Source organism: Peromyscus eremicus, chromosome 3 (genome assembly GCF_949786415.1).
Source record: "Peromyscus eremicus chromosome 3, PerEre_H2_v1, whole genome shotgun sequence".
NCBI lineage: Eukaryota > Metazoa > Chordata > Mammalia > Rodentia > Cricetidae > Peromyscus > Peromyscus eremicus.
In genome coordinates, this window is record NC_081418.1 from 154346779 (window position 1) to 154490692 (window position 143914).

Here is a 143914-nt window from a genome sequence, read left to right on the forward strand (position 1 = left end):
GCAAGGTCTGCTGTACTAGCCTGAAATCATAGGTACTCAGGAGGTTGAGGCAGGAGGATAATCATAAATTCAAGGCCTATCTGGCTACAGAGTGAGTTCAAGGATAGCCTAAGCAGCTTAGCGTGACTGTTTCAAAGTAAAATGAGGATTGGAGTGTAGCTTCATGCTAGACTGGTACAGAGCTTGCCTAGCACGTGTGTAGCCATAGGTTCAATGCCCAGTGTGGAGGAAAAGGAAGAGAGACAGAGAGGGAAGGAAAGAGAGCAGAATTCAATTTCCACAAAAATTGTATGGAGCAGGTAGGGGACTAGAACATGAAGCCCTTGGTTTGCTCCTCAGCACTACAAAGAGAGACTGGGAGGGAGTGAGGCAGGGAGAAAGGGAGGAAGAAAGAAAGGGAGAAAGGAAGGAAGAGAGGAACGAGAGAGGGAGGGAGGGAGGAAGGAGAAAGAGAGAGGGAGGGAGGAAGGAGAAAGGGAGAGAGGAGGGAGGAAGTGAGAGAGGGACTAACTTCACCTTAAAGAACAAATGTACTCACCTAAGAAATGCAGTCTTATGCCTAGAAGGGAAGCAATAAGCTCAGGGTTCTGTATTAGGTCAAAGCAGAAAGTGGGCCTCTTCCCTGTGTGACCTGATTATATCCTAAATGATTTCTATTTATTGAATATATATATACACATATATATGTCAGTTTCTTTGTATTGTAACCAAAAGAATTAACTGAAATGACAATAATAGTTTTCATATGTCATAGGGCTGTTTCTTCTTTAATTTACTAATTCTTATATGTAAGGGTGTTTTGCCTGCATGTATGTCTGTGTAGCACATGTGTGTCTGGTGCCCACAGAGGCCAGAAGAGGGTGTTGGTCCCCTAAGACTGGAGGAACAGATAGTTGTCAGCTGCCATGTGGGTGCTGGGTTCTTTGGAATAGCAACCAATGTTCTTAACTACTGCGCCATCTCTCCAGCCCCAAGTCTTTTTTTTTTTTTTTTTACTTAAAAAATCCAAGGTATTTTATTACAGCCTGCATGTTTCATTTAGCAAGCATGGAAACGAAAATTTAGAGTTTATTCTCAAATGCCACCCCAACTGCCTCTGTTAGAGAATTAGTCAACAGACGATGAGGTGCGATATTTTTCAGTAGTAATCACTGTTCAATATATTTTTGTCACAGCTCTTTTGTGTGCACCATGCCCACAGTGGCTCCTGCGTATTCCAGGCACTTTTGACTTGATCTCCACCTGAGAGAGCAGCAGGCTCAAACTGGGTAAGGGCAACCTTGAAGCCAATCTCTTTGAAGTGTTTTCATTGGGGACAACAGTGGTTGTTCCTCCTCTTTGGTATATTTGTTAAGCAATAAGGTCAAATGGGTAAGAAAAAGGCTTACTTATGAAAACAGGAAGGCCTGACCCAGATATAAGGGATGGGAGGGATGGCTGGGGGTATGGTTTAGGGTAGGCCTTTGTTTAGTCTGTAGGGTACCCTGGATTTGACCCTTAGCAAAGGATAGGTGTGGAGAAAAGCAGGAGGGTGGGCTTGGGGGGTAGAACAGAGAAAGAAAAGAAAGGAGAGAAAGGAAGAAGAAAGAAGGAAAGGAAGAAGAAAGAAGGAAAGGAAGAAGAAAGAAGGAAAGGAAGAAGAAAGAAGGAAAGGAAGAAAGAAGGAAAGGAAGAAGGAAGGAAAGGAAGAAGGAAGGAAAGGAAGAAAGAAGGAAAGAAAGGAAGAAAGAAGGAAAGAAAAAAGAAGGAAAGAAGGAAGGAAAGAGAGGAAAGAGAAGGAAGGAAAAAGAGAAGGAAGGAAAGAAGGAAGAAAGAAAAAGAAAGGAGAAAAGGAAAGGAGAGAGGCAGGAGGGCAAGAGGAAGGGAAGAGGAGGGAAGGAGGGAGAAATGGACTGAGTTGGGAAAGGAGAATAATCAAAGCTAACTGCAAAAGGAAGAGTTATAGTCAGGTGACCAGGCTCTCTACCCACTTGCAGTTGGCTTGGGATAGCAGTCATCATCAGAAATGACAGTGGAGTGTGTGTGTGAGAGTGTGTGTGTGTGTGTGTGTGTGTAAAGTTAGGAGCTCAAGGGCCTATTCTCATTTGTAAACCCATGTTTACATGTTTAAATGTTACATGGTCCTTTAAAAGTCCTGCCTATGTTAACCTCAGCCAGAGTTTCCAAGCTTATTTGAATATAAACAAAACACTTCCTGCCAGCCCATTAACACTCTGCCAAACCAAGTTAGTTTGGCAGTTTCTCTCCACCCAAGTTAGGGAACTGTAGATAAATGCTTTGACATTTTCTTTCTTAAATTTATTACCCTCCTGATGTTTTAATGTATTTTTCATTTTATTTATTTACTTATTTTAATGTAATCCTAAAAATTACTACAAAATTCTCTCACTTTGCTTGTCCCTCTGTCCAATTCCTTGTTTGGGGGCATAACATCCTTAAAAGTAAGATACTGAAGGCAAAGAACAAGGCATCCTAAATAATAAAACATTTATTTTTATTTTTATTTTCCAAGACAGGGTTTCTTTGTGTAGCCGTGGCTGTCCTATAACTCACTTTGTAGACCAGGCTGGCCTTGAACTTATGAATCCGCCTGCTTCTGCTTCTAGAGTACTGGGATTTATGGCATGTGCCACCACCACCCAGGAACGTGTTTTAAAGTAACCAAACAGAATGTTTAGAAGTCAAAAATAAAAGTGTGAGTAGACAGGAGTGGTCACAGAAGAAAGAAATGTCTGTACCTGAAGAAAGGATTTGCAAATGGGAAGACAGACACAAAGGAATTCTGAACATATCCTAAATAGAGATGAAAATATAAAACAAAAGTTGAAAGAGTGAGATTTAGAGTCAGTAGGATGGCTCAGATGAGGCCAAGCCTTACAACCTGAGTTCAATCCTGGAACCCACACAGTGGAAAGAAAGGACTGACTCCCACAAGTTGTCCTCTGACTTCCACATGTGAGCCATGGCTCGTGCACAAACACCAAACAGTGAGGTCTAATTATTATTCCAGAACAAGGTAATGACATAAAGGAATAAGGAAGAAATAGTATCTATCAAGATAACAGCTGTGTATTGGTCATGTTTCTATTGCTGGAACAGAATACCTGAAAAAAATCAACTTAAAAGGAGGGATTTCCTGTTAAAAGAAAGCAAAAAGCCAGGCATGGCAGTATAGTTCTGCAATTCTAGCACTTAGGGGTGGCAGAAAAGATCAGGAGCCTGAGTTTAAATAAACCTTATCTCAAAAAACAAAAACAAACAACAAAGGAAGCAAATGAAGGGGGGCGGGCTGTGACTCAGCAGAGGGCTTGCCAATCAAATGGGAGGTCCTAGGTGGTTTTTTGTTTTTGCTTTTTAGCACCACAATTTAAATGAATAAATAGCAACTGTTAAAGTGGATATTTTAAAAATTCAAATATTTAAAAATGTTACTCTCAAAATAAAAACAGAAGGGACTTGTTCTTTAGTCCAGGCTAGCTCCCAACTCACCATCTTCCTGCCTTAGCCTACCAAATGCTGGGCTACAAGCCTGTCCCACATTCCTGGCTGGCTGTATTGGTAAGGTTGCTTTGTTCCTGCTTCTGTCTGCCCTGACTGTATAGAAACAGGATGGTTCCTATGCTTCAGCAGTTATAGTGCATACAAAGGGCTCCCAGTAACTGTTGACAGTGACAGGACCACCTTTCTTTTGCTAATTCTTAAGACAGAAAATTCAGAAATCGAATGAACGCTTCATTCCTTTGATGATCAGTTTGATTCTCTTCTCTTTTTCACAGTAGCTGAGCCCTTTGGCAACCTCATTAACTGTGCATGAATGCCCCAGTTTTCCTGCCAGCACCCAATACGGCCAGCTGGAAGTAACCATTCTAGTCACTATGCAATTCTTACATCCTAAGAATTGTTTGCATGATCCAAGGTCATACAGATTTTTCTTCCATTTCTTCTTTTATAGCCTTGTTCTTAAATGTGTTCACTACTCCATGCCCATATAATGTGCTATGATCACAACCCTTCCCAATTCTCTTCTCTCACTGAACCGCATCTTTACCACAAGCCCCTCCTACTTTCATGTGTGCTCAACTCCATGTATGTATGAGGGGGCCAGAAGTTGACTTTGGGTGTCATCCTCTATCCTATCTTTTTTTCTTTTTTAAGACAGTGTTTCTTTGTGTAGCTTTGGAGCCCATCCTGGAACTCAGAGATCCACCTGCCTCTGCCTCCCGAGTGCTGAGACCAAAGGCATGCGCCATCACCACCCAGCTTCCCTCATCATTTTTATTCCTAATTTTTTAAGGCAGCGTTCTCTGTGTCGCTTTGCCTGTCCTTGAACTGCCTGCCCAGTACTGGGACTGAAGACATGTGCCATCATGCCTGGCTCCCACATTATTTTTTGAGACATTTCTTACTGAACCTGGAGTTTATTACCGTTTCAGCTGGAGGGGCTGGCCAGCCAGTCCTTGAGGCCCTCCCATCTCTGGCTCCTGTGTGGGAACTGCAGGTACTCACTGCCACACCCAGCTTTTATGTGGGTGCTGGGGATCACACCCAGGTTCTTGTGATACTGCAGCCATTTCCCTTGCCCTTCTTAAGTAACTTTTAAATAGCGATAACTGTCATCTGCTGTTTTTTTTTCAACCTACAATTTTAAACATGTCCCCTAGAAAGCTGCCTTTAGCTTCTAAAATAATTTCAATGTATTTGCAGAACTGCAGAATCAGCCAACTGCCCCCAAACAGCAGCCCACAATTTATAAAGTACTTCCACATATATCAGTGCAGAGCCCTTCTCTTCTTTCTGCATTTCCGCATTTAGTGTCTCTTTCAGAAGGATGTATCATCTGCTTACCGGGTTTCTGGTCTAGGAGTTAATATGAAGAAGCCTCTGATAGAGTTCACAGTTAATACACCAGCAAGGTACACAGAAATACAAAATAAAAAGTATAAGTAATACAGTACAGTGGACTCAGTGGGAACACTTGCATGCTATGGAGGCCATATTCAGTTTGAACATTATTTGGGAAGATGTTGGCAAAAGCTGAGTTAGTATCAATGCTGGATTTGTTGTTATTGTTATTATTTTTAAAAGGCAGGTTTCTAGATACTGAAGAAGTCAAAAACCACTGAGCCCAAAGGTGGACTAAGCAAGGTGTGTTGGGAGCCACTGCAGCCTCCTATTGCTAATACACAGGGACAGTTGGGGAGTGACAGGAAACGAGGCTGGAGAGGTGAGCAGATCCTGGGTTTTAAAAATCCTCATAGCATTTTACAAAATGAATATATTTGAAAATCTTGCAAGTGAAACCTCACACTCAGGAGGCTGAGGCAGGAGGACTGCCATGAATTTGAGGTCAGCCTATGCTGTAAAGGGAGACTCTGTCTTGAAAGAAAAGAAAAAAAGGAATGGCAGTCCTATAAGAATGCATAAAAACTGAATATATTTCTCACTACTTCCCTTTCCTAGGACAATTTTTATCTTCCCTATGATTTGGGGCTTGGCATTAGAGCATATCTCCATAGTAACTAAGGATCTGTGAGAGCTAGCATTCTTGTTGCTTCTCTTCAATGACTCCAGCTGAGGCACAGCCCGACCATGGGTCAGAACAAGGCCAGAAGCAGTGCAGGAGGCACCCAGGGCCACTAAGCAGTACTTCATCTGAGAGTGGACTCCTGTTGGTCTGGGTGTGAGAGGGAGAGTAAAGGACAAGCAGAGGAGGGAATGGAAGGAAGACTCCACTATGATGTGAAGATGGGTGGAGAGAGGCAATGACTCCAGTAGGTGAAGAGAAAGACTGGAAAGAGGGTGAGGAAGCAAGGAGTAGGGAAGGCCGGAGGGAAGAGAAAAGAACAGATAAGCTTGGTGGAGTGATGATCTCTTGCCAAGAAACTCATGAAGTATATCAATGAATATGGAAACATCACTGCAAGGTAAGTTCATTCCCTTTTTTATTTGAAGAAACTGGGGCTCTTGTCAGTTAATGTAAAATCTAACCAGTCTAGCAGATTGGTTATGTATCTTTTACTCCAAAATCTGCCACTTTCCCAGCATAGCATCCCACCTTTCATTTTGAAATCAAAAACACCTGGACTTTGGACTTAAATCAAGCCCTTTTTTGTGCCTCTAGGCATGTTAGCCACCTAGTCTGAACCTTAGTTTCCACTACTTAAGGACACTCCCCTCCCTCTTTGGTGGTACAGGAAGTATGGAACACAGAACATCATCTGCAGGAGCACAGATAAAGGACTGCTGATTAAGCAGAAGCCCCGGCTGTATTGGTTTGTTTTTGGTTGTTGTTTTTTGAGACAGGGTCTTATTACATAGCCCTGACTATCCTGAACTTGCTTTGTAGTCCAGGCTGGCCTCAAACTCAGAGATATGCCTGCCTCTGTCTCTTGAGTGCTGGGATCAAAGGCGTGCACCACCCACCTGGTTGTGCTGGTGTTGTTATCTTCATTGCTAGGGCTGGAGAGAGTTCAAAGACGAGGCCCACAGACTACCTGAAACCACTCAGAGCAGCTGCCAAGGCTCCTGGTGTTCCAGAGTGTCTTTGGTACAAAGACTGGCAGACCACTTCCACCTGAATCCTTCTCTAGAAACTGTGAGGCCATCCCAGTGCTGGCTGAGGTGGCATGCCAGCCACTGCTTCACTAGGTCACTCTGCTGCCTATGGAATACTGTTGTGTGGTGATACTGTGTTCCCCAAAATACTGTGCACCCTAATAAACTTATTTGGGGTCAGAGGACAGAACAGCCACTAGACAGACATAGAGCCCAGAAAATGGTGGCATACACACCTTTAATCCTATCACTTGGGAGGCAGAGATCCATCTGGATCTCTGTGAGTTTAAAGCCACACTGGAAACAGCCAGGCATGGTGACTCACGCCTTTAATCCCAGGAAGTGATGGCAGAAAGCAGAAAGGTATATAAGCAGCCAGGAACTAGGCTGGTTAAGCTTTTAGGCTTTTGAGTAGCAGTTCAGCTGAGAGCCATTCTGGATGAGGACTCAGAGGCTTACAGTCTGAGGAAACAGGATCAGCTGAGGAATTGGCAAGGTGAGGTGGCTGTGGCTTGTTCTGGTTCTCTGATCTTCCAGCGTTCACCCCAATACCTGGCTTTAGGTTTGTTCTTATTAATAAGACCATTTAAGATTCGTGTTATACTTCTGCACTACTGCAAGAATTGCAGCAGCAAGCTCCCTCTGCACATCTTACCTGAATTATAGGATGTAAGACGGAAAGCTGGAGACTACTTCAAAATTCTCAAAGATGCTACAAGGGAGCGAAGGACTAATGTAACTTCAATGGAGCCAAACAAAATGAGCATGAAATAGTCAAGTCTTTGTTTTCCTTACTCACCCCAACAGCTTGCCAGATGCCAAAAGAAGAATATTATCAACTTCCATATTATTTGCTACAGAATCATGCCTCACCCAGCTTATGAATTTACTTCAAGAGTGTACAAAGATTACAAGGCCATCAAATAAGCAGTACTGCAGAATTCATTAAAGGAAGAGGGTCTGACAACAAGCCTGCAACCTTTCAGTGTTTCCTAAATCCATTCCTCTCACGCTATCAACAACTGCTTACTCATAGATCCCCACTCCCCTCAGGGGAGAGCTTCTACAGCATCAATGTTCTGGGAAAACCAGTGCCTAAGATTCTTGGTCAAAGCAGCTTCTTTTGGAAGTGGGCAACAGTCGATGCAGACTCATAACTGTCCAAGTCCTGGGAATAAGTGACTGTCGGGTGCTCAGCCCTAAATGGGTCATCTGTATCAACCACTGCCAATACTCTGGGGATCGTATGGAAGAGGGGTGTAAGAGTTAGAGGGTAGGGAGGAATCTGGTGAATGGTCTTCTGTTATGGTCATTGTACTCATGAACTCCCAGCAGCTATGGTACCACCCCCACCACCCTGCACACTCACACAAGATCAGGTCAGTTAATATTCCAGCATGGATAGGGTGGGGCTTGAGGTGACATCCCTACTTGATTGAGGAGGTACCAGCTCTCGACATCTGCTGGGGGAGGAAGGAATCATTTTTCTTCAGGGCTGTAACCTCTGCCCAAGCTCCCATCGATGGTTGCACAGCTATGTATCTGCAGGGAACACTAACTGGACTCAAAGGGTTGTAAGAAAGAAAAGAGGAGCAGTAAGGTTAGAAAGAGGGGCAGGAAGCTGATATGATCAAAAGGCACAGTATACGTGTGAAGGTGTCAAACAGAAAATATTATTTAATATCTTTTAAAAACAAAACAAAGGGCTGGAGAGATGGCTCAGCAGTTAAAAATACTGGCTGCTCTTGCAGAAGACCAGGATTTGGTTCCTGGCACGGCATAACAGTTCACACCATCTGTAATTCTAGTTCCAGGGCACCTGATATTCCTTTTGGCCTCCACGGGCACCAAGCATGCACACAGTGCACATACATATAGAAGGCAAACACTCATACACACTAAAAATCCTTAAAAAAAAATTCATTATCAATAGTGAAAATTTGAGGCTCAAAACCTAGCTCTATTACTTTCCCTTTTCTTGATTATCTCAATGCACTGATTGTAAAGACAAAATGAAATACGTACTTAGCACCACATCTGGCATGTGGCTAACTCTGTGGCAATTCCCCAGAACTTCCAAACTGAAGACGACCTGAATGGAAACTGATACTCATTTTGAACTTGGGGAGGAGGGTCTGTTTGCAATAAACATCTAAACTGAGTGTTATATCTGGATGCATTACAGAATCTTCAGAGATATGATTTAGGCAAGGTACAGTTTGTCTTTCAACAAATACAAATTGTTTCAACTAAAAAGTGATTCTGGATTGTGTCTGCATGCTAAAGCCTAGATCTGTCACTTGGGTAACCCTGTCTTGAAAAACAAAACAAAACAAAAAATTAACAGAAAAAAAAATGTATTATGTCAAACTGATAATGTAAAGTCACACTGACTACTTGAAAATTCTGGCTTAAATGGGTAGCAGACAAACTCATGTGCACACAAAGGCAAAGCATTAAAAATGAAACCTACCCAGTAGTCTGCCTTAGAGAAGGGCTAGCTGTACATCATGCAGACAGTTAAGATCTCATGTTAAATACTACAAATCTCCCCTAAATTCTGATCGAGTTTTATAAATTCCTGTTAGAACTGAGAGAGTAATATATCTTTTTTCTAAAGCAACACTCCAATACTTTGCATTTCATACATTTTAATAGTTTTATTTGGCAAAGAGAAGCCTATGAATTTTTTTAAAAAACATTTCCAGAGGGAACACCTTTTACCATAAAATAAACTGTGATTTGGGAGGACAAATCTCAAATGTATATATTTTGACTCTGCCAATCTTAGAATTAGTACAAAAAAGATAATTTGTTGAAATTCTTTAAAAATGTAAAAACCAGTCCAGGCAACATAGCTATACAATCTTGCTGTAAAAGTACTTATATCAAATTCTGCCCAAAATATTTTTGCAATATACTAAACTTAGTTTCTCAAGTCACTCTTCACTGACGGCTGGCTTTTCCATTTTCTGTTGTCTCCATCCTGAAAAGTTTAGAAGGGGGAAAATGAGATGGTAAGTTAAAACATTTACTAGAAATTCGTATTTTTACCTACTTGTACCCATTGGAACTAAAATCTAACCTATTCACAACAGGAGAATGTGAGCACTTTAAGAAAGGGATTGAAGTTCGGGGTCCTCCAGTCAGTCCGACCTCCTCACTGTGCACATGAGAGAGAGCAGAGCCTGTGAAGATCAGGGAACTTCCCTAAGATTCCTCCCCACACCACCACCCTCCATTCTCCAAGCAAAGAAAAGGGAAGTCTCCTCCATTTAGTCAAAGATTTCTACACAAGAAATTACTTTAACAATGTACTGTAGGAGTATTTCTTCTTAAACTGATTAAAATAATCATGTCTGAAATTTACTCTAACACTTAACATTAGATTCAGCATGTGATTTTCCCCCTGAAAACAGTGCGATAGCAACAGACAGTTTCATAATTACAATCAATAAACTGGACCTTTTATGAGCACCAAAGGTCTAACAGGTTAATCACTTTCTCCTTAGAGGCAGTAGGTATTTAAAGCTCATAATAGCAGTTTTAAAAAAAACAAACAAACTGCTGACCACAAGCAAGCAGTTTTCATTTCGGGACTAACAATCAACAAATCAGTTTCTACAGGAAATTACACAAACCCATTTTCCTCCTTAAGGTGTTGATATAACTCAGCTCTGTTATTGACAGAGTTCAGACGTCCAGCAAACTCCTGGTGCTTTCTGGAATTGGCAGTGTTGATTCTGTTACTCCACAAGGATAATAAGGACACTGGCCCTGGTGTTATAGCAGAAAGAAAAGAAAAATTAAATGTAACAAACTTAACTCTCACTTCCGTTGTTCATTTTATAATATTCAGGCACTGTACCCTGCCAGGAAAGCTTAACAGTTTCAGCAAATGCACAGGGCACTTAGAAGAACTAGCCTTAAGGGCAGTGTGTTCACCAGGCACACAACTGGCTGGAGGACGGAGAGGGAGAAGTCTTCTCTAGAACAGACCAAACAGGAATGCTGCTGGTCACAAGAGACACAGAGGTTTAGGTTGTAACGTAGAACGGAAGACATGAAGGTGGGAGAGGGACATATAGGGGCAGAGGGCAGCAGGAATTGGGCTTATGATTCAGATACACTTTATACATGTATGAAATTGCAAAGAATAAAAAAAATTCTTTAAAGTACACCTAAATTTCTCATTCTAATCCACATGTGAAGTGTATAATTTATCAATAGACACTGATTTAAATCCAATCATTTCTAACTCTGGCAATGGCCTGAGAAGTGGATGTAGGAGGACTTTTCTTTCCTGCCAGCCAGTTCCCAAATAACCACACAGAAACTTATTAATTATAAATGCTGGACCAATAGCTCAGGCTTGTTACTAGCTTCTCACATTTTAAATTAACCTATACTTCTTGTCTACGCCCTGCCATGTGGCTGGGTACCTTTTCTCAGTACAGCAAGTTCATCTCCTTCAATCTGTGTCTCCTCCAGATTCTGAGACTAATCTATGTCCAATGGGAACAGTTCCTGTGATGATTCCAGCACAAAGCAAGGATGGTCTATAGCACAGAACTCTGCATCTCTTTTCTATTTTCTATGGTTTGTTTCTTTTCTTTATATATCAAAACTTAATTCTAGTCTACATTTTGTTAACAGCAGCCCATGCCCATACACACACACACACACACACACACACAAACATATACATATGCATATGAAGAAGTTAATAAGAAACTATAAGAAACACAACCCATGGTGGGTGCCTCTTTTCTTTCCCATCAACCAGTTCTCAAATAACCACACAGAAACTTATTAATTATAAATGCTCGGCCAATAGCTCAGGCTTCTTACTAGCTAACTCTTGTTTTTTAAATTAACTCATATTTCTTAAGTTATGTGCTACCACACGGCTCATAATTGTTACCTCATTATCTACATGTCCTGTTTCCTCTGCATCTGGCTGGCGATGTCGCCCTTCTTCCCAGTGTTCTCTCAGTCTGGCTCTCCTGTCTGATTTCTTCCTGCCTAGCTATTGGCCAGCTAGCTCTTTAGTAAACCAATGAGACTAACACATCTTCACAGTGTATAAAAGGATTATCCCACAGCAAGTGGACACCAGAAGACCACCTCAAGGCGACCTCTGATTGTCCAACTGCAAGGAGATTGGGGGGACTGAAGCATCAGTGTGTCTCAATATACTGACAGCTCTGAGGAGCAAACCAGCGTGCCTGCTCCAAGGATGACCAGCCAACTGCAAGTGAGGCCGCCCTGCTTTTGCTATCTAGGAGACACACAGGTACTAGGCACCAGATAGTCTGATGATTTCCCATGGTCCCTAAGAGGACTGAGCCCAGGCAACCTTCAAGGATACTAAGGCTCAGAATGACATCAGGAACTTGAGTCCAAGCCCCATCTTTTGGACCTAGAATTACTTCAAGAAGAAATTAAGTTTCTCAGCCTATAAATAAGATTAAAGATTTTATGGTAAAAATATGGTTTATAGCAATATCTTCACTTAAGCTTGGTCAGGTCACATCTTAATTTACTACTAAATAAGTACCACTACATTCTTCCCTGGATACTATGAGTTGGGTGGAGGGAGAACAGCACATATTTTTTTTTCTCACATGTAGAATCCACACTTTTATGTGTATGTACATGCATCCATGAAAGTGGAAGGGGGCTACTTAGAAGAGAGGACTGTTGAGGGAAGAGCAGGGACAAGACAGTGTTGTATGTGGAGGGGAACTATGAGCAACATACCACAATGTATGTAATACAAATGTCAGAATAAAACAATGACTTTGGTCATTAACTGAAAAAATGAGTAACGATAAAGGGGCTTAGGAAAGAGTCTGTCTCCATAAGCAGCACCTGGTAGTTTCAGGGCACAAGCAGATTTCACCTTCTAGTTTACAATTTCTTTTGGACAGACTATACATGAAGCACTTTTTTTTTTAAAAGTCTTCATTATAGAGTGTACTGCTACTATTTTTCTTATTTATGAGGAGCTCTTCCTCACAGACACAGTGTGAAGTAATATTGCACAAACAAGAGCTGTGCTGAAAACTGCCCCGGCTCCCAGGACTGTCCTCACCTTTAGACTTTTCCATGTGTGGCGTCTCATCCATTTCAACAAGAGGTTTTTTGTTTGGAGGTTCTGGGGAGTCAGGTGAGTCCTTTATAACCTCTGCTTCAGCCAACTCTTCTTTCCCTCGTTCTAAAATCCCCTTCAACCTTGCAGAGGGACAGATAACAAAGCCAAGTTTAATTTACAAGTCTATAAATGGCCCAGTAAGTACACTATCTGTAAATATCAGTTTTCATAAAATATTTGATCTCATAAAAGAATCTAAAAAGTCATATTAAAGGATTTAATGAGTTCAACACAACTTTACTTCCCTTTTTAGCAGTAACAGTTCAGGGACTGGTCAGATAAAAAGGAAAACCAAACCAGAGAACTTAAGTTAATAGTTAAAAGTTAGAAACAATGTAAAGTCCAGAAGACATTTCACATTTTAAAAATAAAAAAAAAAATCTACTCAAATTACAAATAAGATTATGACCTTATTGTCATGTGTGGTGCGGTCTATGTAATGGGGAATGTGAAAGATAAGATCCAACAAATCCAAATGGATATTCAGACTCAGATACAGCTTGATACCTCTAGACAGCGGATCACTAATAGTCTGATATGGAAATAGATACTACCCTTCTTATCCCCTCTTTTCTTAGCCCTACTAATTGTACCTGGCTCCCAGGGCTGTCCTCACCTTTAGACTTTTCTATTATGAACCTCTTTGCTAGTTTTCTTCAGCAACAGATGCAAAATATTTCTAACCAAACTCTGAACCAGTTAATATTACAGGATTACCAGCCCCTATCAACAAAGCCAGAGATCTGCAGAACCTGGTTACATCCTGAGGAAGAAGATCAAGATTGTCCCAAGAACCTCAACGCCCCAATTCAGCAGGAAGCAGTCTAATGGCGACTTCACCCTCTTTCCAACCCCCAGCTGCTTACTACCAAACAAAAAAGTGGGGGAATGTAGAGAAAATGGGCTGGCTAAAGAAACCCACCCTGACCCTAGAGCCCAGAACTAGGGAAAGATGGCTCAGATCAGGGCAGAAAGAAACACAGTTTGGCTCAGTCAGATCAGAGCTATCTCTGCCCCTGGCCAACGGACTTGTGAAACCAACCAATCACAGAGCAGGACAGTAGAACCCTGGGCCCCAAGTCAATCCCTGGTTGACTCCACCCCCAAGACATCCTGTGTAAACGCCCTGCCTGGTCAGTTCAAAAAAAAAAAAAGAAAAAAAAGGCTGTTCTCTCCACTCTGGTACAAGCAGCTACTCTCCTGGACTCCTCCTTCCCAAATAAATCTCTTTCTCAAAAGAGTTTTGGGTGTGAAGATATTCATTCACTGGCACAGAGAAGATCCTTGCTGAGATGTCCCTCAGTGGACAAAATAAGGGAGAACTGAAAGAGCAGAGCAAGGAGGAGCTGAACAGAAAATCTTTACTTCCCTCAGTGGACAGAGCAAGATGGAGCTAAAAAGTAACACTTTTCTCTGGAGCTGGAGGAAATTGCTACATTTCTGCAGAGGTTTCCCCTTTTGCAGAGTGAAGCAAAAGAAGCAACATCTTAGGCCGAAGAAGCAGAGCTCTGCTAGGAAGGCCCCTTAAGTGGGGGCTAAGCAAAGCTCAGCTGTAGCAGCTCTCCAGGAGAGGAGCAGGGTTGCTATATCCTGCAGGGAGACAATCCCCTATCACACCAGGTATACACTGACTTTCCCTGAACAGTTAGGATACCCTTCTCTGTTGAAGTAGTTCCAGGCCTGACTTTCCCAAGAAGTCAGAAAAATTTCCCTTCCAGGGTTGGGCTGCTTCTTTGCAGTTCCAGCTGTCAGAGCTGTGCTAAACAGCTCCAGGTGTCCGGGACACCTTCAGGGCAGAGCTATTGTTCTGAGCAGCTCAAGGTATCTGGGATATCTCACCCTCCAGGGCTGAACTGTCTCCTTGCAGTTCCAGCTGTCAGAGCTGTCCTAAGCAGCTCAAGGTGTTGCCTGACTCCCCAGGTAGTCAGGACACCTTTCCCCAGAGTTGTAGCAACAAATTTACTCACATTGTTGGTGCCAAACCCCGGGACCAAACCCACAGAGTTACAACCAATTTATGTACAGAATGTATTTAGGTTTCATTACTTGGAAGCCTCACTCTAAGGTTTTTTTTCTTGAGGTGGGGTCTCACTATATAGCTCTGGCTGGCCTGAAACTCATTACATAGACCAGACTGACCTCAAACTCACAGAGATCCACTTGACTCTTTTTCCCCAAGTGCTGGGATTAAAGGCCCTACTCTAAGCTTTTATTAGGCTTCTCCAGCAAGAGAAATACTTCTCACATATGCACAAGGCTGTACACTGAAGGTCAGTTGGGGCTAAAGTAGTTCTTTCCTCTTCCGACAATTGGCAGGAAAAAGTACACTTCTTAAACTACTGAGACACAAAGTGTTCTACCTACCTAGAAATGAATAGGATCTCTAGAACTGCTGTTGATGTATTTCTAGAGAGCAGTGGTGAAGGTAGTAGATGTGGAAACATGTATGTGCGAGCAGAGATCTGTCATGAATTAGTAATTGTGAAGGCAGGGGCTATTTGTTATACAGTTGTGTGTGTTTGAAATTTTCTATAATGAAAAGTTCTGCTGTTTTTAGGGACATGTCCCAGTGTCACTAACAATACTCACCTAGCTGTCTTGCCTGATTTGTAGCAAGAAGGTAGAAGATGATACATTTACAATATTTGTTAAGTTTTAAAACTTTTAAGGGCTGGAGAGATGGCTCAGAGGTTAAGAGTACTGACTGGTCTTCCAGAGGTCCTGAGTTCAATTCCCAGCAACCATATGGTGGCTCACAACCATCTGTAATGAGATCTGGTGCCCTCTTCTGGCCTGCAGGCATACGTACAGGCAGGACACTGTATACATAATAAGTAAAATCTTTGGAAAAAAAAAACTTTTAAAATGGGGGTGGAGGTGGGGGGCCAATACATGCACAATGGCATGTGTGTGAAGGTCAGAGGACCCCATTCCAGGGTCAGTCCTCCTTCACCATGTTGGTCCTAGGGATCCAACTCAGGCAGTCAAGGATGGCCTCAAGCACTTTTACTCCATGAGACATCTTGCTGGCCCACAATGTAACATTTTATTACTTTTTATAGTTTTTATAAATCAACCTTGATGTCACTAAGAGCAAACATCATGCTGCTCAGAAATGATGTCAGGATTGGTCCAAAAGGCAGCTTGCACTAATTCATACAAGATAGTGCCTTCCACTTTGCTGTGGTCACTGAAGTGTGGCCTGTCTCCAATATAAGGCAGAATGTTCTTTTAGAATGGGATCTTGTGACAAATGCCTGGCAAATCACTCACTGAACATAAAATTATGTTTTCGAAATTTACAATATTCAAAGTGCATACTGGCATCAAACGTCATAATAATAACCAAAAACTAGTTAGGAAAAATTAACACAGTTTTTGCCCTAATAGTAAAAGCTTGCACCTTTTTACGGCAAAGACGTTGTAACTGAAGTGCAGTTAAAGAATGGACAAGCTCGTAGGAGATGGAGTGCTAACGGCAAGGCACAGGCACAGGCACCTGCTAACAAAACAAGTCACCTGTCTGAGTCTGGCCGGGGCTTTTCCGGCCCGTGCTCCTTCACTGCTTGCTCTGACTTGTCCTCCCTGTCTTCTCTCTTCCTCCCTCGCTTCTTCCGCTCTTCTTCTTCCGGGGGCTTGCTCCGACAGGCCATCAGACACTCCAAGACTCTCTGATGTTTCTCTGAGTTGCTGACATGGGCTCTGACAAGGGTCTCTAATTCATTCCACATGATACGGTACTGTTCATCTCTGGAGTAAAGGTCAAACGCATTCTCAGAAATGCTCCTTATGTTTAAACATCTAAACATTAAGTGCTGCTGACCTCACTTGCTATGGCAAAGGAAACAGAAGTAGAGATATTTCTTTCCTTTTACTTTTACTGCATAGTTAATGGCAGAAACCAAGCTACACTGTAGCAGTGCCTACTATCCTGTGTCTCCCTCATACCTACACATACATACACATACATCCCCTCAGATAATTTATACATGGAGAATTATCTTACAAAATCACATCCATTAAGTAAGCATGACATGTGAAAAAGTAAAGAAAACAGCACTACCTCTTAGGGCCTTTTCCTCTGGTACCAACTGTAGAAATAGGAAGAGGGTCATTTTTCCTTTCCATATCAACCAAGTTGTATATAGTTTTCTGACAGTTTAACACGTCTTCTTCTGTCAAAGACTCTTTCACAATAACACTGGCTAATGGTACTACCTGTTAGGTTAAAAAATGAAAGAAAAAAAAAGAGAAGAAAAAGAAAATCTGTCTTGAAAACCAAGCATCACAGCATTAAGGACAAAGTTGATTTAAAGCTGGTTTAACGAAGTCCACAGGGAGGGAACACGTAACTGCTGTTTCTCTCCTCAGTCACTAATTCTTCAACCGCAACAAATTCACGTTTCCTTTCTTGCTTGAGAAATGGAACCAATTACAAACTTTTCAAATTTTTTCTACAAATATGTTTATAAATACACATTAATCCAAAAAAAAAAAAAAAAAAAGTAAAACGAGACTCACCGCTTGCATGTTGAAAATGGTGGTTTGTGAAATAATCATGGGCCAGTAACGGGTGTGCTTTTCTAACTGATCCTTTGCACGTTCCAGCGGGATCTCTAGACTTGCATCGATTTTATATCTGGGGTCTAGAAAAGGAGTTAACCTGTTTTCCCTCATAAATTCACCAAAATCCTAATGATAACCAGATAAGACACAATTAGAAACTAGTCTAGTGTTGCAGCACGGGTTACATCTGACGTCATTTCCCTCATGTCCTCTGTCCTGTGACTGTCAGCACAGCCCCTCTCTAACAGTGGCCCCATCTCAGTGCTTGCCCCGCCCCCCTTCAAGTTGAAGCCTATCAACATTTACACCATGGAAATGAAGCATGCCCCACTTCATTCCTATGATTTAACCGTTTTCTTTCAGATGTGTGTGAGTTAATCACATTGCAAGTCCAGTTTGCTTATGAAAAAGCTGCTTTGATAGAACATCAAAATGATGAGTGTTAATCTCTGGATAATGGAATTATAGGTAAATCAGGGTTTTTGTTTTGTTGGTTTTTAGATGTTTGTACATTCTCAGTTTTCCATAATGAATACTGATTGATTTTCAGCCCCTTAAAAATAATTACTCAAAAAGCCTAATAAAATAAAGTTATATAATACTTGGTAGTTTATCGAGTATAGTTACATACATAAAACCACATTTAAGTTCCACAACCATCACAAAACAAGTGGCCCTGAAATATCAATATATGCAAAGGAAAGCACTCGTTTAATCTTCTCTGTAACTCCAGTGTTTCAGAACCCAGACACTTCCTAGTCACTGACTACATCACATGGCAGAGATGACACAGTGATGTTGGTTACGGAAACAACCGTCAGCTTCGTTGAGACCACTTTCCCCATAACCTTAACACAGAACAAACAACTCTTGCTAAGTGACTTGAAACAAAATCTACAGATAATACAGCTTTATGCCAGGGCTGTACAGATGCTCAGTGGTTAAGAGCACTGGCTGCTCTTGCAGAGGACCCAGGTTAGATTGCCAGCACCCACACAGTGACTAACAACTGTCTGTAACTCCAGTTCTAGAGGACCCAAAATCCTCTTCTGGCCTCCAAAGGTACCCACCATGCACACAGTGCACAAACATACACAGAAGCAAAACATACACATAAAATAAACATCTTTTTAAAAGTCTCACTGTAATCCGGTAGTCTGTAACTCTTCCTCCACAGCCTTCACTAATCGAAGGCGGATCTTCTAGAATGGATCGAGAACTGCTAAGGACATGCAAAAAGATCTCTCCTCCATGGCTGCTAAGCATGTGACTGATGACTTTGGAACCTGACTTTCGTGGCTGTTCCAACAACACGGATCGACCTGTCAGAAGCCAGATCAAGTTGTCGGTAATAGAACTCAAACAATCATATTTTAATCGGCACAGCTAAGCTAGTGTATCTACACATTCCTAACACTTAGCTTCTCTCAGACTCTTTAAAGTTTACATAGTTATATGGCTAGTTCCCCAAAAACAATTATAATGGCATGTTTGTATGCTGTACTCAATTTCCTCATAGACATTTAAAATGAAAATTAAACTACCAAGAAATTCTCAGGTTATTAAGCTACAAAGTATTTAAGGAAAAGGCACAGTCTCAATTCTCCCACAATACTACCTTGGTAGCACAGTCGTTGTAAGTTTCTAGTTCACATGCCAAATGCTACTGAATTTGGATTTTACATATTCTGATAATCAAACCATACTTAATATAACAATGAAAAGAACCTTACAAAAAAAAGACAGATTTTTTTTTTTAGATCAATAGCTCCAAAACTTAGATTATCCTGTTACCAGAAGAGCTTTGAAAATTTAGATTTAGAGGATGGAAATCAATAATTGAGATGTAAAATAAGTAAGTAAAATAAACCATAAATTTTAGGTCTCAGTAAGAATCATATGGTGAGATGCTGGAAATATAATATTTATATACAATAAGGGTGAAGTATTCAAAGAAAACTCATCCACATATACTATTTAATTCAGTGGGCCAAGATTCTAGCTTCCAAATAAGTGTCAAGTCAGACTTTAAAGATCAAAATTTTAACAAAAATTCTTAAAACTATGTTGGATAAAACTTACTAAGATGTAATAATAGCCTGGAAATCAGAAAATCATTTTCTGACCCTCAGCAAAACTGTCAAAGGCTACTTCCACCTATGGTGGCACTAAAGACTCCACTCAACAGTAGCTGCAGTTAAGATGTTAAATTAGGACAATTACCATTGAGGAGAAAATTAGTGAGGCAGGAAGAAGGTCTACTATTTACATCTACAGGGGAGATCCGATAAGCTCCAGTGCAATAGTGTAGTTCTGAAACAAAAGAAAACACTGATTTGAAGGAATATAATGAAATATCCTACCGTTAAAAGAAATTCATGGTCTGGCATCACAGTCAGAAGACCTCTGGCGTGCTCTGGCCCCCCAGTCCTGTCTACTCACCAATGCTGTTGGTCCTGGGCGTGCACCACTTCAGGGTCACTGTCTCTTTAAACGGGCCTTCTCTACCGCTGCCGCCTGAGTGGCTGTCACCTTCAGAAAGTTCACAGAAACACTAACTTTACTAAAGAGTCACCAGCTTCAAAGTAATAGCTATTTAAGTTTTCAAAGTAAGCTTAAGCTCTGGAAGAGAGAAGAGCTCTACGAAAACACTCTTTTTACAAAGTCTGGAAAAAAAGACCAAGTAGAGAATAGATTAAAAACTATGATTAACATCAGTAATTTCCCTTCAAAATTTTCATTTTATTTTTTCATTCACTAATTTAATTTAGGTTGCTGCTTTAATAGCCAAAAATAAAATTTTTACAAACCTCAAACATCGTAACTGTCTCTCCCTGCCTGTGCCAATAAATGATGGACAGTCAATACTCAGAAGGTTTAAAAGTCTAAAATGCACAACTAAACCCTAGTGTGCTTCTTCAGATGTGTAAAGGTTCTGGAGTAAACATGTAAGAAGGCAGAGCAGCACCTTTCCCTTCATGGAACCTGCAGTACCGTGGAACAGACATGTCAAGCTGACAGTGTTGAAGAAGATACTACACAGGGCTAGGACAGCCTCCAACAGGGAGCTCTGACCGATGTTAAGATACTGAAAAAGCCTCTTTTAGATACGAAGATTGGCTTAAGTTCTCAGAGGATGGTGAAGAAATTAAAGAAATGGAGGAAAAGCACTCAGGCAGAGAGAACAGCGGATGTCAAGATGGTATCGTATGGCAGCAGTGCGGCAGAACGGAGGATCAAGCAATGTGGATTACATTCTCAGTTCACTGTCTTCCTTGGGATGCTAGGTAAGAAAATAATGGGCTTCACTCAGGAAGTGGTCAATGGTAGCAAAGATACAGATATGGTTGTATTTGAGAGACACAAGATGAAATCAAGGATGATAAATTTGATATAAAAAGCGTCAGAGACACAGAGATTGTGGGAGTGGCCAATCAATGACTGGTCCAGCCTGAGACCAATGCCATGAGAGAGGGCCCACCTCTGACACCGCTTGGAGCTCCAGGACCCAGAGGCTGGGTGGTCCAGTGACATAGGATAGAACCAAACAGGACTGAAATAAAACTAAATGTCAATGTAATGATGCCTAATGATACTCTGCTATACTCATAGGTCAGTGCCTAGCCCAAGAGTCATCAGAGAGGCTTCATTTGGCAACAGGTAGAAACAGATGCAGAGACCCACTGTCAAACATTAGGCCAAGCTTGGGGAATCCTGCAAAAGACAGGGAGGAAGGATTGTAGGAGCCAAAGGGGTCAAGTATATCACAAGAAAACCCACAGATCTACTAACCAGAGCTCATAGAGACTGAACCAACAACCACTGCATGGGGTCAACCTAGGTCCTCTGCATATATGTGACAGTTGTGTAGCTTTGTCTATTTTGGGGACTCCTAACAGTGGGAACAAGGGCTGTCTCCGGCTCCTTTATTGGCTTTTAGGATCCTATTCCTCATATTGGGTTGCCTTGCCAAGCCTTAATTACAGGGTGAGGTGCTTAGTCTTACTGCAACTTGATATGCCATGTTTTGTTGCTATCCATGGGAGGCCTGCCCTTTTCTGAACAGAAACAGAGGAGAAGAGGATGGGGGAGGGGGCTAGAGAAGAGGTAGGGGGCGGGACTAGGAGGAAAAGAAGGAAGGGAAACTGCCATGGGGATGTAAAATTAAATAAACAAATAAACAATATGTCAGAGAGGCACCTCAAAGATGATCTTGAAGTTTGTCTAATGGAAATGCAAAAACAATTAAACTATGCACTGAAAGTGCCAAGTGTCAGTCACAGAGGAGTGCTGAGTTTTAGATGGAGTGCTGACGTGAGGCAGAATATACAGATATGGAGCTTTAAGGGAGATGCCTGGGCTAAAACACAATCTGACTACTAATTGAGATCCCACTCAGTCCCTCCTCAGTGAGGCTTACCTAACCTCATGCAGACTCCTAGTGCTACAGGAGTAAAAGATTTTATTTACTTATGCACACATGTGTGTAATGTATAGGCATGAGGGTGGCTAGTGACTCCTGGGACCCACCTGTCTCTGCTCCCAACTGTGGCTTTACAGGCTTCTCATAGGTGTTGGAGATTGACCTTGGGTCCTTCTGCTTTCACAGCAAGTGCTCCTACTCACCAAGCCCTCTCCACAGGAAGAAATACTTTCATACCCAAGGCTATTTTATACAGTCTTCTGAGTTTTAAAAAAGAAAAATCTTACAAACTGGCATCATCTCTTGGGTTCTTAGCAATCTCCATGAGTTACACTTTCAAAAACACGTTCTCTACATTCCCTTACTAAACATTAGTAGATACATTTACCATAGTAGTTTCTCTCCTGGTAGTAATTCAGTCAGTGAATCTGAAGACACACAACCATCGCCCCAGCTGGCTCACAATTATGCTTCAGGATGAATGCACACAACATGCTCAACATCAGTCATATAATTCTATCAGCATCAATTTACAAAGAACCTCAGGAATTTAAATGGTCTTCAAACCTTAAAATGTCACTCAATTTTAGGAGTGAACAGAATACTACAATTCATGCTGCTACAGCATCTGCAATTTTTAAACAAATAAAGTGAAGCATAGAAACACAAAGATTTGCTAAAGAAAGCTCTTCACTCCTACCCCAAAGCATGAGGGTCCAGTGATAGAAACCACAGCTTGGAGATGAAAGTCAACTTTCATCTTTCATCACAGACTATTAGTTCATGGACACTGTCTTAGCTTGCTGTCTGTTGCTGTGACAAACACTGTGACCAAAAGCAACCTGGGGAAGTAAAGAGCTTACTTCAGCTTGTAAGTTAGAGTCCATCATCTTGGGAAGCCAAAGCAGGAACTCGTCAAGAATCTGAAGGCAGGAACTGAAGAAGCAGCCATGGAGGAATGCTATTTCCCCTGGCCTCCTCAGCTACCTTTCTCAGATATACCCCAGATCCACCTGCCCAGGGATGGCACCGCCCACAGTGGGCTGGGCCCTCCTACATCAATTAGCAATTAGGAAAATGCCCCACAAACATGCTGTGGTGGTTTGACTGTAATTGACCCCATAAGCTTAGGGAGAGACATTATTTGGAGGTGTGGCCTTGTTGGAGGAAGTGTGTCACTGTGGAGGGGGGCTTTGAGGTCTCCTATGCTCAAGCTATGTCTAGTTCAGTTCACTTCCCGTAGCCTGTAGATCACAATGCAGGATTCTTAGCTCCTTCTCCAGTACCATGTCTGCCTGCATGCCACCATGTCCTGTCATGATGATAATGGACTAAGCCTCTAAACTGTAAGCCACCTCAATGAAATGTTTTCCTTTGTAAGAGCTGCCATGGTCATGATGTCTCACCACAGTAATAGAAACCCTAAGACATGCCTACAGGCCAATCTGATGAAAGCAATTTTCCAATCGAGATTCCCTCTTCCCAGGTGGATCTAATTTGTGTCACGTTGACAAAAACTATGATGGTGACATTGCAGTTTGGACAAAGACGAGCTCAGTCTGTGTGCTTGGCTTGGTCAGGCCTCTTACCACTTCTCAGGAAATCTACATGTGCATCTTTGTGGTGAAGTAGTTCCACGTCATAGTTGGCCGATGTGTTGGCATGCTGCTCTTCCTTTAAGCAAAGTTTAAGACATTTTAGTAACTTGGGTTTGCTTTCAAAATAATGAAATAAATTACTCACTTTGCTTTTTGCTTAAAGTGAGGTCAAATACAATCTGTCATAGTTCATAGTTAGCTAAATAAGAGGATGGTTTGCCCAATCATTTATTTAAAGATGCAACACTTTCCAGCAGTGTATTGAACTCTACTTTAGAACTATTAGTGAACACAGGCACTGAGGTAATGATGTTCTCATGTCAGAAGTAATACAAATGACTCTTCTAGAAATTTTGAGTTTGTTTAACTACAAATGTATTTTCTTGTCAATGGTTTTTATACCCAAATACAATATCATTGAAATAGGTATGTAAGTTGAACTTAAAATAGTTGTTAAAAATAGGCAATAGCATCTTTAAATACTTGCAGTGAGTTAATGAACACAATTATTTAAAGTGGCAAACACTAGTAAACAAGCTTAGTAGCTTGTTTTGGGCATTATCTATTCACAGAGAGAACACAGACTACAGAGGCCTGTCAGGTCCAACAAGCCAGCCGCCTGCTGCCTTCCCACCATGTCTCTTACGACTCAGATATAAGCTAGAGCTTGTTACACTATTTTACTTGTTCACTGCCTCTCATCAAGTCGTTGTAAATGGTCTCCTGGAACTCCTAGTAAAGAATCAGCCAATGAAGTTGGGAGGACATGAAAAATGAAAAGCTAAGATTTCTCATGCAATTTAGTATCCATGGGATAACGGCAAAAGAACTGAAAACAAGGCTAGGTAATGTGAGTCACATCTGTGATCCTAACATCAGGGAGGCTGAGGCAGGAGGATCACATGTTTCAAGTCAGTATGGACTATAAAGTGAAACCCTGTCTCAAAAATAAGGAGCAAAAAAAAAAGAAATTGAAACTGGACTCTAAGAAAGTCACCATGAATTTTAGGTAAGAGTAGTCACTGTACAGACTCAATTTTAGTAACAATTCATTTAAAGCTTATTATGACCAGGAGTTTTGCTGGTCCTGACAACTTAATGACAATAGGAATAGAGTGACAGATTCCTTAGAAAATCCACTGCTGAAACTATATATTCTCATCCATGGCTCTTTCCCTGAAGAGTACTAAATTAACTGGAAGCCATGAGATATTTTTCATTAGTCAGACCTACTACCTATCAACATCTTCACATTTAGGTGGGTAAGAATGAAAGTATGGAAATAAAAGATCCACTCAAATATACATAGTAAAATCTAATAACACAGCTCTCAGGAAAAGAATCACAGATAAATATAGATTTTGACAAAAATAATAAGAACATAGTTCTTAAAAACCTCACATGACATGTTCTTATTAGAAATAGTAACAATACAAACATTTGTTCTGTGATCCTTTCTTTTTGGTTCTCAGTATTTACTAACCTGTTCAAAGACACTGAATGTGGGCTAGCAAGACAAAATATGATATAGGGAGAAAAAGTAAAGGTTCAATTAAAGCGAATAAGGAATATCAAGCAAATAATCAAAAAGTACAGAAGAGCTCTCAGAACTGCATACCTTCATAGGAATATTTGTGATAGTTGTTGAAGCCAAGTCAAAATGTTGCTGGACTAGAACATTCAACTTGGTAGCAAGATGCCGCCCAGCTCGGACACTGTGTACTTCACTCGTCAAAACCGGGGACAACTGCAGGAAAGTACCCAAGAAAGATAACCCACAGAACATTACTTTAAGTATTGAGTGGCTTTTTACAATGTATGTGTGTGGAGGGCGTATGTGTGTGTAAAAGCTAGCCAGGATAATTATTTCATCAGTGAAGTTTCATCTGTAATATATATAATCTGATTACTATATTATAAGCCAGGAACTATATAAGGCATCAGTACGGCCACAGTACAGACAGTCATTGCCCTCTGAAAACCTAGACTGGAACCATTCACTAAATACAAATTTATATTTTTTAACTTCTGCTTATTGATATGCAAATAGAGTTGAAATCACATAGCGCTACTGTAAGAAAAATAATTCACTCTATGGAGAACAAAACCCACAGATAAAAAATAAGAAGGAACACGGAAATCACCACGAACATCTGGCTTCATTACCAGTATGAGGTAAGGCAGCAAAAAGTATTAGTAAACTAAAGCAGGGCATGGTGATGCACTCCTTTAATCCCAGCATCCAAACGGCAGAGGCAGGCAGATAGGATACACAGAGAAACTCTGCCTCAAAAAAAACAAAAAACAAAAAAAACCCAAAGTATAATAAACTAACAAAATTTTATTCATTCCAAGGCAATAATAATATAATTAATTTTTTTAGTTACTAAAAAGGAAAACCAACGTATTATATCATTAAGAGGCATAAAATAATCAGGAAACCATCTAAAATATGACAAGAGTCAACAACTTGAAAGTATCACTTAAATAATTCAAAGACTGAAGTAATAGTGGACATGGTTAAATTAAAAATACAAAATAGAACATTAGCATATACTATTATACATTTACTATAACTACATAAATGGATAGATTTACATTTCTAAATACAGACTACCAATAAAGGTGTGATATGAATACACTTACTAACCAACAAAGTTATCTTTTCATTTAAAATTTCTTCATTTCTTTTTTAAAGTAAAAGTTGGAAAGTAGGTTTTCCCTGAACATATAAGTTGGTTTCTTTGTTATCAGAGAGTATTTTATTAGAATGTACTGTTTTCTCAAAATGGGTAAAAATTAAAGTTACCAAAGTAATTAAAATTCACAGATCAGAATAAAAAGTTTATGGACTTGTAACACATTATACTAAATTAATGCCAATGATGAAGCAAAACAGGAGACACATATATATCTGACATACAGGTCTGTTTTCAGACGTTCAAATACTTTCTTGGCAGAAAAAAACAGCAATGTGATCAGTAAATGCTGTCATTCTCAGCATTGCTTAATCCTAACTCACAACCATCTCTTCTTGCAATACTTCTACACTTACTTCTTTTTTAGGACGATCAGATACAAGGCTATCTTCACCAACTGGGTAGGTGTGAATCAAGACCAACTCACATTTTTGAATCTGCATGAGACTTAAAAAAAACTTTCACTTAAAATGTTAGAACAGACATTGTAAAGAATTCAGGCAAGCAAACTACTTCAACCTTATCATAATAAACAGTGTATGACTGACTATACTCAGACAGATAATGTATGACCATGATCAGACACTACTGCTAACACTCTGAGCTAAGCAGTTACATGGTATACAATTGCTGTGTTTGTATAAATACTTATCGATTACACAAGTTGAAATGAAATGTGGAACTTTTCTCTGTGTATTTAAATAATACAAACACTGACGGTGGGTGCCAGAGCCATGTACCAGGGCCCTGCTTTCAACTGAAGTCACTGAGGCAATTCTGCTACTGCTGCCACTACCAGAACCGAGTTCAGAAAAAGCCTTTCTGTGGAGTAAGAAACTGTACAAAGCAGAGAGGTACCCAATTATGTGACAATCTTTGCAAAATAAAAACCTGTTTAAAATTAAGAAATAACAATAAAGAGAAAGACCTTATAATTTTCTACAATTATCACAAAGAAAATGAGTATCTGTATATTGAATTCCTTTCCTTTTTTTTTAGGACAAAAATCAGGCAATACTAATCACTACCTATAAATGATTACTTCTAAGAATATAAGACTAAAAACTTTCTGCTATGTTTTAAAACTGTATTTTTTCTTATTTATGGGAGGGAGCATATTGTGCACATGTGAAGGCCAGAGAATAACTTCTTGGGCAGTGTCTCCTTCTACCATCTTGTTTCTGAATTCATATTGTCAGACTTGGAACCATCTCACTAGCCATTCCCTAGCTTTGTATCTGAAGAAAAGCTGACAGCAGTATAGTCAGTGAAAATCCATATATTCTACATTGTACATCACACATTCACTGTTAGCTACATTTGTGTTCTTTCTGACTCTGAATAGAGAACAAATGTTTCTTACTGAGTGTGGTGGTTTGAATGTAACTGGCCCCCATAAGCTCAGGGAGTGGCACTATTTGGAGGTGTGGCCTTGTTGGAGGAAGTGTGTCACTGTGGAGGGGGGCTTTGAGGTCTCCTATGCTCAAGCTATGCCTAGTTCAGTTCACTTCCCGTAGCCTGCAGATCAAGACGTAGGATTCTTAGCTCCTTCTCCAGCACCATGTCTGCCTGCATGCTACCATGTCCTGTCATGATGATAATGGACTAAAGCCTCTGAACTATAAGCCACCTCAATGAAATGTTTTCCTTTATAAGAGTTGCCATGGTCATGGTACCATGTAACAGCAATAGAAACCCTAACTAAGACACTGAGCCATTCTCAAGTGAACTGTAAAGAACATTGCTAAACACTTGAGGACCTTTCTACTAAGGTAGTTCCACTCCTAATAGCAATGCCCCTATTCCATGTAAGAAAATTAGTAACTGCTCAATCTAAAATGTAGTCCAGTACAACTGCTGTAAACATGCCCTTATTGGCTGTGATGTAACAGTATACATTTGGTCTATGGACCTGGCAGATGGGGACAGCGTTCCTGAAACCCTTATAAAGTCCTAAGTCCTAAGGTACTAACAGTACCTTCTGCTCTCTACTATTTCATCTTGGATCTAGGTTCTTGACAGTTGGTTCTTAAATCTCTGAGAATTTCCTGGGTGGTAGTCCCTCTGTGCTAATAGCCTAATTCTTGGGATTCTCCATAGCTCCTAGAAGGGGAAGATATTATCAGAAAGACAATGCTATGATTAGAAGCTTGGGACCTTTAAGACCTACTCTGCCATCCTTTAGGAAGTAAAGAGAGGCCAGAAAATAAATAACCAGTCATGTCTATGTATGTGACAACTTCATAAAAGTCCCAGAGATAAAGGGCTCAAGGACTGTCTTAGGTTTCTATAGAAGTGAAAAGACACCATGTCCACTGCAACTCTTATAAAGAAAACATTGAACTGGGGTGGCTTGCTTAGTTTCAGAGGTTCAGTCCATTATCATCATGACAGGGAACACGGCAGCATACAGGCAGACATGATGGTGGCTACATCTTGGCTTGTACTGATGTCAACTGAAACACTGGGCAGTATCCTGAGCATAGTAAATCCCAAAGCCTGCCCCCACAGTGACACACTTCCTCAAACAAGGACATGCACACTCCAACAAAACCGCACCTCCTAATAGTGCCACTCCCTATGAGATAATGGGGGCCACTTACATTCAAACTACCACAGGGATCTTCTGTAACATGAACACATCCACACACTGGGAAGACAGCACATTAATCTCTAAGGAGTAAAAACGCCTGCACTCAGGACTTTCCCTGCTTCATGCTGCTTCAACTGCTTCATCAGTATCCTATATAACACACTAGCATACTTAGTGTTCACAGTAAACTGTCAAACATGGGGTTGTGGGAACAACTGCTAACCGGTTAGCAAGTCAGCCTGACACTGGTTTCTGAAAGGGTAGGAGAGGTATGTGATTCTAAGGAACTGAGCTCTTAATCTGTAGGGGCTGTAATAACTCCACAGAGCTAATGTCTTAACTGAACTGCAGGACACCCAGATGCTATCCATACAGTGCCAGGACTGTTTGGTGCAGGAAAAAAAAATCCAACACTTTTGATCATCCCTAAATACTACTATGAGTATAAAGCAAGAATGTTTTCTTTCTCAACTGTTATTATTTAAAAATAAATTCACACAATGCAATGAGCTGCTACATTTTGAACTGGTAAATAATGAGTAATGACATCCACAATCAAAACAAATATGCATTATAAATTTATGTATTATTTTATCATTCTGAGCACCTATCTTGTGAGAAGAAAGTAATATTCTAAAATGTAAGGAAAATGAAAAAAATTCTGACCAAACTTACAGCTTTAAGCTAATTTATTAAGTAAGAAAAATCAAGGAAATGCTACCAAACACACTAAAAATTATTGCAAATAAATATGAAATACACATCATGTGAGGTTAAAGACAGTTATTTCATCTACAAATTATACTCACTGATCTGAATTTGCAGCAAGCTTGTTATGCTCATGAATTGTTTCTTGGACACAGTCTTCGAGCATCCGTACATGACTATCACTATGTTATTAAAAAGAGAGAAAAAGGAACAAGCAGTAAGAAAGAAGTCAAAGCCACTATTCAGCTGCAGTATGCTGACACTGGCATTTAAAATTACTTCAGCAGGCCTGGAGGGAGTGCTCAGAGGTTAAGTGCAAGTATCGCTCTTGCAGAGGGCCTCAGTTTGGTTCCTAGCACCCAACCAAGTCTAGCAGCTCACAACTGCCTGTAACTTGCCTTCTAGCTTCTGTGGCACCTGTACTCATGTGCACAAGACCCACATACAGACACATACGTAAACATAATTTAAAAAATTTACTTCAGCAAAGACTATCTTGAGCATAATATCAAACTATTAGATAAACAAAAAACAGTGAAGAAAAAGTCTTATCAATTTACATAATAATCTAAACAATTTTCACCAAGATGATTTTTTTTGAGACAGTTTTGCTCTGTAGCCCTGGCTGGCCTAGAACTCATTACCTTGGCTACATTGGCCTCAAACTCAGAGCGATCTTCTGACCCCTGCCACCCAAGTACTAGGATTGCAGGTGTACATGAGCATATGCAGGTGTGCATGAGCATACGCAGCTTATCAAGATGGATTTTTATTTAGAAGTGAATAAGCCCAGTCTCAATATTAAAGGCAAATAATAATAATAATAATAAAAATCAGAGAAATCCACTTGCATATTCTTACATATTTATAGGTTACTCACACTTTGTAAAATAAAAACATAATAGTAATTAAAATTCTCTCAGGGAAAAGATCACTGTGATTAACAGCCCACCTTTTTGCATTTGTAATGCAGATTATCCGTCCTCTATTCCCAACTCGTTCTGCATTCTCCATGAGTAAAGTACGAGCCTCATGTTGGTACTCAGTAATTTTGCAAAGGGTCTCCACTGCTGCAACAAGCCCATGCAGAATGCTACAGCACTCTGGATCTGCCCGAGGGTTAGGAGGGCCCACAGTAGCCAGTGCTGCCATGAGCTAAGCAAAGGGAGAAACAACCATGTTGACAATATGACACGTTAGACAAAAACATACCGAGAAAACTACTTAAAAAGCGGCTGGAGAGACGGCTCAGCAATTATGAGCACTGGCTGCTCTCCCAAAGGACCCAGATTCAATTCCCAGCACCCACATGACAGCTCACAACTGCCTGGAACTCCAGTTCCAAGGGATCCAACACCCTCACACAGACATACATGGCAGAGCACCAATGTACATAAAATAAAAATAAATAATTTACATATATACATATGGATACAAACTCCCATAACAAAATACTAGCAAGCCAAATCTAACAACATGCATACACAAAATCACACACCATGACCATGGAAGATTTCTATCAAGAATGAAAGTTAATTTAGTATCAAGAGGGAAGGGGGAGGGAAGAAGGGGTTGTAGGAGAGAATACAGGCAGGGAGAAACAGAATTACGGCATATTTTCAGGGTAATAAGGAAACCCAATACAGTAGAAAACTTTCTAAAATATAGACATATATGAAGGAGATCTAAGTGAAATCTCTGAATAATGGGGGAGACGGAGTCCCAAGTGGCCATCTCTGGTCACCAAATAAAGCTTCCAGTACCAGGACTGAGTTACATCTAACTGAGTTGTTTGCCAAAGGGGCCCCATGGGAATCCCCAAACAACCCAGGCTGTTGCCAAGACTATAGGTTACTGTCCACAAACTGATGACAAGGCCCCATTGCTGAAGACAAAACCTATACAACTCACTGAACATGGGTATGTCGAGCTGGTGCCTACAGAGCCTTCACCCCTACATTCCAACACCTTTAGTGCAGGAAGGTACTCTGCATGCTCTCAAAACACCAAGATCCTTTATCTACAATGTTGTACTACCTGCAAAATAGGCTAGGGTAATGGTGGCACAAAGCTTGCAGAAGTAAACAATCTATAACTGATTTGACTTAAGGCCCATTCCATGAGATGGAACCCTTGCCTGATATTGCTTGTGTGACCAAGAACCTGAGACTAGAAAATCAGGGACCTGGGGTAAAATCAAATAGTGGTCTAGAAATATGTAGTGATAAATGACTCATAACGGTATTCTGCTATACTCATAGATTAATGCCTTGTTCAGCCATCATCAAAGAAGCTTCCTCTGGAAGATGGGAACAAATACAGAGACCCACAGGCAGACATTGCACAGGGAATGAAAGACCTTGGAACACTGTGGTGGTCTGAATAAAAATGGCCACTACAGGCCCATAGGGAGTGGCACTTTTAGGAGGTGTGGCCTTGTTGGAAGAAGTGTGTCACTGAGGGAGGTGGGCTTTGAGGTTTCAGAAGCTCAATCCAGGTCTAGTGTCTCACTGTCTCTTCCTGTTGCCTGTGGATCCAGAGGTAAAACCCTAGCTACTTCTCCAGCACTTGCATGCCACCATGCTTCCCACCATGGCAATAATGGACTAAACCTCTGAACTGTAAGCCAGCCCCAATTAAAGATTTTGCTTCATAAGAGTTGTCATGGTCATGGCATATAGACACAATAATAAAACCCTAAGACACACACTCAGTCCTAAATGGGATGTCTCCATAAAACTATTCCCCTCAGAGGTCAGGGAACCCATTGGAAAAGGAGGTGGAAGAGTGTAAGATCCAGAGGGGATAGAGGACACCAGGAAAACAAGACCCCCTAACTCAACATGAGCAAAGCTCATATGAACTCACAGAGACTGAAGCAGCATGAACAGGGACTGCATGTGTCTGCACCAGGGCCTCTGTGTTTATATTTTGGCTTCCAGATTAGTGTTTTTATGAGATTCCTGAATGAGTGAACAAGTGGGTCCCTGATTTTTGTGCCTTCTCTTGGTCTCTTTTCCTTCTGATGGTTTGTCTTATCCAACTTCAATGTAATAGCTGTTTTTAAATCTTATTACATCTCATTTTGTTATATATTAAAAAAAATCAATCAACAAATGAAAACCTAGTCACTAGTGTAAAGGTTAACAATTGAACTGTCATTTATACATGCTTAGAGAGGGAAAATCAGTTTTCTCCAATGGAGTGACACTAGATGTATCAACCATTCCAGGACATTCCTCATGATCAGGAGTAACTAGCTGACCAACATATAATGGACTCCACAGTTTTTTGTGTGCTTTTATTTGTTTGTTGTTTGGTGGTTTGTTATTGTTGCTGCTTGTTTTGGGTGGTGCTTTATTTTACTTTACTGGTTTTGGGGAGGGTTTGCTGTTGTATTGGGTTTTTGTTTTTTGAGAAAGAAATAAAAGTTGGGTGGGTATTGAGGGGGAGAGGATCTGGAAGGACTTGGGGTAGAAAGAATAGGATCAACATATATTTAAATTTAAAAATTGTTTTAAATAATAAAAAATACAATAAAAGGGAAAAGAAAGTTAACTTAGCATCAAAACAAAGCTAACGTAAGACACATTACCAATAAAATCAAACCACACCATCACCTCCACATAAACGCAGACAAAGGTTCTGATAAAATCCAAATAAAACCCAATGAACTGGAAACAAAAAGGAGTTTCCTCATTCAGATAAAGGGTATACCTGAAAATCCTCTGAGGGTACCACACTGTGGTGATTATTTTGTTTGTACTTTAACAAATAAAGCTTGCCTGAAGATCAGAGGTCAGAGTCAGCCACTAGTTAACCATAGAGGCCAGGTAGTGAGTGGTAGCACACAGCTTTAATCCCAGCACTAGGGAGGTGGAGACAGGAAGTGATATGGCTGGGCAGAGAGAAGAAGTGATAAAGTGGGGTTGGAGACAGGAACTCAGCTCTTTCAGGCTGAGGATTCGGTAGAGGTAAGAAGTCTCTAGTGGCTGGCTGCTCTGCTTCTCTGATCTTCCAGCTTTCACCCTGATATCTGACTCCGTGGGTTTTTTTTTCTTTTTCTTTTTTTCTTTTTTTTTTTTTTTGTTTTTCGAGACAAGGTTTCTCTGTAGTTTTGTGCCTTTCCTGGAACTCACTTTGTAGACCAGGCTGGCCTCGAATTCACAGAGATCCACCTGCCTCTGCCTCGCGAGTTAAAGGCGTGCGTCACCACCGCCCGGCTCTGACTCCGTGTTTTTATTATTAAGACCAATTAGGATTTGTGCTACACCACACTGAAGAGTTAAAGACTAAATGTGTTCACCCTAATAATGGCAGATACAAACAAGGATGTCCCTCTTACCATTTTACTCAACACTGTATGGATGTTCTAGTCAGGACAATTAGAAAAGAAAAGGAAATGTAGGGATTCAGACAAGAAGTAGAACTATCCCTACACTGCAGTAGACATGATCTTTCATACAGAAAACTGTAAGGAATCCATTAAAAAGCTACTAGAATTAATCAACACCAGGCTGCAGCTGTATTGCAGTAGTAGAGCCCTTGTCTAGTATGCATGAGGCTACAGGTTCAATCCCAAGTACTGCCAATTTATTAATCCACCAAGGTTGCAGGATATAATATCAATACACAAAATTAATTGTATTTCTACACACTTAGAATGAATAATCCAAAAAGAAAATTAAGGGAAAAAAAAACCCAACAACTTACAATAACTCTAAAAGAAGAAAATACTTAAGAATAAATTTTACAAAATAAATGAAAAGCTTGCACTCCAAACTACCAAACACTGAATAAAGAAATTAAAAAAGATGTAAACACACAGAACAACTTCCTGTGCTCATGGCCTAAAAGACTTTATACTACTAAGATGGCAACATCACCCAAACGGATCTAGTTTAGTTTAGCTCCTGTCAGTCTCAGCTGATTTTTGTGTTTACAAAGCTGATTCTGCAAGGGATCCAAAACAGCCAACCCATTCCAAAGAACAAAGCAGAAAGACCAAAATGAACTGACTTAAACACCATACCAAGCAGCAGGTATTCAGACAGTGTGGACTGGTGTGAAGATGGACAGGCCAGGGGTGTGTGTGGACCAGCCTTGCATACATGAAACCCTAGGTTATACTGTGAGCACCATGTGAAACCCAGAGTGGTGCCAGTGAGATGGTTCAGTGCTGCCAAGCTTGATGATCTGATTCAAGTCTCAGAAGCCATGAAAAAGCAGAAGACAGAACCAACTCCACAAAGCTGTTCTCTGCATCCACTTGTGCACATGGCACACGAAGAATCCTTGTCTCTCCATGTTATTGTAATGAAAAATTTTAAGACAAATTTAAAACACAGGCATAAGAGCTGAATAGAAAACTAGCCAAAAAACATATACAAATGGCCAGTAAGCACATGAAGAAATGTTCGATGATATTACTCATTATGGAAATACAATTTTCAAATGAAGTAACGTTGGACGCACTAGGAGTCTAGAACCCAAAGTCAGATAATAACAAACACTGATAAGCACTTAGAGAAAAGCAAACCCTCATTCACTGCTGGAAGGAGGTAAAAGGTGCAGCTATTACTGGTTACCAAATCACTAACCAATTCCATTCTTAAGTGTGTATCAAAAACAAAAAATGAGAAAGGGGTCATAATTTTCACATGAAAACCATATACAGGTGTCACAGCAGGATTATTCATAACAGCTGCAAATGTCCAATGCCGGACAGATAAACAAAATGACGTACACATCTACCCAATACTGGTTTAAAAAAAAAAAAAAAAGAACGAAGAGAGCTGGAGAGAAGGTTCAGTACTCTTGCTACCTAATGAATCAAGCCTGACGACCTGGGTTCAATGCAGAACTATGTAAAGATGGAGAGAAAGGAATCCATAAAGCTGTCCTGAGTTCCACATAAATACACAAACACACATCATGCACACACACAATTTAAAAAAAAGTATAAACATCACCATGGATGTCTTCAGGCAAGCTTTATTTCCTAGATATTTCCAATATATCACCACAAAGTGGTTTTGGACTAAAAAGAATGTTAAACATGGTTACCAGATTTGAACATTACACAATGTACACATGTGCTAAACATCGCTTTGTACTGCATTTGCACACATCATTTCTATGTCACAGTAGAAACCTTCACAGGATTCAAGGGAGCCAGAGCGATTTAGCTTTAAAAATAAGAAAGGAGAGCTGCTAAATGGCTCAGTGGGGAAAGAAGCTTTCTGCTAAGGCTGACAATGAGTTCGATGTCCAGGACCCACATAGTAGAAGGAAAAGGAGAACTGCTTCGTAAGGTAATTTTACATACATAAAGACAATATATTGTACATACTTTTAAAAGCTAAGATAGTTTATTTATTTATTTGTTTGTTTGCTTATTTAGGTCTCAGGTAACCCAAGCTAGGCTCAAACTATGCAGCTGAGGACAACCTTGACTTCGGAACCTGCTGCCTTCAACTCCTGCGCTGAGATTGCAGGCATTCTCCCCACACCGGGCTTTATGTTGTGCTACAGATGTGAATGCCGGGCTTCTGCCTACTACATAAGTGGAGCTCTTTAGAAAGACACTGGCTTGGCTCTCTTCAACTGCTACAAACAGGTTTTAGCATGGCTAATCCAGAGAGGAAATGAAAAGTGGGAAGTGTTTCAACAAACGACTTGTACTTGTTATGGTTTAGGTCAAAACAGCTGCCCAGGCTCTTATGTCTGAACACTTGGACCCCAGCTGGTGGCACCTTTTTCAAGGCTGTGAAACATTTGGGTCTAGGTGCTCACAAAGCAAATGTAAGCCACTTAACATGGGGCTTTGAGGGGTACTGCCCGGCCCTGCTTCTGGTCTCCCTCTTGGCCTCATGATCTGCCAACCTCACATTCCCACACAGACAGCTCCAAACAGGGCTGCCCCCACCACTGTGCCCCCTCTGAAACTGTGAAGCAAAGAAAAGCCTTCCTCCCTATGCTGCTCCTGACTGGTATTTTGTCACAGCCCTGAACAGGAAAAGTAATACACAAGCTTATGAAGCACATGTAAGGTGCACATGTATGGAATCAGATGGAAAAATTAATTAGATGGACAATGTCTATTTAAAAAAGTAACCAAAAGAAGGAAAAGTATATTTATAAACTACTCTATAGCCCAGTAATATAGGAAAAGCTTAACAAGTATTGGTTTACAGAGGGGATAATATATTTCCTTGAGAACGCAGCAGAAATAAAACTTTGGAGTCAGATATGGATTGAAATTCTGTTCAGCCTTTTATTAACTATGTGACCCTGGTCAATCTCTTCTGGCCCTTTTCCTCACCTAACCTGAAAATAAAAATAATAATAGAACCTGTTCCACAACAGTGGCACTCTCAAGCTTTATTTAACAGACAACAATAAGACCCAAACTCCTACAGTATGACAATTTTTTTGGAAAAACCACATATACAGGCTAGAGATGTGTGCCACAATGGAAAAACTGTGGGTCTTGGGCTCTGTGCCTGCATGAGGAAGGAATTATAGCAAAGAATGTCTAAAGTCCCTCCAGCCTAAATATTTACAACCAGCTGACTTTACTCCCTATTCATGAGGATTTCTGACAACTACTTGTGATAATAACCAAAGCACAATGTACTACATCCACTTTATACAAAAACATCTTCAACATCAGTGATTTGCTAGAGTTGCCCTCATAGTAGTTTCTTCCTGATATACTCACAACTTCAGAGTATTGAAGGAGGTACTAAAGGGTTCCTCCCAACACTGGACATTCACGTACTTTTGCTTGACTGGGTATGTTGGGTTAGGTTTTTTTGAGACAGCATCTGCCGTAGCCCAGGCTATCACTCAACCTCACTATGTAGTCTAGATTGATCTTGAACTCCTGACCCTCCCTGCCTATTCCTCCTGAATGATGGGATTATAGGACTGGGCCATCATGCCCAGCAACTTCTCTTCTGGTCATATACTATGGGATCTACCGCAGAGGTGCAGAAAAGAAGGCCTATGTGAATGTGTGCTCATTTTGATTCACACACAGTTAGACAGGCTCCAACGTTTTTTCATGATACTTCCTGAAAGACAGTGAATACTAACAATATTCTGGAGAGGTAAAAGTATAAAGCTAAGCCAATAAAAACCCTATTTCTTCAGTAACTTATCTCAAAACAATGACAAGTTAGACATGCTTACAGTTTAAATGACTAATCATAAATATTTAAGATCAAACATTGTGATAAACACATTTTTCTTTTTCCTTTCTTTCTCTTTTTTTTTTTTTTTTTTTTTTTTGGCTCTCAAGACAAGGTTTCTCTGTGTAGCCCTTGCTGTCCTGGATCTTACTCTGGAGACCAGGCTGGCCTAGTGGCCTAGAACTCACAGAGATCTGCCTGCCTCTGCCTTTCGAATGCTAGGATTAAAGGCGTGCACTACCACTGCCCGGCCAGATAAACACATTTTCTTTTAAAGTGATCTATTAAACTCACCTTGGAAAGGATTACTTCCATTGAAGAACACCCATTAACAGAAACAAAAATTTAAATGAATTAATTCAAATGGTGTATTCAAATATTTCACCAATTCCTTTCTCTCACGTTGTTCATATGCATTAGTGAAGGATTTAGTAGACTGACATTTTCTATCCAAACTAAACAATAGCAGGAAACAAAGCTACCAGAAACTCAATGTTCTTAAATAATAGATGATAAACTTAATGAATTTAGCCTAAATTTATCTGTGCTCCCTCCACTAAGACCACAGTAAAGTAACCCTTAAAAAGCATAAATCTACCAGTCCTGATGGGGCAGGCATCTAATAGCTAATGGAGGTGAGGCATATACCCAACGTCTGAAACGTCTACAAAGGGGATCCAGTTCATGGTACAGTGCTTGTCTAGCATGCAGGAAGCCATAGGTTTAATCCCCAAGAACACTCCACCACAATAAAAAAAAAAAGCACAAAATCCACAGATAAAAAGGAGCTAACAGACAAGTAAGAGCAATATGAGAAATGTCATTGAGAATTATAAAAATGAAAAAATGGCAATGAGCAGAACAGGACTGAACAAGCTCAAGTCTAGGTACCCACAGGGGAAAAAGACAAGATGATGATACACTCCATAGAACCTTAGAGACATTTCAGAGTAGGAAGCTGCTGTGGAATAATCCCTTTGTACACTGTGAAGATTTGTCGCTGTGATTGGTTTAATAAACAAGCTGACTGGTCAACAGCTGAACAAAATAAGGTTAGGCGGGAGAGCCAAAATGAGAATGCTGTGAAGGAGAAGGGCAGAGTCTGGAGTTGCCAGCTAGACACAAAGGGTGCAGGAGATGAAATTGCCATGCTAATAAAGGTACTGCCACGTGGCAGAGCATAAATAAGGAATATGGGTTAACTTAAAATGTAAAAGCTAGTTAGTAATAAGCCTGAGCTATTGGCCAACAATTATAGTTAATATAAGCCTCAGTGTGTTTATTTGAGAGCGGCTGCGGGACAGGAAAACTCTGCCTACAGGAGGCGCCAAGCATCACACAAACCAAGGTGGAGGAAGGTGCTGAAAAACGTACAAATAGCCTGAACTCAGTACACAGCACACTGACTCAGACCCTAACCCATTAACGAATTACCTTTCCCAGATCACCACACACAGAGAATCACATGTACCACGCATGTACACCACAGACCATAGCAGAATATAAGGGCAAAGTCCTGAACTAGCACTGCCCAACAGAGCTTTATGAAAGGTTGCATATGTTCCCTGTTTGTCCTGTGCCATACAGGAACCACTACCTACCTGCGGCTTACTAAGCATTTAAACATGGCAAAGACTACAAAAGAACTATAATTTCAATTTTAAATTACCACACAAAGCTAGAACTATTCTTAGATAACAAAGTACTAGATTAAATGTAGCAAGATTAAACACTCTCAGAGTCCACCTGTGAGTGGCAGAACCTAACAGTGAGGTCCACAGCACACAGGTAAAACAGTGGAGTGCCTTATCTGGAGACCTTGCTTGCAGCGTCATAAAGAGACGATCTGTGGACTGTGACATTTTGAGGATCCTTAAGAAAAACAACTGGCTTATACCACAGTGAAGCCCAGTCAGGAATACCTACCCACTGGTCAGTGACTTGCTGATAAACAAGACTGCACAGCCAAAGTTCAGCAGGCATTTAAGTAAAGTCTCAACATGGAAAGAACTCTGGGAACATAAAGATCAAAACTGATCTTCAAATAAACCCTAATAACCTCCAGTTTTAAAATACATATACAACCATGAAACAAGAGAAGATTGACAAAAAGGGCATGATTAGAATACAAGGATAAGCTCTTGGAAATTAAAATACAGTCAAATAAAATTTCCAAATAAGAGTTACAAGGTTCAAATAGTCAAATAATACAGGTGCTCGATAAGAAAATGACTTTAACCTAGGAAGTCCAACACCCTACTAATAGATATTCTAGAAAAACACAGAACGCAGACACAAGAACAGTATCAAAGACACAACTCAGAATTTTCTCTGAACTAAAGAATGTAAGGTCCAAACTAGCACATGAGAAAGACCCATTAAGGCACATCATTGAACACCTTCAGAATATAAATGAGGAAAGAAAAGACTCTGAAAGCGTTCAGAAATTAAATGACACTGGACTTCTACAGCAGCATCAACAGAAGCCTGAACATAGTGGAGTGAGACACTTACAATTCTGAGAAAGTATTACTTCTATATTCAAAATATCTACAAAAAGAACCATGTTACATGAACTGTGGAGGCCACACTCTACCAGACAAATGATCACACAGAGGAAACGATGTGATATGAGAAGCAGTAGAGCATGGTGTCATGCACTCAGTGCAGACTGGGCTTCAGGAAACTGCTGAATTATCTGATACATTTGAGGTAAAAGAAATACAAAGAAGCTTTGAGAGATGTGAGCAACAACAGGTATATAGGGAGGAAAAGGAGATGATAAATTCTACAAATAAATAATCATAAACAATATTTGGCATAGCAGTGAACAACATTTTAATGCAAATGTAGAATTCTAAACAAAAATTCTGATATAACAATTAGAAAAAACAAGGGAAAGGCATGAGTGGGGAAGAGTCTTAGTAAATCATCACTAACAATCAGGATAAAGTTTAAAACCAAGAACTCAATAAGCAAAACGTGTTATATAGAAATTACATTTAACATGTAAATTAAAACCAGGAACTAGAGCTGAGATTTGCTTGGGGTGAGTGGGACAAAGAGCTGTTTTTCTTTTCATATAACTTGGGATTTTAAAATTCTGCAAAGACACAGGAATTTTTTTTTAAAAAGTAATTATTCTTATAAAGTTTTACCACATTTAGATAGTTTTCAAAACCTAAGCATACCTCCTGTAAGTTTTGGTCTTCTTGAGTCCAAGAATTTAAAACATGTGCTCCCGAGTCACTCACAATGAAATTCACCTAATAGATATTAAAGAAACAATTAGTATTCAACTCTAATTTCACTCAGTTGCCATCACATTGTAAAATAACACACAATTCCTAACACTGGCAACTACCTGATTCATTCATTCTCTAAATGTGAATGTGTAGTACATGTAGCTGCTATTCAGCACTGAGTATATGGGAATGCAGTAATAGATAAAACAGTTCTGTCACATGTAGAGAATGTCTAGGGTAGAAAATGTGGTAAAGCAGTGTAGGAAGAACACAAGCAAATAAATGAAGAAGAAAATTTCAGCGAACAATAAATGCTATGAGAAACAACTTGGTTCACTACTCAAGATCAGGTGGTGAAAGACGGGCTCTCTACAGAGGCAGCAACTGAGAGGACTACAAATTGACTATTGAACCGGCCATAGAAGAAGCCAGGGATAGATAATTCCAAGTACAGCAAACAGCAGGTGCAAAGGCCTTTTTTAAATGCACACCCAAAAAGCAAAATCCAGAATAAGCAGAAGGTTTGGAGACAAGCCTGAAGAAACAGGCACAGCATTGAAAGCCATCAAGGCACTGAGAGCCAAATAATGGACATGAACTCTATTCTTTTCTTCCCCCTCAGTAAAACACAAATTTAAAAAGTACTGTAAGTGATGAAAGTACAGCCCACTAGTATAACGCTTGCCTAGCAGGCAGTGTTAGCTTGTATCCTAGCACCACAAAACAAAGCCCTATCTGGTAAGATGAAGACCTTTGCCAAGCAAAGGATCTAACCTGCTGGGTCCCAGCTCAGGCTGCTGCAAATAAGATGGAATACTTGCCATCTACTTGCAGCTAATCCTGAAACATTTAAAATACCGAAACCTAAAGGTAACTTTAATATTTGGAATCTTTGTCAAATGTCAATGTCTCTTCTTACTGATTAAAACAGCAACAACAACAAAATTTTTAGCTTTTTGGAACTCGTAAGGTAGCACATGTCTTTAATCCCAGCACTTGACAGGCAGAAGGAGGTGGATCTCTGACTCTGAGGTCAGCCTGGTCTATGGAGTGAGTTCTAGGAAAGCCAGGGCTACAAAATAATAACTCTCAACATTCCTTCCACTTGAGATACCAGTTGTTCTCAAAGTTTAGTGCCTGTTCCATACTTGTTACAAGTATTTTGTATATAGCCTAGCATGCATAGTACTTACCTCACTGGACTGTTAAGACAGGCCAGTAAATATAAAGTATAAGTATAAATATAAAGCACTTAGGAACCCACCTAGAACTTGTAAGTGCTCAGTATTCTTTAGCCATCATTACTGGTAGCCATAATTAAATACTCATACAATATTAATCATAAAGGGCAATTCTGCATAATTTTTAACTATACAGTTAAAATAACTTTTTACACAATTAAATACATACCAAGTCATCATTTTGTTCATAACACTCACCAGCTTTTTGAAAGGAAATATGTCATACATTATTCTACAATATTCCATGGAAGATTCTACTGAGCAAGTCCATAAGGATTTAGAGATGGGAGCCAAAGGGATAATTCCTTGGGTCCTATTCTTCACCAGCATATCAAACTCTACATGCTGTCTGCATGACTCTGCCATGTACGGGCAGTGATCCACAACAAACACCGTCTTATGAGATTCAGAAAAAATCTTCATTTTGTTTTAATCTGTAAAAGGACAAACATACTAGTCAAATGTTGATACATAACATTTATCACTTGGGTGTGTTTTCCTCAAGATTTGGTGGGGAGCCTAACTTCCAAGAATTCTGTCCAACAAAGGGCAAGGTTATGGTGCCAGTTCAAGGAATGAGCTATATCGTACTATGCAGTCAATTTACCAGACAAAATGAGTCCATAACTTTTTTCTTTCACAAAGTACTTAAAATAGAAGAAAACATCTGTACACATTATCTGTATTTGATTCCTATTACCTATACATCACAGATCAATTCTTCAAATACATTTATGTGCCTCCTTGCTAGGGGTTGAGGGAAAATCCACAGGAAAAGACTGACTAAAGTACAACGCAAAATAATACACATCTCCTAAGGCAACTGCATATTGGGTCTCCCCATGGAGCCCAAACCTCATCCTCCTCAGGCAACTTGCAGTACACCTTAGTAATTCACCGTGTATCCCAAAACAAACAGATGCTGAGGAGGAAACACTTCTGAAACTTTTTCTTATAAACACAGAACATGTGGTGCACTCCCCTGCTTCGCTCATAAAATCTTACACAGAACAGACAGACAAAAAAATCCACATTCTAACAGCACATGGGAAGCAGAACAAGAGTGTGCACGGGCACAAACCATCTTAATGGTCCCACTACTATCTCTGCCGCTCTGCAACGCACCGCCCCTCCACGCAAAAGTCCCTCTCAGCACCTTCTGCACACCTGGCTGCAAGGTGGGGGGGCGGTGTACAAGGTGAGTGGACAGGGAAGCCCTCGGCATCGAGGTTCGCTTACTTTCGAGCCTGGTCCTGCAATGGACGAGCGAAGGCTGAGGGAGAAGGCTGAGGAGGGTGGGTGGGGAGTCGGTGCACAGTCGGAGTCTGGTACCACTGGCAGAGGACTGCCCCGCTCATCTCCCAACACACCGGCTTCCTAAACGCAGGAGCGCGCGCATGCGCGTGCACGCACAAGAGCGCACTCGGGCTCGCGCGTGCGCACGGCGCTCTCGCACAGCCCCGCCATCTTCCCTTCCCCTCCGAGGAGAGGCCGAACCGGAAGAGGGCGGAGCTAGTGTAAAGAGGGGGGAATGCCTTCAAAGATTGTCCCCAATCAACCGTTGGGAAGAATGGCCAGGACGACCTGAGAGGATCCCCAAAGCAAAACACTAGCGGCGGCCCGGAATAAACCGGCCTCGGCTCTGCAGAAGCGCCCCAGCCTCTCAACCTCTCCTTCTCCGCTTTCAACCCGCCTGTATCTCTGCAAAACCACGCGAGAGTTCCCGAGCCGCCGAGCAAAAGCTTGAGAGCAGGATAGGAGGGCGGGGCGAGAGGAGGGCCTGCCCCCGCCCCGCCCCTTCTGCCAATCAGCGGCGAGCCGCTAGCCGGGGGAGGCGGGGGGAGGCAAGAGAACTACGGTCGTCCGCGGAAGTCTCGCGAGGCTTGTCGCTCCGCGGCTGCCGGTCGCGGAGGCTCTGGACCGGCCCGGAATGGGGCCGAGGCGCGCGGGCTGCCCGTGCGAGCCGCCGCTGTCTGTGCAGCGCCGTGCGTCTTCTCGCTGAGCAGGCGCAGCGAGGGCACGGAGACTGCCCCTGGACGCCGGGATCTCGCGGGTCCTTGTCGCCGCTGACGGCTGAGAGGAGCTGAAGCCGAGGGAGTGGAATAACACGCGTGGGCGAGTCCCCGAGCCCGGCTCCCTCTCTCCGTGCTCCCGCTGAGCTCCTGTCGGGAACCGAGGTACGGAAGTTCCACGAACACCCCAAGCCCTCCCTCACCGCAGGGCACCCCTTCCGGGTTTGTTTTCTTCCTGACCCGGCCACTCGGGAGCTCCGTGGGCGGTGGCGGGAGGGACTTGTCACTTGAGTTTACCTCTGCACACTGGACCGTGTTTGCGACTCGGACTCAGCCACAGCCCTAAGCGAGCAGCCGGAATTGTTTTAATCCTGCAGTGCCCTTGCAAATTCTGTTCCAAGTTGAAGAACTGGTTTTCTTCAGAAAGGTGTCCATAAGCTCCGAGTGAGTGCATCCCACCATTTTTCAAGAACAGTGCAGTTCTCTGCTTTCAGGTGATGCGTGTGCACAGGATGCTTGTTTGTATGTGTGATCCGCAGACCTTTCTTTATCCCATTCCGAGGTTTTCTTTGAAAGACGCATGTTTTTATATTGCTACTTCCATGGTCAGCTACTAATTGACAAGAGCGAGGACTCTCTCTTTCCCCCCGCTTTTCTTCTGTATTCCGACCCTGATCGGCAGTGTCCACGTTCCTTTCCAGACCACGGACCTCAGAATTGTCTGAGGTTCTGTGTTCCACTCACACCACACCAGGTTATTTCTTCTTTTATGGTGACAGTTACCCTTCCTCCACTCCAAACGGGTGTCCCTGTCTCCGCCTTCCATACTTACTGTGAAATGCATTATCTCTCTTGAAACTTTTTCAAGTTCTAATTTAAGCTTATTGATTCGTCAGGGCCTTTTACCATACTATCTCAAATCATATTTTACCTTTTTAGTGTCACCTTGTTTCTGCCCCTAATTCTTTACCATCCACCCATGCCAGGCTGTTGGGTGTTTCCTCAGACGTGCCTCACATTTCCACCACTGTGCCTTTTGTACGACCGTATAATCTATTAGGATGCTTGCTTTTCCTGCTGTTTCACCATCTATCAAAACCCAGTTCATAGATCGTTCTTTTTAGACTCCCTTGGGTGGCATTGATAATACAGTGAGCTCCCAGAGCTCTTGATAGTTCTGCAGTATTTATTAGGATGTATTTGTTCAATTATTTGTCTCTCCTGCCAGCTTGAACATGAGTCTGGGATCATGTCTTACTCATCTTTAAAACAAAAGCTAGTTCAGTGTTGGCACGTAGCAAGCATTATTTATACATACATATATACATATTTATAATGCAATCATTCTAAAGAATCTTTTGTAAAAATTCTCAGTCCCTTAAAAATCACGACATTAGAACCCACAGGAACTTTTTTATTTTAGGGCCAATGCCCTTAACCTGTTTTGAATATGAGCAGCCCTGTATTCCTAACATATATATAATTGTACTTTTGCTATTAGTTGATGGAGATTGTATATAATAGCAAATGTATGTGCATGCACACACACATCATGCCTTCAAGTGATTATGCTAGTATCTTTATATTTGACAAGTAGGATTTTATATGACACAAATGCGTTTGATAGTGTTCAGCATATATGCATTCGTGCAAAGATCTATATGTTAGAAATAACTGGTTTAGGTTAGGTTAGTTCTTTGGATTGTTAATTTGAACATACACACACACACACACACAGCCTAGCCACAATTCTAGAGAGCATGTAAATTGGTTTTGATTTGTTCTTTCTCTCAAATTTTGTGTTCCTTTTAGATTTTCTTCATAAAGCTCCAAGTACATTCATGCCCATGGAGTAGAAATTATCTGTGCATTCAAATAGTGCATATGTCTGCACAAGATGCTCATTTTTATGTGTCATTTATTGTTATGGGATATTTGAACACTGTGTGAAGGTGTATTGTTGTGATAGGTGTAATAAAAGCTGAACAGCCATAGTTAGGAAGGAGGCATAAGCAGGATTTCCTGGGAGAGAAAGGAAGAGGAGGAGGAATCTAGGGAGACTGGAGACACAGAGGAAGCAAGATGGGCAGTATGTGACAGAACTTGGATGAATATAAATGGGTTAATTTAAGTTATAAGAGCTAGTTAGAAACAAGCCTAAGCTAAGGCCAAGCTTTCATTAATAAGTCTCCGTGTTATTTGTGAGTTGGTGGCCCAAAGAAAAATCTGACTACAGTTTATGTACATTTGTTTTCTTGGTTTTTTGAGATTGAGTCTCTCTACATAGCCCTGGCTGCCCTAGAACTCACTCTGTAGACCACACTGGCCTTGAACTCACTGATAACCTCTTGCCTCTGCCTCCTGAGTGCTGGGATAAAGGTGTGTGCCACCACACCTGGCTATCTATATACGTTCTTGATCTCTTAAAAATATTTCTCTGAAAGACTTAAACACATTTTTATTTTGTTATTTCCATGTGCCAGTTAATATAATATTATCTATCTAACTACTAACATTAGAGGTACCTGCCTGAGCAATAACAAATTTTAAACTAAATTTTTGACATTTAAAAACACATCTGTCATATATCACACCTTGTTTGTGTATCTCTAGCAATTGAATAATGTGTAAATTGGTTTATAAAAGAAGCAAGAGTTACTTGAATTTCTTTATATTTTTCTTAACTAAGAGCTAAAAGTAAACAGCTGGCAATTGCTGTTGTGGGTGGGAGGTGGTTTCTCCTGAGTCAGCAACAGCATGCGCTAAGCCATCTGTCAGAATAGGCCTGCAAATGTCTCAGTGGTGGAGTGGGTGAAAATGTGGCTAAAGCAGGAAGCAAAAGAAGAAAGAAACTTGTTTCTTAAAAAGTATACCCCTGGAATTTGAGCCCACTTGCATAAAATAATTTAAATATATTATGAGTAGTTAAGACAAGCACTGAAAAAATAGGCAGATAAATTTGAAAATATTCCTTTTTTAAATTGGAATCTGTTTTTTTTTTTTTAATTTGTAACAGAATGTGGAAAACACTATCTCTCCCACATTACTTACCAGCTAAAAAGGGAGAGAAAGTGTCTTTCAAACAGAATGGCAAAGCAAATTCATATTATAAAATATTTTAAGCTTTTTTGAGGTTTTGCAAACAGGAAATGAGTACACAGGTTTTCAGAAGCAGCGTCACTGTTTTTCTGAAATGTTAATAAAATTAGGCATTGAGTTATCTGTTTATGATTCTTTCTGGGTAAATGGATTTTTATACTTCTAAGATGTAAAAATGTAGTTCACTTTGTTAGTCTTTGTGCAGCCTAGAGAACATTTTTAAAGTAGTTCTTTTTTAAAAAACCCACCATGTTCATTGCTTAACTTTAATGTATACTTAAAACAATTGCTAGATTTTTGTAGTTATTTGAAAAAAAATAAAATTTTTGTTGTTTTTTAAATTATTCTTCATATACATCTCCCTTGGCTGACTTGAAATGAAAAAATTTAAATCTTTTAGAAGTTCCACTTTGTGGAGTCAGGGAATTTGTTCTTTCCACCTCAGGATGTTGAGACAGTTTTTACATAGGAAGAGGCAAGTAGGGCCTTCAGGACCAGCTTGGCTGTGGAGGTCAAGTCCAAGCCCTACCTGGCTCAGCTCCTGCATTTGGAATCCTTGAGTCTATTTTTTTAGTGGAAAAAAAGGAGTAACATTTCAACAAAATAAGATGGTATTCTTCAGGTCCAGAAAGCTACCATTTTCAATTAATTAAAATTATTGGGCTTGCCACCAATGTTGACAACCTGAGTTTGATCCCTCAGCCCAGATGGTGGGAGGAGAGAGCCTAGTCAAGTCGTATTACCTAGCAGTTTGAGTAGGGTTGTGATGGACGTCAGAAATTTAAGGGTAGTAAACATCTTTCCATGTGCCCCCCTCCCCCCATCCGTATATATTTTAGGGTAATATTAAAGTCTTTTGGCCATTTTTAAAATTAGACTTATTCTTGCTACACTGACATTTTTTTTTAGATGAGTGCTTCATCAGATGTATAACCTGGACATGCTTACTCCAGGCCTACTTTGTCTTCTCCAGACTGGCTTAGCTGTCTGGTAGTCAGTTTATCATCTGGATGAAACCTGGTTTATCAGTGGTTTTTATGGTTTTTATGTTTCATGCTTTCAGTATCACGCCTAAAAAACTTTGACTATCTCCAGATTACAGAAATTTTTCTTTGCTCGTTTTCCCCCCTATAATATTACCATTTTTCATTTTATACTAAAATTTGTGCTCCATTTTGAGAAAAGCTTTCTATAAACCATAAAGTTTTATATAAACCAAATAAGAATTGTGCTGTGATTACTTTCCGGCATATAGGTGTCTAGTTCTTTCAATGCCATTTGTTGAAAAAATATTAACCTTTCTTTAAAAAAAAAAAGTGGGTATGTGTGTACACACATGTGCGGGTGCCCTTGACAATCAGAAGAGGGCTTCAGATTGAAACTTGGGTTAGTGACACTTGTGAGCTGCCTGACAAGGGTCTTGGTGTCTAAACTATCATCCTCATAGCTGAGCGGCCAGCACTGTTTACCACTGAGCATCTTTCTAGCACATAATAGTCTTTTACTTGCCTTCAAACCTTGCTCTTTCGTCTTTTGACTTTGTGTAGCCCAAGCTGGCCTTGAACTCACTATGTAGTAGTTCATGCTAGCCCCAAGCTTGCAGTGATATGTTGTTGTTGGTTTTTCTCTTTTTTGGGGAGAAGGGGGGCTACCACCCAGGTCCCAAATTAATTACACATGGAGGCTTAGTCTTAATTATAAATGCCCGGCCTTAGTTTGGCTTGTTTCTTGCTAGTTTTTCTAACTTTAAGTTATCCTGTCTGTCTTTTGCCTCTGGGCCTTTACCTTTCTTACTTCTGTAATCTTACTTTCACTATTACTCCATGGGTAGCTGGCCCCATGTCCTCCTTCTCTGGCTACTTCTTTTCTCCTCTCAGATTTCTCCCTCTGTGTATTCTCTCTGCCTGCCAGCTCCAGCTATTCTTTCTCCTGCCTCTCTATTGGCCATTCAGTTCTTTATTAGACCATTAGGTGTTTTACACAGGCACAGTAACACGGCTTCACAGAGTTAAACAAATGCAACATAAACAAAAGTAACACACCTTAAAATAATATTCCCCAATAGTGATCTTCCTGCCTCAGCCTTCTCAATGCTTGAATTACAGGAGTGTGAGCATCACACCCAGCTCCCTTTGCACATTTTCAGAAATAAATGGGTCACCCTTCTGTGGGTCTGTTTCTGGGTCTCTGTTCTGTCTCAGAATATCAGAGCAGTCTTGTTGCTATGCTTTATGCAAAGTGAGTCTTAAATCATACACTTTGATATCTCTGCAAGATGGTTTTGGTGATTTGGGTTTCCTTGCTTTTTATAGGAATTATAAAATCAGCTTGTCAGTTTCTAGCTGCATTAGACTGATAGCTGAAAACCTATTGAGTCTTTAAATCCTTGAGCACAGTATTTTCTCCACATATTTAGATCCCACTTCGTTTTCTGCTAGCATTTTGTAGTTGCCAGCATATATAACCTGTATATATTTTGGGTATGCCTAAGAATTTCATTTATCTATTATATCGATTATAATGTATATATAATTATGAATGTAGCTTTTTAAATGGTTCTAGGAACATTATTATACTCTCATTTCTTCTTGTGACATTTTGTCATTGGTGGGTTTTCAGGAATTAATTCATTTAATATACATTACCTAATTTTTGTATACTTAATTGTTTCCAAATTGTCATTGCTAGCTTATAGAAGAACAGTTGGTTCTTGTATCCTATGGACATACTAAAATCATAGATTGTAGGAATTTTATGTTTTACATTTTTAGTCTTTGAAAATTTCATAGACTGTATTTTGATTATATTCATCCCCCAATTCCTCTCAGGTCTTCTCCACCTCCCTCCTCCCTCAAGTTTGTGTTCTCTGTGTACCTCACTTGACTCCTGTCTCTTTTTAAACACATTGAAAGACATTGTTTTTATTCTTTGGGATTTTCATTGTAGCAGCATGAACTACAAATCAGAGCAGTTTTCTTGTATGCACCCCAGTTGATATTTTCCCCCTACCCTTATTGCCCTAGTAAACTCAACAAGATTGGTATTTGGAACATCCTTACCTTGTTATAATTTTAGTGGGGAAAGTATTTAGTCTTTATACTATATTCATGAGAAATTTTATTCTGTGGTTTATTTTGTTTTTCTCATAGTCTTTTTGTGTGGTTTTGGTGTCAGAATAATGTTGAGATCTTTTAAATGCTGAATTGCTTTATGAATCTGAAAGTGGTTTTTTTCTTTGCTTTCCTTTTATTTTTATTATTTGTTTGTTTGTTTATTTATTTATTTATTTGAGATACGGTCTTTCCTTGTAGATCAGGCTGCCGTGAAGCTCATAGAGATCCATCTGCCTCTGCTTCTGGAGTGCTGAGATTAAAGGTGTGTGCCACCATTCTCCACCATATAAGTGTTCCAGTTTCATTAAAGAAATTGTATAATACTGTTTGTTTTGTTTTGTTTTCTGAGATAGTGCCTATATTGACCTGCCTGACCCTTGAACAAGACATTGATTTTATTTCTTTTGATGTTTTGTTTTTTAATAAATTTTTAGATTTATTTATTTTATATGTATGAACCTTTTGCCTGCATGTATGTATGTGCTCCAGGTGCGTGCCTAGTGCCCATGGAGTTCATAAGAGGGTCTCAGTCAGATCCTCTGGAACTAGAGTTAAGAATGGTTGTGAGCCACTCTTGGGTACTCACTCTACAAGAGCAGCAGTGCAGTTGACTGCTGAGCCATGTCCAGCCCTTGGTGTATTTTGGAACTTGCCACTGAAGCTCTCTGGATGTGGAGCCTCTTTTGCAGGATATTTTTTAACTCCAATTTCTTTACTATTTAAACTTATTAGAAAATAGCTATAGGAATTTGGTTATGTAACTCCAGTGACTATAATAGTTAATAGGTGTATTACCAATTATTTATTTCTTCTTGTATGACTTTTTGTCATTTGTGGGTTTTGAGGAATTAATCTTGTCCTGGTTAGGGCTTTTAATTGCTGTGAAGAGATACCACCAGGGCAGCTCTTATAAAGGAAACATTTAATTGAGGTGGCTCACCTACAGTTTCAGAGAGTGCAGTCCATTATCATCATGGCAGGGAGCATGACAGCATGCAGGCAGATGTGCTGGAGTTGACAGTCCTTACATCTTGACATCTTGACTTAGAGGCAACAGGAAGTCAACTGACTGTCACACTGAGAGAAGCTTGAGCAAGAGACCTCAAAGCCCACCCCCACAGTGATACACTTTCTCCAGTAAGGCCACACCTCCTAGTAGTGCCACTCTCTTTGGGGGCCATTTTCTTTCAAACCACCACAAATCTGTTTAATCTTAATTATCTAATTCATGTATATCAGATGTATTATTCTTTTCACATGTGTTTAGAGTGAATTATGGTTCTGCAGTGATTTCTCTTGTTCTTTAAGGGACTGGGAGTTGAGACATACTGTGTAACCCAGATTGGACTCCTTCTCTTGATGCCCCTGCCGCAGACTCTTGGGTACTGGGGTTACCAAATTATGGCCCACCACTGCTGGCTCTTCATTTGTTCTTGAGTTGGTTACTCAGTCTCTCTTGGGATCTCTCTCTGCACCCCCCACACACACACCATTACACACTCACACCACCCTCTTTGCTTTAAAGAACCGGCCTTTGGTTTTACTGGGTTTTACCTTCTATTTACTTGGGGTTTATTCTGCTCTTTTCCCACTTTCTCAAGGTTGGGACTTGGATAATTGATTTTAGAGATCTTAGATTCTAATACAAACATGTTAGGTGCTTTATATGTTCTGTTGTGAAATATTATTTTAAGATGTGTTACGTTTGTTTATGCTGTGGAACATTTGTTTTAATGATGGAAAGATGTGTTGCATTCTTTTATGTTGCATTTGTTTAACTCTGTGAAGCTGTGTTACTTTGCCTGTCTAAAACACCTGATGGTCTGTGAAAGAGCTGAACAGCCAATAGGAGGCAGGAGAAAGGATAGGCGGGGCTGGCAGACAGAGAGAATATATAGAAGGAGAAATCTGGGAGAAGAAGGAGCAAGAAAACAGAGAGAGGAGGATGCTAGGGATAAGACACCCAGCCAGCCAGCCACCATGGAGTAAGAGTGAAAGTAAGATATACAGAGAAAAGGAAAAAGTCGATAGGCAAAAGGTAGGTGGGATATTTTAAAGTTAAGAAAAGCTGGCAAGAAATAAGCCAAGCAAAGGCCGTGTATTTATAATTAAGAATAAGCCTCCATGTGTGATTTATTTGGGAGCTGGGCAAAGAGCCAAAAGAGTAAGAGTAAAAGAGCAAAAACAACCAACAACAAAATTTATCTTAACTGTTTTATTGAATTCTTCTTAGATTCTAAGATTTCTGTTTAGTTTTTTTTTTTCCCCCCAGGGTTTATGTGTGTCTGTCTGTGTGGGTATGCACACATACATTGGAGTATCTGCAGAGGCCAGAGAGTGTTGGATCCCTGGAGCTGGAGTTAAAGATGGTTGTGAACTGCCCCCCACCCACCCATGGGTGCTGGGAACTAAACTACAGTCCTCTGCAAGAGTAGCAAACACTGTTAACTATTAAATTATCTCTTCAGTACCAAACTGAGCTTTTTAAAAACTATTCTCCTAAATTCTTTGTTTCCTTACGTATTATTTATTTGAGACAGGGTCTCACTATGTAGTCTAGCTGTCCTATAACTCACTATGTAGACCAGGCTGGCCTTGAACTCACAGAGTTCAACCCAGCTTTGCTGAATTCTATATCCAGCATTTCTTACATTTCTCTTTTTTTGGAATCTGTTATAGTCAGGGACTCCTTGTTTTTTCAAATTTCTGTTTTGCTTTGGAAATTAGCCTGTCAATCAGCCTCCACTGTGAGACCACTGTGTGGGTTCCAGGCTATGCTTCTCAGCAGCTGTGATTGCTGCTGGAATCCACACTCAGTAGATTGCTGGAACTCTTGTTCACCCCCACCTTGCAGAGGGGAGGTTTGCCCTCTGGACCGTGGCCCTGTGCAGCAGATGGCCAGCCTTGGTGTCGCTGCTGCTACACTGCAGCCCGGGCCTGGCCTCTTCAAGGCTCCTCTCTCTCTTGCTGCTATTAAGTGTTGCCCTTGGTGACTCCTTCAGAATGCAGCTGAACACCTGCTGCTTCTGTTCCATGTTCAACCATCTCAGCATCCCCTTTAGTGTCTCTTTAAAACACACTGAAAGTTGCCTGTAGTGGCTAATGGTATTCTCTGTTGAAACTTTTCCCTCCCATAAGAAAAATGCAGGAATTGAGATTATGTCACTTTACATAAGATTCAGTAGCTCATCCAGGAGGAGGTTGAGACTTTGACATAGCAAAGCACACAAAAGCCAGCCTGGCTGTTTAGTTTTGTGTGTGTGTGTGTGTGTGTGTGTGTGTGTGTGTGTGTGTGTGTGTGTGTGTAGGGGCATAGGGAGAGTTCTTAGATTTTCATTTAAGTTCATAGTATCCCAACAGAATACTAAATAATGCACAATTTTAGAAAGCGAAGCTTAAGAAGCATATCTGTAATGCAGTGAAAGTAAGGTTTGGCGATACGTTGACTTGAGTCGTGATTTTAGTTTATTATTGGTATTCCTTTAGAAATGAGCTGCACAATTGAGAAGGCACTTGCTGATGCCAAAGCCCTTGTCGAAAGGTTGCGAGACCATGACGATGCAGCAGAGTCTCTCATCGAGCAGACCACGGCCCTCAGCAAGCGAGTGGAAGCGATGAAGCAGGTCTGACTTTCCTTGATGACTCACTTAACAAAGCTTCATTGATACTTGAGTAACACTTAAATCATAAATGTCTTAGTCATTGTTCTATTGCTGTGAAAAGACAGCTTGACCACAGCAACCCTTACAAAAGAAAGCATTTAATTGGGCTGACTTACAGTTTTCAAAAGTTTCGTCCATTATCATCACGGGAGGAAGCATGGCTGCATGCAGGCAGACATGGTGCTGCAGAAGTAACTGAGTTCTACATCAGCATCCTCAGGCAACAGGAAGAAAGAGGCTCCCAGCTGGAAATGGGCTTTTTGAAATCTCAAAGCCCATCCCCAGTGACACACTTCCTCTAGTAAAGCCACATCTAATCCTTTCAAATAATGTCACTCCCTGGTGACCAAGTGTTCAAATCTGTGAGCCAATGGGAGCCATTCTCATTCAGATGCCACAATGAACTACTACCTAATGAAATCATTTCTAATTAAAGTTTTCAGGTAGCCTCTCTTGTATGTTTGATTCACTTTGGATAGGGTATATTAAAATGCTTTGGTGACATGTACATAGGTTTTATTTTCAAATCTATAAATTTCATCCCTCTTCTGACAGAAATGCACATTTGAATTAAAAATAAGTGAAATTGTTAAATCTAAATGCATTTGATAAAGACCAGATAACACATTTCACTAATATTGGCACACATTAGATATTTTGCTGTATTATATAATGTCAAGATGTTTATACTTTTTATAAAAGTGCTTGAGTGTTATTTAACAAGCAAATAGTTTTTTAAAATGATGTAAGGAAATAGCTAATTTTTATCCTATGCAGTTATTTCAAGTGCATTTTTGCTAGCATGTTTTAAATCTGTCATTTACAGTAGGAATTAAGTAGGTTTTGCTTCTTGCTAATAGCATATGGAAGAATCTTCCAGTAGATGATTAAGTTCACCTACTGTGTAAGCCATCCCCCCATAAAGATTTCCAACTTTTAAGAAAGCAGCCCTAGCCGGGCAGTGGTGGCATACACCTTTAGTTCCAGCACTAGGAAGGCAGACACAGGTCTCTGAGTTCAAGGCCAGCCTGGGCTACACAGAGAAACCCTGTCTCTAAAAACAAAGAAAGAAAGCAGCCCTGAACTGGGGCTTTTTGGAAGTCACCAGAAATAGTGGATGGAGCAAGTTCACTTTAGCAGCGGTGTCTCCCTAAAGCCACCTGCTCTTTGACCATCCAGCCTGATGGCCATAATTAAATGTAGACCCGGTAGTGATTTGTTTTACAAAAGGAGTTTGACACCTGAAGTTAAGAACCAGGAATGTGAGCCAGGCGGCGGCTGGTGGTGGTGCTCGCCTTTAATCCCAGCACTTGGGAGGCAGAGCCAAGCGGATCTCTGAATTCGAGACCAGCCTGGTCTACAGAGCGAGATCCAGGACTGGCACCAAAACTACACAAAGAAACCCTGTCTTGAAAAAACAAAACAAACAAACAAAAAAGCCAGGAATATTATGATGAAATCATTGATAGCTATCCAGTAAGAATGCCTCAAGAAAAATGAATAATTCTAAAGTTAAATTCCTACTTTTTAAAAAAATCAAAATCCAGCCAGGTGTTGTAGTACACACCTTTAATCCCGGCACCTGGGAGGCAGAGGCAGGTGTATTTTCATGAGTTCAAAGCCAGCTTAGTCTACAGAGTGAGTTCCAGGACAGCCAGAGCTACAAAATAGACTTCATCTCAACCCCTCCCTCCCCTACCATGAGCAGTGCTGGGGATGAAACCTGGGGCCTTGCTCATGCTAAGCAAACTATACACCCATCAGTCTCTTTCTAGCTTCCTACCCTCTCAACCTTGGACCCCCAAACTTCTCTCCCAGTGGATTTGCCTGCTCTAGATACTGTGTGTGAGTAGGACATGAGATACGTGGTTTTTGTGATTGGCCTTTTAAAATTCATCTGGGTTGTAGTATGTGTCAGGTTTTAATTTTTTATTTTTATTTTTCCTATTCATTGCCTAGTAATACTGCAAGGAGATACAGCATGTCCTGTTTCTTCTCTTTTCAGTGGGTGGGTACTGAACTCTTCTCTCTTTTTTCTATTATGAGTAATGGCACTGTGGACATTTTCTCTTCCTTAGGAAGGAATGTTGGGTCATGTAATACTTCTGTTTAACTCTTGGAGGGTCTGCTCATTTATATTCATATAGCAGGTAAAAATTTACAAATACTGACTTTCCATATGTTGTACTTTAATCTTTTCATTAGTATCAGGAAGAAATCCAAGAACTTAATGAAGTTGCAAGACATCGGCCAAGGTCCACACTAGTTATGGGAATCCAGCAAGAAAACAGACAGATCAGAGAATTGCAGCAAGAGAACAAAGGTAAGATATATAGTCACGAAAGAGGACTTTCATCTGCCATTGTGGTGCTGGTATGGGACTAATCAGTATATTCACAGATCAGAGAGGGGCTAGAGAGATGGCTCAGTGGTTAAGAGTACTTGCAGAGGACCCAGGTTCAATTCCCAGCACCCACATCAAGCATCTCACAGCTGCCCATCATTCCATCTCCAGAGGATCCGACACTCTCTTCTGGGGCACCAGGCACATATGTGGTGCAGAGACATACATGCAGGTATTCACACATACACATAAAATAAAATAGAATCCTCTTTTTAAAGGGGAAAATAGTCAACTGAAGTTTCTTTTTTTTTGTATTTAATCTCATTTTCTGGTCTCTTTGCCTAGATGGTACTTACTGCTGCTTTGTCCAGTCCTCTCTGTGAAGGTCTGCCCTGCTTGGCATCATCTTAGCTGCTTTTCCTCAACATCTGCTTTGCACTGTTTTTGTTTCCTGTAAAGGAACTCCACTCCCTCCTCTGTGTCCCAGCATGGCTGCTCACAATCTCTGCCATACTGTCTTAACTAGAGATTTTCACTCTAGCCTTTTCCTTCCATCCTTCAACAGAAGCATTAGTCTGAACTTCCCAGAATAAATATCATCATGATACTCTTGCTTAAACATGTGTTTTTATTTCCTTGTACAAGGACCTTCAGGCAATTCCGTCTCTTTTCTGTCCTCTTCCCACAGCTGTCCTCCACAGGCCATTTGTTCTGCCCTTGCAGATCAGTTTTCTGATAGAGCCTTCACACTGATGCTCCTTGTTTAGGATTTTCATTCCTTCCGTGTTCAGCACAAGTGCTCAGGTTCATCGCAGTGCTAGACTTTGGTGGAACTTTCCCCAGTCCAGCCTCATAGCTCTGAAATGATTTTTAAGAAATGAGTTTTAAGTGAACACTTTAAAAAGCTAATGAGAGATGTCTCAGCGGGTCAAGGGCACTTGCCACCAAGCCCGACAGCCTGCATTTCATTCCTGGAACCCCTGGTAGAAGGTGAAAGTCAATTGCAAGTTGTCCTCTGACCTCTGTGCATGTGCCATGGCGCGCGCACACACAAACACACACACACACACACACACACAGCATAAACTTTTTTATTTCAATAAAAAGTAGTGAAGGGCTTCTTTGTTGCATGTTTTCTTTTTAAGATATCCTGTATGTCAGTGTTTTGATAAATGTTATATAGAAGAGCATAGTTTATATATTCATAACTTATTTGAATAAAGCACATTGTTCTTGATAGAACTTCGAACGTCCTTGGAAGAACACCAGTCAGCCTTGGAACTGATAATGAGCAAGTATCGAGAGCAAATGTTCCGGTTGCTGATGGCTAGCAAGAGAGATGACCCGGGTATAATAATGAAGTTAAAAGAGCAACACTCAAAGGTAAACCAGTCTACGAATTTGACTTGAAATGGAAACTGGGGGCCATTGCTTAACCTGTGTTCAGATTCTTTCAATGATGTATAATACCTCCCTCCCCATCTTTGTTTCTACAACAGGGTTTCTCTCTGTAGCCCTAGCTGTCCTGAAACTCACTCTGTAGATCAGGCCAGTCTCAAACTGATAGAGATCCTCCTGCCTCTGCCTCCTGAGTTCTGGGACTAAAGGTGTGTGCCACCACACCCGGAAATAGCTCACATTTTTAATTGGCGTTTTCTGTTGTTGTCATCCTCTCTGCCCATTTCTTGTTGTGTATTATTTTCTCCTTGGCTTATTCTTCTAACTCCCATTGCTCCCTAGTAACAGGGTCTCACTGTGTAGCTCTGGCTGTCCAGGAACTCACTATATAGACCAGGCTGGCCTCAAATTCACAGAGATCCACCTGTCTCTGCCTCCCTATTGGTGTCCTTAGTAATTTTAAAATGGTGTGTGTGTGTGTGTGTGTGTGTGTGTGTGTGTGTATGAATTCAGAAATAAACTATTTTAAAAATAAAAGTATGTTCAGTTTAAAATTATTTTTTTAAGATTCTCTACTTTTAAGTATTATTTTTTCCAGTAAATTTGTGTACTGCTACCTGTTACACAAACAGGAACTGAAATGCTTTCAAAGTCTGCAAGCTGCTGAGTGTAGATTGTTTTCCTGAAGAGTTCAATCTGAGTGGGGACAACTTATTTTCATGAAAAACCATGGGGTTGGGGACATTGCATGTAGTTGACAGCCTTTTAGAACCAAAGCTGGAGTGGTCAGTATTTTCGTAGTCATTTACTTGGGGTCACTTGGGGATGGTTGCTGTCAAGACACCGGAATAGTTGCTGTTTACGTTAAACTGAATTCTGAGTGCCAATGGAAATAAAGATATTAAACTAGATTGGATGACTGGTTCTTACCTGTTTCAGGCAATGGTAAAGTAACCTGCTTACAACTAATACTATTTAAGAAGTAATGATAGTTATAAGATACATGTATTTCTCAATTATTGACACATATTTTGGATTCTTTAAAATATTTCTTCCAGTTGGTGTCTACAGTATTTTTAAATTATTCCATCAGAATTTAATAACTAGTAAAATTCTTTGGGTGACATACATATACATATTAGAGACTGTAATAGCTACCTCTTGTGTCAATTAGTAGGAGAATGAAGAACTAAAATTGGGTTTAATATTATCTATTTATAATACTCATGCCCTAACAAAATGGAAGACTTTAGGTATTTAACTGGTCTTGAATATAAAGTCTATGGTTAATGTCAATATTTGTTAGGGAGTATTTCAATGTTTGTCTAAGCCAAGTATGGTGCCACACAGCTCTTTAATCTCAGTACTTGTGAGATACAGGCAGGAAGGTCAGGGTTCTAGGCCAGCCTGGCTACATGAGATGCCTATGGGATGGGATTCTACTCTCCCTCTCCAAACATTAAGTAAATATATAACTAAGTACAAAGAAGAATTGAAATGCAGTCTTGAGATTCCAAAAGGCCTTCTTGTTTTACAATTTGAAAACCAAAATTTTGAAGTTTTAAAAGAAGAGTAAATACCACCAAAAATTTTTGTAGACTAAGATCTTGTTAATCCCATATTGTAGTAACTGTGTCAGAGCAAATGTTTTCTGAAGCACATTAAGAGGTAGAGGCATAGCTCCATGGTAGAATATGTGCTTAGCATGCCTGAACCCCTGAGTTCAACACCCCCCTCCAAACAAACCCATTGGGTGTACTATTCATCAATGCTGTCCCGTTAGTTAAAAAAGTTAAACACTTCTTAAATAGCCATGAACCTTCCGTTAACATTTGTTGTGTAGATTGAGTTAATCTAAGTGCTGATCCTTGCCTTCCATAAAATGACCATTCAGTTATTTGCTATTAATTCTAACTAATACATATTAATGTTTGTGATTTTGATTTTTCCCAAAAAGGAGACACTTTGGCTCAGTAAATCAAACATTTAACACCCTGCATTGGATTAGTCGTTATGGGCAAGAGCAAGATAATTGAAGGAATGGGTCACATTGCTGTTGAGCTTGCAGTGTAAGGGGAGGTTGAGAAACAAACGTAACTGTAACAGGTAGAGTGTGATGAAAATGAGTCATCACTGGAGGAGGAGGAGCAGTGTTAGTTTTCATAAACAAAGTGGTCTAATATGCCTAAACATAGAAATAATTCTGAGACACGTTTTGGGGAGCACAGTTGAGTATAGCTGCACTTTGGAGGATGTGTCCTGCTTGAGGCTATAGTAATACAGAATTTTGCACTCACCTAGAGCTTTTTGAGTCCATATTTAAAAAATCACTAGAAAACATAACTCAGTTTCATCCAAGTACTTATTTTTACATTACTTTTTTAACAGATGCCTTTTTGGAAATCTTAAAAAAACAAACATTCCAACAGTTGGCTAACACGCATGAACTAACCACTCAATCAGTTTTTAAATTACGGATGAATTCCGTATTAACATTATAATGACTCTGTACTACAGATTGACATGGTACATCGTAACAGCTGCGAAGGATTCTTCCTTGATGCATCTCGGCACATCCTTGAAGCACCTCAGCATGGACTGGAGAGGCGGCACTTGGAAGCAAATCAGAATGTACACTAAATCAAACAGTCACCTTTGGGGGGGTGGATGGAAGTGGGGTCCATTTTAAAAGTTGTCTTATTTTGAATTGCTCTTCCAGATTAGATCAGCAAATAAATGAAATCAATCGAAGAATGGTGTGCTTTTCATGGCCATACTGCTGAGTCTAAAAACTAAAACTGTTTGTCTTTAATGCTCTGTGTGTCATGCACAGGATGTAAGCCACTGTGTATTATGTGACAGAGATTTAGAGCTGTTTACTGTCTTTTCTTTTGTTTGCTCTTACTAGACGTCGCTGCAGGTTTTTTTTGTTATAAAACTGCTTTACTAGACATTAAATGTTTTCTTACTCAGGAGGCAGAAGCAGGGAGATCTCTGTGAGTCTGAAGCCAGATTGGTCTATGTAGCGAGTTCCAGGCTAGCTAGAGCTATGTAGGGTTAGGGTTAGTATGCAGTGAGACCCTGTCTAAAAAAAGAAAAATATTTTTCTTGATAATAACTTTAGCCTGGTAATATAAAAGGCTGGTCCATCAAACTTAAAGTTTTTAATTTAGATTTTTAATTATTTGTAGTTCTTTGGTTTGAGTTCACAAATAAGAATGCCTTTTGCATAGACATTATAGCTATACATAGTGATGCTTTCTTTCTTGTTGAAGTGTTGAAGATCTGGGCTATTGCTGCAGAGTAGAAATAATAATATTACTTGTCTATTGCTAATATATTATTGATAATGATTAATTATTATGGATAATAAATAAGACAGACTTGGAAATGGAAAGAGATCAAGACAGTTTCAGGATGATGTGCTGACATTTGGGCTTTAGAGCCACAGTTCTTGCTTTGTGTCCCATAAAAGCAGTGTGGTCCTTAACAGTGAGTGAGTGAATCATTCACTGGGCCTATAATGCATGCTAAGCATCGTTTTGTTTTTTCCTATGATCTTTTTAAAACAGACTCTATACTGAAAAATCAGCAGCCTCTTTTTTTTTCTTCCATTTTAAAGGCAAGAAATTATTGGCTTCCTATGTGCCTTTTAAACCTATGCTGGTGCCACAGTACTGACCAGTTATAAATTGAGAAAGCCGTTGGAATCAGTTTTTCAGTTCTCTGTATGTGAGTCCTCTGTAACAGGGTCTTAGGGGCTTTGCAGTGCTACAGAGAATGGCGAGCATTTGCCTTGGTAACAGCTTTGCTACCACAGGCTAATCCAGGGCTGTCCAGTACACCTTCCTGAATTGATGGCATCTGTGTATCATGTGGAAGGTACTTAGCCACATGTCACCATTAAATACTTAAAAGTGTCACTTATACAAGTGAGAGACAGTCACTAATTTTTAACATACTTGGTTTTCATTTTAACTGTACTGTACAAGACAGAGCAGATAGTTCTTTATGGCATCTTCTAAGTGCTTCCATTATAAAGATTCTCCATTAAGACGGGTTTAGGAGTGTAGCCCTGGAATCCATCCCCAGAACCAAAACCTTGGGAGGGCCTACATCTTTTTCTTGAAGATTATTAAATGGGGTTAGGGGTGGAGCTCAGTGATGGAGTGCTTGCCTAGTCTAAAGGTCCTGGGTTCAATTCCCAGAAACACATACACAAATATTAAATATAATTACCAAAGATAGTTCTGTTTTATTTCCATCTTCCAGTTTAATAGTTATGTGGGTTCTTTAAGGTCTTGATCAGATTCAGCTGTCTGAAAGACTTGATGTTCATTTGGGGATTTTTTTTTTCATTGAATTTCAAATTTAGTTTTTGTATTAATATAGTAAATTCTATTCCCAAGGAAGAATGATCAGTAGAAACTATTGAGAAAATGGGCTGGGCAGTGGTGGCACGCCTTTAATCCCAGCACTTGGGAGGCAGGGGCAGGCAGATCTCTGTGAGTTCAAGGCCAGCCTGGTCTATAGAGTGAGTTCCAGGACAACCAGGACAGTTACACAGGAAACCCTGTCTCAAACCCCCCCCCCTAAAAAAAAAAAGAGAGAGAGAGAGAGAGAATGATTATCCAAGGGCTTCTGTCAATTTTTAAACCCCATTGTCTGTCTCCTGTGCTAAACAAAAGCTCCTAAGTTCAGGGAAGGTATCTTAAGAGGAATTGTGCTTCTTTTGCCTGGCTTAGTACCTGACATGTCATAGCATGCAAAAAAACAAGGAATGAGATAGAATTTGTAAAACTGAATAATATGGGTATCTATATCATGCAGAAATTAATTCTGTTTTTGTCAGGGAAAAAAAAAGCTTCATGTTTTAATACTCCATAGCAATTTAATTTTGCTCAATAATTCTTATCCAGCAAGCACTAAATAATAGACAGATGTAAACAGTACACTTCCGGTTCTCGAGGAGGGTTATGGTCTAGAAAGGCTCTTGGTTGACTTGGGATCAGCATACAGGCATTACTCCTATAGAGGAGACTGAATCATGCAGACTTGAGGGAAGAAAAGACACTGCCTGTGCCAGCAGGTTTTTATCTTTCCCATCACTTTAACCATAGTACATGCAGCTGTGAAAAAGAAAATCTCCTTGGTCATTGTGAAATAAGTATTTTGCTATAGGGTTGAGTTATATTGTGATGTGTATCCTTAATTCTATTCTTTTTTTTTTTTTTTTTTTTTTTTTTTTTTTTTTTTTTTTAAAGATTTATTTATTACGTATACAGCATGTATGACTGCAGGCCAGAAGAGGGCACCAGATGTCATTACAGATGGTTGTGAGCCACCATGTGGTTGCTGGGAATTGAACTCAGGACCTTTGGAAGAGCAGTCAGTGCTCTTAACCTCTGAGCCATCTCTCCAGCCCCTTTTTTTTTTTTTTTTTTTTTTTTTTTAATCTCAGTGTAGTCCCAGCTGTCCTGGAACTTGCTATGTAGACCAGGCTGGTCTCAAACTCAAAGAGCTCCTCCTGCCCCTTTAATTCTATTCTTAACACCGATGTGCACCCAGCTTTGTCATGATTCATGTTACAAGGCAACATAAGGATATCACACTTGTGTTAGGTGGCAGTGCGGTTCTATCAAAAGAGAGAGTTCAGATTAAGCTAGCGAAATCTTTCTCTCATTTCCATGCCTACCCTCTCTTCCAGGAGTTGCAAGCACATGTGGACCAGATCACCGAGATGGCAGCAGTGATGAGAAAGGCCATTGAAATTGATGAACAGCAGGGTTGCAAGGAACAGGAGCGAATATTTCAACTTGAAGTGAGTTTTAAACTTCAGATACGGGTGGACAAAGTATCCCTGCAAACATTCAAGCAAAGAACAGTCCCAATCTTAACACACACACACTCTTTTTGAGTTGGTGGTAATAATTTCTGAGTCTGGATGCTGGTGATAGTGTGAAATAGGCCATTGCGTAGTAATGCAAGAATCTGGGATCATCAGTGACACATGAATACATTAGTAGTTGAGAAAGTTGATTTTTAAGACAGGCGAGGTGGTGTGTGCCTTTAATCCCAGCACTTGGGAGGCAGAGGCAGGTGGATCTCTGTGAGTTCGAGGCCAGCCTGGTCTACAAAGCAAGTTCCCAGACAGCCAAGACTACACAGAGAAACCCTATCTTGAAAAGAAAAGAGAAAATTGAGTTTTGAGTCTGTATTATTCGTGTGTGTGTGTGTGTGTGTGTGTGTGTGTGTGTGTGTATGTGAATTTCCTTGATTTCATAATTTTTAAAACTCAGTTCTTTGTGCTAAAGATCATACTGATATAGAAAAATGTTATTATAATGCACAAATAATGCCAGGTATGGTGCTCCTTTAATTCTAGCATTTGGGAGGCAGAGGTAGAAGGATCAGGAATTTAAGGTCACCCTCTGCCCCCAGTGAGTTCTAGGCTAGCCTGGACTACATGAGACCCTGTCTCAAAAAAACAACAATGGGGCTAGAGAGCCGGCTCAGTGGGTAAAAGGTTACCATGAAGCATGAGGACCTGGCCCTGGATCCTCAGCACCCATGTAAAAGTCAGGCACATGGCCAGCCAGAACAGTAAGCTTCAGGTTGCATAAGACACCCTGTCTCAAAACATAAAGTAGATTGCAGAGAGGAAGACTTCTGGTGTCATCTTTTTGCCTCCACATGTGTATACACATACACACACATACACACACACACACACACACACACACACCACATAAACCCAAAAAATAAAATTTAAAATGTTTTGCTTGAAATCATGATCAGGAAACTCCTTGCGGATGGCCATAAAACCTATTTCTGTCTCTGAGCATATAGTATGCTCCCATTCGTATAATAAGGGTAGGTCAGCAAAGGACCAGAAAGCAAGTACTTTGGATTTGCAAACTGAACAGTTTACATTTGCTCAGATTTATCATGGTAATGAAAAGCAGTCACAGACAAAAGCAGATAGGCAGGACTATGTTGAGAAACAACCCTAGGCCAAACTGTTGAGACCTAGAAAGTGAGGCCAAAGGCAGCTGTAGAGAATAGGTTATAAGATGACAAAATTTCTTACGATTCCAGATAATCATTTACATTTCTTTTTGAAAAATAATACTTCAGTTAGTTTTGCTGATCTCACATTTTGCTGAGGGAAACATATAGTAACTACTGCTGAGTGATGAAATAAATTTATAACTAGCATCAGTTTATGTGGTTGTTATTCATCTCCAGTCTGTTCACAGAACAAGCTAATCTCTGCCTCTTTACCTGTTCCATCTGCACACATTAAGACTTGCAGCTCTGGGGAGGTTGAATACTTACCCTATGTCTTTAACAGCATTTGAAATCTGGTTTTTGTTTTTGAGACAGGGTCTCACTGTATAGCCCTGGCTGACCTAAAACTTGCAATGTACACTAGGATGGCCTCAAACTCATAGAGATCCCCCTGCCTCTGCCTCCCAACTGCTGAGATTAAAGGTGGGTGTCACCACGCCCAGCTTTGAATCTGTTAGATGCAGGTTGTGAACTGCCTGTAGCACACAGTACATCTATCCATTTATGTGGTCACAGAGGCTGCTTCTCTGTCATGCCACACCTTCATATGTCTGTCTTAAAATATGTTTTCCTCTTGGAGGTACCTTGTAGGAATCTTACAGGTCTAGTGCTCTCCCAATTGCATAGGGTAAAAACTGTCATCAGTTTTGCTTGTCTCCTTATAGCAAGAAAACAAAGGCTTGCGAGAGATCCTTCAGATAACTCGAGAGTCCTTTCTGAACCTGCGAAAGGATGATGCATCAGAGAGTACATCTTTATCTGCGTTAGTGACTAACAGTGACCTGAGTCTGAGGAAGAGCTGAGTGGCTTTCTGCGTGGTCACTAGGATGGGCCCAGAAGTGAGTGGATGAGTGAACATAACCCCAACTTCAATCAGCCTTTTTTCCTCTATAGTATGTCCAAGTACACTGGCAAAGAGACAGAACAGAAGAATGTATAATCAGTGGTCATAAACTAATCAGATTGCAAAATATAAAAGAAAGTAGAAGCTGAGCCACGGAGTGAACAGTGAATCTTCACGGTGCTGCTGAGCACTGCAGTTTCAGAAGTGCTGTTGGCTTCCTGGATGATACATGGGCCACCCTGAATACTCCTAATAAATGTTTGGAAATCCTAAATTATCCCAGCTTTACATTGTAAGTTTTGCTGTGGTTTTCTGAATGGGAGACTTTGTTCTAAGTCTGTCCTTCCTGTTGAGTCAGAACAGCTTATGGACCACGAGGCTTCTGCCTTCGTGGTTATCTGTCAACCTTCTCATTGTTCAGTCTCTGTCAAAGGCTCTAGGAATGTGTTGCTCACCCCATACACTGAAGGCATACACTTACACTATACCTAGTTCCCATAACTTTTAGCTAGCAGTTAGCCATGACTTGCTTGAGTGTATGCAGTACCATCTCAGGAAGGAAAGAGAAGAAATATTACTTTCTAAGAAAGACAGCCGTATATAGACACATTTAGTAGGTTAAACTACTCTGAAAGAATGTTTTGGTTCTTGGTTAACAATGAAACTGGTTTTCCTCCTCTGTAGTTGATGTTTAAGGATATGAGACAGCTCACTAGTGGACAGTTAACATATTTAATATAACAAGATGGGTATGGTCGTCTCCAAGTAAATTTGGAATTCCTTTGTTTTTATTTAACGAATTACCCTTCAAATACTTAAAAAGTAGATGCAAGTTCCAAAAACAAAGTTCTGGGTCTGAGTCTAAGCTCCATTTTGTTCTTAGAACCTGTGAGGTTTTCCCTACAACCTGTGACTCAGAAAATGGGAACAAAGTGCAGACCCATGGACATTTTCCTTTGCACTTAAAAGATATATTTACAACATGTAAAGCTTTTGAAGACTACAAGATACAGAAGTGTGCTTTAACACCAATTGAAACCTAAATTGTTCTTATTGTATAGAGATCAGAATAAAAGGATAAAAGATTGTGAAGTGTGGTTAAAAATATATTTATACTTGTGTGTCAAGTACATATTAAAATTAGCACAAATAGAAAGTTCTACTTTAAAGTATATCACTTAAGTAAATATTACTTTGCATTAAAATTTTACATGTAATCTCATATATTGGCAAAATTCAAAGGACTTTTCACTTGAGAAATTTTCAGTCTTGTTTGAGGTTGAGTGGGGTCACAGGGCTGTTAGGGAAGGGCCAGTGCTCCAAACAGTTGAACAGTTCTCATGCAGAGGCCTTAATAATTTATACGTAAGTGAATTTATTTTTAAGATTTTTCTATTGGTTTTTGGAGAGTACCCCTTAATTTAATGGTACATTCGTCCACGTAGTTTTATCCCAGGCCAGAATTTTAAAAAGAAGAAAGCCTGCACAGTTGAGATGGGTTGGAGGCAATGCGTTGAGCAGCTCTATTGTAAAATGTTACTTGAGAAGTAATTATTTTTATAAAAAAATTATTTATCCTTTGTCTTCTTGAATATAATTTTATGGTTGTGAGTACTGAAAGACATTTGCTTTGTTTCTAGCAAGTTTTCCACTGTCCCCTCTCCCACCAAAAAAACCCAACTTTAAGCTTACATCTGAGAGTGTGTGCTGAAGAGGAGCCTATTTTATCAATAAAGATGAGTGTTTAAAACTGCTATGGTCTCAGGTTTAATTACAAAACAAAGCATAACATTTACACAATTTTTTTTTTTTTTTTTTTGGAAGCTTATTCTCTTTGCAGGAGGGGTAGGTGGTGCGGGGGGTTTGAACCCAGAGCTCTGTATATAAGTGCTCTATCACTAAGCTGTATCCTCGGCCCTTAGGCCTGTTTTTTTTGTGTGTGGGGTTGCGGACTATTTGTACCAGTGTATGAGAGAGAGTATGTGTGTGTTCATGAACATGAATGCCTTATTCCTGTATGGTGCTGTAACTCCTCTCAATTCTTCTGAGGTCTCACCCATCTCTAACCTATGGAGTATTTTAATGCCCTGGGATTCTCAGACTTAACAGCTCCCACTTGGAGCTCTCACACCTTCCACACTAATCCATCTCTGCCACAGACATTTCAGACTGAAACTGCCCAAAGCCAAACTCTTCATCCCAAACTTCTACAGTCTTCCCCATCCTTACAAGGGTAGCTGCAGGGTACAAGGATGGTGGCCTCTTAGACCGTAGTTTCTTTATATCTTGCATTGGATTTGTTAGCAAATCCTGCTGGCTGTATATTCAGAACATTCCGTGCTAGCCCTAGTGCAAACCACGGTATAGTGGATAATAACATGCAACCTCATCCCTGACATTCTCCATTTCAGCAAAATAAATCAACTAGCCCACTTTTTCAAACAACCGAAGCCTTCCTCAAGTACCAGCAGTTAACCCTGTATTCAGGATAGAATTGCTAACTGCTGAAACACAGGCCATTCTTCTCCAGGAGCTGGGGCCGGAAGACTGCATGGGGACTTTCAGTACAACTACAGGAAATCGAGCTGCTTGGTTGGGATCCAGGCTACCTACAGAGATTATGACCACAGACTTAGCACTTTGTTTGTGATGCCTTTAAAATACAAGAGCCCTGTCAGTTCCCACTCTCAGATTTCAGCAGGAATCTGTGGCCAAAGCTCAGTGTTATTCCAACAGTTTCTCAAATACCAGCCTGCTCTAAAAGAGGTTTATATTAACTCCTACTGTCAAGACAAAGGGAGTAAGTGCATAAATGCAAATCCTCACACCGTAATCAGGCTGTGAGCATCTGGAGCCTTTCCACCATGACCTACGCTGCCTTAGGCCATGCTTGTCTCAGACAACTTGGTTATCCTCAGCTACATAGCAAGCTCAAGGCCAGCACAGGCCACATGAGATCCTGTCTCAAGAATTAAATTTAGGGGCTGGAGAAATGACTCAGTGGTTAAGAGCACTGGCTACTCTTCCAGAGGACCCAGGTTCAATTCCTAGCACCCACATAACAGCTCACAACTCTCTGTAGCTCTAGTTCCAGGGTCCAACACCCTCACACAGATATACATGCAAGCAAAACACTAATGTATATAAAATAAATCATTAAAAATTTTTAAAAAATTGCACGGTGGTGGTGGCACACACCTTTAATCCCAGCACTCGGGAGGCAGAGGCAGGTGGATCTCTGTGAGTTCGAGGCCAGCCTGGTCTACAAAGTGAGTTCCAGGAAAGGCACAAAGCTACACAGAGAAACCCTGTTTCGGGGGGAAAAAAAAAAATTTAAATTAGCCGGGTGATGGTGGCACACGCCTTTAGTCCCAGCACTAGGGAGGCAGAGCCAGGTGATCTCTGTGATTTTAAGAGATCTTCAGCCTGGTCTACAGAGCAAGATCCAAGACAGGCACCAAAACTACACAAAGAAACCCTGGCTCGGAAAAAAATTTTTTTAAAATAAATTTAGATATACATATACTATATATGTAAACTGTAATATATCACCCTGTGTATCCTTTACTTCCTATTAGACTTAAGCTGAGTTTTTTAAAACAACTATTTTCCAGATTAAACCATTTTGTTTGTAAAAGTACAGACATGACCAGTATAAACTTGTAGAGACATCACAATAAGGAGGCCTTAAGCATTTTTTCAGAATAGATATTTATTACAAAAATTATACAAGTCGAATTAATAAAAGTTATTATGAAATTTAAAAATAACTTGTATTCTCCCTCCAAGAAAGCATATTCTGCCTTTTACGGCTCTGATTGGCAGTGTGTTCTGACAGTACAGAGAACTGCTCTCCAACATTCCCCACAACTAAAATGTAGGTATGTGACAGAAGCCAGAGTCACTATAGTAAAGTTTTTTTCATAAAACAAGTTCATTGTGAAGCTAGACACTAATACCGAATAAGAATTTTTTGAAACAAAAGTGGTTTATTTTGTCATTTTTTCATTATGTTTTATCTTCAAAACATTTCAAAACCCAAACGGAAGACTCCTCCCACTACCTGTGAAGAGACATCATCGCGGACGCGGCGGTCGCCTCACTAACCACTGGTGTAGCACACCACAGCCACAACCAGCCGCGCTGTCACACGTCAGGAAGCCAGCTCAGCCCACAACCCGGAGAGGCAGGCGTGCGGCCCTGGGCATCTGGGCACTCCTTACAGAACCCAGGGCGCCCTAAGGAGCAGCTCCCGAGTGTCTCCATCCTAGCTGGCTCCCTCAGCTTCGGAGCACAGGCCTGGATAACACAGTAGCAGTCATTAGCAGTGACTTCACAGGTGCTGACACAGCTGCTTCCCACAGCAGGTAAAAAGGTTCCCTGTTAGTGACACTCAGGAAGGCAGCAACCACTCATCCTGACAAAATACAGTCCATTCTTCATCGGATGCACCGGTCGACACTGCCTTAAATGCTCCAAACAAGAGCAGGCCACTGGGCTGTAAATAACTTAGCCATACAAAAGTTCTATTATCTTTAATAAACAGCTATTTTCAATTACAGAAATAATTGAGTTACATAAATTACCACTTTAAGCCTCAGAGGCAAAACAACAGGGAATTTATGTTGATACATTTTAGGATAGTTTCCCACAGCCTTTTTTAAAAATTGTTAAAACATTGAAAGAAATGAAGGGTTCCTGATTTAAAATATGAGATGCAGCCAAGTAATCAGACTGCTTTTAATGGAAAGGGGGGTTACTTTTCCCTTAATCTTACCATTCAGGGACCTAGGATCAAATTCCTAAACCTCTACACACAAAGCAAAAAAAAACCCAGTGCCAGCCTTTCCCTCCACAGGTTCAGACGAGTCAAACTGCTCGAGAAACTGTAAGAGAAAACACCAGGGCTTGAAGGAGAACTGACACTTTTATTTTTTGGTATATTTTATAAAACACATCAATCGTATTTATAAACCAAGGGTAACTTCTCAAGATTGTGGAAAATGAGGCAAAGCATTCTACAGCCAGCTGTTTGGTGATTTTTTTCTCACCGTCACCTAGAATGTTCTAACTCCACTACTGTCAACAGGGGCACCCACCCTCTCACTGACCGCAGCTGATCCCGCACTGGACCTGGGACAGCAGGGCAGTCTAGAGGAGAACTCCAGGGTGAGGCACACTGACCAAGCCCTCGGCCTTCTACAGAAGCAGGGGTGTCCGCTCTCCGGCCGGCTGTTCCTTCTGAAAGAGCTCTTTGATCTGAGTGAATCGGCCATACAGCCTCTCTCTCAGCGGAGGGATGTGGTGGCTGGGGTCCAGAATGTTAGTCACTCTGCGTTCTCTCTCCTGCTTCCACAGCTTGTAGGGATGGGGTGGGAAAGGTGGCAGGCCCCTCTCTCTTCGAATCTGCAGTGAAATTCCACTGACAGCCAGCATCCCCCACACGGCCAGGACGAGGAAGTCTAAAGGAAAGAAGTACCTTTGTACTCGTGGAGACAGTGTCTCAATCTATAGCTCAGACTACTTAAACTTTGGTAATCCTCCTGCCTTGCCCTCTTGAATACCAAGATTATAGACATGAGCCACCAAGTCCAGATATTTTTATTTAAAAAAAAAACAAAAAACCAACTGTAGTCAGGTGGTAGCACACACCTTTAATCCCAGCACTCGGGAGGCAGAGGCAGGGGAATCTCTGTGAGTTCAAGGCCAGCCTGGTCTATAAAGTGAGTTCCAGGACAGCCAGGGCTACACAGAGAAACCCTTTCTCAACCCCTCCCCCGTGTGCGCAGATTCATGTGTGTGGAAGCCTGAGTAGGCAGCAGGTGTCTGTCTCTATTGCTTGGCACCGTATTGTCTGGACAGCTCTCCCATAAACCTCATCCAACAGAGCAAGCCCCACCCACTGGAGTTAACACATGCACACTCATGCTTGGCTTCTACCTGGGTTCCAGGTACCTGAACTCAGGTCCTCAGGGTACAGAGCAAGCACGTCACCCACTGAGCCATCTCCCTGGTCCCGAGTCCTCTTTTTTTTCTTCCCTCACCCCTTTTATTCCTTTTTCTTTCTTTTTGTTTTGTTTTGTTTTGTTTTTCAAGACAGGGTCTCTCTGTGTAGCTTTGTGCCTTTCCTGGAACTCACTTGGTAGCCCAGGCTGGCCTCGAACTCACAGAGATCTGCCTGGCTCTGCCTCCGGAGTGCTGGGATTAAAGGCGAGCACCTCCACTGCCCGGCTTCCTTTTTCTTTTTCATTTTGTTTTTAAGATGGAATTCTGTAGCCTGACTTGGAACTCACTATGAGCCTGTGTTAGCCTCAAATTCATGGCAATCCTGCTTCCATTACTGAATGCTGGGAGTGCAGCTGTGCACCAAGACACCTGCCTCTGATTGTTTAACTTCAATGTGCAACAGGCTAAAACCATGTCTTCCTTTCCAGTGTTGGACTTGTGTCCAAACATGTATTTCTGCACTTACAAGCAAGGCGTGAGGAGATACCACAGACTTCTACTACAGGCATCCAGAAAGTCAAAGCAAGTGGTGAAAAGTAGGCTGTCTTGCTCCCTGGAGCTCCAGCCTTACATGTGTGTGCAGTGCCCACAGCATGGCTGCCCCAGTCACTCTCCACATACACCAGTCCACTCCAGGGGGCGGGGTGGGGGCAGACTGCTCACACAGGGAACACAGGATGGCGTGAGATGATGCCCAGATTCCAATGAGCGTCCGGCAAAGATGTGGCTATGGGAACGCCATTGCCTATGCTGGATGCAGACTTTCCAGAGTGGCTACCTTGGGGTCACCCAAGCTCTTAAGACAATCTCTTGCCCAGGCTCTGTAATTAAGCCCAACTCACTGGGTCTCCACGGGGAACTCTGGTGGAACCAACCTTGTAGTGGAGAACTTAGAAGGACAGGGGTAGATACCTCCACCCCCAGGGAAAAAATTCTCTGAACACAAGGTCTCCACTGCTGACCTCTCATCCAAAGGGAAGATCTGGATTGTCGCTAAGTAGAGGCAAAGATTTGCCCTAAAAACTCCTAACAGTCCCAGCTGTGCCATTCCTAAGTCCCCAGTTCTAAGACACGCTTTTCCTGAAATCAACAAAGTTTGAAAACTCTGTAAACGTGTAGTGCACCATTTGTATCCTTTAAAAGGTAACAAAGGCCACCGTGTGTTGGGGTTCATACCTGTCATCATCTCTGGAAGGCTTGAGACAGGGTGATCACTGGGAGTTTGAGGCTAGCCTCGGCTACAGAGTAAGACCCTGTCTCAAAGACAACTTAAGATAGAAAGTCAGTAATGGACAAAATCGTCTAATTAAGGCAACTACATGATCACTAATTGAAAATAAACGGAATCTTCATTAAGGAAACGAAAGAATACATTTTAAATTAAATAAGGATACCATTCTCATTCCTCATCTGCCCCCACCCATGGCTGTCACAGCTTCCCTATCTGAGAATGGGCAGGTGTGCCCAGCTAACAAAGTCTGCTTGGATGTTTAGAAAGAGACATCTGAATCCTCTGCCTATTGGCAGAGCACTCTCATGGCATCTGTACTGTGTTTCATCTTTCAGCCCCAGGTGATGCCTACGTGCTCCTGGTAGGGTGGGTTAGTCGGCACGCCTATTCGAACATCACTCTGATTTCGGGATTCAAGACTCTTACCGTTAGTCTGGAAGGGCACTCTGATGAAAGCCCCTCGGAAACCCGTGTTGAGAGCTCTCCTGAGGACGTTCAGAGTGATGTAGGAGAGGCTTGTGGGCACGTAACTGTCAACAGCCAACACCACGGAGTAGGAGCCCACAACTCCACAAGCCAGGATGTTCAGCTGTGGAAGAGCAGAGGAGACAGGTGTCACCCACACAGCAAGACCGGCCTCAGTTCTCACCACCGCCGCCTGGTGTTATGGAAAGGACCCAAGTCCTAGCAATGACAAGGGCTAGTGAAAAACAAGGTTAGAACCACATGTAATGTCCAGAAGGGGTTTCATTCTTGGAGAATTCCGACAGTGTTATTTTTATCAAATTCGTTCCTGTCCCCTAACTCCTCCTGGTTCCTCCCATCCCCCACAGTAGGTTCTTACCACACTGGGCTATCAAAATAGGGCTGGCGCAGTGGCTCAGAGCACTTGCTGCTCTTGCAGGGGACCTGGCACTCAAGTGGATGTTCAGATAGATCTGACAGCTCTTCTAGTGTCTATGGGCACCAGGCATGACTAGGTAAAAAGTTAAACACTGTACAATGATACAGCCCATGACCCCATTCCGTAGATTCTGCTACATGGTGACTGGCCCTCCGGGTCTGTGCAGAACACTTTGATGTCTGAACCATGGCAAAACTGTCTAACAGTGTCCTTAGAATGTAGCTCTGCCACCAAGCAACGCACAGCTAGACTGTAGAAAACAATCTTCCCTTCCCCAAAGAACTTCCACAATAAAATCTAATCAAGGGACCCACTCTGCAGAGGCAGCTAAAGCTAAAGCCTCTTTGGGCTGCTGCAGTGGAGGAAGGTGGTTGGCTCTGCTCCGGGTGCTGGGAGGTACGGATACTCTGAGGGACAAGGGCTGCACAGATCCCAGACAGACAGATGATGAAGACGGCATACTTCCTGATTCTTTATCCTCTTACAGGAAACAGGCCAGTAGGCCTCTTTTACCTGACAGCCCCTCTGGCTGACCAGTCCAGGCTAGTCAGGTCCATTAAAGCTGGTCCAGAACACGCTTACTTGGCGTCTGGCCTATCAGCTCCCTTTCTTTGTTTAAGTGGACCAGTCCAGAGTCAGAGGAGGGAGCCCACTCCAGGCCACCAGAAACAGTTCGCAGTCCCAGCCCTTGGGGGTTGAGATGAGTTCAGTTTCCCTTCCACAATGGTGTGATGTCTGTGTGTGTATGGGGTGTGTGTTCCCTCCACATTGGTGTGGTATCTGTGTATGGGGAGGGGTCCCCTCCATACTGGTATGGTGTGTGTGTGTTTGAGGTGTGTGTCCTCTCTGTACTAGTATGGTGTCTGTATGTGGGGGCAGGGGGGTTGTCCCCTCCACATTGGTGTGGTGTCTCTGTGTGTAAGGTGTGTGTATGGGCTGTGTATGGGTTTGTATGCCAGCACTTTAGCTTTTAATAAAACTTGCTAAGAGTGTGACTTCTTTCCTGCCTTTTAATTCTTTAATCGGTGGAGAAAGCAAACCTGACTTGAGACCCCTACATAACCACTCTGTTTGAAGAAAAATAAGGACAAACACACATGATAATCACAGAACTTCCTCAGCCCAGATAACCACAAACCCCTCCCTAGCAAATACAACACAAAAAGGATTCAATGAGTGATTCCCTGCAGGCTGGAAGGGTGTGTTAATGAGTGAAGCCAACTGTACTGAACACTTACTATTCTTAGGCAGCCCATGAAGATGACGGGAATGAGCAGAGCTATGCAAGAGAACGACACCCAAAAGACTCCATCATCACGAAAAACTTTTAGATTTCCTGGAAAAGCAGAGCAATCAAGAATAAACAAGATGTTCACAAGTTAAATTTCACTGTCTTAGTGTCTGTCCACAAACACAAGGCTTAAAGTGCCAGCCAGGGAAGGTGCTGGCAGCTGGCACACTGGTTTTCTTTAACGGTCAGTGTAATCGACACACACCCTGTGCCTGTTGGTTGGTTTGTGGACAGGGTCTCTCTGTGTAACAGTTCTGGCTGTCCTGGAACTCTCTCTGTAGACCAGGCTGGCCTTGAACTCAGAGATCCGCCACCTGCCTCTGCCTCCCCGGTGCTGTGATTAAAGGTGTGTGCAGCCTCACCCAGCTAACTTAATCCCTTTTTAAGGGCATGCTCTAGAAAGTGGAGGGGACCTAGAGGATGATGTGAAAAGACTGCCATACACAGCCCCTGCCCTCTTCCTCAGCCCTGTGGCTCGGGTCTGATTCCTACCCCCAAAGTGGGAAGACTAGATTATACTGTGTGAAGGCTCCTTGTCTCTCCTCCAGCTCCAAGCTTTCATAATCTTCTGTAATGGGGGGATCCCCACAGACAACATTCAAAGTCAAGATTTGAACCACTAAACCAATTCCTGCTCATGAAGAGCTCCAGGACAGGCTGGCATGGGCCACCAGGGTGCCCCATGCACTTTGGCTGCTATAATCCAGTGGACAACACACCTTGGGTGACCTAGAGCTACAGGGGTCCTCTTCTTCAGACTAGGTTAAAAATCTGCATGTGGTGACAGACACCTGTACTCCCAGACACTTGGGAGGCCGAGGCAGGTGTGGTGGTGCACTCAGGAGGCAGAGGTAGGAGAATCTCTGTGAATTCAAGGCCAGTGTGGTCTACACAATGAGTCCCAAGCTAGTCAGAACTACATAGTGAGATCCTGTCCCTAAAGGGAAAAAAAAGTAAATAATTTTTAAAAATTGGGTCCTCTGCAAGAGCAGCCAGTGCTACAAACTGCTGAACTCTCTCTCCAGCCCCCATCAGATTTTTATAACTGATGGAAATAAATAACTCAGAACAAGAACTTCAAGTAGAAGGAACCCTGCAGAACCAGCCTAGAGCTGCCTGAGGAGCACTTGGAGGTGGAAACGGCAAAGGGCAGGAGTAGAGACGGGTCAAGAGAACACTGGTCACAGCACCAGGTTTCAAGCTCAGTGCCCATCACAGCAGCACCTTCGTCATCTGTGAGACATACTGGCATCGCCTTAGGACTCAAGTTAGACTCTGAGGATTTAAAATGTTCAAAAGGTTACTGGCTTACACCTGTAATCTCAGGTCAGGTCAGGAAACAGAAACAAAAGGATTGGCATGAGTTGAAGCCAGCCTGGACTGCAAAGGAAGACCTTGTATCAAAATAAATTAAATTGAAAGAAAATTTAAAAATAAAATAAAAATAAAACTTCTGTTCTGCCCTACGAGCTCCGTTACCTACCTTACCTGTAACAGAAGTCCACAGAAAGCCATCCCTGAGGACCTTCTAAGATCCCCTAGGAAGGTCCTCTGAGAAAAGGACTCTTAATCTGAGCTGACCCTCTCTAAAAGTGCCAGGCCATCAGTGCAAGTATCATGGCTCTTCAGAAGGCAGAGATAAGCAACACACTCCAGAATCCTGATTCCTAACCAGCTTCAGCGCGCGCACACACACACACACACACACACACACACACACACACACACACACCGCCAGCATGAGAGTCATTGTCTCCTACCCAGAGGAGTGAAGAAAGTCCCAGAAGAGACGAGGAAGCCCAGCACGAGTCCAACGCACAGCATGCAGAGCATGAGGGTCCCAAATCGCCACCATGAGGCCACCAGGAAGATCCCACCGACGCTGCCGACTACAGCCGTGAGGACCAGACGAACTGCACATGGGAGAAGGCGCAGGTAGATGGATCAGTGAGCTTCAACCTCAACTGCGGCCTGCATGTCCTTAAAGACACTGTCACCCCAGGGCTGGGGACAGACCAGCTTGGTCAGGAAGAATCTTAAATGTGGGGGGGGGGGGGGGGGCGTGACTGGGGAGGCTGAGGATGTGGCTCAGTGGGTGGAGTGTTTCCTGGCATGAAGCTCTGGGTTCCATCCCCAGCACTAATCTGAAGGATCAGAACTTCATGGTATCCTCTGCTATGCAGTGAGTTCTGGGCCAGCTTGAGTCACATCAGACACAGTCTCAAGAAATAATGAAGCTGAGAAGAGGAGAATGTTTGAGGTATTTTCCCCCCAGTGGGGAATGTGTGCTATTTTGGGCCTTACTGTGTAGCCCAGGCTGGCCTTAAACTCATGCTGACCCTTCTGCCTCTGCCTCACACCTATTGGAGTAACAGGTACATACCACCCACCCAGGTTTTCCGTTTCTGTGGCCCTGGGATCTTAACTGGCCAGGCAAAAGCTTTATTGGTGAACCACTCCTGGCTTGTACCTCTTCTTTGTTTTTGTTTGTTTGATTTTTGTTGGTTTGTTTTTTCTGAGACAAAGGTTTTCTGTATAGGCCCGGCTGTCCTAGAACTCGCTCTGTAGACCGGGCTGGACTGGAGCTCAGACATCCCACTGCCTCTGCCTCCTGAATGCTGGAATTAAAGCTGTGCACCATTACTTCCCTAGCTTGTTTTTGTTTTTTGAGACATGGTTTCACTATGTAGCATAGGCTACTCTCAGATATTTAATCCTCCTGCCTCAGCTTCCTGAGTGCTGGGATTACAGGCGTGTGCCCTGGAGCTACCTCTTTGTTGTACCCAGGAGAGCAAGCCGGGATGTGGAGGTGGAGTGCTGTTCCAGGCACAGGTTGCCCCTCATCTCACACTTGATGCATATGACACACAGCCCCGGTTAAAGAGGGGGAGGCACAGTGGGTGCAAACCCAGCAGCTTCCTGTCTGCACATCCAGCTAAACCGTCATCTAGACTCACCGTCGTACTCCAGGGGCGTCAGCCTGGTGATGAGGATGTAAAAGAAGAACCCCAGGAAGATGAAGCCAATGAAGAATAATTCTAGGAGGAACCATCAGGAAATGGGAAACAAGTGAAAACATATGTCAGGCATCTGCACAGCACAATGGAGCCATCTAATCTACAAGTCTGTGCGCAATCATCTAGAACTCATACACCAGGGCCGTTCCCAGAGTTATCGGGAAGGCAGGGGAACATTAAAAGTCAGTAGTAACAGTTTTATGTAGCAGGATTCTTGAATATATTCTTGAATGGTCTTATCAATAAAATCAAACCTGAGGCCAGTTATTGGAGTGAACACTGGAAGATCAGAGCCAGAACAAGCCACAGCTACCTCACCTCGCCAGTTCCAAAGCTGGTCCTGTTTCCTCAGACTGGAAGCCTCTGTGTCCTCATATCCGAATGGCTCTCAGCTGAACTGTGCTGCTCAAAACCTAAAAGCTTAACCAGCCAAATGCTTAACCAGGCCAAAATGCTTCTAGTTCCTGGTCCTCACACCTTATGTATCTTTCTGCCTTCTACCATCACTCCCTGGGATTAAAGGCTCACTTTCTGGGATTAAAGGCATTGAGTCACCATGCTTGGCTGTATCCTTAAACACATGGATTTCTGCCTATCTCTGCCTCCCAAGTGCTGGGATTAAAGGCGTGTGCTACCACTGCCTATCCTCTATGTTTAAAATTGTGGCTGTTCTCTCTCTGACCCCAGATAAGTTTACTAGGGTGCACAATATTTTGGGGAACACAATACCACCACAGTTTTATTATTAAATGGATAATGTTCTAGGCTGCAACATCAGACACTAGCTGCATTGGCCTGTGTTGTGCCTCTTACATAATTTAATGGTTATTTGCTAATTTCATAGTTCATTGACCATGTTTCTCTCTTCTTTGAGAGTCTTCTTTATGTAGCCCAAGCTAGCCTCGGAGTAGCAGAATGAGGGTCTATGTGGGAAACGGTACCTGTTTTCCAGAATCTGTGTCCAAAGAAACAAACGAAGAGCCCAAGCAGGGCAAGCAGAGTGAAGAACACTTTGGTGGGTACTCTTCCTTAAAAATATGTAAATAGATAAATAAAAATTAGTGGGCCAATGCATCTTCATTAATCAATAAGCAAAGCAGGATAGAAAGGAAGATGAACTGGTTTGAGAATCGTTAACTCCACACAAGATCATTGCTCTTAAAAATATCCTTGTTCCCCTAAGGAGTTAATCTGTGCAGGTGATTACGCCCAACCCCTGCTTTTTATAACAAGGAGAACCAGATAGCGCATGCTCCTGGTGCCCACAGTGTTTCTTTAGGAAGGGTATGGCACCAGACAGCGCATGCTCCTGGCGCCCACGGTGTTTCTTTAGGAAGGGTATGGCACCAGACAGTGCATGCTCCTGGCGCCCACGGTGTTTCTTTAGGAAGGGTATGGCACCAGACAGCGCATGCTCCTGGCGCCCACGGTGTTTCTTTAGGAAGGGTATGGCAGAACATGTGCCTACGACAAGTCTGTGTGGTCAACAAATAAACTGCAGGGAGAAAAGTGGGGCGACTCAGTCAAAGAAAATTCCTCAGCTACAACCTGACTCAGCCACTGTGGTGATGCATGCCTGTCACCCCAGCCCCAGAGGCTGAGACAGGAGGATCACTGCATATTCAAGGCCAACTGTGCTACAGTCAGAGTGAGGCCTGTCTCAGAAACACTGAACGCTGGGGGCGGGAGAGACAGCTCATTGGGTAAGAGCATTTGTCGCTTTTACAGAGGATGCAGATCCATTCCCAGCACCCACATGGTGGCTCACCACCGGCTGTAACCCCAGCTCCACAGGATCCAATGCCCTCTTCTGGCCTCTGCTGGCACTGTACTCACAGAGTGCAAAGACCACGTGCAAGCAAAACATCCACACACATAAAGGTAAATAAATTGCCCTGATGTTTTAAAAAAGATAGCCCTTATCAAGAGAAAACACTGCTCACCAAATTCACCTTCCTTGGAAACCCTTCAAAAAGAGCATGAGGAAATGATCCTTGTATAAGAACAGATGCAAAACACCTACACACTCTGAAAAATTTACAAGTTGGCCACAAATTCAAATATATCAATTGCTCCAGAGTGTCCAATGGAGAGCTACAGATGAAAGGTATAAGGCCAGACTGTGAATCACAGCAGATCCACAGGACAATTCCACAAAAGATAAAAATGCACATTCTGCTTCAGAACGTGTGTGGGTGACTGTCACCAAAACCATGGAGCTGGGTGGAGAGTTCTGCCTGGTTTTTCTTCGCATTAAAAACCTGGGGGCGAAGAAGACAGCTTAGCTGGTGAAATGCCTTCCAAGCCCGAGGATGTGAGTTCAGGTCCACACCCACATAACAAGTGGATGTGGCAGTGAATGCCTCCCTGTTGTTGGGGAGGTGGAGAAGAGGATCCCTGGAGCTTGCTGGCCACACTAGAGAGCTCCAGGTCTGTGAAAGACTCTGTCTCAAAAGATGACATTGAGAGTGACACAGGAGGACATCCAACACCAACCTCCGGCCTCCACACGCACACACATGTACACACACATGTACACACACATGTACACACACATATGCACACACACATGAACACTGTCTTAGTTACTGTTCTATTGCTGTGAAGAGACATGACCACAGCAACTTTTAAAATAAAGCACTTAATTGGGGGCTTCCTTACAGTTTCAGAGGGTGAGTCCAGGAGCATCGTATCATGGTGGAAGCATGGAAGCAGGCAGGCCTGACTGGAGCAGGAGCTGAGAGCTTACATCTCACCGATAAGCTGGAAGCAGAGAGAGTGGGACTGGGCCCGGTATGGGCTTTTGAAACCTCAGTGCCTAGTAACACACCTCCTCCAACAAGGCCACACCTCCTAATCCTTCCCAAAACAGTTCCACCAACTGGGGACCAAACATTCAAATATATGAGCCTATGGTGGCCGTTCTCATTCAAACCACCACCATCACACACACACACATACACACACTCACACACACTCACACACACACTCACACACACTCACTCACACACACTCACTCACACACACTCACACACACACTCACACACACTTACACACACACTCACACACACACACTCACTCTCACATACACTCACACACACACTCACACACACTCACACACACACACACACACACACACACACACACACACAGTAGTTTCTAGTAAGTAGCAAGTAAGATCACCAAGATAATGGGGTTGCCCAAGATTACACAGAGAGTTACCCATTGTTCCTGACATGGGAGAGAAGCTCTCCTTTATCACAGACCCAGATATAAGGGTAAGGGAAGAATTGCTCACATTAACCTGGGGGTGGGGAAACCATCTTAAGAATCTAAGCCAGGTATGGTGACAGACCCTGTAATCCAAGCACTGGGGAGGTGGCCGAAGGGAGCCAGGTGGTGAAAGGTCATCCTCAGTACAGAGCAAGTCTGAGTGACCTCAGAACACACAAAACACCCACCAGAAACATTGTATTTAATTTCCCACGGACAGTATAAATATTTGCTCTCCTAGATAAGATTTTTTTTCTTTGATCCGAAAGTTTTTTTTATAGTAAAGTGTCCTCAAACTCAGAGCTCCGTCTGCCTCTGCCTCCTAAGCACTGGATTAAAGGCGTGTGCCACCGCTGCCTGGCATGTGAAACTTTTTTTAAAGTTAAAAAAAAAAAAAAAACCTACCAATTTACTTAACTGAAAATTTAAAAACTAGAATCTAGATATAACAGTGGCAGTGTGGACAAAGAGTGACTAGAACAAGTCAGAAAGACCAAAGCTTACCTTCAGCCATCAGTGACCAGAGGCTCTGACCCACAAGCCAAGGCCTGTAGGAACAAGCAAGGTGGATACACCCTCCCTGCTGTGTGCCCTGGAAGAACCTGTTCCGTGTTAAACTTGAACTAACATCCCCAAGAGTCTCCACTTGGGCTTGAAGGACAACTGGGCATGGAGAGGGCGGGTCTGGGGACCTACCAGCAGGGGCTCAAGGGAGAAGGCTGGAGGAACCCTAATGGGCAAGCTCACACTGTCTCTCAAAGATCTTGAGCAGGGGTGGCTGTGTTTGAGTCAGGTGACTGTCTTTGTGCGACCACATGAGTCAGGTTCTGGAACCCTCTCCTGGGCCCTCTGTGCACATCCTTGCAAAGTTAGTCTCAACAAGGTCTCTAAAACTCTGATGAGCAAGAACTAGCCTCCCTGTTACCTGACTGCATTAAATGTCTAACAGGATCCCCGTCCTCCACCCACCCTCAAAGTGACATCGATCACCTTGGCGCTCTTCAGCAAGAATCCTGACACTGCACTTCATACCGAATCCCACCCCAACATCACCCCTCAGTGACCCTCCTTCCACCAAATCCCCTGCTACCTGATTATCAATCCCACCCACTGGCGCTGTCTTTAGAGCTAAGCCCTCCACCTCACTGCAGTGACATCATCCTATTGTAAGAAGCCCCCTTCCTTCAAATAGTCTTCCTCACAACTTTCCAAGAGTCACTGGGGGCAGGATGTCAGCTCCATGGCAGAGCTGCCGTGCTTGGCCGGCATGCACAAGGCCCTACGTTTAACCCTCAGCACTACAGAATAAATTGCCGAGAAAGGAAATGGTTGAGACAAGGGTCTCATGAAGCCCAGGCTGGCCTCAAATTTTCTATGTAGCTAAGAATGACCTCAAACAACTGATCTTCTAGCCTCTACCTCCCATGTGCTGGGAACACGGGTCTAAGTGTTTTTAACAGTGGATACAACTCTAGCAGAGGGAAGGAGCCTTAACCGCTGGCTCTACCACCACCAACGACTCTTTAGAGGGAAGCCCTGTAAGAGCTACTGGACTTTCTCCCACCCTGTCCTGTTTGCCCTCACTGGCATCAATGACCCCCATGCTTCGAAGCCAGTGGTCACTTTTCAACAGGGCTTCTCCTCAGCTCTAAGGCAGTTGGCCACATTTGCTCTTGACATGCTTTCTCACACTGCCCTCGGGAAACATCGCTTTCTGCCCCACCACCACCCAGCTCTTTCTCAGGGACCTCAGCAGGACCTTTCCACATTCTCACTCCCAGCAGGAAGCCAACGGGCTGTGGCCACACATCTTGAGCCAGATATTCTCCAGTCCTAGCCTTCCCCTCCAACCAACCATGGACTGAACACCTCCATGGCAACATCTCATGGGGCTCTCAAATGAGCAGGTCCCAAAGTGACTTTCAAAGCGCGCCCCAAACCCACTGCCAAGGCCCTTCCTACGTTAGTGCGTCAGCTCTCCCTCTCTAGTGGCTCAAGCCAAATCTAAGCCGCAGTTTCTTTTCCTATTGCTGGGATAGAAGCAATTTAAGGGAGAAAGTGTTGCCGCACGGTGGTGGCGCAAGCCTTTAGTCTTAGCACTCTGGAGGCAGAGGCAGACAGATCTCTGAGTTTGAGGCCAGCCTGGTCTACAGAGTGAGTTCCAGGGCAGCAGAGCTACACAGAACACAGACATTCTGTCTTGAAAAACCAAACAGAACAAACAAACAAAAAAGACAGAGAGAGAGAGGCCGGGGGCAGTGGGGGCGTGGGGGGGGGAGCAATTCTTCAGGGTCACATTTCAGGGTGCAGCCCTTCACGTGGGGAAATCGCAGTAGCGGGAACTTGGAGAGCTGGTCACACTGCACCCGCAGTGAGAAAGCAGAGTGACGAACACCTGGCTAGTGCTCAGCTCACGTTCCCCACCTTACACAGTACAGGTTCCTTGTCCAGGGAACGGTCCCACCCATGTATGTGTGCGTGCAACTTACTCTCAAGTGACTGGGAAAGACAGGCATGTGTGCACTGTGCACACACAGTAAAAGGAAGGGAAATGAACAGCACTGTACAGTAACTGACACCGAGAACAGGGTGAGGAACACACACACTTCTTTATATTACCTTCCATCGTTCCTGTGAAATTACTTCAAAATAAAGTGTGCACCACATGTAAGCATGTGCACACACACACCTCATAACCTCTGTACTGACATCATCCTCCTTAAACCACAACATCCCTCGCCTGCATCACTTCAGGAGCCTCCTGACGCATTTGGCTGTTTCTGCTCTCGGCTGTCTTTTCTCCTCAGGCACCGTGTGACCCCAACGGCGTCTGAGTCAGATCCGGATGCCTGCCCTTTGGTCAAAACCTTCCAGTGCTTTCTATCTCCTCTGGAAGGAAAACCAGAGCCCACTCTGCCCCTCAAGGCCAACCTGGAGCCACCACCCCGGACCCTTGACCTCACAGCTCCTGTCCTCCAGCCACTGCTGTTCTCACTGTCCCACTTCACACCTCCAGGCAGGTGTCTAGAAGCAGGGCTTGGCATGGCTGTCCCCTCTGCCTGGCATGTATGGTGCCCAGACATGCTCCTGCCTGCAAGGCCTTCACCAGCCATGGCGGCTAAGACCTTTCTCTCATCTACATGCAACTGCTCCTCTTCCTGCTCTGTTTTTTCCTTTCTGGTACCCACTAGCTACTCATATATGTGTATGTGTGTGTGTGTGTGTGTATTATATGTATTACAAATATAGCATACCCATCTTATCTCCCTCACCACACACACACACACACACACACACACACACACACACACACACACAGAGTATATGGTGGGGAAACTGACCCCAGGTAAATGTTTGATGCTCTGGGTTTGTCTGTTGTCTCGGTATTCTAGTTTTGCGCTGATATATTCTGTTGCCTTGCACGGAGTATAGTAATATGGCACCTTTTTTTCAGATTGATTTACTTTATGTGTTGAGTGTTTTGCTTGCACATGGGTCTGTGTACCACATGCATGCAGAGGTCAGCAAAGGGAATCAGATACCCTGGAAATGGAGTTATGGATGGTTGTGAGCTGCCAACCTGGTTCCTTTGCAAGAACAAGTGCTCTTAACTAGTGAATTCAGCCCTGATGTGGGGGTGGGAGGTGGGGAGTGGGGGTATCTTACAAATGTAACTGGTGAATGAGTGAACGAAAGCTAGACAAAGCATTCTTGAGTAATCTTAAGCTTCACTAGTGGAAACTGATTTGCAAAGTCAAGGAAGAATTTGTCCAGGTTTAAGTCCAGATACTCACCAGGAGAAATACAATTACCATCCACTAACTCAAAGCTGCAGGCATATGTGTGCACGGGAACATAAGCAGCAGATGTATTGAGGGACGGATCCCTAACGATGACATTATAAATGACTCCTTGTCCCAGGAGGGAAGAGAAAGACACAGTCGTTTTATCATCCGCTGTTAGGGTAACCACCTAAAGACAAACATAACAAGTGGTGTTTACATGGCTTTTTAAAAGCTGTGGTCACCTGCACAACACCTGCACAAAACCAAGCCAGTCCACATTCCAGTATGGAGTCCCCAGGAGCTATTGACAGCTGATGGCTTCTTGGGGAGGGAAAGTCAGTTTCTTTTTTTAAAAGATTTTCTTTTCTTTTTTCTTTCTTTTTTTTTTTTTTTTTCTAATTTATTTATTTATTATGTATACAGTGTTCTGCCTGAATGTATGCCTGCAGGCCAGAAGAGGGCATCAGATCTCATTATGGATGGTTGTGAGCCACCATGTGGTTGCTGGGAATTAAACTCAAGACCTCTGGAAGAGCAGCCAGTGCTCTTAACCTCTAAGCCATCTCTCCAGCCCAGATTTTATTTTTCTTAAGCGCATGTGCATGTGCATGCGTGCATGTGTGTGTTCGTGTGTGTGTGTGTGTGTGTGTGTGTATGTGTGTGTGTGTGTGTGTGTGTATGTGTGTATTTGCATGTATGAATTCGCACTTGTGAGTGTCAGTACCCATGGAGTCTAGAAGAGGATGCAGATCCTCTTGAAGCTGGAGTTACAGGCAGCTCTGATCCACCTGATGCAGGTGCTGGGAACTGAATCCAAGTTCTCTGCAAGAGCATGCAGTGCTCTCAACAGCGGAGCCATCTCTCCAGCCCTGAGTCAGTTTTCTTTAAGAGTGTAGCTCCGGTAGGTTGACCATGCTCAACTGGATGGCTCATACCCACAAGTCTATGGGCAGCACCAACTGTCCTCTGTGGGTTATTTGAAACAAACAAAAAGACAAGAAGTTGGGAAGGACTCGGGGGTGGATCTGGGAGTTGTTAGAGGGAGGAGTTGGGAGTGAATATGATCAAAATACATTGTATTCATGTATGAAATTCTCAAAGAATTTGTAAAATATGTTAAAAATATTAATACCTATTTGTATATCCTTCAGTGGTTTCTCAGTTTTTAGAGTTTTCCCTTTTACACTTGCCAGAAGTTCTTATCTAAGTTACTGAAGTGTACAGAAAATTATCACCGACTTCTTTTCCTACCTCAGGATGATGAGGTCACAGTTATGGCTGCAATCAAGACAGAACTGACTTGCTTCTCCTCAAATAGTATCATATCGGAGCACCCAACCCAGCCACATGAGCTGCAAGAACCAGACTCACCTTGTCCGCACTGGCCTTCACTTGGGGCACCTGGGCCATCCTTTGAAGATGCTGGAGCAGCGAGGCCTCAGTGAGGTCGCCCTCAGGCAGAAAGTACTGATACACATCATACTGCAACCTCCACCTGGATTCCTGGCCCGTGCCCACGTCACACGGTGGAGGCTCCGCACCTCTAAAGTCAACCAACAAAACTGAGCATCAGTCCCTTGTGGCTCAAGTCCCGTCTATGAGAAGGAACCAGAGCTCTCATTTCAAACTTCTGCAGACACAATTCCAAGTTTAGGGCTGTGGGATCTAAGTGGTGCTCGAGAGAAAAGCAGCACACAGCGATGGCTGGGTTTATGCTGCCCAAAATTCGTATCTGAAGTTCCTGCCTCTAGTGTGACAGTATTGGAAGTTGGCTTTGGGGAGATGATTAAGTCATGAGGGAGGAACCCTCCTGAGTGAAATTGGTCCTTACAGACGAGTCCCCAGACAGATCTCAGGCACTCTTCCCTTCTCACATAGACTCAATAAGAAGTCTGCACCCTGCAGGAGGGGCCCCACCAGACCCAAAGGTGCCGCCCTCATAGTGTGAGAAAAACTTCTGGGTGTGGTGCATGGCTGTAACTTGGGAGGCAGGAGGAGGGTCAATGCAAGTTCAGGTCAAGCCTGGTCTACACAGAGACTTCCAAGCCAGCCAGGGACACGTGTAAGCAAATAAACAAATGCCTTTAAGTAAATAAATAAGTAAATTTTTGTTGTTCATAATCCACCCATGGAGTTTACAGTACAGACTGGCAATCCTTAATCTAAAAATCTGAAACCTAGAACTTCTTGGGCTCTACTATGATATCTGAAGTTTCAGATTTGTTAGTATTTTGGGTTTCAGATTATTTAGGGATGTTCAACCATTAAGGTCTATGGGAATGTCAAACACTTCTGGTCCCAGATGTTTCATATAAGGGATGCTTAGTCTGTTCTCTGTGACAGCAGCATTGACTATTACACACACAGAGGCCGACATCGTTGAAGGAAAAAACAGATCCTGAAGCGGGCTGGGCCCAGAGTGATTTGATTTGATTGTTAGGGGTGTGTGTGTGTGTGAGTCTAACCTCGAAGACCCCAGAAAATAAAGTAAAACTGTAGCTGGAGAGCTTCTCTCCAGGTCCCACCAAGCCCCCGCAGTCCCACAGCCCACGTATAAAATAATCACTCAGACGCTTATATTACTTATAAACTGTGTGGCTGTGGCAGGCTTCTTGTTATCTACTTCTTTTATCTTAAATTAACCCATTTCTATTAATCTATAAGTTGCCACATGGCTCGTGGCTTACCGGTACTTTACATCTGGCTTGTCATGGCAGCAGCTGGCAGTGTCTCTTTGCCTCAGCCTTCCTGTTGCCAGAATTCTCTTCTCTGCTTGTCCTGCCTATACTTCCTGCCTGGCTACTGGCCAATTAGCATTTTATTTATACAGAGCAATATCCACACTTCCCCTTTTCTTTTCTTTTTTTTTTTTCAAAAAGGAAGATTTTAACTTTCACGTAGTAAATTTACATATAACAAAACAATTATCAAGCAAGAATTACAGTTACAATATCTAGTCTATTTATATTTGGCAAAATTAAAGCAGATATCCTATCTACCCTATATTTGTGAGTCTAAGGTTTCATATCTAACTTATCTTTTATCATAACTAAGGAAAATTATAACTATCTAGTCTTCAACTACATCAAAGACCTCAGAAGGATATAATATTACCTGAAAAATGGGAGAAGGACACAAGCAACTTTCAGGAGTCTTGCGAGAGTAGACAGAGACAGCTGGCAGCCTAGACAGTTACCTAATGTTCCTTTGTAAAGTTGGGGCATCTGTCTTCATCCCACAGGCCTAGAGTCTCTTGGTCACTTTTCTCAGTGTCCTGTAGAATGTCTGGCAGTTTCCTCTGCGAAGCAGGAACCTGAAGGACCATTTTGTCAAGCAAAGTTCAGTGGTCATCTTTCTATGGGTCCTGTATGTCCAGTCGATCAAGCAGTCCAGGCAAGAACAGTTTCTTGCCCAAATGGCAATTTTTGCCAAGGTGAAGATAAACTCCATATGGAGTGTCTTCGATGCCCATCCTCCTCTCTGAAGTAAATTGGTGCTGCCAGGAGCAGACATGCCTCACTGTCCAGAAAGTCTAAATTTTTAAAACATTTTAAATGCCATATTCTGTAGGTCTTTGAAGTATTTGAAGATTACCTATCTATCTGAAATATATCTATGTATACCTAGAAGACTTAACTAACATGGCTACGAGTATGATTATCATAGATGACTAATTATTAATCTATTTTTAATTATCCATTACAATTTTAAATGAGCTGTACAAACATAACACCTTAAACAAGAGTAGATATACACACAGTATAAGAAAATTAACTTTAAGTTGGTATTAATAAACTAAAATCTATACCAATGTAAAACATTTTAAACAAATTGCTGCTCTTTAAAATAGGTTTAGCAATTTACCCTTTTATCCCATCATATCTATATCATATCCCCTTTTCTTCTTTAGAAAGAGATTGTATTTATAATAAACCTGTTTTAAATAAAAATATTGGTTTTTCTCTGTCCCACACCAGAGGACTCTTCTGATTTGGGACACAAGAATCTCTTAACTTTTTTTTTTTTTTTTTTTTTTTTTTTTTTTTTAGCAATATGCCTGGGTTTAGAGAAGGAGTGAACAAAACAAAACAACTGCTTCTTCATAAGAGCACCAGGGTTAAATAACAAAAGCACTCGACAGTTAGCACTGTGGGGGTGGGCGGGCAGAGAGCTGTCAATTGGTCCTTACTATTATATTAAAGTGGAAACTGAGGCAGAGTTTTGAAAAATTAAATCCGCATAAGGTGTAAGAATTTAGGGCTATGGAATGCCCTAAATATTTAAATGCTATATTTAAAAAGCTATATTTAAATGCTTTGAGAAAACTAAGACAGGGCTGGAAAGATGGTTCAGCAGTGAAGTACACATATTTCTCTTACAGAGGACCAAGCTCAGTCCCAGCACCCACACTAGGCAGCTCACAGCCACCTGTAGCTCCAGTTCCAGGGTGTCATGGAAATTACTTTAACTATGTAGAGTTGTGTTACATGTGTTTATGCTGCGGAATATTATTTTAACTGTATAAAGGTGTGCTACATCTGTTTAATTATGTAAATATGTGATGCATTTGTTTGCTTAAGGCATCTGATTGGTCTAATAAAAAGCTGAATGGCCAATAGCTAGGCAGTAGAGGGACATTATGATCTGGAAGGCAGAGAGAATAAGGAGGAAGAGAAATCTAGACTCCAGAGGGAGAAGAGAATGAAAGATCTGAAGGGGATGGCCAGGGCCAGCCATGCAGCCACCAGCCAGCAGACACAGAGTAGGACAAATAAAAAGAAAGGTAAAAATGTAGATGAAGAGAAACAGATTAAAATAAGAGCTAAGACAAGGCCAAGCATTCACAACTAATAATAAGTCTCCATGTCATGATTTGGGAGCTGGTTGGTGGCCTAAAAGAAAGCCTGCTACCCCAGGGCATCAGGCACCTCTAACCTTTACAGGTACTCATGTACATATATCCACACAGACACATACACACTTGATAATAAAAATAAATCTTAAGATGCACTTCCAAGCTCATAACAGGCTCACATCACACCTGTCTCTTCAAATAAAGAATTCAAAAGAATTAAGGAGATTATTCAGTATAAACAATAGCTCAAATATTAGCATTGAGGTTTAAATTATGCCAACCCCCCCCCAAACAAAAAGCAATTCAACTTTACTATTGAAAATGAGGGGCTTGAGGCAGTTGGCTGGACCTGTGCTACCGTCATGAGTATCCTAAGTGGGGTTTTGGCAGAGGTGGATAGGCAGCCATACCTTGCATAGCCTAGGTTTGCTGGTGCAAACTTGATAGTTGTTTCAAAAAAATTATAGTCCAAGTAAATGTTGGGATCGATATCTAAATCAAACTCCAAATTACAGCCTCCAGGAATAGGATCTGCATGAAAAATGGTGAGATTAGTAACCCAAGAATTCTTATCATGCTCCAGGAAACAGATCCTTCACAAGAACTTCCTATATAGCAATATGTCAACACACAACACCAGTGCTGCTGCTGGATCATGACTGAGTCATGACAGGTTTGAAAGTGTACAGTTCCCTCATCCCCTTCCCCGTCAAAATGTCTTTTTCAAACCCAGGGCTGTATGCACTCTACCACAGAGCTGTTCCCCAGCCCTACTCCCAAACTTCAACAGTCTAAATTTCCTCACCCCACTTCACTTAGCCATCACTGTGGCCTGTCTCATCCCCACACTGTTGAAAGAGCTCCCTGACTTGCCACTGCTCTGTCACTCTGCTCTTTCTTCTTCCTGTAGCTCAGGCTGGCCTCCAACTTGCCTTGGAGCTGACTCCCGTCTCCACCTCCCCTGTCCTGGATTACAGGATGCGACACAGTGGCCAGTTTTCTGGACATGGAACCCAGGGTATCATACATGCTGGGCAAAGACTGACCAACCAAGCGACATCATCAGTCCCTCTATGCTCAGCTTTCTAAAGATGAAACAGTGTTCCTCTGCCCAAACCCTCTACGCTTCCTCTGAACCCACCTTAGCACTCCATGCAAACTGTGTTCAAGGCTCTTTGCTCTAGATACTCCCATTGCTCACCACTCTCCAAACCCTGCACCTTCTGTGGGATAAGCCTACTGCCGCCTCTGCCTAGAATAACATGTAACTATGAAGGGCTGGTTCTAATGCTGCTTTCTCTGCCTCTTATACTAAAACACTCTGATTAAATAAACTGCAATTGTAATAAACAATTTTACCAGGATAATTTTCCTTAGGTTTCCACAAACAAAGCTCATATTCCACAGATGAACTTGGGAAATTACCTCTTTCTGAGTAGGAGAGTGGAATGGCCACATTTTGAACAGGCTTGGCATCTTTCGTCTCCAAGTACCAAGTGCACGTAGTCTGCTCGGGTCTAAGGATGAAAACCAGCCCTCTGTCATTACCTGTCTCTGAGGTGCCCGGAAGGAGAGTCTGCATTTGGGAAGCAAAGCCACCATGAAGAGAGTTGAGAAATCACATACACTGCAGAGCTAGCCAGTGTGTGCAGCCCTCTCCAAACCCCTCCAAACAAAAAGGAAAAAAATCTTCGTAGAGTTTTCATCCCTATGTTCACATATCCACACCTTCACATAGGAGAATGCTCTGAAACACATCATCATTGAGGGCTGGAGATGGCTCAGTGGTTAAGAGCACTGGTTGCTCTTCCAAAGGACCTGAGTTCGATTCCTAATATTCACATGACAGCTCACAACAGTTCCAGGGATTTGATACCCTCTTCTGGTCTATACAGGTACCAGGCACATTTGTGGTACACAAACACATATCCTAACAATATACCCATATAAAATAAATACATAGAAATTTAGCAATATATACTAACTGCCTCAGTCAGTTTGAACTGCTGTAACGAACTACCACAGGTTTTAGGGTTTATAAACACAGCAGAGTGAGGAAGGCTCTTGGGGAGCCTGTTTTATAGGGGCGCTATCTTATCGGTAAAGGCTTCCTCATGAACACCTCCCAGTTATGGTTTTAAGTATCTGTATGTGTATATATTCGTGTGTGTGCAAGTGTGAATACGTGCATATGCCAATATGTGAGCATATATGTGGAAGCCAGAGGTTGGCACTGGGTGTCATCCTTTATCCCTCTCCAATTTATTGTTTTAATTAATTTATATATTTTAGATTTATTATTTGTTTCATTTTATGTATATGAGTAGTTTGCCTGTATGTATGTATGTGCACCACGTGCCTGCTTGGGGCCCTCAGAAGTCAAAAGGGGGAGTCAGGTCTCCTGAGACCGGAATTAAAGATGGATATGCACTGTCCTGTGAATGCTGGGAACTGAACCCAGGTCCTCTCCAAGAACAACAGGTACTCTTAACCACTGAGCCATCTCTCCATCCCCTCCAGCTTATTTTTTTTTAAAGATTTTATTTATTTATTATGTATACAACATGTATGACTGCAGGCCAGAAGAGGGCACCAGATCTCATTACAAATGGTTGTGAGCCACCATGTGGTTGCTGGGAATTGAACTTAGGACCTCTGGAAAAGCAGCCAGTGCTCTCTTAACCTCTGAGCCATCTCTCCAGCCCCCTCCAGCTTATTTTTTAAGACAAGTTCTCTCACTGAACCTGGGGCTCACTGATTGGCTAAACTGACCAGCCAGTGAGCCTTGTTTCTACCTCCCCAGTGCTGGGTAATGAATCCACACCAGACCTGGCTGGGTTTTTTTTTGTTTGTTTGTTTGTGTGGGTTCTAGAGATCAAACTCAAGCCCTATAGACTGAGTCATCTCCTCGGTCTTCAGTTTCCATCTGTTAATACCAAGACACTAGGGGTCAGGGTGTAGACCAGCAGTAAAGTACTTGCCTATCAAGTGTGACAGCCTAGGTTTCATTCCCAGCTTGATGGGGGAAAAATAAACAGAAACTCTAGGAATTGTACATGGAATATTTCAAGCACTACAGTTCAACTGAATTAAGATTTATTCTGGCTAACAACACAAAACAGGAGCTTTGGCCCCAAAGAGTTCAGTTTACAAATAGCTTTTGTCTTAAAGATTTATTTATTTAGTCACTTATTTTTATTTTGTGTGTATGAATATTTTTGCCTGCATGCATGTCTGCATACCACATGTGTGCCTGGTACCTGTGGAGGCCAGAGGAGGGCATCAGAGCCTCTGGAACTGGAGTTAGGGATGGTTGTGAGCCATCACGTGGGTACTGGGAACCAAACCCAGGCCCTCTGCAAAAGCAGCCAGTGCTCCTTAACCACTGAGCTATTTCTCCAGCCTGTTGGTAAACCTTTCCCTTTAAGACAAGAATTCATGTAGGCCAGGCAGTCAGCCTCACTAGGCAGCTGAAGCTGCCCTTAAACCCTTAGTCCTCCTGCCTTGGAATCAGAACGTTCTCTTTTTTTTTTTTTTTTTTTTTTTCTTTTTGTTTTTCAAGACAGGGTTTCTCTGTGTAGCTTTGCGCCTTTCCTGGAACTCACTTTGTAGACCAGGCTGGCCTCGAACTCACAGAGATCTGCCTGCCTCTGCCTCCTGAGTGCTGGGATTAAAGGTGTGTGCCACCACCGCCCGGCCCAGAATGTTCTCTTAAAGCTAAGAGAATGAGAAGGAAAAAGGCAGCAGGTGAGTTTCCACTTGGCAAGCCTCAGAGAGGGGGAGAGTACAGGATCAGTGGCTTCACAAGACCCATTGCCATGACAACCAAAACACAAAACCACAAGAGCACCACTGCCATCAGAAGGGGCAGAGGGAGAACACGGCTTTCACACAGTCATTTCTAGAACTCCATGCAGTTCTGTTCCTCTAGATAGTCTGTGAATCAAGGGAACGGAAGGCAGCCTAGGCAATGAGGTCCTGTAACTAAAGATGACTGAGGCCTCCTGGAGACCAGGCCCACACGTAAACAGACATCAGATTTGAATACACAAGACAACATTACAGAGATGATCTCTTTATGGAAGAATCCTTTCCACTTACCTTAGTAAATGAAACGGTGGTGTTCTGATACTGTGAGTGTATTTGGAAAAGAACGAAGGTCACATTGCTTGAAATATGACGCAGAATGGCCCCCTGTGGAAAGGGCCTGCTGAGCAGAAAGTATGTAAATTTTCCCACAGAAAATTCAAGAAAACCTACAATGGAAAATTTTCTCGTTACAATATTGTACCTCTGGTATCATTTACGGAAACTTCATTCATAAACAAACGTACAACGCTAATTTCACCCTCAGAAAACCCCCTTGAGTCAGGTATGGTGGTGCATGCCTGTTATCTCAGCACTTGGGAGGCTAAAGCAGAGGGGTCTATGTAAGGGCAAGGCCAGCCTGGGCTACAGACAGATCAACAACCTGTTGTTGTTTGGGTGGTGGGTGTGAAGGAGACATAGACATTGCATTCCTGAGCTCACAGCAGCCATGGTTGCCTGGATGAACAGGAGGGGCTGGCCTACCCTCCCTGCTGAACCAGGAATGACACATTCTAGGGTGTCACTCTCTCCAGCTGTGTTCCCACCACTCAGCCCATCAGTCTCCAACAGGTCCTTCCAAACCCATGTATGAAAATGACAAACAATTTAATTCACTTTTTAAAACGACCCTGTCTTAAGAACGCAAATGTGCTTTCTGGCCTGTCCGCTGCAATGGGGTCAGTTTTCCTGGCCCTCAGGGATCACTAATGTTCCACTGTGCTGGGAGCTCTCAGGTCCTATCTGTCGTCCATTTTCTGGTTTCATTCCCCCCTCTACTGCCCCCCGGCACGTGCGCACACACGCACACACACGCACACAAGCACGCATGCGCGCACACGCACACACACACACACATTTCTCCTCATTTTCTCCATTTGGCAAGTATCAACAAGTACTTATAAAATCACTCTGTCTGTACTGAAAACTTGTGCAAGCAAATTCATTACAGCCTGTCTATCCAAGGCGCATGCTATCATCTCTTGGGCTTGCTTCCAATGTGCTCTAGATGTTCTGGTGGCCCTTGTTGTCTCCCATGACACAGACTCTGAGCCAGAACAGCTCAGAAGGCCTGGAAGAGACTGAGCCATCTCTAGAGATATGTTGTTGTCAATGTTCCTTAACCTAAATCTTTAACCCAGAATCTCCAAGATACCAACATACTAGAGCGACAGTGGAGGACCACAGACCAAAGGTTCAGCAGTTAAGGCTGCTCTTCAAGAGAACCCGGGTTCAGTTCCCAGAACCCACAAGGCAGCTCAGAACTGCCTGTATCCAGTTCCAGGGGATCCCTCTTCTGGCAGACCTTGAGCACCAGGTATACACGTACTACACAGACCACATGTGGGCAAAACACCTATACACAATAAAATAAAATAAAATAGAGTCCTTAGAAAGAAATGCAGGAGCACGGTAATTAAAATGATCAAACAACTGGAAGCTGAGTGAAGAACCTGCCTGACTCCATTTTAAAGGCAGGAACCATTACGCTGTATTTGTAAAACTAAGTTTCTATTACTGTAAGAGTTGAGTTGCTCTGTTTCCTGAAACCCAACCTTCCCCAACTCACGATCTTGATTTGTTTTTGAGAATACCCTTACCCTCCCAGACCCTCCCTAATCACATGGTGATCACATGATTTTTAAAAAAAAAAAAATTTATTTCCTTATTGCCCCATTGTCTCCCTTCTGTAAAACTACTCGTGATTTTACTCCTTAAAAGGGCCTAAGAGATGGATTCTGGACTGCTCTCCTTAACCCGACTTAGGAGGCAGCCGCTCGCCAGCTCTTGGTGCACCCCAATAAAAATCAAGTTTGCTTCAAATTTGGCTCACACTGTGGTAGTGGTCTTATTCTCACCTTTGGGATTAACGCTGATAACATGAGGAGTGATATCATCAGTGAAAGTACACGTCAAGCAGTCAAGTGGTGCTGGGGGATGTCTTTCTGTACGCTGTGAACATATGCTGCTCCCATTGGTTAATAAATAAGCTGCTTTGGACTATGGCAAGGCAGCTTAGAGGCAGGTGGGAAATCCAAGGAGAGAGACAGCAAAGAGAAAGGCAGAGTCTGGGGAGACACCAGCCTGTCACCCAAGGAACAATATGCCAGCAGACCTGTAAGCCACAGAACATGTAGCAAAACATAGATTAATAGAAATGGGTTAATTTAAGATATAAGAGCTAGCTAGCATGAAGCCTGCCATAGACCATACAGTTTGTGAATAACATTAAGCCTCTGAGTGATTATTTTATAAGCGGCTGCAGGACCAAGGGGCTGGGCAGGACAGGAGAAACCTTTCGACTACATTTGGCGCCCAGAAGTGGTCACAAGAATCTCCACCCAAAACCTGAGAAAGCTTTAAAAAAAGATTCTAAAATGGAGCTAAAAACAGCTTCTTCTGTCTCTCAGGCAAACTGTGGCATTTGGACTTGACCTACAGCATGGCAGATTCCTGCTGCAGTACACAGAACTATCCCTAAGCTGTGCAGCATGCTGCATGGTAGATTTGGCTTTTACTCATACAGACAAAAAGGGTTTATGGGCCAGCTACATGCTACCTGGTGGCAGCATGGACCCCAGAGTTGGCAGTGTAAGCCTGACTCCCCTGGATATCTCCACCATGTTGGGAAGCTGAGGTGGGCAGAGTCAGCAGCCAAGGCTGCCACTTTTTGTCCTAGCCACTCAGTTTAACAGTTTAAAAATCTCTCTTGGGCAGAGAAGGATTATAGATTCACAATAAGACAGATTCAGATGGAATAAAACTCTAAACAGTTTACAGTATGTGAAAAAAAAAGTATGTAGGCTTGGAAGAGAGAAGAAAAGGAATATATTAGTTATATAAAGAAATAGATAGTTTTAAAAAATAAAGTCTTTAAAGAAACAGTAAAAAGTAATATAAAAGTTAAGCCATGTAATGTAGCATGAATCTTAAAAGTTCTTATTAATGAAAATAAAACCCAGTGCCAGTTATTGGGGTGAATGTTGGAAGATCAGAGAAGCAGAACAAGCCACAGCCACCTCACCTTGCTAATTCCTCAGTTGATCCTGTTTCCTCAGACTGGAAGCCTCTGAGTCCTCATCCAGAATAGGTCTCATCTGAACTGCTGCTCAAAAGCCTAAAAGCCTAACCAGCCAAAAGCTTAACCAGCCTAGTTCCTGGTTTTCACGCCTTATATACCTTTCTGCTTTCTGCCATCACTTCCTGGGATTAAAGGTGTGAGTCACCATGCCTGGCTGTTTCCAGTGTGGTTTTGAACTCACAGAGATCTGAGAGATCTGGATGGATCTCTGCCTCCCAAGTGATAGGATTAAAGGCGTGTGTGCCACCATTTTCTGGCCTCTATGTTTGTCTAGTGGCTGTTCTGTTCTCTGACCCCAGATAAGTTTATTAGGGTGCACAATATTTTGGGGAACACAATACCACCATAATGTAAAGATAGAAATTATACACAGAGTCTGGATTATATTGTCTTTGGGATTTTTAACTGCAATTTTTGATTGTAAAGGCTGCTGAGTTAAACCAATATGTATATTTTAAAGGTATCTTGACTTTAAAATTTATGTTTAAGGATACATTGCTTTGGAAAAGAGGTTCTGTTTTTGTTTCCACAGAAGATGAGAACCTGTGGATTGCTTCCAAGCTAATATCGTTTGATCAACCAAGACCCCCCTAAAAGGTCGACACAGCCTCACAGACTACTACATCTAAGATTTAACTATAATTCTTAATTTTCTCAGGATCCCCATAAGAATGCCAGTGCCCCAACCAGCAGGAAGTAGTAGGAGAAGCTATGCCCAAATTCCCAAAATATTGTTTATAAATGTTTATTTTTATTTAAAGCAGGTTGATTATAAATGCAATCTCTTTATAAAAAAGAAAAGGGGATATTATAGATACGATAGGACAAAAGGGTAGATTATTGAATCTATTTTTAAAGAGCAACTTGTTTGAAATGTTTTACATTGCTATGGATTTTAGTTTCTTGATACAAATTTAAAGTTCATTTTGTTATAATGTATGTATATTTCTACTCTTGTTTAAGGTATTACATTTGTGCGGCTCATTTGAAATTATAATGTATAATTAAGAAATACAAATTAATTATTAGTCATCCACGATAATCTAACTTATAGTCACGTTAGTTAAGTTTTCTAGGTATACATAGATATAGTGCAATTAGGTAGGTAATCTTCAAACACTTGAAAAACCTACAGAATATGGCATTTAAAATGTTTTAAGAACTTTGACTTTTCTGGACTATGAGACATGTCTGCTCCTGGCAGCACCAATCTACTTCAGAGAAGATGATGGGCATCGAAGAAACTCCTTATGGAGTTTACTTTCATTGTGGTAAAAGTTAGCCATTTGGGCAAGAAACTGTTCTTGCCTGAACTGCTTGACAAAATGTTGTATTGACTGGACATGCAGGACCCATAGAAAGATGACCACTGAACTTTGCTTGGCGAAATGGTCCTTCAGGTTCCTGCTTCACAAAAGAAACTGCCAGACATTCTACAGGACACAGAGAGAAGTGACTGAGAGACTCTAGGCCTATGAGCTGAAGAATGGATGCCCCAACATTCAGAAGAACTTTGGGTGACTGTCCGAGCAGCCAGCTGTCTCTGTCATTCTAGATTTTTGGAAGTTGCTTACAATGCACTTCCTGTTTACTTAGGTAATATTGTATCCTTCTGGGGTCTTTGATAGAGTTGAAGACTAGATAGTTATAATTTTCCTTGGTTATGATAAAAGATAAATTAGATATGAAACGTTAGACTCACAAATATAGGATAGATGATAAAAATATTTTAATTTTGCCAAATACAAATAGACTAGATATTATAACTGTAACTCTTGTTTGGTAACTGTTTGTTATATATAATTTTACTATATTAAAGCTAAAACCTTTTTGATTAGAAAGAAAAGGGGAAGTGCTGGGGGATGTGTTTCTGTATGCTGTGAATATATGTTGTCCCACTGGTTAATAAATAAGCTGCTTTGGCCTATGGCATGGCAGCTTAGAAGCAGGTGGGAAATCCAAGGAGAGAGACAGGAAACAGAAAGGCAGAGTCTGGGGAGACACCAGCCGGCTGCCCAACGAACAACATGCCAGCAGACCAGTAAGCCACAAAACATGTGGCAAAACATAGATTAATAGAAATGGGTTAATTTAAGATATAAGAGCTAGCTAGCAAGAGGCCTGCCATAGACCATATAGTTTGTGAATAATATTAAGCCTCTGAGTGATTATTTTATAAGCAGCTGTGGGACCTTGGGGCTGGGAGGGACTGGAGAAACCTTCCAACTACAAAGTGGCTTTCTTTACACATCTTTTTCAAGTTTCAAAGTGTTCTTATCAGAAAGAAATGTCATGATTTGACAAAAGCTTCCAGCTTTGATAGCTTCAGGGTTCAAGTTCTGCCTTGAGCCTACATTTTAAATTCATTAAAACAACAACAAAACACACACATACACACACAAAAAAGCTATGTTCAATTCTCAGTCCTTAGAAGGAAAAGAGACATTAAACAATATGGGGACTCTCAGAACCTGTCCATTGCTTCCCCCAGCACAGACATCTCCACAGCTTGTCACCCTGGAATGTGTACCATCATCCCTCAGCATCCACAGGCTACAAGTCCCAAACTCCCCAGAGTACTAATCCCTGCCTATGCCTCACATAAAATGGTACACGTAGTAGGAGATGAAGAGGTGGCTCAGTGGATAAGAGCACTTGCTGAGCAAGCATGGGGACCTGAGTTTCAATCCCAGCACCCGCATAAAAAGCCAGGCATAGTCACATACACTTGTTATTTACATGCTATGAAGAGCAGAGAGAGAGGAAGGTCGCTGTGGCTTTCTGGCCACCAGTGTAGCTCCAGGTTCAGAGAGAGACCCTTTCTCAAGGGAATAAGGCAGAGAGCAGTAGATCAGGTACCTGACATGCCCCTCTGGCTTCTATGTCCACCTGCTTGCCTGCACAAGTGCATGCACACATAATATAGGTATTTTAAAAATGGTGTTGTGATAGACATCTATCCACATGCATAATTTATCTGTGGGTTATTTACATACCTAACGTAAGTGCTACACCACTATATTGCTAGAGAACAGCAACATGAAAAAGTCTGTGCACGTTCAGCACAGATGTACTTTAAAAAATTATTTTCGGGCTGGAGAGATGGCTCAGAGGTTAAGAGCGCTGACTCTTCTTCCAGAGGACCCGAGTTCAATTCCCAGTACCCACATGGCAGCTCACACCTGTCTGTAACTCCAGTTTCAAGGGACCCTGACACTCATGGCAAAAAAACAAATGCACATAAAAATAAAAGAAAAAAATTATTTTCACTCCGCAGCTGGCTGAATCTGCAGGATACATAGCTTGTGGGTATGGTGGCCAACTCTGTGTTGAGGACTTAGTATCAAGATGTATAATGCTTATTTCCACATATGTGCAAGAAGAAGGACATGTAAATGTTTAAAACAGACCACTTACTAAAATTTAGGCATCTGTCTGTGTCAATATTGATAATTCAGGGGCTGAAGCTGTAGATCAGTGATAAAGCATTTGTGTATCATGTGTGAGGCCCCGGAATCCATACTAGTACTGAGGGGGAAAGGGTAAGTCTAACTTGGCCTTTTTTTTTTTTTTTTTTTTTTTTGGTTTTTCGAGACAGGGTTTCTCTGTGTAGCATTTGGAGTCTGTCATGGAACTCACTCTGCAGACCAGGCTGGCCTCAAACTCACAGAGATCTGCCTGCCTCTGCCTCCTAGTTCTGGGATTAAAGGCGTGCGCCACCACCGCCGGATAGCTTGGCCCTTTTTAAAGCTATTTAGTATGCATTGTGCATGCATATCATATTGACTAAACACATCCATTGATGAGGATAAATGCTGCTATTCTAGTATGAAAACAAATTAAGAAAAATGGCTATGCATGACAAGCATACTTTTAATCTCAGCACGCAGAGGTAGAGACAGGAAAAGCAGGGTCAAGAGTATCCTCAGCTAGATAGTGAATTTGAAGACAGCCTGCATTACATGAGGCTCTCTCTCAAAATTTTACCAAAATACAATAGTTCTGTTTTGTGGGAGTGTTCTAGAAAGCATATAGGTCAGATGATTAACTAACGTGAGATTTTTGCTGGCATGTAGTAACAGGTGGCCTTATGGTTAAACTGTATCTAAGGTGTATTCCTGTCTAAAAAGTCATAAATGGAAACAAACAGCTTGACACTATCTAGAGGGCAGGACTGAAAGTCTAAGCCTCTGCCTCCTTCAAGAACTCCACCCAGCCTTCCAGGAACCACCAGAACTCTTGCTTGGTGTGGACTGCATTTTCAGAGACTATGCTTTATGGAAGTCCCGCCCCCACACACCTGTAGCAAGGAACCAGGCAGATAGTGAAGGCGGGTGGGGAGACACTGTCTATGGCATCTAAAACCTGGTCCTGTTGTTTTAATATCAGTAACATTAAGAACGGGTACCTTAAATTATTTCTTCTTTCCAACACAGCTCCTTATTTATCACATTTTCTATAGTTATCAGAATTGTCCTTATCATAAGGAAATTACAATACATCTTGGTTGTTTGTGACAATCACGAGGAGGTGACGTGTTGCCAAGACTCAGCCATACCACTTAAATAAAAATCCCTAGCAGTAGCTGCAAACATGAATTTAAAAACAAACACTCATTCAAACAACATGGAGAAGGGCTAGGACTATAACTCAGTTGGTAGAGGGCTTGACTAGCATGCTCAAAGCCCTGGATTTGATCACCAACAATGCAGAAGCAGGTGTTGGATGCTGTAATCCCAACACTGGGGAGAAGGGTGTAGGCAGGAGGGTCAGAAGTTCAAGTCAACCCTTGAATAGTGGGTTATTCAAGGCTAGCCTGGCCTATATAAGACCCTGTCTCAAAAAACAAAACAGCAAGTTCTCCAGGTAACTGAGAACTGCAAACACCATGTTCGGTGACTAAGAGAGAAATACACACACCTCTCCATTCTTAACTGAGCTCTTTTGTGTGAGGGAATGATTGGCCATCCAAGAACCATTGCACAATGTGTATAGAAGATTGCATTTTAGCCCAAACTTGTGTGGTTTCCCTCCTAGCTATGCAGGTCTTTGTCACATCTGATGATCCAGCATCTGGCACTGTACCAGTCGCCTGGCAGTAAATGCTTGTTCAACAGAGATCGAACTACGGGACCTGAGGCAAGGTATTTATTTCTTCTGGGCCTCTCTTCTTTCACGGTAAAAGGGAGGTAACTATGCTACAGAAGCCACTGGGCTTCTAAAAGTACCAAACAAATGGGGAAATGGTTTTATAACTATCAGATGCTGCATAGTATGGATCATGAGCTTCCTTAGCTTGCCAGCGCTTTGGAGATGCAGCCTCAAAGAAAAACCAAAAATATCCAGGCATTTTCAAATTGGCCCTACAAAGAAAGTAGTGGGGAGTGGGGGTGAACATTCCCAGAGATGCTGGGCCTATCATAAGCAGCAATGAGGGGACTTCCACAGAAACAATGAGAGATACTCAAGGGTGGGGCCAGGGGGATAGCTCAGTGGTAGAGCTTGCTTGGGGCTCTGGGTTCAATCCGCAGCATCACCAAAAGAATCCAGAAAGAAAAGAAGGGTAGGAAGTAACCGTGTGTATTAACATATGAGGCCCTGGGCAGAGCATATGTGTGTGTGTGTGTGCGCGCGCGCGCGCACACAGAGAGAGAGAGAGAGAGAGGGAGAGAGAGAGGTCAAAACAGCTTTTATGGCATACACGATAGAAACTTCATTTAATTTCCTTTTGTTTGGTTTTGTTGTTATTTGTTTGTTTTCTGGTACTAGAGAATAAACCCAGAGCCTCTTAAGCACTAAGCAAGCAGTCTACCACTAAAAACCACACCCCCAGCTCCTCTCTAATAGTGCATTTCAGGAAGGGCCTAAGTTGCCCACGTTACCCTTGAACTTACTCTACTGCCCAAATGGGCCTTGAAATTGCAATCCTTCTGCCTCAACTTCCCAAACAGATAGCCGGGTCATGACAAGCCGGAGACACCAGACCTGGCTGGAAACTGCATTTAATTTCTTCTCACAAAAGAGACTTGGCAAGAGAAGACATACCCAAAATACATCCTGTAGAAGTTAACAGGAGCCTAATTCACCTCCAGGCCATCTGGAGAAGGAGTCACCAGAAGCATCTGACAGGCATAATTAGCTCTTATGACTGGGGGGGGGGGGGGACAGGCTGCACATCAAAGGGCCTTAGAGCCGCAGCCCAGTCAAGATGGCAGCGGTGCACTCTGTGCCTCTGCTTTGTCTGACATTCTAAAAACAACCCCAACTGCCGTCTGAATAGAAGGGACTGTTTTTCTATTTTCACATGCACTTCCCATCCTTCATCAGACAGAAACACTTTTTCCTCCCACTAACTCCATTCTAGAAAGGCCTTCCACTCCTAATCTTTTCCTCTTTCCCAATCAGACCCCTATCTTAACACACCCAACCCCTTCTTGTGCTGCGGTACTAAAATGTGCCTCGTACTTCCCTCCCTGTCGGTCGCACACACAGCAGCCAACTTTAGGAGTGCCAACAAAGTCTAGCTTTCCTAATTCCTCAGTCCAAACACTCTGAGCAAGAATGACCCAGCTACTTCAGCGGGCTGGCATTCAATTGTCTCTCACAATTTTTATTTGTTTGTGGGTTGTTGGTTTGTTTTGAGATAGGGTCTTGTTGTGTAACCTACACTGGCCTTGAACTGGAGGCAATCCTTCTGCCGAAGCTTCTGAGGTGCTTTGGATTACAGTTCAGCTGCTGATTACTTGCTTTTATCTTCAGATGAACTGTCATTAGCTCAAAAAAATGAAAAGGCAAGAATCGGGGATCTAGCTGAGTGGTGCCATGCTTGTCTGGTATGTGTGAGGATCAGGGTCCACTCTTCGATTCCACAAAGCAAATGTATAAACTAAAAGGACGCACAACAATGAACGCACGGCCTTTCAAACACTCTGGAAGAAAGTTACCACGTGCATCTATACACAGAAGCGCCATGGCCTACTCAGAGCACTTCCCAAGTACAAAAGGTGCGCCCCACTCAACTCTTACAGGTGGGTTTCCAGGTGAGCAACTGGGTATGAATCTAAAACAAAAATGAAGGCACCTAGGCAAGCAGAGACTGGGACTCCAAGAGAAGGGGGACTATTTAGACATACAGACGGTCCCCCTACCCTCAACCCCAGCTTGTCGAGGAAGCAGCTTCTCCAGCCATCCCAGGATCTCCATCTCTCCCAACCCTCACTAAGCATCAAGCCACTACCTGGATGCCCGGTCCCCTCATCCTGCTGGGGTCCGGCAGATCCTCCTAAATTGCAGAGGTTGTCCAGTTCCTGCCACTCGTATTCTAACAACCCAGCCGCTTCACAGGGGGGTCATGCAAGCCTTCTACCGTGTCTCCGTACTAGCCAGGCGTAGGGAATGTAAGTGTTTATCGGCTGCTGCGCGGAGTCCCATCCCTCTCCCACACAAACAATACTAACAGGGCAGAAAGAACAGCGCAAGCCAAAGTACCGTGTCATAATCAGAGGTGAGAGTATAAAAAGAAAAAAATACTAATTCTCAACTTACTACTTTTCTTCCTCGACCTCTGTGTAAAAAAATTCTAGATATTAGTACTGAAACTCCAAACTAGAAATAAAAAAGTCTGGTTCCTGGCCCTCCAGACTCAGGGACTCTTTCTAGATCAACCCAAAACTCAGGCCCTCTGCTCTCTCTCTTCTTCAGAAGGCTGTTTCAAAGGCAAGGATTCACAGAAAGATTAAACAAAGAAAGCCTTATGCTGTGAAAGGTTTTGGGTTTGTTTGGTTGTTTTGGTTTTTTTTTTTGTTTTTGTTTTTGTTTTTGTTTTGAGATAGGACCCCATGTAGCCCAGGCTCGCCTCATACTCCTTATGTAGTTGAATCTGACTTTGAACCCTTGAACCTTTTGTCTCCACCTTGTGAATTCTGGGTGTGTACCACCACACCCGGTCCCTGTGGGCTGGGGGTGGAAATCAGGACTTCTTAGGTGCTAGACAAGCACTCTACCAACTGAGCCGCAGCCCCAATTGCGCCCGGGCAAGGCACCCTTTTCTTTTTCTTTTTTCTTTTTTTTTCTTTTTTTTTTTTTTTTTGGTTTTTCGAGACAGGGTTTCTCTGTGTAGCTTTGCGCCTTTCCTGGGCTTTGCTGAAGTGCAAGGCCCTGCAATTCCCAGGGCGCCACACTGGTGTTGCTACCAGCTGCTCATTTCTGTACTGAACGTCTTGAGCCTCCACAGGGGAAACCCTTATCTCCCAAGGCTTCCAGGATTAGGGAACTCAGCCAAGGAAAGGAGCCTAGGACACTGCCAGATGGTAGCGCGTCCCCCTTCTATAAGCCAGAGTTTTCTTCAAGAAATTGTGTGTGTGTGTGTGTGTGTGTGTGTGTGTGTGTGTGTGTACATTCAAAACACATGTATTTGTATATTTCAGCATTGGCCTTAGTTGTACGAAAAGTTCCTAAAATGCGGTTCTAACCAAGGCTTTTCAGAGATAAGCATGGGGGGGGGGGGGGGGGGGAAACGATCCCATCCCAGAAAACTGTTTGTTGTCTTTGCTACTTGTCTCAAGCTCCAAACAAGGAATAACTTCACCAGAAAAAGCGTGTGATCACCAGCCTGGCACAATTAGTGCTTTTCATATTTCCCATTAAAGCCCACCCGCACCCCCAGCAGTCACTTAAAGCCTTTTCACTCAGCACATGACCTAGGATTTCAAGTCCCATCTCAAACTGCAAAACTTGACCCGTTTGGAAAGCATCTAGATTTCCGAGTGTCAAAGCCACCTGCTGCTTGGAATGCCTTAGTTCCTCGAAAGACGCGGCTGCCTGTCGCCCAGGCATTAGGTCTGGTTTTAGTTTTTGTTTGTTTGGGCCCCGACTCTCACTCCCCAGGCTGGCCTCGAACTCCTAATCCTCCTGCCGCAGCCTCCAGGGTGCTGTGCCAACAGGAGTAAACTGAGAGGGCCGTTTCAACGTGTCCACTTAAAACTACAAACATGGCTGCTCCCTACAGGGACGAATGTCGGAGAGGGGGCTACTTATCTCTTCCCGGTTCCCAGCCCCAGTGAGGCGCTGACAGGATGGCCCAGGTCCCGAACCCGCGGCCGGCCGGCCGGAGGCGCGCCTGCTGCCCGGGGAGGGCTGCACAGACGCGGGCGGCCTGCGGCCTTGCAGAGGAGCTCACCGTCGGTGGAGTTCGCCTGGGCCTCGGCGGTGCCCACCGCCAGCACCCCCAGGACGAGCAGCCGCAGCCGCCACATCGCTGTCCGCCGGAGGCGCGGGCGGGCCGGGGCCCCGCGCAGGGTCGGGGTGCTGCCCCCGGGCGCCCGCGCGCACCGCTCGCCCGCCGCCCAGCCCCGCCAGGCGCGCTCTTCCGGCGGGACGGCCGCGCGCGTGCCCGCCCTGCCCTGCGGGCGCGCGCCTCCCGCCGGGGCCCCGGGCGGGCGGTGCTCTCCCTTTGCGTTGCGTCTTTCCTTTTTTTTTTTTTGAGACGGGGTTTCTCTGTGTAGCCCCGGCTGCCCTGGAGCTCCCTCTGTAGACATGGCCGTTCTCGAACTCAGTGATCCATCCCCCTGCCTCTGCTCGCCTCCCAAGTACTGGGATTAAAGGCCTGTGCCACCACGCCAGGCCTATTGTGTCTAACAGTGCAAATTTCTTTTTCTCTTTTTGAGACCAGGTCTCATGGAGCCCAGGATGGCCTCCAACCACTATGCTGTGGAGGCTGGCCTTGAACTTCTGACGTCTTGCCGCTTCCTCCCAAGGGAGATAAACTTGTACCATCACTAATGAATTTTACTTTATTGAGATAGGGTCTTGCTATGTAGCCCACATTGGCCTGGAACTGATGGCAGTCCTCCTGCCTCAGCCTCCCCAGTGTGCAATTATAAAAAGGAGTACAAACAGGTTGTTCAGTATCTTAAAAAGCAGCTATGAAAAGGACATTGGAAAAAAACTTAAAAAAACAAGCAAAACTTGGACTTGAGTTAATAATATAACGAGTATCACTTTTTTTTTTTTTTAAGACGTGTGTTTCAATGTAAGATGCCAATGTCAAGGCCGGGCAGTGGTGGCCCACGTCTTTAGTTCCAGTACTCAGGAGGCAGAGGCAGGCGGATATCTGTGAGTTCAAGCCAGAACAGCCAGGGCTACACAGAGAAACCCTGTCTTGAAAAAACAAAACAAAACAAAACAAAACAAAACAAAACCAATGACAGCAATAATAGAAACTGATGTGAAGTGTGAGAATTCTTGTGATTTTTTTTCCTGTAAGCCTAAACCTTTTCTAAAATAAATCAATTAACTTTTTAAAGGAGGAAGGCAGAATGGCTGGTGCCTGTAATTCCATGCTTGCTAAGAGCTGGCAAACACAGGCTGGGCTACAGAGTGAGACTCTGTCTCAAAATCATCATCATGATGGTGATAAAATCAATACGCAAATTAATGTAATGGGCAGTAATGCACTCACTCCTATGCAACACCATCTACAGCAGCAGTTCTTGACCTTCCTAACGCTGTGAGCCTTCAATACAGGTCCTCAAGTGTGATGACCCCAACCATAAAATTATTTTCATTGCTACTTCCTAACTGTAATTTTGCTACTGTTATGAATCGTAAATGTCTGAACATCTGACCTGAAGTGTTCTTGTGCTTATGGGTGTGCTGTGAGCGCTAGCGTGAAGGTATCCATCACTTTCAGGGAATGGTAATAGAGTACACGCATCCCAAGTCATCACACTGCAGTCAGTAAGCATGTCTTCAAGTATCAGTTACACACATGTGATCCTTTCTTTGATAAAGTTATTGTTTGTTTGTTTTGTTTTGTGAGACAGGGTTTTGGGTCTTTCACTGGTAGCCCCAGGATAGCCTAGAATTCACTGTGTAGTTCGTGTTGGCTTCAACCTCCAGTTAATCCTGCTGCAAAATAACTTTTTGTTGAGCCTGACCTCTGTTCATGTTTAATGGCCCTTGGGGGGGGCGGGGGGAGAAGGATCAGAGCTTGGGTAGTTGTTAGTTTTTCGTTTTTTGTTTCTTTGTTTGCTTGTCTGGTTTTGGGTTTTGGTTTTTCGCAAAGTAGGAAAATTGCTTCCTCCTGCAGCAACTGCCTGAGCTACTACAGCTGCCCTCAGAGCTGCTTCTGAAGGGTTTGCTGAGTTAGTCCTGAGCACCACAGCAAAAAATGAAAGTTTTGTCTCCTCCAAGCTAAACGTCCTTGAAAACTCCCAACCTCACTCTGACCTCCTCAAGTCTCATGCCCGATGTGCTGTTGAAGAGACTGACCGCAGTCCGCGTCCAGAAGAGGGTCATGGAGTTCCATTAGGGATGTGTCTGGGGCAGCTGCCTTGCTTTTCTGTTTGAGTTTTAAGTTTCTGTGAGGGTGTTTTGTCTGAATGGGTGCTTGTGCACCATGTGCATGCAGTGCCTGAGGAGGCCAGAAGAGGGCACTGGATCCCCTGGAACTGGAGTTAGAGATGGTTGTGAGCTGCCATGTGGGTGCTGGAATTGAACCCAGGTTCTCTGAAAGAGCAGCCAGTGCTCTTAACCGCTGAGCCAACTCTCTAGCCCCTAAAAAAATTTTTTTTTTTTTTTTTATGGTGGGAGTGCAGCACTTTAACTAAATAGAAAAACTAGCCTCAAAAACTGGCTGAGTGGAATGGCTCAGATGACTTCATGTGTGATTGAATGGCCTGATGACTTCAGTGTGATTCCTGAGATCCACGTGGTAGAAAGAGAAATCAGGTTGTCCTCTGACTTCTACTGTGGTATGTGTGCAACCCCTACACACACAAAATGAATAAATAAATAAAATGTAAAAATAAAACTTTAAATCAGTGTCAAGAAATGTTCAGTGTTGTTTGTAAGAAAAGACAAGTGCTTGACATTAGACCAGATAGCCTGTGATAGCCTGTGATAGTCTGTGATAGCCTGTGATAGCCTGTGATAGTCTGTGATAGCCTGTGATAGTCTGTGATAGTCTGTGATAGCCTGTGATAGTCTGTGATAGCCTGTGATAGCCTGTGATAGTCTGTGATAGCCTGTGATAGTCTGTGATAGCCTGTGATAGCCTAATAGTCTGTGATAGCCTGTGATAGTCTGTGATAGTCTGTGATAGCCTGTGATAGACTGTGATAGTCTGTGATAGTCTGTGATAGCCTGTGATAGTCTGTGATAGCCTGTGATAGCCATATACCCTATGTGGCCCTTAGCAGTGTTTCAGGAAGTAACTGACTTATTTGAAGTGTTTAGGAAAAGACAATTGATTTATGAAGCAATGTATACATGGGGTTTTCTTTCCCTTAAAATATGCACTTATGGTTACGTTCATAGAAAGATAGGTTTCACATATATTATATGTGTATCATATGTAAGTGTTTAAAATACTAACAAGTAGTTGAGTTAATGATTTTCTCTGCATATTTCTATATTAAAATGCTATGTTTAGGATCTGTGTCTGTTGAACAAGAAAATACGATTTTTAAGAGAAATGTTTAATTTTTAAAGTTTGCTTATAAGAAAGCATTGTCAACCTAACCAAACCCAGAGATTCTCCAAAGACTGCTATTTCTTGGGAAGAATAGAGTTGCCACGGGAACAGACACTGCAGTGGGGTGCACAGACCATAGTAAACTAAGGGCATGAAAAGGCTGAGGAAGGGGAAGGGGAAGTTATTAAAGACAAAACTAGGAGAGTTACATCAGCCGTTTTGAAACAGGAGCCCTTCGCCATAACGATGAATAGAAAGAGTGGTGACCGTTTGAAGCGGCATTCTGCGGTGGGGCAGTTTCTGGGCCTGTGTCCTTGCATAAGGGTGCTTTTGAAAACTGCAGGTGTGCAAGTGCACATGTGCGTGGAAGCCAGAGGCAAGTCTTGGATGCTGTTCCTCGGGAGTCCATGCTGGTTTTTAATTTTTTAAGATGGAGTCTCCAACGGACCTGAGGCTCCCGCACTTGGCTAGGCTCTCTGCACAGCCTCAGAGATTGCCACAGCTTCAGAAAGTTCATGGCTTCAGTTTAAACGTATGTAAACATTAACTGGCCAGTGGTGGTACACCCCTTAATCCCAGCACTCAGGTGACAGAGGCAGGTGGAGCTCAAGGTCTACAGAGCCCCTGAGTTCCAGCACAGCCAGGGCTACACAGAGAAACCCTGTCTCAAAAACAAACAAACAAAAATGTATAGAAACATTTGAGTCTTGTCTAGAAGGAAGGCTCTTATGATAGCTTGGATTTTAGGAGTCTCCCAACAGTCCACATGCCTCAGATGTTTCCACACAATGTTACTACTGGAAGGTGACAAAAGCTTTAAGAGGTATATTCTAGGAAGGGTCACCTTAGGTACCTGGGTTGGCCCTTAAGGGGATAACAGAGTTGTAGCATGAATCTTAAAAGTTCTTATTAATAAAATCAAACCTGAGGCCAAGTATTGGGGTGAACACTGGAAGATCAGAGAGAAAGAACAAGCCACAGCTAACCTCGCCTGGCCAACTTCTCAGCTGGTCTTGTTTCCTCAGACTGGAAGCTTCTGTGTCCTCATCCCAGTGGCTCTCAGCTGAACTGCTGCTCGAAAGCCTGAAGCTTAACCAGCTAAAAGCTTAACCAGCCAAATGCTTAACCAGCCAAATGCCTCTAGTTCCTGGTCCTCACGCCTTATATATCTTTCTGCCTTCTACCATCACTCCCTGGGATTAAAGGCGTGAGTTACCATGCTTGGCTGTATCCTTGAACACATGGATTTCTGCCTAGCTCTGCCCCCAAGTGCTGGGATTAAAGGCGTGTGCTACCACTGCCTATCCTCTATGTTTAATATTGTGGCTGTTCTGTCTCTGACCCCAGATAAGTTTATTAGGGTGCACAATATTTCAGGGAACACAATACCACCACACAGAGTCTGGGTCCCTTCTCCTCTCTCTCCTTTTGTGTCCTGACCATAAAGTGAGTTCCACCATTACAATCTGCTGCCACTTGACCCTAACTATTAGGCCAATCAGTAACAGGCAGAACCTCTAAAACCATGAGTAAAATATCTTTTGTTGACTAGTTGATTATCTCAGATCTTATTACAGTATCAAAAAGCTAACACAGATCCACAGCCTTTTCAGGACTCTTCAAATAGTGCACAGATAAGCTAGGAAAGCCAGTGGTTGGGGTGTGTGTGTGTGTGCTGAAGTAGATGGGCCTAGAAGAAGACTCACAGGTATCACTAAACTTTGGCCAAGAATCTTTGGCCATTGCAACATGGGTTGTCTTGAGGTGGCCCCTATACTGCCAACACTCAAGTTCTCTTGGGCTGAAAACTCAGAATTCTTTATTAAGCCCACTTAATAAAGTGATAAAATGATTAAGCCCACTTAATACAGTGATAAACTACAGCCTATTAGTCAATCGCAATCTGTTTTAACTTTTCCTTCAGAAATGTTTAATCAAGCTGACAAGATGGCTCAGCATGTGAAATGTTTGTTGTACATGCCTAACAATCTGAGTCCAATCCGTAGGACTCACCTGAAATAGAGAACAATGTTCTTTGACCTTTACATGCATGTTGTAGCATATACACACACACATATCACACACACATAATGCATACACACAATAAATAATTTCAAAATGTTTTTATTTTTCTGCCCGCTTTTATTTTTTGCTTTTGTATAGTTATATGTATAGGTGTTTTGTCTACATGCATGTCTGGCCTCAAACCCAGAGATCTGCCTACCTCTGCCTTGTGAGTTCTGGGATTAAAGGTGTGTGTTTCCATGCCCAACTTTTTGTTTGTTTTTGGTTTTTTGAGACAGAGTTTCTCTGTGTAGCCCTGGCTGCCTTGAACTTGCTCTGTAGACCAGGCTGGCCTCAAACTCACAGAGATCTGCCTGCTTCTGCCTCCCAAGTGCTGGGATTAAAGGCGTGTGCCACCATCATCTGGCTAACTTTTTGTTTTATTAGACATGGTCTCACTAGGTAGCTCTGGCTGGCTTGGAACTTGATATGTAGACCAGGCTGGTCCAAACTCAGAGATCCATACTGGGACTAAAGGTAAGCCCTACCACACCTGACCATTAATTTCATTTATACGAGGAAGTTCAATACCAATGGCCACAATGATAGTAACTCTTGGTGGAAATCAGGAGAATTGCAAAACCAAAGTGGAATTTCCCAGAGATGGGTGGGATAAATCCCAGAAGTTGAGATACTCAAAAATTATATCCTCAATATGACTTAAAAATGCTCTTCAAATTGTTTGAATTTAAAATTAAAATTTTAAATTTAAAAGTCATATGTGAATAGGATTTAAGAGGGGAGACCTTTGGAAGGTGACTGGGTCCTAAGGACTCTATAGTTTGGATTTTCAGGCTCATCCATGTATTAATGGGCTAATGTGATTAAAGAGTGTTCTCTTGGGCTCTCTGGTTCTGCCTTGTAACAGGCCCCCAGACCTTAGCACAACTGACTCCATGATGGAAATGACATTGTACCACTCAGGTCATAAAATTCAGCACGTAGACAGCACCACCTGCCAAAATGAAAACGAAGACCTAATCTATCAAAGTCCATAGTTTGGGGAAACTCTCTAAATGTATTGACCTTGCTTTTTGACTTCTGTAGTTCTGCTTCTGGCTAACTGTTCTTAACATAACATAACTGAAGTATGTCAGCCCAGGATATGGTTTTTGTGATTCAAAGCTCCCCCTGAGGAAGGCTTGGTGCTACAAATGGGATCCTGAATCCGCAGTGTAGTCACTGGTTAGCTAATATAGACTTCCTATTGGCTTAAATCCATGTCTGAGCAGTCTTCTCTGGTGGAAGAAGACACCTCACAACAGCCTCACCGTGTTACACCCTCCTCTGTTAGGATTCATCGAGATGTTAGCACCTCGGTAGCGGACTTCCCAGTCTCCAGAACACTGAAGTAAGTCAACTGTACTTTGTAATTACTTGTCTGTGCTATTCAGTGACAGCAACAGAAAATAGGCTAACATCCACCCACCGCCAACACCAGGAAGATAACCAGGAATAGTTAGTCTGGGGACTATGATAAAGAGTTTGTGGGAAATCCAGGAACCAGGCATCTGCAGATTCAGGACTCATTTCCCATCAGATCATCCCCAAACTAACAGAAATAACCTTCCTGCTATCATTCTGTAGACGGATTTTTCTTTGGGCCCCAGCACACAGAAACTTCCTACTAATTATGAAAGTTCAGCCTTAGCTTAGGCTTGTTTCTAACTAGTTCTTATAACTTAAATTAACCTATGTCTTTCTTCCCCCCCGAGACAGGGTTTTTCTGTATAGCTTTGGAGCCTGTCCTGAAACTCGCTTGTAGACCAGGCTGGCCTCGAACTCAGAAATCTGGCAGCCTCTGCCTCCTGAGGGCTGGGATTAAAGGCGTGCACCACCATGCTTGGCAACCCACATCTTTTAATCTACATTCTTTTATGTGGCTTGGTTACCTTTACTCTGTACTGCCCATCATGCTTCCTCCACGCCTGGCTGGCAACCCTGCCTTTTTTTCCCCAGAGATCTCTCTCTACCCAGAAGTCTAGCCTATCTCTCCTGCCTAGCTGTTGGCTAGTCAGCTATTTATTACACCAATCACAGCAATACATCTTCACACAGTGTACAGATATCTCACAACATCCCTCTTCACATGTAAAACTGTAAATAGATCTCAATTCTAAATCTAAATTCCTTAAAACTGAACCTGCGGCCTGGCGGTGGTGGTGCACGTCTTTAATCCCAACATTCTGAAGGCAGAGGCAGGTGGATCTCTGTGAGTTCGGGGCCAGCCTGGTCTACAGAGAGAGTTCCAGGAGAGCCAGAGCTGTTACACAGAGAAACCCTATCTTGGAGTAATAAAAAAAAAGAGTGAACCTGCCTAACTTGCTTATTTTCCGGGACCCTCTCTTATGTCCAGAGTCCTCCCCTCTCCTCCAATCCGTCTCCTCACAGTCACACAGAAGGCATTAGCTACCTGTGCCGACTACATACCTCTTACCTCCAAATGCCCTTCCTTTTCACCTTTCCTGTCATTCGTTCCTCAGCACGGGCGCAGTTAAACGCTTAGTTTCCCGCGCTTTCCATTTCTGGCGTGTCCGCTTCTCCAAAAGGCACCCCTCCCTACTCAGAATGAAAGCACGAATCTAGTCTCCAGCTGGCTAAGCGCCTCCTGCCCCAAACGAACAAGACACCCTTTTTTAGCCATTTTGGTTTCCTGGCGAATGTTAATCCGTTGGATTTAAATGTTGGGACCCCAAGCATTTGTGACCAGCTTGCCGTGTGTGTGTTTTGTGGTCCGCCTGGAAAGTAAAAGTGAGGGAAAACAAGGATTCCAGATAATGCAGAAAACAAAACCCGCGCACAAACAAAGCGCATTCCAGGATGGCCTCAAAGGCGGCTCACGGATGACGGGAGGACGCGAGCATCGCCCGGGCGCACGGGGACCCGCCTCCCTGGCCCTGCCCGTCCCGGGACAACAGCCCCGCCCCTTCCGGCAGCGTGCGTCCCCGGCCACGCCCCTCATGAACGGAGCCCTGTGATTGGTCCAGATCCGCTATAAACCGCCCAATCGCGGCCGAGCTGGAGCTTTGGTGTCTCTGCGTACGCTGGCGACATGGCGGATCGGCTCACGCAGCTGCAGGACGCGGTGAACTCGGTGAGGGCTCCCCTTCCTCAGTCGGCCTTTCCCTCCTGACGGGAGACGCGCGGAGGGGCGCGCCGCCGTGGGGAGCGCGCGGTGAGGACGCCGGAGGGCCGGGCCTCCGGGAGCCCGCGGGCGGGGTCTGAGGAGGGGACCCGCGGCCCGTCCGTCCTGAGGAGGGGACCCGCGGCCCGTCCGTCCTGGGGAGGGGACCGGCGGCCCGTCCGTCCTGGGGAGGGGACCCGCGGCCCGTCCGTCCTGAGGAGGGGACCGGCGGCCCGTCCGTCCTGGGGAGGGGACCCGACGGCCTGTCCTGAGGGGACTCAAGGTGCTTGGCCTGGTAGCAGGGGACGAGTGAGCTCAGGTCCCAGGGGTCGGGGTCGGCCTGAGCTCCAGTGTGAGTGAGATCCCACCTCAGAAAACAACACAAACGACCACCACAAAGTGTTCAGTGTTTGTGTTTGCGGTTGGTGCAAGAGTACCTGGAATGTGAGCTTGCCTTGGCTTCTGTAGGCCACTCTGACCAGTCCTTAAAGAGTACCGTGTACTAGAGGAGTCTCTTTAGATCTGGTTCTCGATGGCTTTCCATTTGTTTAAATCCGCTTTAGGATCTGCCCTGAATGGCAGAGATGAAGCTCTTGCAGCGCAGTACCACGGACAGACTGTACACAAGGGCAATTTTTGTTTTGAGACAGGGTCTCACTGTCTAACACTGGCTGACCTGGAAATCACTGTGGAGACCAGGCTGCCCAACAACTTGGGAATCAAAATCTACAACAGAAGCTCCTGAAAACTGCTAGCTATACTAACTTTGTCCCTTCTGGCTGTTATTCTTGCTTATTATACATGAATGGTAACTACACACAAGCTAAACAATACTTCTGAGCCGAGCAAGAATGGTGAGTTCCAGGACAGCCGGAGCTGTGTAGAGAGAGACCCTGACTCCAAAAAACAAAAATAAAAAATACTTCTGCTTATTTCCATTAAGAGTGCAACAGTTTTCCATGGGTAGTTAAAAATCTCAGTGTCATTCTGGTTGTAGCTTGATGTTCTAGGAAAAGTGCCTCCAGCGTGTCTACCTACTAAAAAGAGTACCTGGCCAGTGTTTTTCTTACAGGAGGTCATAACTTGGCTATTTGGCAATACATCACTTTGAGAACGTTGAGATTGTGAATCTACTTGTGGGAAAACTGCCTACTCTGTGTAAATAATTTTTAAGTTGAGGAGCTATGCCTTAAATGTTGATGTATTCACTAAGCTAAATTCTGCTTTGCAAAGATTTCTGTGGGCTGCCAGCCAGCCTCTCCCAAGAAAATACTCCTTTGAGGTTTTACAAATCTTAATAATGTAGTGTAGGAGCTTATCTCAGGAAAAAAAAATCACATATTTGTGTAGGTCCTGTAGTTAGGATAGTAAAAATACCATATGGTCTTGACTCATCTTAGGAATACTGATAATTTAGCTAACATGGATGCCTACTGTGTCTATAGGCAATGTGTTTATAAAAGGCTACTCCTCAAGAGCTTAGAAAGATGCCATAAACTCAAGAGACTTTTAGATGATGAAACCCCACACAAGGCTAGGAAGTTAGAGTAAATTGTTTTCAGCTCTTAAGTGCTAAAGTAGATTGGAACATAGAGCAATATTAACATTTGTTCTACCATCTGGAAACTCCTGAGTACAGAAGCTATGTCATGTTCATCTCTATAATATTTATATACAGTACTTGTCATGGGGTTGGTTTTTCAATAAATATTTTTTTGAACCGATGAACAATGGGTCTTGAAAGCATTTGCAGGAGAGAACATGTAGCTACTGTACTGAATAAGTTTCATTTATATTTTTCTTTTTTTTTTTTTTTTTTAAAGATTTATTTATTTATTGTGTATACAGCATATGTGACTGCAGGCCAGAAGAGGGCACCAGATCTCATTACAGGTGGTTGTGAGGCACCATGTGGTTGCTGGGAATTGAACTCAGGACCTCTGGAAGAGCAGTCGGTGCTCTTAACCTCTGAGCCATCTCTCCAGCCCTCATTTATATTTTTCTATGTCTTATGACAGTGCTACAAAATGGAATGCTGCAACTTAAAAATAAAAATTAAAAAAAAAAGAACAGCCACCCAGGTTAGCTTTTCAATGATAACCCAAATTTTTGTCATTGAAATAATGACAGCAAAACAATAGAAATGCTGTTTTCCTGATTGGAAATAGTAATTGAAGTTTCAGGGATCAGGACTAGTGAGAAGTTGGGTGGGGAGTATACATGTGTTTAGTTTGCAAATGGCACGAACTTGTCTTTTCAAATTTCCTGAATACATTGTTTTCTGGTTTTGCTTCTTTTTGAGACAGAGTCATCTTATGTAACTCTGGCTGGACTAGAACTCTCCACATAGACCAGACTGGCCTCAAACTCACAGAGATCCGCCTGCCTCTGCCTCCCAAGTGCTAGGATGAAAGGTGTGCACAACCATGCCCCAACAACAAATATTTTGGGCAACTATAATTTGAGTCTTGAAGAATTACATTTCTGGCAACTTACAGAAATTTTTTTCATGTAGTCCACACTGGCCTGGAACTTCCTATATAGTTGAGGATGACCTTGAACTTCTGTTCTCCTTGCCTTCTGAGTACCATAATTACATGTATGTGCTATTACATGTTTTTGTTCAGTGCTGGGGATCCAATTCAAGGCTTCATGTATTCTAGGCAAGCAATCTACCAACTGAGCTATATCCTTAACACTCCCACTGTTTCTTTAAACTTGGCAACTGCTCTGTTTACAGAAAAGAAATCATGTGCTTTCTATATTACTTTTTTGTTGTTAACCTTGGGAACATAGTAGATATATTTGCTAGTCAGATTTAGTCAATCCCACAACTACTGCCTTTTAATAGTATTTATTTTTGCTTGAAATAAGTACTGACATATATATCTCAATACTTACAAAAGAAAAGAAAGATTACTCTAGTTTGTTTTGGTTTGTTTGTTTTTGTTTTTGGAGACAGGGTTTCCCTGTGTGTAGTTCTGGCTATCCTATAATTTGATCTGTAGACCAGGCTGGCCTCAAATTCACAGAGATCTGCCTGCCTCTGCCTTCTGAGTGCTGGGATTAAAGGTGTGTACCACCACTGGTCAAGACAGGCTCTCATATAGCACAGGTTGTCCTCAAACACTTATGACTCTGAGGATATCCTTGAAATTCTCATCCTGCCACCAAGTTCTGGGATTACAAGTGTGTTCTGCCATGTGCAGTTCAAGCAGTGCTGTGGATCAAACACAAGGCTTCATATATGCTAAGCAAACACTCTACCAACTGAACTCTGTGTGTTTGTGTGTGTGTGGTTTAAGCATGTGTGGGTGTGTGCAGGTGCATTTACCTCTGCATGCTTATGTAGAGGCCAGCGTTGTCTATGGATAACTTCTTGTACCATTCTCTCTCTCTCTCTCTTTTTTTTTTTTTTTTTTTTTTTGAGTAAGGTCTCTCATTGAACCAAAAGCTCATGTTTTCAGATAGACCAGATGACCATTGTGACTGAAGGGTGCAGGGAATCCAAATTCTGGTCCTCATGTTTAACATTTACCTAACCCTGTTTTTTTGCTTGTTTGGTTTGGGTTTTAAATATTAGCATATGGAGCTGGAGAAATGGCTTAGCAGTTAAGAGTCTGCCTGCTCTTTCAGAGGACCTAGGTTTGACTCCCAGCACCCACATCGAAAACTCCAGTCCAGAGGATCTGATGGCCTCTGTGGGCACTGAATGCTTTTGGTCCATATACGTACATACGTATAGACAGACAAAACATCCATACACTAAATAAAGTTAGCATACACAATAATTTAGGGGCTGGCAAAGTGGTTCAATAAGTAGAGACACTTGCCACTAGGTCTAATACCCTAATATTGAACCTCAGGACCATACTGTAGAAGGAAAGAACAGACTCTTGCAACAATCATTTTTAGAATAAGAGTAGAATTTGTTGTCCACCAGTTCAACCACTTTGGTATCTTAGGATTTGTTTATTGAGTTATGACTTGAAGGAGTCTTTTTTTTTTTTTCTTTCAATGTGTGTGTTTTTGCTACACCTGTGTCTGTGTACCACATGGGTGCCTGGTGCCCATAGAGACCAGAAGAGGATGTCAGATCCTTCAGAATTAGAGTTACAGTTGTGAGCTGTAGATTCTGCAAATTGAACCCAGGTTCTCTGCAAAAGCAGCCAGTGCTCTTAACCATTTAGTGTCTGTTTCTCTATTGCTATTTGTGCATCTGCTGGGATGGATATCTGGTTTTATTTGTGAGCAGCCTTCTCTTGAGAGTTCAATCTCCAGAACCACTTAGAAGAAAACAATCACTATGGCTGAGTCTTCAGCTTTCTCATGTATCAATTCTTTAAGATAGATTGATACAAATTTAATTTCACCTAGACTGATACCAAACTTAAGTTTCTTTGTATGATTAAACCATTTAATCCAGGCTAGATATAAATAGATTGCTGGTAAGAGTGCATGTTTAGCTGTACAAACTCTGTCATTGTTAGTAATAACTAGCTCATTTTATATAAAAATATTCCTTTGTGTGAGGAGTTTGCTTAGAGATCATTATTATGAAGAAATTATTGCCATGTCTCATAAAATCCTTAAAACTGACAACTCTTTGTAACCTTGATTTTTTTTTTTCTTTTTTTTCAAGCTTGCAGATCAGTTTTGTAATGCCATTGGAGTGTTACAGCAGTGTGGTCCTCCTGCCTCTTTCAGTAACATTCAAACAGCAATTAATAAAGACCAACCAGCCAATCCTACAGAAGGTGAGGTCTCCTTAGTTTGACTGACATTTCTTTTACAATTTATAGCTTCTTTGTAAAAATGTGACTGTGGTTGGACCCTGTTACTGTAAGTTTTGCCATAAATAGTTCTTCTTTTTTACATTTATTTATTTAGTGTATATGTGGGTGTGCCTGTCATAGCATGCATGCAAGAGGTTAAAGGATCTGGAGCTATTCTTTCCTTCTACCATGTGGGTTCTGGGGATGAAACTGAGGTCCTTAGACTTGATAGCAAGTGTTCTCTTAGTGCAAAACTATCTCAGAGATGGCCAAGGAATGAATTCATCAACTCAGTTCATTATGCTTCATAATTCTGTTCACGTCCAATAAAAAAAAAAAAAGATTGTTACTCCCTTAGAGGAAAGCTTGTATGAGTTGAGCTGATTTTTGCTTGTATTACCTTAGTAAGAAAAGTGTCTCATTTATGGATTCCTTTGTTCAAGGTACCAAAATGTCCTAGGAAATAAAATGACATATTATGCTAATTCCCAATTTGAATTAATATTTAGAGTATAAATAGTATTGATATACTAAAATTATGCTTTACCATTAGAATTGCTGTATTGCAAAGTCAGCTGAGCTTTTCTAGTTTTATTAATTTTATAATTTCTGCTTATAAAAATGTAAGACTTTGATAATTTAACTTAATGTTTTTCTTCAGAATATGCCCAGCTTTTTGCAGCACTGATTGCACGAACAGCAAAAGATATTGATGTTTTGATAGATTCCTTACCCAGTGAAGAGTCTACAGCTGCTTTACAGGTGAAAACTCTTTTCTTGTGATAAAATGACTAGTGGTAGAGAACTTTGAATTCAAGTAGCTTATGACATTCAATTTAAGGTTAAATTTTAAATGGGAGGTATTTTGGATTTTGGTTGTTTGTTGTTTGTTTTGTTTTGTTTTTTGTTTTTTGTGGTCAAATCCAATGTCTTGCAAAGCAGACAAATACTTTATTAATTGTGAACTAGCAAGCCTCTGGAAAATTATGCTGAGTAATTGTCCAATTTTGACTTAAAAGATCTGATCATGTGTGTTCAAGGCAGTATCAATATCAACATTGAGCAATTTTATCTTATCAAGGCAGAAGTCTCCTTGATGCCCTTCTGTAGCTAGAGTTTTCCTGCCTGGCCCACAGTCAGGACAAATCTCTCTCACCCGCCAGTCCCATAGCCGCTCAGACCCAACTAAGTAAACACAGAGACTTATATTGCTTACAAACTGTATGGCCGTGGCAGGCTTCTTGCTAACTGTTCTTACAGCTTAAATTAATCCATTTCTATAAATCTATCCCTTGCCACATGGCTCGTGGCTTACCGGCATCTTCACATGATGCTGTTTGTCATTATGGCGGCTGGCAGCATCTCTCTGACTCAGCCTTCCACTTCCCAGCTTTATTCTCCTCCTTGTCCTGCCTACACTTCCTGCCTAGCCAATGGCCAATCAGTGTTTTATTTATTGACCAATCAGCAACACATTTGCCATACAGAACATCCCACAGCACCCTTCACTTTGTTTGACCAGAAGAGTGAGTGGAGAATGGCATTCTGAATGTGGACAAAACAATGTCTATAAGCATTGTACACACAGGACACATATATACACCTATATATTCTGACAGAAAATTAGTCTTCTAATAACTCAGAGAAAAAATTAAGTTGATATTTAGAATACCTGTTACTAAAAGATAAAACACAATGGTTGGAAAATCATTCTGTTTTTAAAATAAATACTTGTACTTTAGTTTCTAGCCATTTTATCTCTGAGTATATTTAAAATTCATGTCTTAAAGGCTGCTAGCTTATATAAGCTAGAAGAAGAAAACCATGAAGCTGCTACATGTCTGGAGGATGTTGTTTATCGGGGAGATATGCTTCTGGAGAAGATCCAAAGTGCACTTGCTGACATTGCACAGTCACAGCTGAAGACCAGAAGTGTTACCCATAGCCAGTCTCTTCCAGACTCGTAGCATCAACAGAACATGTGACTGAGAAAAGAACTGTTTGGATGACACTAAGAATGCTGCATCAGATTCAATGTAAGCTCTACCAACAGCTACAGAATATCATATGCTTTGACTGTGTTACCTTTTTTAACTAGTTTTCACTCTTAATAAAATAAAAAGCTTTAAAATTGCAGTTGAGTCATCTTTAAACATCATTATGTCATTTTTTTTATCTGACTAGAATTTTCAAGGTAGATACTGTACTAATGTTCATGATATAATTAAACAAATATACAATAAAGCTCTTTGAGGTTTTGTATATGTTGTTTTCATTTTGTTTTGTTTGGGTTTTGGTTTTTGTGTGTGTGTGTGTGTGTGTGCAGTTTGGAATGGAATCCAGACCTTGTACATCTTGTGTATTACTTTGCTACTGAGCCATCCCCACCCCTCTTCTTACTTTTGTTGTATTATTGCAGCCCTTCCACAGATCAACATAATCTTAAAGGCAGAGATATGGAACATTTCAGTTTAGGTAGGTATCTAGCCTCCTTAAGTGGTACCATATAAATTTGTATCAAAAGTTTCTGAAAGTATTTTAAGAAACAGTTAGAGCAGATAGGAAATAGTAATCATCTGAAATGCTTCCTTCTTCCAGAATGTCACACATTCTAATTTGTCTCTACCTTTGTTGTGACAAGTCTTTACTGTCAATAGAATTCCAGTGCTATTGTGAGAATTTGTCATCCTGAACCATGTTCAAATAATCTTACCCTATTTTCCCTGTATTCTTAATTTCCTTGTCTTGATAGTGAGGTACATTTCTTGAATTGTTGATTCTTTCTCATTCTCTTTACCTGAAAGTATTTCTTCTGATGTTGTTTTTTTTCCTTTAATTTTATTAGGTTTATTCATTTTATGTTTTGCCTACATTTATACATGTGTACTATGTATGTGTTTGGTGCCCTCAGAGTTCAGAAGAGGGTTTCAGATCCCTTGGAACTGGATGGAGTTGCAAGTATTTGCACCATAATGTGGGTGTTGGAAATCGAAGCCCAGTCTTCTGCCAGAGCAACTAGTGCTCTTACTCTTAACCTCTGAACCTTATCTCCAGCCACTCTTTCAGATCTTACTAACATGTAGACCTTTATTGTTATATTTTAATCAATATACTTCTACATCAGTAACTCAGTGATGTTTTCTCCATTTTACTTGAATTTTTTATTGCTAACATTTGCATCAGCATTTGCAACTGGGATTACTCATCCAACTCTTGGATCTCATTGTTGTCCAAAGTCTTAAATTTCTGAAGAGCCCTTGAGAACAACATCCAGAGCATTCCAATCCACCATTTTCTTTGTAATCAAACTCTCCTGTGTTTCAAAGTTCAGGAGCTCCAGCCCTAGCTACAAAAGTTACAACTTACTGGTTAAGCCTAGATAATCTTGAACTTTGTGTTGTTGTAACATTTTCTGTGGCAGTCATTTATTATCAAATGTTATAAAAACTTGTCAATAGAATAGTGTTCTTGTTTATGGGGCTTTGGTTCTTGTCTCCCACTGCTCTGCCTCCCCTACCACTCATTGAATTTAAGGAGCCAATGTCATAGTGTACATCTTTTACTACAACAGCCATTAAGGTCTTTTTTTTTTTTTTAAAGATTTATTTATTTATTATGTATACAGCATGTATGACTGCAGGACAGAAGAGGACATCCGATCTTGTTACAGATGGTTGTGAGCCACTATGTGGTTGCTGGTTATTGAACTCAGGACTTCTGGAAGAGCAGTCAGTGCTCTTAACCTCTGAGCCATCTCTCCAGCCCCCCATTAGGGTTTTTTAAAAATTGTATTTTATTTTTATAAATGTTTGCCTATATATATGTATACATACTGTGTGCGTGTACGTGTGTGTGCGCACGCGCACACGTACGCACGCGCACCCCTAGAGGCCAGAAGAGGGCATCAGATCAGGAACTGGAGTTGTTGGGATAGTGGATAGTTGGGAGCTACCATGTAGGTACTGGAAACTGAACCCAAGTCCTATGCAAGAGCAGCTAGTGCTCTCAGTGCTGAGCCATCTCTCCAGTCCCAACAATGATCTTTGTTTTTAAAAGCCTTTAAAGAGAGTATCCTCTGGATCCTTCCAGAGAATATAGGGCTAAGTTGGACATAATAAATTAACTTATGTCTCTTCCCTGAAGTCTTGGCATGCCATTCTCTGTATACTAAGAATATTCTGGCATCTTGCTTTCATTAACAATCTTCTGACGATACTGTTGAGCAAGTTACTAAGTGTTTATTTGGTGTGTGTGTGTGTGTGTGTGTGTGTGTGTGTGTGTGTGTTACTAAAAATTGAATCCAGAGCCTTGTGCTTCCTAGACAAAGACTCTACCTCTGATCTATATCCACAGTCCTCCTTTTACTTTTTGAGACAGTGTCTCTTTAACTTGCCCTGATCTCACTGAGCCCAAGCAGGCCTTGAATTTGCCATTTTCTATTATCTCCTGAGTAGCTAGGAGTACAGGTCTATACTACCAGGGCTAGCTGAAGTTACTGTTTTCTTGTGCCAGGTTTTTTTTTTTTGTTTTTTTTTTTTTTGGTTTGTTTTTTGTTTGTTTTGTTTTTGCAACAGGGTCTCTCTGCATAGCCCTGGCTGTCCTGAAACTCACTATGTAGATGTAGAACTGAATCCAGGTCCTTGCAAGAGCAGCCAATGCTCCCAACTACTGAGCCATATCTCCAGTCCCAACAATGATCTTTTGTTTTTAAAAGCCTTTGAAGAAAGTATCCTCTGGATCCTTTATTGTATGAATCCTAAATGGTCTTATAATAAAAACTTGGAGCCAGATATTGGGGTAAGTGCTGAAAGATCAGAGAAGACAAGCCACAGCCACTTCTCACCTTGACAGCTCCTCACCCAAAAAGAGAAGATCCTGTCTCCACAAATCCTCAGACTGAACGTCTCGGAGTCCTCAGCTGAAAGGCTTCTCGAGTTCCTGTCTCCTCACACCTTATATGCCTTTCTCCGCCCAGTCATATCACTTCCTGTTTCAACCTTCCTAGTGCTGGGATTAAAGGCATGTGACTCCCAAGTACTGGGATTAAAGGTGTGTGCCACCACTGGCTAGCCTTTATGTTTAATCTAGTGACTTGTTCTGTCCTCTGATCTTCAGGCAAATTTTATAAAGAGTACAAGCAATATATCACCACAGATTCTTCTAGAGAATATAGGGGTATCATACTCTCTCTCTCTCTGTGTCTCTCTCTCTGTCTCTCTTCTCTTTGTGTGTGTTAGAGATCACAGAATCAAAGCGTTAGGATTTGAGAGTGTGACATGATTCTCTGTTGAGGAATCAAGTGGAAGCTGGGCCTTATGCTAACTAAATCTATAATCCCAGGACTGGAAAGGCAGAGGCAGGAGGATTGCCATGAGTTCAAAGCCAGTTTGGGCTACATAGTGAGTTTCAGGACAGCCAAGGCTACCTAGGGACATTAGCCATCTCAAAAGGAATATACTCCCCACCCCAACACCCCAAAAAACAATGACCTAGATACTGTGCTCTTTCAGAGGAACAATCTGAGCTCTTTAAACCGCCTCCCAATGTCATGCTAATCTGACAGATGGTTGCTTTGTTCTTAGTTGACTGTTCATATTTAATCAGAGCAGGCTCCTTCACCATAGCACTCTGTCCTGGGTGCTCTTTCCACAACACCTGTACTGGTCATCCTGGGGTCAGCTTTCTTCATGTCTGTACAGAAGAAACCTCAGAGACCATTCCTTACCTGAGAAGGCAACTCATCCCACTCACTCTCTATGTGCCCTTCAGCTCTTGTTTCTGTTGTTTGTAATCATGTGACTGGCTTCCTACATTGCTACTGCTGTGTTCTTAGTAACTAGAACAGAACCTGATATAAAGAACAATCAAATGCCTGTTTCTGTGATCAAACCATAAAAGGAAGTCAAAGATTAACCGATGTATACTAACGTATGTTTTGTTGGTAGGGCATAGCTAACCATCAAGGCACAGATAATCTTTCTAAAAGCAGAGAGAAAAGAACACTCTGATTCACTCAAGGCCCTAAGTATTGTGTAAAAAGCAGTGCACCAATATCACTTTGGAATATAAATGAAAATCATAAAGGACATATCAGCAGATCAAGCCATGAGTTCTATTAAATAGGGGCTGGAGAGATGGCTTAGTGGTTAATAGCACTTGGTGATAAATCGTGAGAACCAAAGTTTGGATTAAAGCACCCATATAACAAGCTGGGCACCTGCAAACATAGTAACTCCAGCTTGGAGGAGTTGGATGCCCTTCTCTGGCCTGCAAATCACACATGTACTCATATAGACATGGATAATATTAAAATATTTTTTTTCCAGATAGGATCTCACTGTATAACTCTGGCTGGTCTGGAACAGCATGTGTAGACAAGGTTGCCCTCAAACTCAGAGATCTGCCTGTCTCTGCCTCCCAAGTGCTGGGGGGTGCTCTCTGCTTCCTGACTGGATGCCCCAAGTTCTTGCCACCATGACTCCCTTGCTGTGATGGTTTGTACCCTTGAACTGTGAGCCAAAATAACCCTTAAAGTTTTGGTTTTGTTTGGTTTGATTTTTGAGATGGCATCTTTTTCTATAACCCAGGCTGGCCTGGAATTCATTATGTAGCAAAAGTTGGGCTCAAACTCATGGCAATTCTCCTGCCTTAGCTTTCTAAGTGTTGGAATTACAGGAGTGAGTCACATTCCCAAATTCTGCTTTTTGTTTGTTTGAGACAGGCTCTTTGTTATACTGTACAAGTTGTTCCTGAACTTACTATGTAGCCCAGGATAGCCTTAAACTCTTGATCTATCTCTGCCTCTGGGGTGGTGGAATTACACCTGCACTACCATACCCAATTATCAGCACATCAGTAAGTAACAAAACAATGGGTATAGTGGTGCGTGCCTTTAAGTCCAGGATTCAGGAGGATCTCTGAGTTCAAGGCTAACCACAGTGAGACCTTGTCTCAATAATGATAGCACAAAGCAACCTTTACTATAAAGATTTACATAGGAAAAAGGAGTGGTCAACCCTGTACTCCTGGAAAACTCCTTGGCCCCTCCTGATGTATGTTGTTCTGATAACAGGTCAGGAAATGTCATGTGTAAAAGTGGGTACTATAGAAAGTGTTGCCATGGTGCCAGGGAGGCCCAGGAGACCTAGGGGTGTACCCCTTGTCTCTGCTCTGAGAACTGTAGACATGGGTAGACTAGAGACACTCAACACAGAAAGAAGCAGAGTCAACAGCAGACAGCCGGAGTATGTCCTGCACCCCTTCTTTCACCCACTCCTAAATAGGGCTCATCATCTCTGATCCTAAAGGACCACAAGCTCTAAGCCTCAGTATGGAGACCTTTCTAATGCTACAACCCTTTATTGTAGTTCCTCATGTTGTGGTGACCCCCAACCGTAAGATAATTTATATTGCTACTCCATAATTGTAATTTTGCTACTGTTATGAATTGTAATGTAGACATCTGTGTTTTCCAATAGTCTTGGGCAACCTCCAAAGGGGGATCACAACCCACTGGTTGAGAACCACTGAGCTATGGAGACAAATACAACCTTGTGGTAAGAGAACTAGATGTTAGCCTTTTCCTTTTCCCACTATGAACCTTTGGTGAAATTCCAGTTCCCTGGAGACCTTTGTTTGAACAGTCTGATAGCTGAAGGGAGGAATACAGTGTTTCCATTTATAATATCTTCACTCCGGTCAGAATGGTTACAGTGCCAGCCAGAAGGAGGAATGGTCTCCCAGGAAGAGATCCCACAGCCCTGATAACATGTCAGAACCTTGCAAGAGAAAATGGATCCTAGACAATGATGGGCAGGACCATGCCTTGATCAGAACAGCTTAGTTATTGCCTCAGGAAGATGGAATTGAGGGGTGTGGGACCACTGGTCCTCATGTGACCACACTGAACAAATAGTCTTTGTAACACGAATCTTAAAGGGTCTTATTAGTAAAAACAAACCCAGGGCCAGGTATTGGGGTGAATACTGGAAGATCAGAAAGACAGAACACAAACCACAGCTGACTTCACCTCGCCAACTTCTCAGCTGATCCTGTATCCTCAGACTGGAAGCCTCTGAGTCCTCATCCAAATGGATCTCAGCTGAACTGTTGCTCAAAAGCCTAAAAGATTAACCAAGCTCTAGTTCCTGGTTCTCATGCCTTGCCTTGTATACCTCTCTGCTTCCTGCCATCACTTCCTGGGATTAAAGGCGTGTGTCACCATGCCTGGCTGTTTCCAGTGTGGCTTTGAACTCCCAGAGATCCAGATGGATCTCTGCCTCTGGAATGCTAGGATTAAAGGTGTGGGTGCTACTATTGCCTAACCTCTATGTTTAATATTGTGGCTGTTCTGTTCTCTGACCCCAAGATAAGTTTATTAGGGTGCACTATATTGGGGAACACAATATCACCACAAGTCTTTCTCTGCTTTTCCCTGTTATTTGTCTCTTTAATTGGTCTTTTGGGGATGGGTGACCAAGTCTGGCTTGCTGGTGTTGTTAAGGCCAGTGCTCTGACTCTAACAACTGTTAGCACTGAGAAGCATAAATGCCTCAGGTCAATGAGAATATAATAGAAAACAATGGAATCCAGAACTTAATGAAATAAAATAACTTGTGCCCAGCCAAGACAGTATTTATGTCAAAAATCTAAGATTCAACTTCCTGTTCTTATTAGGAAAGAAGCTTAAACCTGAGCTGAGTTTCCCACTGGGTTAGAGAAAGAGAAGAAAAGAAATAAAGGTAACAGCAGGACGGAAAACAACTGTATGGTGGAGAAAATAGGCACACTCAGCGTTAGAATGTAAAGGCACAGAATCAGCAGGCATGTTTGATCAAGGGAAAAGAGGTGCCACACATAAATAATATTAAACAAAAAGCCAAAGCCTAGCACTGATGTTAAAACATTGAGAACAGCTGAAGTTAAAGATATATACCAATACTGAAAATCTTGACAAAAAGGATGTTCCTAGAAAAATAATTTAGCAGTGGGCACAAGAAGATATATGCATAATACCTCTTTAGGTTACAGAAATTAAAACAATAATTAAAACTTCCCCACAAATAAAGCACCAAGCTAGAGTTTTGGAAGGTTTTACTATTCATTCAAAATTGGTCTTTGGGGGCTAGAGAGATGGTTCAGCCAATAAGAGGATGTATTGCTGAGGACCTGAGTTCAGTTCCCGCGTCCACAGCTGACAGCTCAAAGCCACCTGTAACGCCAGCCCCAGATCAACACCATCCTCTGGACTCTTTGGGGACCTGCATCACACATGCTCACAGGTGCATGCGCATACACACATACACATAATTAAATATAAAATAAATCTATCTGCACATGGTGGTACACACTTTTAATTCCATCACTTTGGGAGGCAGAGGCAGGCAGATCTCTGTGACCAGACCATCCTGGTCTACATAGTGAGTTCCAGGCCAGTCAGGGCTAAATACTGAGATTCTATTTAAAAATAAATAAATAATTAAATTAATATTTTTAAAAATTTAGTCTTTGAATTCTGGTTTTGCACAAAATATAGGAAAAACCATAAATTTGATAGTGGTAGTCCAAAAAATAAAAATTAAGACCTATTTCACTAATAAACATGAAAAATTTTAGCAAATCAAATTCACTGGCAATTAGAGAACTGAATGAATCCCTGTGAATCTATGTTTAATCTCAGGAATGAATGCATGGCAGTTTTACCTTTAAAAAATAAATAACTTCACATTTTTGCTAATTTAGATGTTCTCTCTCTCTCTCTCTCTCTCTCTCTCTCTCTCTCTCTCTCTCTCTTTTCCAAGACAGGGTTTCTCCATGTAATTTTGATGCCTGTCCTGTAGACCAGGCTGGCCTCAAACTTACAGAGATTTGCTTGGCTCTGCCTCCCGAGTGCTGGGATTAAAGGTGTGTGCCACTGCCACCTGGCTAGATGTTCACTTTTTAAAACTAAAATTCATTGATCATTTTGAAATGTAGTAATGTATTTTGCAATTAATGAAATATTTGATCCAGTTAAATATGATAATATAACTTAACACACTAATAAATTAAAATGAGAATCATACAATAATTCATCTTGGTGCAGGACAGCATTTTTTAAATCTATGAAAAAAAGTTTTAACAAAGGAGAAACAGAAAGTATTTTACATTATAAAGTGTAGAGCTAAAGAGACGGCTCAGTGGTTAAGAGCACTGGCTGCTCTTCCAGAGGTCCTGAGTTCAATTCCCAGGACTCACATGGTGGCTCACAACCATCCATAGCTGTAGTCTCCTGAGATGCATGCCTTCTTCTGGTATACCGATATACGTGCAGATAAAACGCCTATATGCATAAACTATATAAATAAAAAATACTTAAAAAATAAAATATAAAATGTATATGTAAATGTACAATGCACATTGTACTGCAGGGTCAGATGCGTTCCCTGTAAGCCTGATATCCAGGGAAGTTAATAACCAGGCCCATTTCTCTTTATGCCTGTGATGTCACCAAGACATTGAAGCACAGAACAAGTTAAAATTGTATTTTTTTTTGCTTTTTTTTAAAGATTTTATTTATTTATCATGTACACAGTGTTCTATGTGTATGCTTGAACACCAGAAGAAGGCACCAGATCTCATTACAGATGGTTGTGATCCACCATGTTGCTGGGAATTGAACTCAGGACCTCTGGAAGAGCAGCCACTGCTCTTAACCTCTGAGTCATCTCTCCAGCCCTAAAATTGTAATATCTTTGAAAGTGAAGCAAAGCTTATTTAATGCTAATGGAAAGAGAGTGGTGTGAAGTGCGTTGGGGAGGCTGAGGCAGGAGGATTTCAAATGTGAGGCCAACTTGAGTTACGTAGAGAATTCTGGTCAACCAAGGCTGTAAAGCAAGATTTTAGTCTCAGAAAACACACAAAACGTTAAATAAATATAAAATATTTAAACAGAGAAAATAAAGAACCACCCATGAGTAAGTTTGGAGACATTTGACACACATTAACAGACTAGCAGCAACTGGTAGGGGGAAATCTTCAGTAGCATTAACAATAAAAATTCGAGGAATATCAGCTGGGGCGGTGGTGGAGCACGCCTTTAATCCCAGCACTCAGGAGGCAGAGTCAGGCAGATCTCTGTGAGTTCAAGACCAACCTGGTCTACAGAATGAGATCCAGGACAGCCAGGACTGCACAGAGAAACCTTGTCTCAAAACAACAACAACAAATCAAGGAATGAAAATGTGACAGCAGGGTAAATATGACAAAATGAAAAAAAAATCACTAAAAGATTTTAAACCTAAACAATATTGTTCACCAGTTTTCTTCAACAAGTCCAAATTTAACACAATTTTAGTTAAATTTCCAACAGGGATTTCTGTGTAACTTAACAAGCTATTTCCAAAGTGTACATGAAGATCTGAAGGGCCAGTGGTACTCAAGATCTGCCTGAGGACAAGCGTGATGGAGCTTGTTTTCATCATTAGCACAGGAGCCTAGGATGTAGCTCAGTGGTAGAGATTGCCGACCACACTTCCCTTCCAGTTATTACAGGGTCAGATCAACTGATCAATGAGAGAAAGCACAGAGATAAAGCATAGTCTACACAGATATTTGAACTTGGGGTGTCACAGGAGATGTTGCAAATCACTGAGGAAAGAATGAAAACACTGCATGCTGAAACACCTGTTTACATACATACATATATGATGTGCATACATGTAGGTATTACAATAACATGTACATTTGTGTATGTATAATACACACACACACACACAACTGTGGTGGTATTGTGTTTCCCAAAATATTGTGCACCCTAATAAACTTATCTGGGGTCACAAACAGAACAGCCACTAGATACAAAGGCTAGAAAATGGTGGCACACACGCCTTTAATCCTAGCATTCCAGAGGTAGAAATCCTCTGGATCTCTGTGAGTTCAAGGCCACATTGGAAACAGCCAAGCATGGCGACACACGCCTTTAATCCCAAGAAATGAGCCTTTAATCCCAGGGAGTGATAGCAAAACCAGAAAGATATATAAGGCGTGAAGACCAGAAACTAGAAGCATTTGGCTGGTTAAGCTTTCAGGCTTTTGAGCAGCAGTTCAGCTGAGATTCATTCTGGATGAGGACTCAGAGGCTTCCAGTCTGAGGAAACAGGATCAGCTGAGGAATTGTCAAGGTGAGGAAGCTGTGGCTTGTTCTGTCTCTCTGATCTTCCAGCATTCACCCCAACAACTGGCTTCAGGTTTGATTTAATTAATAAGACCTTCTAACAATTCATGCTACACACAACACACATACACCATACAATAAAGTCAATGATTATGGGGATCAGGGAAGTTAAAATATTCAGAGGTTAAACAGCTATACAAATCTGTGACTATACTAAGAAAAACTTTATTCTGTCATTTAAAGTGTGAATTTTACGTTATGTGAAATAAACGTAAGAACATTTAAAATTCAGACAGTATATATAGGCCACCTAGTAATTGCTTAGGATGTGCAGAGCCCTGGGCTTGGGCTCCAGTATTAGAAATCTGTCTGTCTATCTGTCTGCCTGCCTGTCTCTATCTATCTATCTATCTATCTATCTATCTATCTATCTATCTATCTATCTATCTATCAAATCTACTTACCTATTTATCCATCCACCCACTAATAAATAATATCTATGCCAAATGCACTTAAAACTTCCATGTTAAGGGCAAATATCTTAGAAGACCACAAGAGGGCAGTTTGACCTTGAGTTTGGGCCCTACACAGGCCCTGACTAGAGCGATGTTCCTGACACTGAGACAGCCTGGTTAGCTAGCTTGGTAGCAGTATCAGAAAGCTGATTTCCCTGAAGTCCACTGAAAATTAGTGTTATGATTCTGTTTGAATTAGTATCATCCTGCAGGCAGAAACTCATGTCCAATGATGAAATATTCTTTTTTAAACATGAAAACCAAAGTGTGTAGACACATATTCATGGTAAAGAATTTTAGGCCTGCCACAGAAAAGTTAAGCACTAGGACCAATGCAATGTCACTTGGAGCACTGGACACAAGAAGTTATCTGTGTGCACACCCAACACACACTTTAATCTGTCATTTCAAGGGGAAGGGCACCTGATGTGGAATCTGTACCTCTCTGCCATGCTTTGGAATAATCCTTCTGTACACTGTGAATATGTGTTACTCTCACTGGTTAATAAAGAAGCTGATTGACCTACAGCAAGGCAGAATAAATTAGGTGGGACAATCAAACTGAGGAGGTTGAGAAGGAGAAGGGAGGAATCAGGAGACACCAGCCAGCCTCTGAGAAAGCAAGACATGCAGAAAATGAGGTAACAAGCCATGAGCCATGTGGCAGAGGGTAAATAAGAAATATAGGTTAATTTAAGCATAAGAGTTAGCTAGTAACAAGCCTGAGCTACGGGTCAAGCATTTGTAATTAATATAAGCCTCAGTGTGGTAATTTGGAAGCAGCTGCTGGGATGGGAAAACTCCACCTACACTGGCAGAATGGCTCTCTGAAGCTTTTTGGCAACAGATGTTTGGAAATATTTTCATCTTTGGTATATTGTTGCCAAAAATGATATATGCCATCAATAAAAATCTATGTGACCACTTAAGACAACTCTATACCCATTTATCTCATCTATTTTAAATCTTCCAAAGTTACCTTTGAACCCTTTCATTTAAAGTATGAAATCTATGTTTTTGAAATCTAGCAAATCTAAATTTGCTACTTAAATTTCAGTTATAATTGTGTATATGTGTATGTGTGATGTATATGCACAGGTGTGTGTGTGTGATGTATATGTGTGTGTGATGTATATGTGTGCAGGGGTGTGTGTGTGTGTGTGTGTGTGTGTGTGTATTAATAGGTTTTCTGCCACACCCCCCCCCCCATAATCACTTTCTCTGCCTATGCAGTAAACCAGATCAAGCCAAACTGAAAAGTATAACCACAGGTTTATTGAGCAAAGTAACTCTTGGGCGAGTTCACTGGTCCCAGAGATTGAAGCCAGAGAAGTGGCCCTCCCAAACTAAGGCGGGGAGATTCTATGGGTTGTAGGTGAGGAGTGATGATGTGTCCACCACAAGCTGAGTTTGTGCCCAATATGGTCAGAGGCTGAGGGCTTTTGGGGGGGGGGGGGACTTGGATGGCTGGCGAAAACAGAAGCAATAGTCACCAAGAATGAGGAACTGGGCTTTTTGATGCCTTTCCTTTGTTTGGCGACTCTCTGAGAAGGTGGGATGGAGAGAGATTAAAGACAGGAATGGGGCTTTCTAAACCATACAGGGCAAGCCAGAGGCTCCAACTGTATATGTGTGTGTGTGTGTGTGTGTGTGTGTGTGTGTGTATGTGTGCAAGTGTGCTCACCAGTGTACATGTGATATAAGTGTGTGTGTGTGCAGATGTGCTCACCAGTGTGCATGTGGTGTGTGTGTGTGTATGTGTGTGTGCAAGTGTGCTCACCAATGTTTACGGTGTGTGTGTGTGTGTGTGTGTGTGTGTGTGTGTGTGTGGTGTGCAGGTATACTCACCAGTGTGCATGTGGTGTACGTATGTGTGGGTGCAGGTGTGCTCACCAGTGTGTGTGATGTATGTGATGTGTGGTGGTGTATATATGTGTCTGTGTGGTGTGTGTGTGTGTGTGTTATGTGTGTAGGCGCAGGTGTGCTCACCAGTGTAAGTGTGGTATGTGTGTGTGTGTGTGGTGTGTATGTGTGTGTGCAGGTGTGCTCACAGTGTGTGTATGGTGTATGTGTGTGTGCAGGTGTGCTCACAGTGTGTGTACGGTGTATGTGTGTATGCAGGTGTGCTCACAGTGTGTGTACATGTGGGGAGTAGAGGTTGACATCAGGATGTCTTCCTCACTCACTTCTCTGCCTTATTTTATTTCACTGATGGCAGAGGCAGGCAGTTCTCTATGAGTTCAAAGCCAGCCAGGTCTACATCACAAGCTCCAGGACAGCAAGGGTTATAGAAACCCTGACTCAAAAAAATTCTAATTTTATTCTTATTTTGTGTGTATGAGTATTTTGCCTGCATGTCTGTGTACCATGTATATGCAGTACCCAGGGAGGCCAAAAGAGGGCACCAGATCCCCTAGAACTGAAGTTCTAGTGATTGTGAGCCATTGTGTAGGTGTTGGGAATTGAACCTGGATCTTCGAAAACAACAAATGCACTTTAACTGCTGAGCTGTCTCTCCAGCACCTAGCGTTAGTTTTTTTTTTTAAAGCAGCCATTGGTAAAATTAACCAAGCCTTAGAGTTCAACACAAAATCAAATTCGTCATTGTACTCTTTTCTTTTGTAATAGTTATTTTATTTTGATACATGTATATTTATATATGTGTGTGTATGTGTATGTGTGTGTGTGTGTGTGTGTGTGTGTGTGTGTGTGTGTGTGTGTGTGTGTGTGTATGTATATGGGGGAGTTATACCTGTGAGCGCAAGTGCCCTTAGAAGCCAGAGAGGACATTAGATCTCCTGGAGCTGGAGTTACAGACGGTTGTGAATGGCTGTTGTGAGTGCTAGTGTGTACTTACTTCTCCAGCATCAGGCACTCTTAACCACTGAGCCATCTTTCCAGCCTGTCATATCTTCCTTACAGGCTTATGTTCTCAGGAAAGAAAAAAGGAAAACAATTACTTTGCTTAAGAACCCATTTGAAGAAGCAGTGAAAACTCCTGCGATCTGGACTCATGACCACACACCCTTGGAACTCTGTAGGGCCAGTCATGAAGCCTGCATCCACAAAGCATGTCTGCTGCATGTCAGGAGGGATGGGCTCCTTCATGCAGCGGTGTGTTAACGGCTGACACAGGCTGGTTAGTCGTAATCAGGTGACTTCCCACCAGCAATGCAACTAACCCTGTCCCTTCGAGGAAGGGTATTTGTTGCCAATGATAAAATTTTAGCTTTCAGGTGAAAAATCAAGAGTTTTAGAAGACTGTATTCTGTCTATGAGTGTGACAGTTTCCTTATGCTGGGGATGTTTCTGATATGCAGCCAGTAATATTAACAATGACTATGTGGAAGCACTGTGTAAAACTCTGGGCGTGGTGGCGCAAGCCTGCCGCCCCAGCACTGGGGAGGGCTGAAGCAGGCTGCGCTGTGCAGTCAGTGAGATCCAGAACAACCCAGGAGATAGAGTGAGACCTTGTCTCAAAAAAGGGTCTCAAAGAAGGATAAGCACAACTGTCTAAAATGGCACTAAAATCTTCCTCCTGGCCAAGCACACGCCTTTAATCCCAGCTCTCAGGAGGCATAGGTAGGAGGATCGCTGTAAATCTGGGGCCAGCCTGGTCTACATAGCAAACTTCAGTCCAGCCAGGGCTATATAACAAGCCATGTCTTGGAAAAAAATTATATATTTATCCTAAAAATTATATATTTCTCCACAAAATGGTTATTCAGATTTTCTTCACATACTTTAACCAAACAACATATTATGACTGACCCAAAGCAGAAAAGGATGCCACAACCCAGCATCGACAAAATTTTTCTGTCCCAAAAGTTATTTATGTGTGTATATAGAAAATAAAGTGTATATATTTCTATAGGATACAGCTTATTGCTTTTAAATAAATTAATACTGATTACATCTCCATTTCAAATTTTTGGATGCTGGGACTGGAACCTGGGACCTTGTGGGGTAAATATTCTGCTGCTGAGATAGCCCCCGGTTTTCTTCTTTCCACTCTTCTCTCTTGTAATCCAAGCTTGATGTCATTGGCATTTTGAATCATTGGAACTTGAGAAGAATAATTCTGAGGATGTGAATGACCCATATAGACCATGTCAACCTACGAGAGGAGAGCTGCCCTCACTGTCAGAATTAGCCAGAATGTCACGGTGTTTCTGTGTATTATCTGGACCCAAGATGGGCTAAAGTCACAGATTCCTCTTTGTGATGCTGGGGACAAAGCTTTGTGGGTGCTAGCCAAGCCCTATGCCTCTGGGCTGTCTTTTAATATTTGACAGGGACTCGAGGTTTGACCATCTGAGCTTGAACTCATTCTGTAGTCCAGGCAAGCCTTGAACTTGTGATCCCCCTGCCTCGGGCTCCTGTGTAGCTGGGATAACGGCTGTGCTACCTTGCTCAGCTGGAAGATTCTTCCCAAGTTACAGCTTTCTTCTGCCAGAGCTAAAAATGTAAGGAAGTCTCTACTAGGTAAAGGGTTGTATTGATGGTCTTTAAGTTACGATTTTTAGCACACGGTGAAGGCATTGTTATTGAAATAACAAGTCTGTCCCAAAGCAAAAAAAACAAAACAAGACAAAAACAAAACAACAAAACCAAAACCAAAATTCAGTAAGAGTTGCTGTAGGTGTTGCAACTGCTGGAGACAGCTGTGCACCACTGTCCTGACCAGCCATGGTCACTCCAACACCTTCCAAATGCTTCAGCAGATAGTCGTCACAGCAAGTCCCCCCACTTCCCAAGAGTGCTGCTTGGAGAGACTTCTCCCCTGCCCATCTAAAGCTCGCTCTTTAGTGCATGGATTATACTTAATTCCTGTGATTTGTGTGTATCATTTCTAACAACAGCTGATGCACGGGGATTCAGGAAGGCTGCTAGGCCTGAGATGGAAGTTCACTGTCAGCTTTTTGTCATGTTGGCTAAATGAAAAAGGAAGAGTTGCCAAGGAATGTGTGCTACATAGAACTCAGGACTTACATGGTGATGTGATTCAGCACTGATTTCCTTCTTCCTCTTCTTCTTCTTCTTCTTCTTCTTCTTCTTCTTCTTCTTCTTCTTCTTCTTCTTCTTCTTCTTCTTCTTCTTCTTCACCCTCATAGTTTTCTGGGAAATCAGACAGTTACTGAGAAAACCAATGTAACATTGGCTCTGTGCCCAGTAGGCATAAATTGGGATTATGAGAGGTGGGGCTTTATTATGGGCCTCCTTGTAGATGTAACTGTCTTTTTAAATAAGAAACACAGAGCCAATTCAGAGATGAAAGCCAAGAGGTCAGAGCAATAGCTAAAAGCTGAGATTAAAAACCTTACCCTTCACTGCCGCTGCTGTCCTACCTCTCCGCAAGACCTTGGCTTTGTGTTTCTTATTTAATAAGATGGTTACATCTACACCTCCTGGTATCCTTTTCTTTTAGATGGTACTCAAGGGTTGCAGACCTCAGGAAGGGGCTCTACCTCTGAGTAAACTGCCCTCCCCTGTTTCAGCTGCCAGTCTCCTAATTGTTGCTGCAAACCCTCCTGCATATTACTTATACATCTCCCTTGAACAGCTCTGTACTAGAAAACATAAAACACAGGCTCTGAGCCCAAGCCCTGGCTGGACCACTTTGTTGTGTAATACTGGTTAAGTTCCATCATATTATAGCTATAAAACAAGAATAGTTTCCAGGTTCTGGGCTATTAAGGATAATGTTGCTATGAACATAGTTGAGCATGTATCTTTGTGGTATGATTGAGCATTCCTTGGGTATATGCCCAAAAGTGGTATGGCTGGGTCTTGAGGTAGATCGATTTCCAAATCGATTTCTGAGAAACCACCATACTGATTTCTACAGTGGTTGTACAAGTTTGCATTCCCACCAACAGTGGAGGAATGTTCCCTTTGCTCTGCAACATAGACTGTCATTAGTGTTTTTGATCATAGCCATTCTGACAAGTGTAATGTGGTATCTCAGAGTCATTTTGATTTGCATTTCCCTGATGACTAAGGATGTTGAGCAATTCCTTAAATGTCTTTCAGCCATTTGAGATTCTTCTTTTGAGAATTCTCTGTTTAGCTCTTTAGCCCATTTTTTAAAATTGGATTGTTCAGTATTTTGTTGTCTAGTTTCTTGAGTTCTTTATATACTTTGGAGATCAGTCCTCTGTCAGATGTGGGGTTGGTGAAGGTCTTTTCCCATTCTGTAGGCTGTCTTTTTGTCTTATTGACCATGTCTTTTGCCCTACAAAAGCTTCTCGGTTTCAAGAGGTCCTATTTTTTAATTGTTCTCAGTGTCTGTGCTACTGGTGTTATATTTAGGAAGTGATCTCCAGTGCCAATGCATTCAAGAATACTTCCTACTTTCTCTCCAATCAAGTTCAGTGTAACTTGATTTATGTTGAGGTCTTTGATCCACTTGGACTTGAGTTTTGTGCATGATGACAGATATGGATCTATTTGTAATCTTTTACATGTTGACATCCAGTTATGCCAGCACCATTTGTTGAAGATACTTTCTTTTTTTCCATTGTATGGTTTTGGCTTCTTTGTCAAAAATCAGTGTTCATATGTGTGTGGAAACAACCTAGATGCCCATCAACTGAAGAATGGATTAAGAAAATGTGGTACATATACACAATGGAGTACTACTCAGCAGAGAAAAACAATGACAGCATGAGGGTTGCAGGCAAATGGATGGAACTAGAAAATGTCATCCTGAGTGAGATAACCCAGACTCAGAAAGACAAACATGGTATGTACTCACTCATAAGTGGATACTAGATGTAAAGCAAAGGACAATCAGACTGCAACTCACAGATCCAGGGATGCTACATAGCAGGGGGGACCCTAGGATGACTGTGGCTTATAATAAGATTTGGTTTTACTCAATCACTGGGCAAGCTTCAGTGAAACATTTTACTATTAGGATAAGAATTTGTACTGTATCAAGCTGATAATAGAAAAATAAAATAAAATAAAATAAAATAAAATAATAATACAAAAAGAAAAAACTGAAGTGGTGCAGACACTTCTGTGGATCCTGAAAGAAGACACAAAGGGTACACGGCAGGAGGGCAGGCAGCCGCTATGGGGCTTCACTCCCACAGTCACCAAGAACAAAACCCTCCAACACACAGTTTAGAAGAGATGAGACCACATCCTCTATCAAGATTGGCAGTAACTGAGGCTAAAATTAATACAACAATACGATGAGAAGCCGAGTGTTTCAAAGAGCAAGCATCATTGTTTTGCACCGACGACCGCTGATTCCCTCTGAATAAATGGTTATGCAGCCTCAAAAAATAAAATAAAATAAAATAAAATGACTCTTGTAGATGTAACCGTCTTATTAAATAAGAAACACAGAGCCAATACAGAGATGAAAGCCAAGAGGTCAGAGCAATAGCTAAGAGCTAAAAACCTTACCCTTCACTGTCGCTGTTGTCCTACCTTTCCGAAAGAGAGCTACTTCCTGTGTGTTTGTGCTTTTTATTGACTTTCTATTCTGCCTTCTCATTGGTTGTAAACCCAACCACATGACCTTCTCATCACTGCCCCTCTGTACAGACCTCCAGGTCTTCTATGGTTGGTATTGAGATTAAAGGCGTGTGTCTCCATGCTGGCTGTATCCTTGAACACACAGAGATCCACCTAACTCTGCCTCCCAAGAGCTGGGATTAAAGGTGTGCGCCACCAATGCCAGGCTCTGCTATGGCTTACTATTAGCTCTGACCCCCAGGCAACTTTATTTATTAACATACAAATAAAATCACATTTCAGTACAATTAAAATATCACCATAGACTCTTAATGACAAAAAACAAACAAGAGTGATGAGCCATCTCATAGAATCATGTGACCTATATCAATAATATACAGTCTGACACTAGTGACCAATAAATGTTATTAAATGTTTTTAAAATTTATCTTTCATTTGTGACACACAGCAAGTAGAAGTCATAGGACAACTTGAAAGTGTCAGTTTTCTTGTACCATGTGGCTTCCAGGGATGAACACAGCCATCAAGCTTGTGGCAGGTACCTTTGTCTGATGAGTCATCTCACAGGCTCAATGATTTTATTTATAATTATTTTTTCTTTTACTCTTGAATCTTAGAACAACGTTATGGTTATTATGAGGTGGGTATGCCTAAAGGTAAACTGAGTCTCAGAAGTTAACTATCTGTGGCCTTCTCAAAGCACCTTACGAGATATGCAGATGTCACCCATTCCTTGTAAGGGCGGGATCGTATAACTTGACTTTACACAGTCTAAGGCCCAATTTAGTCCACTCTGAGGATTTATATCACCCATAAGTATATATTTGAGCTTTAAAACTTTGATCAAAGTACACGAAATTTATTATGTTTATTTATGTTTATTTATATTATTTATGTTTATTTCATTCTCTACTAACCACATTTTTGGCTGTGTTTGCTTTTTGTTTTGTTGAGATAGGGTCCTATGTAGCACAAACTGGCTTCAAATTCTATATGTATCTGAAGAGGACCTTGAATTTTTGTTTGTTTGTTTTATTTTGTTTTGTTTTTTAAGACAGAATTTCTCTGTATAACAGCTCTGGCTATCCTGAAACTTGATTTGTAGACCAGGCTGGGCTTGAACTCACAGAGATCCATCTGCCTCTGTCTCCCGAGTGCTGGGGTTAAAGGCATGCACCATCACTGCCTAGCAGACTTTGAGTTTTTGATCTTACTTCCTCCACCTCCTGTGCTAAGATCACAGGAGTATACAGACTAGTTACCCAGTTTACACACCTGTTGTTTATTTGTTCATCTATTTATGCAGTAATGGGGATTGAACCCAGGGCCCCCTGTATGCTATGCAAGTGCTCTACCACAGAACTGCATGTATTTTATTGCTATATCAATTTCTTTCCTGTTACTATTATAAAATAGCATGACCAAGGAACTTGTAAAAGGAAGGGTTTATTTGGGCTTAGGCTCTAGAGGGAGCGTCCACAGTGGTGAGAGAGGCACAGCAGCAGGCAGCCAGATCAGAAATCTAGGAGATCACATCTTTAGCTGTCAACAGGAAGCAGAGAGCAAACTCCAATCAGGGTAAGGTTGCAGATTCTGAAAGCCCTCCCCCAGTGACACACTTTCTGCAGTAGGGCTGCACCCCCAAACCTCCCCAACAGCACTAGTAACTGGGGGCCAAGTATGCAAATGCCTGAGATATGGGGACATTTTTCATTCAGACCACCACAGTTGCCTTCATGTGCCTTTCCTGAACAGATATCCATGGACCAAAACTGCTACACTTGGAAGTGTTACCTCACATTTAACATGGTAGCGTCTCAGAGTTCTAGAAGGCAAAGAGAACCCGAACACTACAGAGTCCAGCACAGTGCTCTCGAGAATTGAATAAATTAAGAGTTTATTTATTTCTTAACCCAGTAAACATTTGTTATTCTTCCAATGTATGCAAGCAATTCATAAGCCACAAAACCCCTTATTCTTCTGGAAATTACTCCGTGAATTAAAGGTAGGAGAAAAATATTCTCAGAGACAGAGAACAAAGCAGAATGACGTGATACAGCTGAGGGGAGAGCCTGGGGAGAGCCTGGTAGGGAGGTTCTGGGAAGGCCTATTTGTGGGAGTGATCTGAACTTGATTTTTTTGCATCCTTAGAGAAGAACAAGCTGAGCAAAGACTCAGAGTCACAGTATGAATGGCAATGGGAGGGCTGGGGTAGAATATTACAGGAATAAAAAGACAGTAACTAGGAACACTGAAACAAAAATTATTTATTTATCCTCTGTAGATGTAACCAACCATCTTATTAAATAAGAAACACAGAACCAATGCAAAGAAGAAAGCCAACAGGTCAGAGCTAAGAGCCTTACCCTTCCTGCTTCAGCAAATCCTCTTCAGACAAGAGAGCTCTCTGAAAGGGGACCTACTTCCTGTGTGTTTGTCTTTAGATAGTCTTTCTGTTCTGCCTTCTCATTGGTTGTAAACCCAAACACATGACCGCCTCGTCACTGCCTGTCTGTAGAGACTTCCAGGTCTTCTATGGTTGGGATTGAGATTAAAGGCGTGTGTCTCCAATGCTGGCTGTATCCTTTTACACACAGAGATCTACCTAGCTCTGTCTACCAAATGCTGGGATTAAAGGCGTGCGCCGCCGCCGCCGCCGCCGCCGCCGCCGCCGCCGCCACCACCACCACCACCACCACCATGCTCTTGCTATGGCTCTAATAGCTCTGACCCCCGGGCAACTTTATTTATTAACATACAATTAAAATCACATTTCAGTACAAATAAAATACCACCATATTTCCCCTTTTCTATTTTAATAAAAAGAAAAAGGTTATAACTAACAAAAAAAAAACTATATACAAAAGTACAATAACTATATACAATATATACAAGTAATAAATACCTAAACAATGGCTAGTCCATTTGTATTTGACAAATTCAGAGAAAATAATTTCATTATCTATCCTATTTTGGTAAGTCCAAAATGTATCTAATTCACTTTCTATCCTAATTAATCTTCAACTATAACTAACTAACCTTCAACTATAACTAACTAATCTTCAACTCCCTCAGAGACCCAAGAAAGAAATAATATTAGCTAACAAAAATAAAAACAGGAAGTGCATGCAAGCAACTTCCAAAAAATTTGTGAGTTGACAGAAATAGCCAGCTGCCTGGACAGTCACCTGAGGTTTCTCCACAGTGTTGGGGCATCATCTTCAGCCTAAAAAAAAAAAAAAAGAAAAGAAAAGAAAAGGGGAAGTGCTGTGGGATGGTCTGTATGTCAAGTGTGTTGCTGATTGGTCAATAAATAAATCACTGATTGGCCATTAGCTAGGCAGGAAGTATAGGCGGGGCAAGGAGGAGAATAAAGCTGGGAAGTGGAAGGCTGAGTCAGAGGGACACTGCCAGCCTCCACGATGACAAACAGCATGTGAAGATGCCAGTAAGCCACGAGCCATGTGGCAAGGTATAGATTTATAGAAATGGATTAATTTAAGCTGTAAGAACAGTTAGCAAGAAGCCTGCCACGGCCATACAGTTTGTAAGCAATATAAGTCTCTGTGTTTACTTGGTCGGGTCTGAGCGGCTGTGGGACTGGCAGGTGAGAGAGATTTGTCCTGACTGTGGGCCAGGCAGGAAAACTTTAGCTACAACCCTCTAGGGGAAAAAAAGGAGGGGAAAGACTGAGGTATGCCTTTCCCTAAAGTAGTTGCAGGGTAGAAGCAGTTTCGGGTTTTTGACAATTACAGTGCCAAAGTAGGTACTAGGCAATCGAAACGTCTACCTATTTATCTTTGTTTGTTTGTTCATTTATTTATTGTGTGTGTTGTGGAGACCCACAGAGGTTTCCTAGGGAAAACTTACTCAGGATCTGAGAATCTGACCTTGCTTTACCCAGCAGGGCTGCATAAGGGGATGATTTGACCATGTGCATGATTACCAGGTGTTTGGAAGGGTCTACACTTGGCTGTGCAGTGTGCTTTGATCTAGCAAGGGGAAGGTCTTTTGCCTCTCCCCTTGGCATTGTTATAAAAAGCCTTGTTGAATAAATGAGAAAGGCCATTAGGTATTGACCCAGGTCCTCCTGAAATTATCCTGTGTTTCTGTCTTTCTCCTCTTCACTATCCTTCTATCTAATATTTTCTTATCCCTCTCTCCTCCTCATGAGAACCCTTGAAAAGGTGGGAGCTGGCCTCCCACAGTGTACTGTGTGTGTGGTACATGCTGAATCAGGGACTCCAGCTTCAGCAAGAGACC

General features: G+C 42.2%; 4 protein-coding genes across 14 annotated transcripts; 2 read left to right on the forward strand and 2 right to left on the reverse strand.

Annotated features, from left to right (window-relative positions):
* Positions 1-9189: 9189 nt before the first annotated feature.
* Positions 9190-43829, reverse strand: Ints13 (integrator complex subunit 13). Of its 4 annotated transcripts, none has more exons than XM_059256360.1 (18): positions 43220-43829; positions 42179-42414; positions 40686-40760; positions 30252-30454; positions 29401-29481; positions 26355-26445; positions 24918-25046; positions 23291-23375; positions 19721-19810; positions 19502-19609; positions 18422-18600; positions 17234-17404; positions 16776-16930; positions 16232-16462; positions 12653-12792; positions 10197-10332; positions 9641-9718; positions 9190-9541 (listed from the first exon to the last, which is right to left on the reverse strand). In XM_059256360.1, the coding sequence occupies exons 2-18, from the start codon at positions 42401-42403 to the stop codon at positions 9502-9504; spliced, it is 2217 nt and encodes a 738-aa protein (XP_059112343.1). In that variant the 5' UTR covers positions 42404-42414; positions 43220-43829; the 3' UTR covers positions 9190-9501. The 4 variants fall into 4 exon arrangements, with proteins under 4 accessions (XP_059112343.1, XP_059112344.1, XP_059112345.1 ...); XM_059256361.1 differs by having other exon boundaries at positions 19502-19591; positions 43220-43828; XM_059256362.1 differs by lacking the exon at positions 9641-9718 and having other exon boundaries at positions 43220-43827.
* Positions 43055-67276, forward strand: Fgfr1op2 (FGFR1 oncogene partner 2). 5 transcript variants are annotated; one of them, XM_059256368.1, is made up of 8 exons: positions 43453-44157; positions 50403-50466; positions 53691-53827; positions 56072-56189; positions 57451-57593; positions 60126-60239; positions 63316-63429; positions 65345-67276. In XM_059256368.1, the coding sequence occupies exons 3-8, from the start codon at positions 53693-53695 to the stop codon at positions 65480-65482; spliced, it is 762 nt and encodes a 253-aa protein (XP_059112351.1). In that variant the 5' UTR covers positions 43453-44157; positions 50403-50466; positions 53691-53692; the 3' UTR covers positions 65483-67276. The 5 variants fall into 5 exon arrangements, with proteins under 5 accessions (XP_059112352.1, XP_059112351.1, XP_059112350.1 ...); XM_059256369.1 differs by lacking the exons at positions 43453-44157; positions 50403-50466 and adding an exon at positions 43055-43178; XM_059256367.1 differs by lacking the exon at positions 50403-50466 and having other exon boundaries at positions 43454-44157.
* Positions 63316-106350, reverse strand: Tm7sf3 (transmembrane 7 superfamily member 3). Of its 3 annotated transcripts, none has more exons than XM_059256366.1 (12): positions 106232-106350; positions 93987-94141; positions 91311-91461; positions 90296-90416; positions 86402-86573; positions 85040-85217; positions 78914-79000; positions 77913-77993; positions 76716-76868; positions 74903-75000; positions 73187-73349; positions 63316-63468 (listed from the first exon to the last, which is right to left on the reverse strand). In XM_059256366.1, exons 1-12 carry the CDS (start codon positions 106305-106307, stop codon positions 63437-63439), a joined length of 1467 nt encoding a protein of 488 aa, XP_059112349.1. In that variant the 5' UTR covers positions 106308-106350; the 3' UTR covers positions 63316-63436. The 3 variants fall into 3 exon arrangements, with proteins under 3 accessions (XP_059112349.1, XP_059112347.1, XP_059112348.1); XM_059256364.1 differs by lacking the exon at positions 63316-63468 and adding an exon at positions 70044-70985; XM_059256365.1 differs by lacking the exons at positions 63316-63468; positions 76716-76868 and adding an exon at positions 70044-70985.
* Positions 106351-114563: 8213 nt separating this feature from the next.
* Positions 114564-121627, forward strand: Med21 (mediator complex subunit 21). Of its 2 annotated transcripts, none has more exons than XM_059256997.1 (4): positions 114564-114686; positions 119359-119473; positions 120153-120253; positions 121282-121627. In XM_059256997.1, exons 1-4 carry the CDS (start codon positions 114645-114647, stop codon positions 121456-121458), a joined length of 435 nt encoding a protein of 144 aa, XP_059112980.1. In that variant the 5' UTR covers positions 114564-114644; the 3' UTR covers positions 121459-121627. The 2 variants fall into 2 exon arrangements, with proteins under 2 accessions (XP_059112980.1, XP_059112981.1); XM_059256998.1 differs by lacking the exon at positions 114564-114686 and adding an exon at positions 115106-115570.
* Positions 121628-143914: the final 22287 nt, after the last annotated feature.

Bases quoted from the DNA above. Each gene is read 5' to 3' on its own strand.
- Ints13 (XM_059256360.1), bottom strand. From the start codon at position 42,403: ATGAAGATTTTTTCTGAATCTCATAAGACGGTGTTTGTTGTGGATCAC. The intron at 26,446-29,400 runs GTGAGTATAATT...GTTTTTTTTAAG, and splicing joins CTTGCTGCAAATTCAGATCA to TCTCATGCAGATTCAAAAAT. The intron at 16,931-17,233 runs GTGAGTCTCGTT...TTAACCTAACAG, and splicing joins CCATTTTCAACATGCAAGCG to GTAGTACCATTAGCCAGTGT.
- Fgfr1op2 (XM_059256369.1), top strand. From the start codon at position 53,693: ATGAGCTGCACAATTGAGAAGGCACTTGCTGATGCCAAAGCCCTTGTC. The intron at 57,594-60,125 runs GTAAACCAGTCT...TCTGTACTACAG, and splicing joins TAAAAGAGCAACACTCAAAG to ATTGACATGGTACATCGTAA. The intron at 60,240-63,315 runs GTACACTAAATC...CCTCTCTTCCAG, and splicing joins ACTTGGAAGCAAATCAGAAT to GAGTTGCAAGCACATGTGGA.
- Tm7sf3 (XM_059256364.1), bottom strand. From the start codon at position 106,307: ATGTGGCGGCTGCGGCTGCTCGTCCTGGGGGTGCTGGCGGTGGGCACC. The intron at 77,994-78,913 runs GTACCGTTTCCC...GGTTCCTCCTAG, and splicing joins ACACAGATTCTGGAAAACAG to AATTATTCTTCATTGGCTTC. The intron at 76,869-77,912 runs GTGAGTCTAGAT...TCCCATGTGCAG, and splicing joins GACGCCCCTGGAGTACGACG to TTCGTCTGGTCCTCACGGCT.
- Med21 (XM_059256997.1), top strand. From the start codon at position 114,645: ATGGCGGATCGGCTCACGCAGCTGCAGGACGCGGTGAACTCG. The intron at 119,474-120,152 runs GTGAGGTCTCCT...GTTTTTCTTCAG, and splicing joins ACCAGCCAATCCTACAGAAG to AATATGCCCAGCTTTTTGCA. The intron at 120,254-121,281 runs GTGAAAACTCTT...CATGTCTTAAAG, and splicing joins AGTCTACAGCTGCTTTACAG to GCTGCTAGCTTATATAAGCT.